This window comes from Aphidius gifuensis, linkage group LG6 (assembly GCF_014905175.1).
Source record: "Aphidius gifuensis isolate YNYX2018 linkage group LG6, ASM1490517v1, whole genome shotgun sequence".
Lineage (NCBI taxonomy): Eukaryota > Metazoa > Arthropoda > Insecta > Hymenoptera > Braconidae > Aphidius > Aphidius gifuensis.
In genome coordinates this window covers 9329778-9466361 of record NC_057793.1, presented here as the reverse complement: position 1 = coordinate 9466361, position 136584 = coordinate 9329778, and the positions used below count along the sequence as shown (strand labels likewise).

At 24.6% G+C, this 136584-nt stretch overlaps 9 protein-coding genes across 16 annotated transcripts; 4 read left to right on the top strand and 5 right to left on the bottom strand.

The window, feature by feature from the left end:
- Nucleotides 1-22511: 22511 nt before the first annotated feature.
- On the bottom strand, nucleotides 22512-30615 carry LOC122859791 (gustatory receptor for sugar taste 64f-like; the record flags this gene model as incomplete). Its single annotated transcript, XM_044163476.1, has 5 exons — nucleotides 30490-30615; nucleotides 28839-29062; nucleotides 28612-28777; nucleotides 28413-28502; nucleotides 22512-22562 (listed from the first exon to the last, which is right to left on the bottom strand). Coding segments are annotated over exons 1-5 (657 nt in total), but the record flags the coding sequence as incomplete, so codon positions are not given.
- A 6235-nt stretch (nucleotides 30616-36850) lies between these two features.
- On the top strand, nucleotides 36851-38339 carry LOC122859790 (protein artichoke-like). The gene is made up of 2 exons (XM_044163475.1): nucleotides 36851-38023; nucleotides 38319-38339. The coding sequence occupies exons 1-2, from the start codon at nucleotides 36851-36853 to the stop codon at nucleotides 38337-38339; spliced, it is 1194 nt and encodes a 397-aa protein (XP_044019410.1).
- Nucleotides 38340-40109: 1770 nt separating this feature from the next.
- On the bottom strand, nucleotides 40110-42478 carry LOC122859789 (gustatory receptor for sugar taste 64e-like). Its single transcript, XM_044163474.1, has 7 exons — nucleotides 42473-42478; nucleotides 42097-42331; nucleotides 42027-42031; nucleotides 40814-41031; nucleotides 40544-40709; nucleotides 40388-40477; nucleotides 40110-40175 (listed from the first exon to the last, which is right to left on the bottom strand). Exons 1-7 carry the CDS (start codon nucleotides 42476-42478, stop codon nucleotides 40110-40112), a joined length of 786 nt encoding a protein of 261 aa, XP_044019409.1.
- Nucleotides 42479-53663: 11185 nt separating this feature from the next.
- LOC122859788 (gustatory receptor for sugar taste 64f-like) lies at nucleotides 53664-55663 on the bottom strand. The gene is made up of 7 exons (XM_044163473.1): nucleotides 55658-55663; nucleotides 55288-55522; nucleotides 55218-55222; nucleotides 54354-54574; nucleotides 54092-54257; nucleotides 53934-54023; nucleotides 53664-53729 (listed from the first exon to the last, which is right to left on the bottom strand). The coding sequence occupies exons 1-7, from the start codon at nucleotides 55661-55663 to the stop codon at nucleotides 53664-53666; spliced, it is 789 nt and encodes a 262-aa protein (XP_044019408.1).
- A 7082-nt stretch (nucleotides 55664-62745) lies between these two features.
- Nucleotides 62746-65201, bottom strand: LOC122859787 (gustatory receptor for sugar taste 64f-like). The gene is made up of 8 exons (XM_044163471.1): nucleotides 65196-65201; nucleotides 65031-65127; nucleotides 64710-64833; nucleotides 64639-64645; nucleotides 63977-64197; nucleotides 63131-63296; nucleotides 62875-62964; nucleotides 62746-62811 (listed from the first exon to the last, which is right to left on the bottom strand). Exons 1-8 carry the CDS (start codon nucleotides 65199-65201, stop codon nucleotides 62746-62748), a joined length of 777 nt encoding a protein of 258 aa, XP_044019406.1.
- A 1204-nt stretch (nucleotides 65202-66405) lies between these two features.
- LOC122859389 (RING finger protein nhl-1) lies at nucleotides 66406-84927 on the bottom strand. 4 transcript variants are annotated; one of them, XM_044162946.1, is made up of 15 exons: nucleotides 84836-84927; nucleotides 81964-82068; nucleotides 78069-78253; nucleotides 77562-77795; nucleotides 76193-76542; nucleotides 75842-76117; nucleotides 74985-75303; nucleotides 73350-73564; nucleotides 72840-73132; nucleotides 72434-72746; nucleotides 72184-72273; nucleotides 68121-68570; nucleotides 67888-68049; nucleotides 67381-67807; nucleotides 66406-67308 (listed from the first exon to the last, which is right to left on the bottom strand). In XM_044162946.1, exons 3-15 carry the CDS (start codon nucleotides 78246-78248, stop codon nucleotides 66877-66879), a joined length of 3741 nt encoding a protein of 1246 aa, XP_044018881.1. In that variant the 5' UTR covers nucleotides 78249-78253; nucleotides 81964-82068; nucleotides 84836-84927; the 3' UTR covers nucleotides 66406-66876. The 4 variants fall into 4 exon arrangements, with proteins under 4 accessions (XP_044018881.1, XP_044018883.1, XP_044018884.1 ...); XM_044162948.1 differs by having other exon boundaries at nucleotides 72840-73099; XM_044162949.1 differs by having other exon boundaries at nucleotides 72840-73012.
- LOC122859390 lies at nucleotides 76627-90785 on the top strand. Of its 2 annotated transcripts, XM_044162952.1 has the most exons (10): nucleotides 76627-76755; nucleotides 76815-76908; nucleotides 77010-77161; nucleotides 77221-77449; nucleotides 86248-86336; nucleotides 87921-88161; nucleotides 88319-88424; nucleotides 89350-89543; nucleotides 89853-89972; nucleotides 90033-90785. In XM_044162952.1, the coding sequence occupies exons 1-10, from the start codon at nucleotides 76742-76744 to the stop codon at nucleotides 90228-90230; spliced, it is 1437 nt and encodes a 478-aa protein (XP_044018887.1). In that variant the 5' UTR covers nucleotides 76627-76741; the 3' UTR covers nucleotides 90231-90785. The 2 variants fall into 2 exon arrangements, with proteins under 2 accessions (XP_044018887.1, XP_044018886.1); XM_044162951.1 differs by having other exon boundaries at nucleotides 76744-76908.
- Nucleotides 90786-92424: 1639 nt separating this feature from the next.
- LOC122859387 (5-hydroxytryptamine receptor-like) lies at nucleotides 92425-136235 on the top strand. Of its 3 annotated transcripts, XM_044162941.1 has the most exons (9): nucleotides 92425-92479; nucleotides 95298-95766; nucleotides 111840-112672; nucleotides 115695-115828; nucleotides 131068-131211; nucleotides 131746-131814; nucleotides 132132-132218; nucleotides 133120-133280; nucleotides 134318-136235. In XM_044162941.1, the coding sequence occupies exons 3-9, from the start codon at nucleotides 112555-112557 to the stop codon at nucleotides 134778-134780; spliced, it is 1176 nt and encodes a 391-aa protein (XP_044018876.1). In that variant the 5' UTR covers nucleotides 92425-92479; nucleotides 95298-95766; nucleotides 111840-112554; the 3' UTR covers nucleotides 134781-136235. The 3 variants fall into 3 exon arrangements, with proteins under 3 accessions (XP_044018876.1, XP_044018877.1, XP_044018878.1); XM_044162942.1 differs by lacking the exon at nucleotides 95298-95766 and having other exon boundaries at nucleotides 92427-92479; nucleotides 134318-136213; XM_044162943.1 differs by lacking the exons at nucleotides 92425-92479; nucleotides 95298-95766 and adding an exon at nucleotides 111345-111428 and having other exon boundaries at nucleotides 134318-136213.
- Nucleotides 125761-126460, top strand: LOC122859388. Of its 2 annotated transcripts, none has more exons than XM_044162944.1 (2): nucleotides 125761-125806; nucleotides 125880-126460. In XM_044162944.1, exon 2 carries the CDS (start codon nucleotides 125903-125905, stop codon nucleotides 126245-126247), a length of 345 nt encoding a protein of 114 aa, XP_044018879.1. In that variant the 5' UTR covers nucleotides 125761-125806; nucleotides 125880-125902; the 3' UTR covers nucleotides 126248-126460. The 2 variants fall into 2 exon arrangements, with proteins under 2 accessions (XP_044018879.1, XP_044018880.1); XM_044162945.1 differs by having other exon boundaries at nucleotides 125761-125810; nucleotides 125882-126383.
- Nucleotides 136236-136584: the final 349 nt, after the last annotated feature.

The window sequence follows — 136584 nt, the reverse complement described above, 5'->3', positions numbered from 1 at the left end:
CCAATTAATGGCCAGACGTTGGCCAAGACAAGACTGCCAATCTTGGCAACACAATAATGGACCGATCGTTTGCCAAGTATATCCCATTAATGGCCCTTGCTTGGCTACCAATCATGGGCTGCCGTTTATCGGCCAGTGTATGGCCGTGTTTCCATGCTTGGCGATTCCTACACGGGATGTTGATTATTAAAAATTTTAAAATAATGTTATTCAATAAAAAGCTTTGAAGTTTTATTCAGATAGATCAAGCATTGACTATTTAAACGTTCTAATTACTATATTATTGAGTAATAATCAACTTACCATCATTTTGATAAATTATAAAATTTTTTATTCAAATATGAACGATAAAAATTCTACAATATTGTAGAATTGCAACTGAGATTTGCACTGACTTTCTACTAAGTGTGTTTTTTTGAAAACTCATAGGTTGTTACAGTGTTACCGTGGAAACGTGAGTATTTATGTAGCCAGAGAATGTTACATGAAATCATGTTTTCAATATTACTTTTTGTTGTTAAATATTTTAAAAAACATAAAAATCAATGAAATTGTTCTAATGCCAACACTCATCAACTACAGAATAGATAATAATTTGAATAAATTACAAATGACCTTGTGAATGTGAAAAAATTATGATCAGTATCAAAGCACGCTATAGATACGTGAACCAGTCAATAATACTCTCCATTTTGAATTTTATGTTGTTTATTATTTTTACATTAACCTTATGACCATCGGTGGTAAAATTGATGGTAATATTGGTAAAAGTTCAAAGTTTTAAATTAATACATTCTCTATTTTATTTATAAATAAAAACAATTTCCGTTTTTTTCTTTATTGTTAAACAGTTAACTATTAATAAAAGTTTATCATGGTATCTAATAAATTACAAGACCAACTATTTCTTGTATACTTAAATTGTAATTCAATAAAAATAATAATAATTACATCGTTTTTAATTTTTATTAGGATTGTCATGTTTGCAGTTCGATAGTTGCAATTATCTTGAAAATAATAATAATAGTAATACTTAAAAAAAAATCCAAAGAGATTCGAATGATAAAATATAAAAAAACTTAAAAAATTACAAAATATTAATTCAATTGAATAAACAACGATTATGAAATGTCATGTCCGTTTACAATTATTTTTTAGAACGCAACATGACAATTAGTAAAGAAAAAATGAATACATAAAATATTTCTCTTTCAAATCAATATTTAAATTACTCTACGACGAGCTTCGTTTTTAGTGTTCCGTAGGACACTTATGTTTTCACTTTTCGTGTGACTTTTTGTTATTTCGCGATAAAAATAAAAGTTATGAATCGAATTGGCTTCTATGAAGCCCATTAAGTTCCATTTTTTTTCCCAAAAGCAATCATCAAATAATATTTTCAATTTTCGGCCCTTATCAGTTGTGATAGTGCCATTTTCTACAGGCCCATTTCAAATATTGACGGATCGGATCCGGCAATGATTCAATCGACGACGCTTCATCTGTAGACTCTACGATATTTTTTTGAAGTTTTTCGGTCGTTTATTTTTTTTTTTATTAAACAAAATGAAGTGTCAGAATTTGTTTTTGCAAGATATTTTTTGAACCGCCGAACCGAATTAGTTGATGTTAAATGAAATTTATGTTTTTTTTTCTTCCCAAAAGCAATTATCATATTTATTTTCAATTTTTGGGCCTTATTAGATTTAATATTTCCATTTTTGATGTGGCCCAATTTCAAATATTGACGGATCGGATCCGGCAATGATTCAATCGACGACGCTTTATCTGTAGACTCTCCGATATTTTTTTGAAATTTTTTGGTCGTTTATTTTTTTTTTTCATTAAACAACAGAAATAAACAACATTAGAAAATAAAACAAAACAAAAAAAAAAGTCATTTATTTTACAACAAAATGAAAAAACAAATCAAACAACAAAAAAAAAAAATAAAAAATCCTACGGAACACTTAGGGTGCACCTTGGGGGACTTGACTATATTTTTTATCTATTGTTTTCAAGCTCGTCAATAAAAATTTAGATAATGTAAAAGATAAAAAAAAAAAAAAAAACAATATCTTCTGTTACTTATTATTATAATTATTGTTCATTTTCTCAATTTATATAATAATATGTATTATTTCTTTAGGGAAATAAAAGGTCCATTTATCAATTTTCTCAAAAGAAAAGAAAATAAAAACATACAAATAATATTAATTATTGATGATTAAAAAGACAATAATTTATGAATAGTTTAAAAAGTTTCGAGGATTATTTCGACATATTTCATGACTCAGCGTTGTTTTTTTTTTGTGCATTGAAATTTTTTGATAACCTTGGATTAATTCAAAATAAATTTGAATTCAAATGGACTTAAAAATATTATTAACAAAAAGATAATAATATTAACAATAAATTTGAAAAAATAAGTTTTACTGTTACGAAAGCATTATCGTAAATTTCGATGGAACATCAAAAAAAAAAAAAACGCATTTGCTACTTTAGAGTAATGACTAAGAAAAGAAGCCCCATCTCTTGTAATATTTTTGTTACATAAATATGCATATCTGGTAATACGTGGTTATCTGAGTTCAATAATTTTTCTTTCCATAAAATTCTTATAAAATCTAAAGTATTTTTTTTATTTATTTAGAATATTGGGAATAATTATTTAGCTAAATCTAAATCTAATATAATCCTAGGATAGAGGAATAGAAAAGGAAAAGATAGGATATAAAATTAAATTCTTCTAGGCAGTAATGTAATATGTATTTAGTTTATCTTTAATTTAAGTATGCAAAAGACGATTTAGTCGGAGCTATATGTACAAGTGAATGGTCAAAATTAGATTAATTTCTTAACAACTAATTTCTATGCATCTCCAAATACCGTTGATTTATCATCAGATATCTACTAAAAGTAAGAAATTCAATAGCATATTACAACAAAAGACATAAGTCTGTTCCTTACACCTCCTTTCACGGTCTGCAACATCATTTTTACACCGTTTCATTATTACCCACTTGCAATAAAAAAATTATTATTTTGCACGCAAGTAAAATATACATTTTCAAGAATATATTACAAAAATACTCTTAAAATATCTTGGAAATATCCCGTTATATAATATATGTTTTGAATTTGCCGTAGAATTGGGTAGTAAATTAATTTCATAATTTTTCTTTTCGTTGAAATCAAAATCCTAAAGGTGAAATTTTTACACACAAGAACATAGGAAAGTATAGCCGTCTACCTGTATAATATACACTCTCTAAATTCTAAAATCTAAATTATTAATAAATTATACTATGCAATTCTAATTTGAGTATACGTTATAAATAATATTTCTTGCCACGTTCTATAATTGTTTTATTGGCTCTTTTACTAATTTCACTTGTTGTCCTGGTCATGGAATTGCACCAGGATAAATTCGTATGTAGCAAGAGTACCAGCAGTCTAGAAATAAGAGACGACAGTGTAACAAGTATAAATATTACTCAAATATAAGCACTACGTCTGCTATAACGATGGTGCAAAACTCAATGAGCAAAGTAGTAGTGAATAATACTTCTTGATATTCATAATATTAACAGCAAAATTGAAAAAATTATAATTCATAAACTTACAACGAGCATAAAATTACGAGTGATTGAGAAAAAATTCATTCCTGTGAAGACAATGTCATCATGTGTTAATTGATGTTGAAGTCGTTTTGCCTGAAAATGTTAAATAGAAGTTTAATTACATGATATAATATAACATAATATAATATATGTACCTCAACATCGAATTTTGATGATTGACAAAAGTAAATATGTGGTAAAGCCTCTTTGCTAAGAATGTTAATTCTCGATGCTGAAAGTATAACAGCAGTCATTCTACCAATGATGTAACAATATGACACAAAAATATGAATTTTGTCAAATAGTCCGGTTGTATTGTATCTGGAACAAATAAACTTCATTATTAAAACCTAAATTGTACATCAATATTTCAGTTTATAGTTTTTTTCATTTGAATTTATGTTTACGCGATCTCCCTAAACATTCCAAGCCAGATGAAGTACAAATTCGTAGCACATGATAAAAATATTAAAGCAGACAAATCATTATTTGTTTGTTTGACAAGATCACTGAGAATTGCATAGTTGCTTCTTAGCTGATGCCAAGGAATGGCTTGGTATTTTCGTCTAGATAAATATTTAACCCTTTTGTTCAACCATACATATCTCTCAGCAAGTCCAGTTGTAATCTACAAAATCAAAAATAAAAATCATTGATTATCGATAATAATTGATCTTTATATCATTTAAAGTAATTTCGAGACAGACCAGTATAATAAATAGATCTGTAAAATTCCAGATGACCGTTGCAAAATTATTAATAATCCATAAAAAAATACTTATGATAAATGCCGAGTTAACTTGAAAAAAATAACATCAATATATCAATATACAAATCAATACTCGAGTAATAAAATTGATCTTTTTTTTTTGTTTGAATACATACAATTTGTAAAACTGAATTTTTCTGCATCAATATTATAAGTTGATATAAATAAATTATATAATCCACTGATATAGCCCGAAAAACCATTATTGATTGAATCATTCATGACATACAAACAGTAATCTCGAATCCACCTTCTACACCAAAACTGTAATATATAATTTATAAACTCAATTATATTATTTTCAGCTGTAAAAATATTTTATAATAACCTGTCCAATTCATTTTCCATTTTTTCCCATTTTTGTAGATGATTTATCCATTTTGGAGATAATTGAAGAAAAAATATAAGACTCATTATAATACTTCCGAAATATACTACGCTCGATAATGGTCCTATAAAATTTATCATAAAGTTAAGATAATTCTTATTGAACATTTCAAGTGTATTAAGATTTTACCTATAATACTTGTTTTTTCAATAGTTAATGTTTTTATTATTGTTACAATAAATGTTATAAAAATAGAGACAAGAGCAATAATAATAAATACAGTCCAGTATGTACGAAATGATTTAATCTTAAATTCCATCATTCTTGGTGATTGTTTCAAGACTCCACTTATTGGAAGAATTCCAAAATATTGAGCAACTTTGATTGTTGGTCCTATAGCAGTATGAAAACTTTCCTGATTATTCTAAAAAATATCAAATATTGATTATGAAAAATTTTAAAATAATGGTATTCAATAACAAGATTCCAAGTTCTATTCAGATAGATAAAGTATCGATTGTTTAAAGTTTTTTATTAACTATTTTGTTAAGTAATAATTAACTTACCATTATTTTGATAAGGTAAAAAAAAATTATTAAAATATGAACTATAATGGTTCTACAATATTGTAGAATTGCAGCAGAGAGCTATGCACTGGCTTCCAACAAAGTATACTTATTTGAAAATTAATACGTTGTTACTGTGTTACCGTGGACATGTGAGAATTTACTTTGATGGAAAACATTATTTAAAATTATGCTTTTAATTCTATTTTGTGTTGTTAAATATTCAAAAAAACATAAAAATCAATGAAATTGTTCTAATGTCAACACTCATGAACTACAGAATAGATAATAATTTAAATAAATTACAAATAACCTTGTGGAAAATACAATGTAAAAAAATTATGATCAGTATCAAAACACGCGAGAGACGTGTACCACTTAATAAAACACTTCATTTTCAATTTTTAGTCGTTTATTATTTTCACATTAACCTTTTTTGTTACATAGTTTTATCATTTCATTTAATAAATTATGAGACTGACTGTTTTTTGTATACTTAAATTGTAATGTAAGAATAATATATATATTCTAAAATTACAATTTTTTTTTATAAATAATTAAAATATAATTTTTAAAAAGTAAGGTTTAAGTTGTTGAGTAATGATGATTGGCCAACGATGAAATTTTTTTTAATTTTTATTTTAGTTTTAAATACGTGAAAATTTATGGAGAAGGCCATGACACATACCATATTTTTCGAGTCTAGTAGTAACTTGCTCAATAACGAGCACCTATAGCTCATGATTGTCGAGTTGGAACAAGAAATCATTTCTTATATGATTATACAATAATTATATATTTTTTAAAAAAATTTATCCAAATATAATTAACTAACTCACCAAATTTTAAAAGAACACCTATTTTTTAATTATTTATTTATTTAAAATATTCAGAGAGTTAAGAATAGATCTGCACACAAGTGGAAAAAATATATTTAATTCATATTTAATTTATATTAAATGGAAATATAAATTATATTTAATGGATATACAGATTTGGGCATACTAAAATTAAATTTAGAAAAAATTTCGAACAAATATAAATTAAATTTAAAATATGTACAAGTTCGGACATACTAAAATTAAACTTTTTCTAAATTTTTTCTTAATTTTTTTTTTATTTTTTGTAAATTTTTTTTAAATTTAATTTTAGTATGTTCAAAACTGTATATATTTTAAATTTAATTTATATTTTTTCTAAATCTTTTATAAATTTTTTCTAAATTTAATTTTAGTATGCCCAAATCTGTGTGTATGTTAAATTAAATTTATATTTTTTCTAAATCTAAATTTTTTCTAAATATAAAGTAAATTTCCATTAAATATATTTTTTCCACTTGGGTAGGATAAAGGAATAGAGAAGGTGAATGATTCTATACGCAGTGATATGATATGATAAGTTTTACTTTATTTCCAATTTGAGTATGCAAAAGACTAAGCATAAAACGATTTGGTCAGAGCTATTTTTGAACTACAAGTGAATAGTCAAAACTAGACTAATTTCTTAACAACTAATTTTCATACATCTCGGAATAGCTTCGATTTGTTTTCAGACATCTGCTAAAAGTAAAAGCTCCAATTGCATATTACAACAAAAGAAATCAATATACATCTCTCTCTTATTTCACGACATGCAACATTCTTTTTATACATCGTTTCACTATTACCCATTTGCAATAAAATAATTATTTATTTTCTCGCATAGTACAATACACTGAGAGAAATTTTAACTAAAAATTACAAACGTATAAGAAAAAATTACAAAGCGAATAGTAAAAACTGCGTTCCTCCGATTATTTGTAAGGATTATTCGTATATTGATAAATAATTTTTACAATAAAGTTATGTAAAAAATTTGGCCATTGACTATATACAACACTGCTTCTCACATAAAATTACATGGGCTTTGTGGGCTTTTCTTTAAAAAATACTGGTTCCCAGGATTGAGAAGGAAATACATATTTTATTAAAATTATATGATAAATTTTATTATATATATAGAATATTTATTAAATTGTTCAGTATTTTTATTCGAACTTATAATATTTTTTTATCGTTTCACAAAACATGTATGTTTTTATATTTTAATTAACTCATAACTCATTATCTAAGACATTAATCAAAAAAAGTAATTCTTTATAAATTGTTTAGAATTAAATTCTCAATAATTAACTCCACTCAACCCCATGTCTATCTGCAATAGATAACGATGTACAGAGACTTGAAGTAACATAACCCAGATAACCAAGTGTTCGTACGATACTAGCACCATGTCCGTACAGCCCGTACGGTGTGCAGGCACGGTGACATCGTTGTGAGAACGTACTAAAGCATCACAGTGCTAGCACGCCGTGTAGTACGCTGTACGGACACTGTGCCCGTATCATACGCTTCAAATACGAATAAGGAAAAATTATGGCGTACGGTCACTGTGCTAGCACAGTGACAACATATTGTGAAGCACGATGTGACCGTATCATACCGTTACGGTGCTCGTAAATAAATAAATTCTGTGCGGTTATCGTGCTGGTACCGTACTGACATTTTATCTATTAAATTTCCCACCAAAATATTAATTTTCAAAAATATTTTTATTATTTATTTTATTTTGAACAATGTTTTTTAACATACGCAATAAAGAATATTGATAATATAATATAAACAATATAAAATGTTGATTATTATATTGGTACAGTTCTTTTTTTGGTCTAATATATATCATTATTATTGAAGATCCTTATTGAATACTTTTTGTGATTAAATATAAGGATTTCTTTTTTTTTTTACATATCACAATAATATAGATCTATTATCTATTTATTTATTGTAGCTCGAGCATTTTATGGCATGTTTTTTTCTCGTAATAAAATAATAAACAATATATAAATAATAATAGTTTTGCACCAACAATCATCAAACAGCTATACGAAATATCTAATATTAATAATTTTTTTTCATATGACAATACAATATTAATTATTATATTGGTACAGTTCTTTGTTTTTTTTTTTTTGTCTAATATATATTTAACATTATTATTGTAGATCCTTATTGAATACTTTTTTTTTTTAATGATTAAATATAAGGATTTCTTTTTTTCTTTTTTTTTTTACATATCACAATAATATAGATCTATTATCTATTTATTTAATGTAGCTCGAGCATTTTATGGCATGTTTTTTTTCTCGTAATAAAATAATAAACAATATATAAATAATAATAGTTTTGCACCAACAATCATCAAACAACTATATTAAATATCTAATATTAATTATTATATTGGTACAGTTCTTTGTTTTTTTTTTTTTTGTCTAATATATATTTAACATTATTATTGTAGATCCTTATTGAATACTTTTTTTTTTTAATGATTAAATATAAGGATTTCTTTTTTTCTTTTCTTTTTACATATCACAATAATATTAAGCACTTTAATGCATGTCTTTTTTTCGTAATAAAATAATAGTTTTTTAGTTGCACCAACAATCATCGAATAACTATATAATATATCTGATGATAATACAAAATTATATTAGTACAGTTCTTTTTTTTTTTTTTGTTTAGTATTATACGACATTATTGTAGATCCTTATTGAATACTTTTTTTTTTTTTTATGATACAATATAAGGATTTCTTTCTTTTTTTACATATCACAATAATACAAATTACCATGTTTATACTTGAAAATATTGTAATAATATAGTTATTTGAATAGCATAACAATTATCAAATAACTGTATCAATTATTTTATGAACTTACAAAATTAATAATCTAATCAACAATATTAAATACTAATTATTATATTGGTACAGTTTTGATTTTTTTTGTCTCACATTATTCATTGAAAAAAAAAAAAAAAAAATACCATTGATTATGAAATTTCATATTATTATTGTTGGTTTTCAAGATTAAGACGTGGTCTTGGAATTACTTCTTGGTCTTTATCAATGATTTCAACTTTACCTGAACTTTCTAATCTTTTACGACGATTTTTCATTACTTTTAACGATGCTTCAAAAATAGGTTTGAAATATCTTAAAAATATCTTGTTATATTATATAGATATTTCGAATTTGCCGTACATGTGGGTGATAAATTTATTTCATAATTTTCCTCTTCGTTGAAATCAAAATCCGAAGGGTAAAATTTTTAACACACAAGCATAAAGAAAGTATAGCCGTCTAACTATATGTATATAATACAATACAACTGTATACTCCCTAAATTTTAAAATCCAAAATATTAATGAATTACTATATAAATTTATCATTTGAACATACAAAATGAATCATTTTTCTTGCCACGTTTTATAATTGTTTCATTGGCTCTTTTACTAGATTCACTTGTTGTCCTGGTCATGGAATTGCACCAGGATAAGTTCGTATGTAGCAAGAGTACCAGCAGTCTAGAAATAAGAGATTACGTTGTATAAATATTACTTGGAAAAATTCAAATAATACTGCCGCACCGGACATAATCATGGTGCAGAAGTCAATGACCAATGCGGTGGTAAATCATAGTGCTTGATATTGAAGGTGTGAATTTGAAAACATGCAACATTAACAGTAAAAATGATTAAATCAAATGACGGCAACTCGATTAACTTACAACAAGCATAAAATTACGAGTTATTGAGAAAAAATTCATTCCTGTGAAAACAACGTCATCATATGTTAATTGTTGTTGAAGTCGATTTGCCTAAAAATTTTACATAGAAGTTTAATTACATGATACAATATATATAACATAATGTGATATATGTACCTCAACATCAAATTTTGACGATTGACACATGTAAATATGTGGTAAGGCCTCTTTACTTTTTATGTTAACTCTTGATGCTGAAAGTGTGACAGCAATCATTCGACCTACAAAGTAACAATATGACACAAAAAAATACATTTTTTCGAATTTTCCGGTTGTATTGTATCTGAAATAAATATACTTCATTATTAAAACCTAAATTGTACATCAGTATTTCATTTTATAGTTTTTTTTTATTTTAATTAATGTTTACGCAATCTCTCTAAACATTCCAAGCCAGATGCAGTACAAATTGCTAGTACATGATAGAAATATTAAGCAAGATAAATTATTATTTGTTTGTTTGAAGAGATCACTGAGAATCGCATAGTGTTTTCTTAGCTGATGCCAAGGAATGGCTTGGTATTTTCGTCTAGATAAATATTTAACCCTCTTGTTTAACCATACATATCTCTCCGTGAGTCCAGTTGTAATCTACAAATTCAAAAATAAAAGTAATTGATTATCGATAATAATTGATCTTTATATAATTCAAAGTGATTTCAAGACAGACCAGTATAATAAATAGATCTGTAAAATTCCAGATGACCGTTGCAAAATTATTAATAGTCCATAAAAAAATACTAATGAAAAATGTAGAATTAACTTGAAAAAAATAAAATAACTATATTAATAAACAAATCAATACTAGAGTGATAAAATTGATCTTTGTTTTTTTTTTAATTACATACACTTAGTGAAACTAAATTTTTCTGCATCAATATTATAAGTTGATATGAAGAATTTGTATAATCCACTGATATAGTCCGAAAAACCAGCATTTATTGTGTAATTGATGGCATTCAAACAATGCTCAAGGACGGCAATTATTGTAAAAATAATTGCAATGATTTTAATTTTTGATTTGATTTTTAGACCATTTACATCAAAACTGTAATTTATAATTTATAAACTCAATTATGTTTTTTTCAGTTGTAGAAATATTTTATAATAACCTGTCCAATTCATTTTCCATTTTTTCCCATTTTTGTAGAAGATTAATCCATTTTGGGGATAATCGAAGATAAAGTATGAGACTCATTAGAGCATGTCCAAAAAATACTATGCCTGTTACCAACCCTATTATTTATCATAAATTTAAAATAATTTTTATTGAATATTTTAAGGATATCAAAATCTTACCTATAATACTTGACTTTCCAATCATTAAAGTTTTTATTAGTGCAACAGTAAATGTTATAACAATATTGACGAGAGCGATAATAATAAATACAGTCCAGTATGTACGGAATGATTTAATCTTAAATTTCATCATACCTGGTGATCGTTTCAAAACTCCACTTATTGGAAGAATTCCAAAGTATTGAGCAACTTTGATTATTGGTCCTATAGCAGTATAAAAACTTTCCTGATTACTCTAAAAAAAGATCAAATGTTGATTATTAAAAATTTTAAAATAATGTTATTCAATAACAAGATTGCAAGTTCTATTCAGATAGATAAAGTTAAAATTGTTTAAAGTTTTTTATTAACTATTTTGTTGAGTAATAATTAACTTACCATCATTTTGATAAGGTAAAAGAAAAAATTATTGAAATATGAACTATAATGGTTTTACAATATTGTAGAATTGCAGCAGAGAGCTATCCACTGGCTTCCAACTAAGTATACTTATTTGAAAATTAAAACGTTGTTACTGTGTTACCGTGGAAACGTGAGAATTTACTTTGTTGGAAAACATTATTCCAAATTATGCTTTCAATTCTATTTTGTGTTGTTAAATATTAAAAAAAACATAAAAATCAATGAAATTATTCTTATGTCAACACTCATGAACTACAGAATAGATAATAATTTGAATAAATTACAAATAACCTTGTGAAAAGTACTATGTAAAAAAATTATGATCAGTATCAAAACACGCTAGAGACGTGTACCACTCAATAAAACTCATCATTTTTAATTTTTAGTCGTTCATTATTTTCACATTAACCTTATGACAATCAGTTTTATTTATTTACTTAATTTTTATCAGATGGTCAAAGTTGAACGTAGTAAATTAATACATTTTTTCTTTTTTTTTCTTTAACACCTTCGTCGTACTAACTGTTTATTTAAACAACTTCTTCTTTCGCTTATCAGTAATATATTGTGTATAATTATCTGGATTTTTCAAAATATTAATGAACTCATTGAATGTATTCACCTAACGAACTTCTTTTTTGTATTTGCTGTTTAATGCATAGACTTATTGAAACAAAACTACTTGTTAATGTTAAAAATAATATTCAATTTCTTTGATTTAATCACAGTTTCAAAAATCATATTTGAATAAAAAACAAAATATAATATTCGTGCTCAATTAGTCATTCAATAGTTTAAAAACAACGGCATGAAATGTCTTTGTTTTTCCCTTATTGATTATGAATATTTTTCGCTCTCCGTACTTTATCCGGACATAAATTGTACGTAGAGAAAATAACTGCTAGAATGTACTGGTAGACTAAAATAAATTAAAATACTTTTGGCAAATGGCTTAGGAATTAATATAGATTACAACACAACTTTTTTATCTTATCAATTCCTTAGACATTTGCCAAAATAAATTGAAATATTTTCGGCAAACAGCTAAGTAATCAATTACTTTAAAGTAATAAATTATAGTATTATTAATTACTATAATTACTATAATAGTATTACTGATAATTAACTTGAATTTTTTATAATGAATAATCATGTTTCAAAAAAATTGAAAACCTCTTTTTTTTTATTGTGGTGGACACGCCATCTAGCAGCAAGTCAATTTGACACAATTTGACATGAGTCGAAAAAGTGACAGCTTATTCTACCTCGGTGATAACTTTAGCTAAATAAAAATGTAAACATTTTATAATTGCAATTAAACACCGTTATTTTTTACTTGTCATAAACAAATAACAAATTGTTTTTTTTTTTTCTTTTTTCTTGAATTAATTGCTTTATTAAATTAAGTGTTTCATGAGGTTTTAGCATTCTGGATAGTTAGAAAGAACGTCAAGTATCCAACATCGTTAACAATTGTCAACTAGTTTTGCAGATGTTACATTTTACTAACCTAGAAAATTGTGTGTTTACTGGTAACGAAAAAAAATCATCAATTTATGGGACCAATACAAATATTTTTCAATTTACAACAACATCATCATCTGAATAAATAAAGCTACGTGTTACATAAAAATAATAAAATAAACAAAGTCAGCTGTTGTCTTTTTGGATGTCGTTTGTGAAGAGCGACTAAAATATATAATTGTCAAATTTATCTTGATAAAATATTATCGATTTTTTATTCATCATTAATGGTATTGATCTGAAAAATTTAATTGAATTTATTTAAATCAACAACTTATCATAAAATCAGGTAAATATTTTTTTATAAATCCACAATAAATTGCTTTTTTTACTTTTTACGAATATTAAAATATATAATCACAAAATAATCGTGAAATAATAATGATAAATAAATTAAAAAATATAACCTTTGAATTTTATATGAAATTATATAACAATAATTAAAATTTATTTATTTTCAGATTATTTATAATTTCAAATAACAATTAATCATGGAAGAAATAATCACAGGTATTCAAAAATTATAATTGTTAATATTTCTTTTATAATATTTCACTTTAGGAATTCATGTAAATTATTAGGATAATTAAAAAATGAAATTATAAATTAGTCATGCAATTTATCGATGAAATATTTCTTACAGAAAATCAGAAAACAGAAGCTGGATCAAATGAAGATTCAATTGTCAAGGACAATAGTAAGTTGAATTAAAATTTTTATTTTTTTATACTGAAGTACATTCTTATTGAGCCATATCGTTTTAGAAGTTTCAAAAATTCAAGATAACAGTATGTAAAAAAAAATTTTTATGTTGAAATAGATCAATCTACAAAACCCAGAATGATAGATGAAAAAAAAAATACAAGTGGTTACTGTAGAAAATTTATGAGAAGTGGACAAATATTTTCTTGGAAAGGACCAGAGATCAACGCTCAAAGTTTCTCAGAACCATTTCCGAACTATGAACATTTTTTGGCTTATTCAGTCAACAGAAAAAATAATTCGATAATGAGTGCTGATTTAATCACAGAATTTTGTCGTTTTGTGATTAAAAATAATTTGATGCCACACAGCTTAAAAACATTTAGTAATTTTAAAAAGAAAATGAACCGATTTAAAATTCCATCCAAAATAGGAACTTTTAAGCGCAGAATCGAACTACAAGTGTATGAACCTATTTTGAATGGATCTGTACCTGAATCATTCCTGTCAGAAGAAGAAATTGAAAATTTGAAAAAACGATTACAACTTAGTAAAAAAAAAACAAATTAAAAAAAAAAAATAAACTGTAAAATATTTTATTATGATGTTTTGATTTTTTAAAACAATGATTATTAAAAGTGTAATTTATAAAAATACCAGAAATGGTGAAAAAAAAAATAAAATTATTTAAAAACAATTGGATTGGATAGCAATTGTACAGTCAATATTTCTTATATTTATTGTATGCTTTAATACGTAGAAACTTATCAGCAAAGAAATTTTTTTTTTCGACTCAGTTAATTATTATTAATTAACTCACCAACTAATTTTTTATTATTTAATATAAATCAACTATAGGACATAAACCAAGGCATAATTTTTTTAATCCAGGACATTTTGATCTAAAAAAAAATGACGTATTTTATGTAAATTTAAAAAAAAATTACATATTTTTTAGTGTTTTCATATCAAGTTCGAAAAATAAAAAATTTTTACAAAATTATCATTTATCTTTATTCGAATTTGTTTATGTTTAACTAAAAACAGATTAGTCTTATCAAAAATTAATTTTTATTTTTGAGAATAGCAAGTAGGTATTTGTAGCAACGTCATTTGGATTTGACGCAAAAATTTTTTTTCCTTAAATAACGCTTTATCTAAGTTTTAGAAAAAAATATGTCAAAAATAATTTTTTTTTTACAGTGTGCATAAGCTTGATAGATTTCATTGAACCACACTATAAATTCATAGTGAAATTATTAAAGTGTCTTATAAAGAAAATATTTGTTTAATTATTTATAACAATTACAATTTAATCTGTATATTATTATTATGTTTTTCTTGCAAACTGTACAATTATAAGTTCATAAGTGATGACTGAACTGACGAGCTGAAATAATAATATTCAGTTTTTATGATAAAATACAATATATATATATATAAATAATAATTCAATTTTCGATGATTAATCAATAACTTACAGTCAGCATGAAATTTCGAGTAATTGAAAAAAATTTCATTCCTGTTAATGTGACTTCATCAGCTGTCAATTGGCACTGCAGACGCTGGGTCTTGAAAAAAATTAAAATTAAATAAAAATTATAGATTAACAGCTGTAAGTGAATTTTAAAAATCTGTTGAATATTAAAACAATAATTTTATTAACCTCGACGCTGAATGATGATGAAGGACAACAATAAATTTTTGGTAAAATAATTGTACTTTGATTGTGAATTCTAGCTGCTGAAAGTGTAACAGCGCATAATCTTACAACAAAAAGCCCGAATGACATAAAATAAAAAACATAGGACAAGTTGTCATCTGCAGTTGCACTGAAACAATAAACAGTTTCTTCATAAAAAAATCCTCTGATGAAAATTATTATTACTTACAAAACTCCATTAAACAGTTGCATGCATATAAAATACAAATTCGTAAAATAAGACAAGAGTATCATTGGAGAAAATAAATTATCTGTTTCTTTCACCAAATTACTCAATAATGTATATTTTTTTCTACACTGATGCCAATCAATTGCATTACGTCTATCGAGTGATTTTATCACTGAGTCATTTAAATGTTTATAGCTTTCAGCCAAGCCAGTTGCAACCTGGATAGAAATTCAATTTATTTGTTAAATAATTTGTTTTTTTACTCAACAATCAAGTTAATTAAATAGTTCATTTACTTACGAGGACTATGAAAAGGTCTGAAAAATTCCAAATGATTGTACAAAAATGATTGACAACAAACAAGTGTACAATTACCACTAATCTAGAGAGAGCTGTTAACAAAAAGTAATAAAATTAATGAAAAAAATCAATTGATTTATTTTAATTGTAATATATTCAAGTGTACATGTCAGTAGACTGTCAAATTTTTCCAATATTTTTTTTTTTTTATGGGACCCATTCTTATCTGTCACAAAAGCCTATTATGGAAAAAAAAAAACAAAAAAATGGATTCATAATGGTTTCTTTTGTCTTTTAAATTTTTATAATTTGATCGATCTGTCTATAAAATTGACCAAGTTATGAATCTCTGAACCGTGAAAAAAGTATAATTTTATTATTTTCACTAAATTTTATAGTGAGTTACAAATTGAGGAAAGGTCCCGTGAATAAAAAAAAAAACATTTTTAAAATTTGACACGTCATGTATTTGTGTTGAAAAATAAATTGTTTTCAATATAATTTTTTTTTTCAAATTAAACTTACGAGTCTCAGAAAGATGTTGGAAAGTTTTTAAATTATACGATTCCGCTAATTGATTGTACTCTCCACATAAAAGATTGAATGCAGTAATAGTTTCGCTTGTGATAATTGCTCTATAGCATAAACTGTGTTCAATAAATCCAATTACGAATAATATCAATGACATTGTCTTAAATTTGTGTCGAAGTTGTAGACTTCCATAAGCAAAACTATACAAAAATTATGCACAAATTAACATTTAATTAAAAAATATTATGGATTCTCAGTTAAAATATAATGTACAGTTAAACATTTTTCAAATCCTAAAATTAGTATATATATTTTGGTAGATGATAATTTAAATTTAAATGTCTACAAATTAAAAATGTCAAATTGAGAATGATCTGAAATTTTGTACACAAGTAGATCTTTTCATTCTGAATACAACGGTATAATTATTTTTTTATGTTGATCGGTTAAATTTTTTGTAATTAATTATTGAAAATAATATTTAACATTGGCTCTTATGGAGATTTCAACCATTTTTTTCGGATAGAAAAAATGATGAAAAAGTCTTGAAAAAAATCAAACATATACTAGAAACCGAGTTTTATTAATTGCGCGAAAAATTTTCATATGTTGATCGGTCAATTAATGAGAAATTAATTATAAACTTTACAAAAATTAGATGTGGTAACGTATGGCATGTTCAAACACACACACACATACCCGCAATCCCATATATTGTATACGGGGCGCAGGTGATTTTCACTTTATTTTTTTACAGTGTAGCCAGATTTCAGTTTTGTCTGTGACGTCAGAAGCGCCCCGCAACACTCGCAGTGAATTTGTGCATAACCTCCTTAAGGGGTTTCGTCGTTTTTTTAAAACGAAGAGTGAGACAACATTTTTTCTCTGTTTTTTGTCTTTTTTGTACTCATAGAAATATTGTGTTTCTAAAAGTCATCCGCAAGAGGTCTCTAGTGATTTTTCAATAATTCTTCATAAAAATCAATTTTTTCATACTTTAATTATTAATTGAAAAAAAACTAAGCTTCAAACCTCTTTTATTTTTTTCCAGGCGTTTTGTTTTGTTCAATTTTATAACTCAGAGCCCATGTTAAAAGTTGTCAACTTTCAAAATTAATAAAAAAATAACGAGCCTACAAACAATTATCAAAAAATTAGATAAAATGTATTAGTGTTTCAATAATCTACTGTATGAATTTCAAAGCCTACTCATATTCGGAAAAAAATCGACGAAATCCCTTAAATGTGAACATTGAATTCTATCAAGAAACGCGGTAGGGTCTTGACTCATTTTTTACCAGCGCGAGAAAAAAAGTTACCAGGTTATTATATAAATATTATATTAATATTTTTTAAATTTGTAATTATATTTAAAGTTATTTATAAAAATAATATAATTATAAAACTTAAGTTAAATTTATATTAACCTCTTTAATTTATTTTCTGTCATTGTCCATTTTTGCTGAAACTTTATCCATTTTGGGCAAAAAAAGAAATAAAATAAAATTCCTATCAATGAGTTTCCGTAATAGATTATTCTTGACACTGTGGCTATAAAAAAAAACAAAATACATTGATTATCTATTTACAAATTTGATTTGATGAATTATAATTAATTAAAATCGTACTTAAAATTTCAGATGGTTTTTCTACAAAGTTACGAACAAGTGCAATGATTGCAGTCAAATTGAACGATACGATTGTCATAATAACGAAAATACTATAATATATTCTAAAAGATTTCAATTTAAAATTCAGCTTATTGGTGGCAACATCATCAGTTACTAAACGATATTGAAGTGATTTTGTCTAGAAATCTAAAATACTTTTTATATATCGATTCAAAACCGCTACAAAAGTTTCATTATTTTTTAACTAAATATCTCTGATATTAGACGGTCAATAGCTCGTCAATATCTGACGAAGATAAAGTTCTAAGGATTTGTGAGAAAATCAATTGACGATTAATACTGTTTTGAATATACATATAATTATGAACTTCAGCTAAAAATCATGTAATTGTATTCAATTTTAGTCTTAATACTTTCCTGTTACATCAGTCGATAATATCTTCTACTGAAAAAAAAAATTAATGTAATTGTTCTTTGATTGTTTGATTTGTCAACACTCATGAACAACAAAATAGATAATAATTTAAATAAATTACAATTGACTTTTTAAAAAATACAAAGTATAAAGAATAAAGACCATTGTCAAAACACGCTATGTACGTACCATTCAATAATACGTTTTCACATTAATCTTATGGCCATCGGTTTCATTTATTCATTTAATTTATATCAGATGGTAAAAGTTAAAAGTTGTATAGATTAATATATGGGGAAGGCTTTTTCATTTCACCAAGTTAAGAACCTCCTATCTTCAGAAAATAATTATAGGTTACTTTTTATAGAGAAATGTGTTGTTTTATTTTTTAGATTTTCAGTTGCTCGCCTTTGAGTTTTTGTAGTATTTATGCCTTTTTATTAATGAATTTCATGAATATTTTTCATAAAATTAGAGTGGGCATTATGGGCCCAGTATTTTTTTTTTTTTTTTTAAATATTTTGCATAAACTTAAATTTCATGAATTTTCAAAATTTAAATATATTTTCTAGACTAAAAAAAAAAAATGAAAATAAAATTTATTTTCTAAAAAAATCAATTTTTTAAACTTTTATAAACTGAAAAAAACTTTTTTCCAATAAATTAAGATAAAATAATACTAATAAAGATATTAGTAAGATATATTAGAAAATTCATGAAATTTAAGTTTATGCAAAATATTTAAAAAAAAAAAAAAAAATACTGGGCCCATAATGCCCACTCTAATTTTATGAAAAATGTTCATGAAATTCATTATAGAATCTGCATAAAATATTTCATTAAAATAAAAAAGAGCAAAATAGCACTTACTTCCTGAGAGAAACTACAAAAATCGAAGATGAGGGGCAGGTGGCGCTGCGAAAAATCTAAAAAAATTAAAACGAGCTTTTGGGACCTCATATATAAAGAAATTATTACCTATGAAATTTTCTGAAGATAGGAGGTTCTTAACTTGGTGAAATGAAAAAGCCTTCCCCATATATATATTTTTTTTTTTATCTAACAGCTCAGTACTTACTACCAGTAATAGACTACATCAACACTGAAACAAAAAATTAATGACAAAACAAGAAAATAAATTTCATTTAATCCTCAGTTTCTTTGAATTCTAAAGTTCTTTAATTTCAGTATTAAAGCTTTTTTGCATCATCCGTTATTCAACATATGAATTGAATCGATCAAATAAATTTTTAAGTAGTCGTTTCATTATTAATAAGATCACACACAAATCAACAGAAATTACAGTTTTGTTACATTTTCTTATTCGAATGTGATTTCCAACTATATACACAAAACTATTGGTGAAGTAAAATTATGAGATTTAAGCCTTTCATTTAACATCAGAATCTAAAGTTTAAAATTAAAAACAAACGCAATAAATATTGTAATATAATTGATAATATACATTCAACAAATTTTTTATAAACATAAATTTACCATCTGGTATTAATAATTCTAAACTAAGATTCAAACTGAGAATCAAGTTTGTGTTTTCTATTTCTCTTTCTTGTTAATCCCGAAATTTCGACCCTGCAATTACCGAACAGAAATAAAAAAAAAAAAGAAAAATTATTTGCGAAAAAATTCAAAAATATGTTATTATAGTGAAAATTTGTATTTTAAAATTTGTAAAACATTTAAATTGATGTCATTAAGTTCAGTCAAGTCACTTGTTGTTGATTTATGGCAACCCATAACTCTCCATATCAACGACAATGAAATAAAATCAATTGATGATAATGCATTTGACAATTTACAAATAACAACTTTAATGATTTCGTCTACGAAAAATGTGCTAATTCTCAATCAGAATTCATTTGCAGGAATGCCAAATCTAAAAACTCTAAAAGTTAAAAGTAATTCAGTTTTGTTTACAACACCTGTTTTTCATCATCTGAAATTTTTGAATTCACTCGAACTATCATTCACGGGATTTTGGATATTTATAATATGGGATCCTGTCAATTATTGTCAAATCTTTTGAAATTAAAAAGCCTTTTAATAACTCATCATAATACAATTGATATTTGTAATGAGACATGTAATAATAATAATAATTTGAATATTGTTTATCTTCGTTATACAATTGGTACAGTTAAAAATTTACGATCATCAGTTTTTTCCTTATCAGTGATACAATAGTCTGAATTTTTCAACAATTAATGATCTCATTGGAGATTTTTTTTGTATAAATTTATCTTGATTTCTCAAACATAAATAACACATTTTATATGTAAGCAGTCCAGGTAGAACTGGGAAATCTGACACTAAATATTTTCAACAAGTCAATACATTCAAGATTTTTGTGACGGAGTAAAGATGCTTTTCGGTATATCCATTTCACAGTCAAAAACATGATAAATCGATGCAAAATTAGTTTTAATTTAAGTAAAAAAATTTGAGAATAAAGAAATTTTGTTTTTTATTGAAAAGAGTAACTGTATATTTTAGGTATATAAAATGAATATAAATTTAATTATACACAGAAAAATAAAGAAAATTATACGTAAAATGTAAAACAAAACAATTCCGAAAAATCTGAGGATTTTTTTTCTATAACTAAAGTTATAACGTGGTTTTTTAATAAAATGGTAGAAATTAAAAAACACTATCTATCTCATATTTATGAGTGTTCCGGGTCGAACCACATGTCGGTCGGTCCCAAACTGACCAGACTTTAATTCTTTTTATTTTTTAAACAAAATACAATAAGTTGATAAGTTTTAAACATTACTCTGTTTTTTATGGCTACTTCGTGAAACGACAAACTCTAGAATAACATATGACTAACAATTTGATTTTATATTTTTTCTAAAATATTTTAAACAACGATTTAATTTATGTACTTTTTAATAGCTTTTTACAAACTCGAATATTCCCACACATGGTCAACTCATGCATAGATTTTTTGAGTAAAAATCACGTAACAAATAAAACCATAAACTCAAGTTTCTCTTTGGTACTATTATAACATATTTTTTAAAACATTATTTGTCAAGAATTAGAGAAAATCTCACATCTGTCAAACAACTGCACTAACGTATTTTCGATACACAGAATGATCGTAAAATCGACAATAAAAAAGTAAATTTATAACTTTTTAAATAAACTAAATTCATGAAAACGTCTTGGACTTTCCGGTCGTAAAATCTATATTTTTTGTTTACACATGGTATTTTTTATGTCACCCTTTGGACCACACAAGGCCCAATTTTATGTCTAAAAATCCCACCACCTACACCTAGTTTTTTACCCTCTCTTGAACTAATTTTTGACCAATTAAAACTAATTTTTTAACTAAGTACACACCCATTTTTTGGACTTAACAATTTTCAACAAACTGAGAAATCAGTTGCTCTTCAACACTCGTTTACGTAACATCTCTAATTAATATTGATTCGCGTACAACGGGATTTCTTTATACTTACAATATAAAATAGTAGTGTCTGTCCATGACAACACTTTTTAGAGTCAACTCAATATACAATATACAATACAATTAATTATAATTTTAGTGAAATAATAAAGTGAATATATTAATAGAATTTAAGCCACAGTGTTTGGATTTATTTAAAGTGTTATTCCTATTATTTCAATTTACAACCTATCCTCCACATCCTTTGATAGCCCTGTATCAAACTCAAGGCCTTACAACCCTTGTGAAATTATCGTGGTATATTTGGATACGTGGTGCGATACAATGAGTTACACTGTTTTGATTAAACCACAACACAATTGCTTAGTTATGTTGTAAAAAAGTGTCATTTGAACAGAAACATTTGTCGTATATTAAATTAATCTGTATATTATTATTCTGTTTTTTCTCCAAATTGTAATATTATAAGTTCATAAGTAACGATTGCACTAACAAGCTGAAATAATAATATTTACTATGCCCAGGTAGAATTTAGTGTCGATTTTCGACACGCAGTGTCCATTCGACGTCGAAATTCGAGCTCGAAACGACATCGAAAGGTGACGTTTTTCGACGTCGAACCGATGTCGATCCGACTGTGGCGCGTCATACGGTGATAATATTAACATATTTATGATAGGGCTCAGTAGATGGCAGAGTGAGTGATATTCATCAGATTTATTTACGTATCATTAATTTGAGCAGGGATAGGCATACTGTGAGTTTTTGAGTTGTTTACAATTATCCAGAAATGAAACGTTTAAAACAGGATAAATTACATGTATTTCATTTGTTAAATAAATAAATGACTAAGGACAAGCAGTAGCTAAGGAAAAGATGTAGCTAAGGAAAAGATGTAGCTAAGGAATTAATGTGACTAATGAATTATTTCCTTGAAATATAATTCTTTGGCAACATTAATTCCTTAGTCACATTAATTCCTTAGCTACATCTTTTCCTTAGCTACTGCTTTTCCTTGGACATTTGTATTTTTTAAAAATCAATTAACATGTATTTTATTTATAAAATAAATAAAAAATGTCCAAGGAAAAGCAGTAGCTAAGGAAAAGATGTAGCTAAGGAATTAATGTGACTAATGAATTATTTCCTTGATTTATAATTCTTTGGCAACATTAATTCCTTAGTCACATCAATTCCTTAGCTACATCTTTTCCTTAGCTACTGCTTTTCCTTGGACATTTGTATTTTTAAAAAAAAAATTTACATGTATTTTATTTATAAAATAAATTGAAAATGTCCAAGGAAAAGCAGTAGCTAAGGAAAAGATGTAGCTAAGGAAAAGATGTAGCTAAGGAATTAATGTGACTAATGAATTATTTCCTTGAAATATAATTCTTTGGCAACATTAATTCCTTAGTAACATTAATTCCTTAGCTACATCTTTTCCTTAGCTACTGCTTTTCCTTGGACATTTGTATTTTTAAAAAATAAATTTACATGTATTTTATTTATCAAATAAATAAAAAATGTCCAAGGAAAAGCAGTAGCTAAGGAATTAATGTGACTAATGAATTATTTCCTTGAAATATAATTCTTTGGCAACATTAATTCCTCAGTCACATCATTCTTTATTATTATACTTTTATTACTTTGGACATTTGTATTTTTAAAAAAAAAATTTACATGTATTTTATTTATAAAATAAATTGAAAATGTCCAAGGAAAAGCAGTAGCTAACAAAGATGTAGCAAGGAAAAGATGTAGCTAAGGAATTAATGTGACTAATGAATTATTTCCGAAATATAATTTTTGGCAACATTAATTCCTTAGTAACATTAATTCCTTAGCTACATCTTTTCCTTAGCTACTGCTTTTCCGACATTTGTATTTTTAAAAATAAATTTACATGTATTTTATTTATAAAATAATAAAAATGTCCAAGGAAAAGCAGTAAAGTGAAAGATGTAGCTAAGGAAAACATAGCTAAGGAATTAATGTGACTAATGAATTATTTCCTTGAAATATAATTCTTTGGCAACATCAATTCCTTAGCTACATCTTAGCTACTGTTTCCTTGGATTGTATTTTAAAAAAATTTACATGTATTTTATTTATAAAATAAATTGAAAATGTCCAAGGAGAAGTAGCTAAGGAAAAGATGTAGCTAGGAAAACATGTAGCTAAGGAATTAATGTGACTAATGAATTATTTCCTTGAAATATAATTCTTAAGGCAACATTAATTCCTTGTCATTATTAATTCTTAGCTACATCTTTCCTTAGCTACTGCTTTTCCCTCGACATTTGTATTTTAAAAAAAAAATTTACATGTATCTTATTTATGAAATAAATAAAAAATGTCCAAGGAAAAGCAGTAGCCAAGGAAAAGATGTAGCTAAGGAATTAATGTGACTAAGGAATTCTTTCCTTGAAACATAATTTTTTGGCAACATTAATGCCTTAGCCACATTAATTCCTTAGCTACATCTTTTCCTTAGCTACTGCTTTTCCTTGGACATTTGTATTTTTGAAAAATCAATTTACATGTAATTTATTTATAAAATAAATAAAAAATGTCCAAGGAAAAGCAGTAGCTAAGGAAAAGATGTAGCTAAGGAAAAGATGTAGCTAAGGAATTAATGTGACTAATGAATTATTTCCTTGAAATATAATTCTTTGGCAACATTAATTCCTTAGTCACATTAATTCCTTAGCTACATCTTTTCCTTAGCTACTGCTTTTCCTTGGACATTTGTATTTAAAAAAAAAAAATTTACATGTATTTTATTTATAAAATAAATAAAAAATGTCCAAGGAAAAGCAGTAGCTAAGGAAAAGATGTAGCTAAGGAATTAATGTGACTAATGAATTATTTCCTTGAATTATAATTCTTTGGCAACATTAATTCCTTAGTCACATCAATTCCTTAGCTACATCTTTTCCTTAGCTACTGCTTTTCCTTGGACATTTGTATTTTTAAAAAAAAAATTTACATGTATTTTATTTATCAAATAAATAAAAAATGTCCAAGGAAAAGCAGTAGCTAAGGAAAAGATGTAGCTAAGGAATTAATGTGACTAATGAATTATTTCCTTGAATTATAATTCTTTGGCAACATTAATTCCTTAGTCACATTAATTCCTTAGCTATCTTTTCTTTTAGCTACTGCTTTTCCTTGGACATTTGTATTTTTAAAAATCAATTAACATGTATTTTATTTATAAAATAAATAAAATGTCAAGCAAAAGCAGTAGCTAAGGAAAAGATGTAGCTAAGGAAATAATGTGACTAATGAATTATTTCCTTGAAATATAATTCTTTGGCAACATTAATTCCTTAGCTACATCTTTTCCTTAGCTACTGCTTTTCCTTGGACATTTGTATTTTTAAAAAAAAAATTTACATGTATTTTATTTATAAAATAAATTGAAAATGTCCAAGGAAAAGCAGTAGCTAAGGAAAAGATGTAGCTAAGGAAAAGATGTAGCTAAGGAAAAGATGTAGCTAAGGAATTAATGTGACTAATGAATTATTTCCTTGAAATATAATTCTTTGGCAACATTCATTCCTTAGCTACATCATATATCTTATTACTGCTTTCCCGTGGACATTTGTATTTTATAAAAAAAATAACAGACATAATTTATTTATAAAATAAATAAAAAATGTCCAAGAAAAAGCAGTAGCTAAGGAAAAGATGTAGCTAAGGAAAAGATGTAGCTAAGGAATTAATGTGACTAACGAATTCTTTCCTTGAAACATAATTCTTTGGCAGCCTCAATTCCTTAGCTACATCTTTTCCTTAGCTACTGCTTTTCTTTAGACATTTGTATTTTAAAAAAAAAAATTTACATGTATTTTATTTATAAAATAAATAAAAAATGTCCAAGGAAAAGCAGTAGCTAAGGAAAAGATGTAGCTAAGGAAAAGATGTAGCTAAGGAATTAATGTGACTAATGAATTATTTCCTTGAAATATAATTCTTTGGCAACATTAATTCCTTAGCTACATCTTTTCCTTAGCTACTGCTTTTCTTTAGACATTTGTATTTTAAAAAAAAAAATTTACATGTATTTTATTTATAAAATAAATAAAAAATGGCTAAGGAAAAGCAGTAGCTAAAGAAAAGATGTAGCTAAGGAATTCATGTGACTAAGGAATTCTTTCCTTGAAAAATATTTTTTTGGCAACATTAATTCTTTAGCCACATTAATTCCTTAGCTACTGCTTTTCCTTGGACATTTGTATTTTAAAAAAAAAAACTTACATGTATTTTATTTATAAAATGAATAAAAAATGGCTAAGGAAACGCAGTAGCTAAAGAAAAGATGTAGCTAAGGAAAAGATGTAGCTAAGGAATTAATGTGACTAATGAATTATTTCCTTGAAATATAATTCTTTGGCAACATTAATTCCTTAGCTACATCTTTTCCTTAGCTACTGCTTTTCCTTGGACATTTGTATTTTTGAAAAAAAAATTTACATGTATTTTATTTATAAAAAAAAATTAAAAAGGTCCAAGGAAAAGCAGTAGCTAAGGAAAAGATGTAGCTAAGGAATTCAGGTGACTAATGAATTATTTCCTTGAAATATAATTCTTTGGCAACATATTTAGTTATCTTTTTTTCTTATTACTGCTTTTCCTTGACATTTGTATTTTTAAAAAGTAAATTTACATGTATTTTATTTATAAAATAAATAAAAAATGTCCAAGGAAAAGCAGTAGCTAAGGAAAAGATGTAGCTAAGGAAAAGATGTAGCTAAGGAATTAATGTGACTAATGAATTATTTCCTTGAAATATAATTCTTTGGCAACATTAATTCCTTAGCTACATCTTTTCTATACTTCCTTGGACATTTTATTTATTTGATAAATAAAATACATGTGTTCTTATTTTTTTACAAATGTTCAGGAGTAGGCTAAGGAAAAGATGTAGCTAAGGAATTAATGTGACTAATGAATTATTTCCTTGAATTATAATTCTTTGGCAACATTAATTCCTTAGTCACATTAATTCCTTAGCTACATCTTTTCCTTAGCTACTGCTTTTCCTTGGACATTTGTATTTTTAAAAAATCAATTAACATGTATTTTATTTATAAAATAAATAAAAAATGTCCAAGGAAAAGCAGTAGCTAAGGAAAAGATGTAGCTAAGGAATTAATGTGACTAATGAATTATTTCCTTGAAATATAATTCTTTGGCAACATTAATTCCTCAGTCACATTAATTCCTTAGCTACATCTTTTCCTTGGACATTTTTATTCTTAAAAAATAAAATACATGTATTTTTTCAGAAATGATAACGTTCAAGAAAAAGCAGTAGCTAAGGAATCAATGTAGCTAAATATATTATGTGGTAAGCAACATTAATACCTTCCCTGGTAGAAATATTTCTCCGCCGTTACTCCGGCTTTCTCCGGCATTACTCCGTTTTTGGCCCATTTCCGGAGCAACTACTCCGGCATGAGGTTGGTGGCGGAAAAATTACTCCGGCATGAAATTGATTGCGGAGAAATTACTCCGGCATGAAATTGATGGCGGAGAAATTACTCCGGCATGAAATTGATGGCGGAGAAATTACTCCGGCATGAGATTGGTGCCGGAATATTTTCTCCGCCATCAATTTCATGCCGGAGTAATTTTTCCGCCATCAACCTCACGTCGGAGTAATTTCTCCGGAAATGGGCCAAAAACGGAGAAATGCCGGAGTAATGCCGGAGTAATATTTCCACCAGGGTTAGCTACATGTTTTCTTAGCTACATTTTTTCTTTGGAAATTTTTTTTTTTTAGAAATAAATGACATGTATTTCATTTGTTAAATAAATAAATGACTAAGGACAAGCAGTAGCTAAGGGAAAGATGTAGCAAAAAAAAAATTTTATGGTAAAAATTTGAGCTACTGAGAGATCACGTGGGTTTTATCCGTTTTATCCTGTTTCAAACGTTTCATTCATGGATAATTGTAAGCAACTCAAAAACTCACAGATGCTCATCCCTGCGTATGAGGTTATGGCATTTTTTTTTTAATTTATTGCTTTTAATGATATTGCTAATAAAAAAAATTGCCTTCTTTACCTATATATAGAACTTGACTCTACTGCCATCTATCAAAATTCAATGCAAGCGATTATTTTATGAACAAGTCCGAAACGACGTCGATCCGACATCGAATAGCGTCACCCTTCGACATCGTTTCGAGCTCGAAATTCGACGTCGAACGGAGCGTGGGCCTCGGAAATCGAGCGCTATTCGACGTCGAATAGACATTAGATTTCTACCTGGGTGGTAAAATACAATATATAGAAATGATGATATAATTTTTTATGTTTAATTTTAACTTACAGCAAGCATGAAAGTTCGGGTAATTGAAAAAAATTTCATCCCTGTCAATGTGACATCATCATTTGTAAGTTGGTATTGGAGACGTTCAGTCTTTAAAAATTGATATGAGATTAAAAACAGAAATGAACAGCAGTGATTGAATTATGAAAATCTCAACCATCAAAATATGTTCAAAATTAAAAGAGCAATTTTTACTAACCTCCCTGCTAAATGATGATGAGGGACAACAATAAATTTTTGGTAAAATACTAGTACTTTGATTGTGAATTCTAGCTGCTGAAAGTGTAATAGCGAAAATTCTTCCAAGAATAAGTATGAATGACATAAAAAAATAAACATACGACAATTTTCCATTTGCACTGACACTGAAATATTAAACAATTTGTCTTTATGAAAAAACCATTTATAGAGAACATTAGTACTTACAAAATTCCATTAAACAGCTGAATGCAAATAAAATATAAATTTGTAGAATACGACAAAAGTATCAATGGAGAAATAAAATTATCTGTTTCTTTCACCAAGTTACTCAATAATGCATATTTTTTCCTGCACTGATGCCAATTAATTGCATCACATCCTTGTTTACTGAGTGAATTTATCACTGATTCATTTAAATGTTTATATTTTTCAGACAAGCCAGTTGCTACCTAGATAGAAAGTCAATTTATTATTCAAAAAATTTAATATCCAGATAACAATTATATCCAAATACGTACAAGAACGATAAAAATGTCTACGAAATTCCAAATAATCGTACATAACTTATTTGCAGCATACAAATATAAAATGACCACAAATCTAAAAAAAGCTGTTAACAAAAAATGACCAAATACATAAATATATATTTCTCATTTAAAGATTAATTTAACACAAATCACATTCAAAAATAGGAAAAAAAAATCAATTACAAAAAAAAAGCTTCAAGTATTCGAAGTCATCACAATTGTGTTCATACTAATTTTTCCGCGGTTTTATTTTTCATAACAAAAAGATATTATACTAAAAAGTCGAGAAAATATCTCTCTGACGCGTATAATCAACTTTCAATTGTTCACAAAATTTTATACTTGGCCTCACCTGGTTCTTCCTAAAACAATTTCAAGTTTTCACACGTATCAACGAGAAAGTTGATTGCATTTTCTATTATTTTAATATTATAAATATATAAATTTATAGCAGACAGGTCAAGTATAAAACTTTGTCAACAGAATTGAATATATGCGTCAAAGATATATATTTACAAGATATTATATATCAAAGATATGTATGTTCTTCTTGACTTTCTGACATCATATATAGCTTTTTTTATTTAAAAAAATAAAACAGCTACAAAGTTAGTATATAAACACAATTGGTGACGACTTCAAGTACTTGACTCGTTTTTTTTTTTTTTTTTTTTTTGTAAAAAACTTTGATTTTTTCTTTTGAACTATCTGAATCATCATTTTTACATTTATTCATCAATCACATAATAATTAACAATGACATCATAAATGACATATAAATTTGAGAATAATAAAGCTAAAGAAATTATAGTAAGAAAGAACGTATGAGAGAGAAAAGAAATGCAGGGTTGTTATATCAACTTAACACATAAGAAGTTTCGACTATTAAGACATCTCAGTAAAATCGCGAAACCGTAAAATCATGTTATAGTTGAAATAGAAAAATTATACTATAAAAAAGTCTAATTTACAAAAAAAAAAAAAAAGCTTGACATCCATTTATAAGTCATTACGAAGTGAAGTTTTTCACTCTGTACTCAATCGACTTTATAATTAACGCTTAAAAATTGGTGAGACAAGGAGTCAAAATATCGGTGTAGAATAAGGCACGGTATTATTTCACTGCAAGCATGCATATACATCTGACACACATATACATTTCTTTTCTCATATCTGACTCAAGTCACTACGATAGCAATATAATAAAAAAATATTTTTTCAATGTAAATTTTCTTCAAATATCACTTACAAATCTCAGAAAATTCATGTACAATTTCTAAATTATACATTGGCGCACAATGATTGTACGTTTCGGATATATGTTTAAATGCGCTGAAAGTTGCGTTTGCTGTAATTGTGGCATAACGTAAACCGTGTTCAATGACCGCAGCTCCTATCATTATCAATGATATTGTCATAAACTTGTATCGAAGTTGTAAATTTTTATCACCAAAACTATATGCAATAATAAACATTGAAACGAAAAAGATTATTAATTGAGTCATCCACAATAAATAATATAAAATTTTTTAAGGACATGAAAAAGAGTTGATATTTTAGTAAATGTAAATTTGAATTAAAATCTTGAAAAAAAAAAAAAAAAACAAAATCAAATTTTGGAAGAAAATGGATTTAACATTTCAAAAAACGTTTACTCAGCACACACAGAGAAGGATATGTTAACAGTTAACATATCCTGTTTAATGTTAACATATGCCATGTTAAAATGGGTGGTGGCTGATAAGTTTACATCAAAGATATATATATTAACATTAAACATACGTATCTTAATAGTTAATATGCGTATGTTAACTATTAAGATATCTGTAATTGACACAATTTGAAGGTTAGGCTGATAGTTGAAGACATTTACGTATGTAAATATGAAAATTGAATGTAAAATTAAGCATGAATTTACAAAAAAACTAAATTTAAATAAATTTATGACAACACGAGTACATATTATATTATATAACAATTAGAATAGTATCACAATTTAATGTCAAAAAAAAAAGATGACAAGAAGTAGACTGGCGCATCAAAATATTTGGCCGCGTAAAGATACGTATGTTAACTATAAACACACGTATGTTAACAGTTAAGATATCTAGGTTTATTGTTAATATATATATCTTAACATTAAACTTTTGTATGTTTAATGTAAACATATTGGTATGTTAACTGTTAACTTATCCTTCTCTGAGTGCACTTAAGTTTTTTTACATGTTCAATTAACACTTTTATAGTCAAAATATCAAAATAACATTTTGAGTAAACTTTAGTTCATTATGAATATATTCACAAACGTTTGAAAAGTGATCTTTTTTTTTTCAGGTCAGGTAAATTTATAAGAATAATACATAAATTTGTAATAATTGTATAATTTGTATAATTGTAAAAATTCATAAACCTTTTTAACCCGGGTAAAAATCATTATGTCTCTCGGAGATATTTGAGAGATCTCTGAAATGTCTCTTAGTCAAGTCTCGTTTGTGGCACGATCCGAGACTTGGCTGAGAGACTATGTTAAAGTCTCTATAAAATCTTTGTCTCTAATAAATCTTTCTTTGAAAAATAATTATGTCTCTCGGAGATATTAGAGAGACTGTGTTAAAGTCTCTACAAAATCTAAAAAAAATAAGGAAACTATATAAAAAATAAAAAAGCGATATCATATAAATTAAGCCGTATTGATTATAAATTTACAATAATTTTAATAAATTCTAAATTCTAAAATCTTCGTCTCTAATAAATCTTTCTTTGAAAAATAATTATGTCTCTCGGAGATATTAGCGAGATCTCTGAAATGTCTCTCAGTCAAGTCTTGTTTTCAGCATGATCCGAGACTTGGCTGAGAGACTATGTTAAAGTCTCTATAAAATCTTTGTCTCTAATAAATCTTTCTTTGAAAAATAATTATGTCTCTCGGAGATATTAGAGAGACTGTGTTAAAGTCCCTACAAAATCTAAAAAAAATAAAGAAACTATATAAAAAATAAATAAAAAAGCCGTATTGATTATAAATTTACAATAAAATAAACTCAAAAATCTAAAACATAAACTTTTTTATTGTAAAAAAATTAACCAATCAATAATAAATGAATTAAAAAAAAAATATTACATTTTTTTTTTTTTATCAATCTACAAACAAGTATTTTTTATTTTTAAAGTACACTTTTAGATTTATTATGTTATAAAATTCATGGGTTTAATTACCTACATTTTATTTCTACCAGATTTTTCTTAGGAGAGACAAAGATATTATAGAGACTTTAACATAGTCTCTCAGCCAAGTCTCGGATCGTGCCACAAACGAGACTTGACTAAGAGACATTTCAGAGATCTCTCAAATATCTCCGAGAGACATAATGATTTTTACCCGGGAATCTGCTTTCTGTCCCTGTCCATTTTTGTTGAAGTTTTATCCACATAGGACACATGAAAACAAAATGTAAGTTTCCCATCAATGCGTTGCAGTAATAAATTAAACCTGAAAAAATGCCTACAAGAACAAAAGAAAATATATAAACTAATTGTACACACAGTTCTCATTTGATAAATTACAATTAATTATAACTGTACCTAAAGCTCTAGAAGAATTTTCTTGTAAGCACTGGATAAATTTAATGGTCACAGTCAAAGATAAAAATGAGATTGTTATAATAATAAAAATACTATAAACCATTCTAAAAGATTTCAATTTAAAATTCAGCTTTCTTGAAGAATTATTCGAAATTCCGTTGATCGGAAAAAGCCCAAATAATTGACCGAACATAATTACAGGTTTAATTGCATGGTAAAAACTGCCAGACTCCTGTGAAAATAATTTTTAAATGAAATTTATACATAAATATATTTAGTAAAAAATTGAAAATTTCAACTTTATCCTCACGGTTAATTTTGAAATGTGTGGAACTTGGTTGTTAATGGTGAAGTGATCCAAAACTAGAATTGTACTAATCTTTTGTTTTCTCCTTTTATGATGATAACTTGTTGATTCAAAATTTCTAACACGTTCAAACATCATGGTGTGTTTTTAATTAAAAGACGAAAAATATAATTTTTATCTGATAATATCCGGACTATTCAATAGTTTATAAACGACTGTCATTGTATTTTTCCAAGTGATTATTATTGCGCATACGTAGTGACTCAATCAAACCTCTAAAATATTTAAAATCACCAATGTTTTGATAAACATAATAGAAGAAAAAATGATAAAAAACGAATAATTATGCATTTCTAGAATAATGGATGTCGGATATAGCAAACGCAGTTATACATTGTAATCATCACGCAATCGGATGATTATAGATTCACAAAAAAATATTTTACAACACGATTATACATGTATACTTAGTACTATAGTTGAAATAATTATAAATTATTCATATCAAATTGAATACAATCATATAAATGTACAAAAAAAACGATATAGTTTTGAAAATATATTTAGTCTATTTTTCAAAAATAAAATTCAATTCACAATATCATTTTATAAATATATATATTCACATTAACATAATTTTTCCTTATATAAAAAGGACAAACATCATCGGTCCTCCGGACATTTGATTGGTCATGGTTTTTTTCTCACTTACTCTCATATGAATTTCTTATTGTTTGCCTTTTTCTATTATTTTTCTATTTATTTTGTTAGCAACAAAAAAACAAAAAAAACAGTGAGTGAGTGAGACATATTGGTTTTTTTGTTGCTATCAAAATAAATAAAATAAACAAAGAGTGATCTCCGAAGGATTGAATGTTAATAAAAATAAATCGAATTTTATAATATAAAAATTTTATAAAAATCGATTAAAAAAATAATTGATTTTTTTTTCAATGAAAACAAAATAGATTAGCTGCAGCTAGAAGAAAATCAATAAGATTACATCTCAATTTACACTTTTTTTTTTTTAGTTCAATTTTTTATAAGCTGATGATAAGCTGATTTTTATAAAAAATTATCATCATATGCTTTTTTGTTTTATATATGGCTAGATCCACGTGAATTTTAAGTCCAAAAATCGAATTCACTTGAAATATTTTTTTTATTGTTCTAGAGCGAAAAATATTGAATACGTATTTTTTTCCGTGTAATTGATTGTATTTTTTAGTTTTGATTTTTGATATTTTTTTGAGAAATGTCTTTTGCATACTTTTTACTGTACTGATTTGCTGAAAATATAGACAAAAAAGTTCAACTTTTATTTATAGTTTACAAAAAAAAACTTTGAAAAATTGTTTAAACAATTTTTTCACCATTATTTGTTAAATAAACAATTGAAATCGATTTTTCTTAAACTTTGACCCAATTTTTTTTTTTTGGCTCAAGAAAAATCGATTTCAATTGTTTATTTAATAAATAATGGTGAAAAAATTGTTTAAACAATTTTTCAAAGTTTTTTTTTGTAAACTATAAATAAAAGTTGAACTTTTTTGTCTCTATAATTTTTTCAATGAGGTCAATAGTTTTTGAGTAAAAAGTATGCAAAAGTTGGTACATTTCTTAAAAAATCCTTAAAAACCAAAACTAAAAAAAATCACAAGTCAAAATTTGTTGGAAAAAAAAAAAAAAAAAAAATACGTTTTTAATTTTTTTCGCTCTAGAACAATAAAAAAAATATTTCAACTAAAATCAATTTTTGGACTTAAAATTCACGTGGATCTAGCCATATATATATAGTCAAGTTGTATGTCACCACTTCTCACAGCCCCTGTGAGGAACAGTAAATAATAAAAAAAAAAATTTTTATTCATTAAAAAAGTTAATTCTATATAAATAATTTTATTTAAACAATGACATACGTCATAGATGAAGATTAGTTTTTTTTTTTGAAATTAATTTCGACACAATTATTTGAGTTAAAACTATAGGCGTTTGTATATATTTGATTAATAAGATAAGCACCGAATAGATGTTTAAAATGAAGCAAACGTTTTAATATTTTATTTCATTAAAAAAACAGAGTATCATTTCATTAACTTTTTTTTATCATATACAAAACGAGACAAAGATTATGAAAAATTATAAAAATACATTAAATTTTTATTTTTAAATGCGATAAGTTATCTGTGTAAAGAGAGGTTGACAATTGAAAAAAATATTTTAACTCCACAGTCACTTTAAACTCATGATATCATTTCAAATAAGTGCTTCGAAAATATATTTGTATCCACGATGAATAATAATATTAATATTCTGGGTATATTATTGATTAATTTAATATTAATAATACATATATCATTTGTTTTTTCAAAGACAAATTACTGTTACGCAACTTCTATGAGGTCCTCCTCAATTTGTGAGACAGGTGATTGGACAGTATTTCAAGAAAAAGATTCAATTATTAATACGTATTCAAATAAACTTGAAATAACGAATAAAAAAGTTAACGTCTTTCAATATAATGCATTTGAAAATATATCATCATCTGCAACAATTAAAACTTTACAGCTCAATTTTGCTGCTGGTGTTGAATTGCATATTGAACACTTTGTTTTTATCAATTTTACAGAATTAGAAAATTTGGAAATAAATTCAGCCTCAGTTTTAATAGACCCAGATACTTTTTATGGTCTAGATAATTTAAAATATTTAAAAATACAAATAGCCAATAAAACAAGACAACATTTCAATGATATTTTAAAAAACCATTTGAATTTACAAAAACTAGAATTTTTAAATCATGAAGATATTGATATTTGTAATTTAATAAATGAAAATAATCCTGTCAAAATATTACAACTTCAATATACTGGTAGTTCAATGGAAATACTAACTCGTCAATCATTTATGTGTTTAAAAAATCTTCAACATCTTACAATTGCTGAGAGTAAGTTAACTTTTATTGTACCTGGTGCATTTGGTGTTTTAAAAAAATTAAAAACAGTATCATTAATATCGAATGTTAAACTGACTTACATTCCTTCAAATGTATTTAATATAAAAAGTTTGGATATTATTGATTTGAGTAATAATTCAATAAATAAAATTGATGATGGAGCATTGACAATTGAAAATAAAAAATTATCATTGCTCAATTTGAGTTATAATTCATTTGAATATATTAAAGATAAAACATTTCAAAAAATTCAATGTCGTGTTATTGATTTTACACAAAGTAAAATCAAATTTGTAGCAGATGGAGCATTTGATGGTTCACATATTGATACACTTTATTTCTTTAACAATAAGCTGTTGTCTCATAATTATTTCTTATGGTGTCTTGAGTGTAAGTCTACTATGGTATATTTATTTTACACATCAATTGATACTGCAATAAATCCAAATAATAATAATAATATTACACAAAATGAGTCAATCAGTGTAAAAAAAAATTCAAAAATATGTTATTATAGTGAAAATTTGTATTTTAAAATTTGTAAAACATTTAAATTGATGTCATTAAGTTCAGTCAAGTCACTTGTTGTTGATTTATGGCAAATCTCCAAATAACATCATCATTTGTCAATGAAATAAAATCAATTGATGATAATGCATTTGACAATTTACAAATAACAACTTTAATGATTTCGTCTACGAAAAATGTGCTAATTCTCAATCAGAATTCATTTGCAGGAATGCCAAATCTAAAAACTCTAAAAGTTAAAAGTAATTCAATTCTGTTTACAACACCTGTTTTTCATCATCTGAAATTTTTAAATTCACTCGAACTATCATTCACGGGATTTTGGATATCTTATGATATGGGATCCTGTCAATTATTGTCAAATCTTTTGAAATTAAAAAGCCTTCTAATAACTCATCATAATACAATTGATATTTGTCATGGGACATGTAATAATAATAATAATTTGAATATTGTTTATCTTCGTTATACAATTGGTACAGTTAAAAATTTACGATCATCAGTTTTTTCTTGTTTGAAAAAACTTGAAAATCTTGATATAAGTAATGGCAGCCTCGAAATCATTGAAAATGGAGCATTTATTGGACTTGAGAAACTCAAAAGTTTAACATTGTCATCGAATAAATTGACACATATTGGTCGAAATATTTTTGAAAAATTAATAAACTTAAATTCTCTTATACTGAGAAATAATAAAATTAACAATATTGATGATAAAACATTTGATAAACAAACATTATCAACTTTAGATTTGAGTTACAATGAGTTAAAATTTATAAGTAAATATACATTTTATGGTGTCAAATGTAAATGGTTGGATTTATCAAATAATAAATTAACATCTATTGAACCTGGTTCATTTAAAAATATAAATCTTGACAGTCTGTATGTAGGAAATAACGATAAACTCATTGAAAATTATGATGCTTGGAATGTTGATGAATCTAAAATACAAACTGATTGTATTATTCAAGGTATATTAATGATTTGTACAAAATTAAATTCTTTATCATCAGTTCACGTTATAATACATGATTTTTCACCGGATTTTTCATTGCCAAGTAGCAAACTCGAATTATCTGGAATATCATCAATTGGTAGAAATGCATTCAAAAATTCAAACGTCAATGTCTATTTTAGAATATTAGAAATACATTATACTGGAAATCATGAATTTATTATTTATCCTGAATCATTTGAGAGTTTAATGAACTTGGAAGATTTGATTCTGAATGTTGGAGCAACAACATTGACAAGCAATTTATTTGATAAGCTAAAATCACTCAAGTATTTAAAAATTCAAGTCATAGAAACTATTCAATATCTCAGTCAAGTATTGATAAATCTTAAAAGTCTAAGAACCTTGGAAATTATTGGTAATAAAACTGTTGGTATTTGTCAAAATGTATATTCCAAAAATATATCAAATTCAATAGTAGATATTCGTTATGTAAGTGGTGAAATTAATGAATTACCAGAAAATTCATTTATTTGTATGCCTCAAATTGAAGTATTAACAATAACCGAAACAAATTTGTTGATAATTCAAGCTGGTGTATTTAATTTACTAAGTAATCTTAAATATTTAAATTTGTCATTCAACAAATTAACTACTCTTCCAATGAATTTGTTTAATAATCTCAAAAATCTTGCAGTAATTTTATTAAATAACAATAAAATCAAAGATATTCAAGATAAAACATTTATGTTACCTCGAATTGAAAATATGAAGCTGTTAAATTTAAGTCACAATGAAATTAATATTAAAACTGATACTTTTGACGGTGTTAAATGTGATCAATTAGATTTATCATACAACAAAATAAGCTTTATTGAAAATAACGCATTTAAAGACACCAACATCAAACAACTATATTTGCATAATAATCTTAATCTTATCGTGGTTAATCCAGCTTGGAGAATTTCTAAATTTACTATTGCTCATATGTACGAAGATTATGTTATTGAATTTTATCCATCACATGGATAAATAAAATAATAATCATCATCTCATATTTTATTAAAAAATGTTTTTTTTTTCTTTCCATTTTATTATTTGTTTAACAAATATTATATATGTATAAAATTAGAAATTATAATATGGTCATAACTTTACAAAAGAAAAAACTGTTCAATCTGAATTAAATGGATGTTTTCAATTAATCGATTTATTTATCAAATAATAACATTCAATTTATCAAATAAAGCAATATCATGTGAAGTATGTCCAATAATTTGTATTCTAAAAAATTTATTAATAAAACATTAATTCCATATAATCATAATACATATAGTAATAACACAATACATGAAACATTATAAAAAGTATTTTAAAAAATAGAAATATTGTTACTGTTTTATTAATCTACTATAGTTTTATTAAAATTGAGAATTTTAGAAAAAATATTCATTCTTATGGGGCAACATCATCAGTTACTAATCGATATTAGAAACATGAAATACTTAAGTATTTTTATATATCGATTCAAAAATGCTACAAAAGTTTCATTATTTTTGAACTAAATATCTCTGATATTAGACGGTTAATAACTCTACAATAGATCTGATAAAGTTCTAAGAAATTGGTGAGAAAATCAATTGACGATTAATACTGTTTTGAATAGATGATTATGAACTTCATCTGAAAATCATGTAAATGTATTGAATTTCAGTCTTAAAATTTTTCTGCAACATCGGTAGATAATATCTCCTACTGAAAAAAAATCAATGTAATTGTTCTTTTGTCAACACTCATGAACTACGGAATGGATAATAATTTGAATAAATTACAAATAACCTTGTGGAAAACACAATGTAAAAAAATTATGATCAGCATCAAAACACGCTAGAGACAATAAAACTCTTTATTTTCAATTTTTAGTCGTTTATTATTTTTACATTAACCTTATGACAATCAGTTTCATTTATTTACTTAATTTTTATCAGATTGTAAAAGTTGAACCTAGTAAATTAATATACATTAATACATTTTTTATTTCATTTTTTTTTTTTTCGTTTACAGCTCAGTACTTACTTTTTTATTTATCTCTAGATAATCACAAACTTTAAAAACACGCAGTAAACTTTAGAATTTTGATTTTTTTTTTTTTTTTTATGATCTTTTAACGTTTATGAGGTACAATTATTATTCATCTATCCCTGTCATGTCTGGCATGTCTCTACCCCTTTTTCGTTTATTTTAAATCGTTAGAAACGTATTTGAATAATTTTATTTGTTATGTTTTAACATTTTTCGAAGAAAAGAAGACTTAATAAGTAAATCCCTTACAAAAAAAAATAAATTACTCTGTTTTTAATTTTTAGCTACAGTCGTTGTATCTTGTTATATGATAGATTTTTGAATTTGCCGTACATGTGGGTAGTAAATTTATATCATAATTTTCCTCTTCGTTAAAACCAAGGTAAATTTTTTAACACACAAGCATAAAAAAAGTTTAGCCGTCTAACTAAATAATATAAACTGCCTAAATTCTAAAATCTAGATTATTAATGAATAAATTTCTAATTTGAATATACAAAATAAATCATTCTTCTTGCCACATTTTATAATTGTTTCATTGGTTTTTTTGCTATTTTCACTTGTTGGCTTGGTCATGGAATTGCACCATGATAAGTTCGTATGTAACAATAGTACCAGCAGTCTAGAAATAAGAGACTTACTATTGTAAGAAGTATAAATATTATTATCAAATATAAGCGCCACATCTGCCATAACGATGGTGCAGAAATCAATGATCAATGTATCAGTGGTTAATGAAAGTTCTTGATATAATGATGATAAAAAGTGAAAAGAATATGAAAACTCATAATAATAACAGCGAAATTATAAGTAAATTATAATTTATGAACTTACAACGAGCATGAAATTTCGAGTTATTGAGAAAAAATTCATTCCTGTGAAACCAATGTCATCATATGTTAATTGATTTTGAAGTCGATTTGCCTGAAAATGTTAAATGGGAGTTTAATTGGATGATACAATATATGTATAACATAACAATATGTGTACCTCATCAGTGAATTTTGACGATTGACACAAGTAAATATGTGGTAAAGCCTCTTTACTTTCAATGTTGATTCTCGATGCTGAAAGTGTAACAGCAATTGTTCTACCAATGACGTAACAATATGACACAAAAATATAAAGATTAGCAAATTGTCCAGTCGTATTAATTCTAAAATGAATTAAATAAATTTAATTATTAAAAGTCAAATTGTACATCAATATTTTAGTATATTTGAATTAATATATTGATATATTTAAATTGATGGTTATCCAATCTCATTGAACAGTCTTACACAGATAAAGTAAAAATTGTTTGTATACGATAAAAATATTAAGGGAGATAAATCATTATTTGTTTGTTTCACGAGATCACTGAGAATCGCATAGTTTTTTCTTAGCTGATTCCAAGGAATGGCTTGGTATTTTCGTCTAGATAAATATTTAACCCTCTTGTTTAACCATACATATCTCTCAGTGAGTCCAGTTGTTATCTACAAACCCGAAATATAAAAATTATCGATTATCGACAATAGTTGATCTTTATATAATTCAAAGTGATTTCAAGACAGACCAGTATAATAAATAGATCTGTAAAACTCCAGATGAATTTAGCAAAGTGCCAGATAATCAAAAAGACAATACTCATGATAAATGTAGAATTAACTTAAAAAAAATAATATAAATATATTAATAAACAAATTAATACTCCAGCCCGAATGGAAAAAATATATTTATTGGAAATATGAAATAAATTTTTTTTATATTTAGAAAAAATTTAGAAAAAATATGAATTAAATTTGAAATATATACAGTTTTGGACATACTAAAATTAAATTTAGAAAAAATTTACAAAAAATAAAAAAAAAATTAAGAAAAAATTTAGAAAAAGTTTAATTTTAGTATGTCCAAACTTGAACATATTCTAAATTTAATTTATATTTGTTCTAAATCTTTTCTAAATTTTTTCTAAATTTACTTTTAGTATGTCCAAAACTGTATATCCATTAAATTTAATTTATAATTCCATTATATATAAATTAAATATATTTTTTTCACTTGGGAGTAACAAAATTGATATTTTTTTTTTTTGTTTGAATACATACAGTTGGTAAAACTAAATTTTTCTGCATCAGTATTATAAGTTGATATAAATAATTTATATAATCTACTGAAATACCCTGGAAAACCATTATTGATTGAGTAATTGATGACATACAAACAATGCTCAGAGACCGCAAATAGAGTATAAATAATCGAAATTTTTTTAATTTTCGATCGAATTTCCGGACCTTCTACATCAAAACTGTAATATATAATTTATAAACTTAGTTATGTTATTTTCAGCTTCAAAAATATTTTATAATAACCTGGTCAATTTATTTTCCATTTTTTCCCATTTTTGTAGAAGTTTTATCCATTTTGGAGATAATCGAAGAAAAAGTATGAGACTCATTAGAGCATGTCCAAAAAACACTAGGGCTGATACTACTTCTATAAAATTTATTATAAATTTAAAATAATTTTTATTAAACATTTCAAGTGTATTAATGTCTTACCTCTAATATTTGAGTTTCCAATTGTTAAAGTTTTTATTATTTTAACAATAACTGTTATAAAAATAATGGCAAGAGCAACAATAATAGATACAGTCCAGTATGTACGAAATGATTTGATCTTAAATTCCATAATACTTGGGGATTGTTTCATTACTCCACTTATTGGAAGAATTCCAAAGTATTGAGCAACTTTGATTATTGGTCCTATAGCAGTATGAAAACTTTCCTGATTACTCTAAAAAAGATCAAATGTTGATTATTAAAAATCTAAAAGTGTTGTTATTTAATAAAAAGATTCCAAGTTTTATTCAGATAGATAAAGTATTGACTATTCAAACTACTGAATTACTATTTTATTGAGTAATTATCAACTTACCATCATTTTGATAAATTATCAAAAAAATTTATCTATACATCATGAACGATAATGGTTTTACAATATTGTAGAATTGCAACTGAGTTATGTACTGGCTTCCCACTTAGTGTGTTATTTTGAAAATTCTTAGGTTGTTACTGTGTCACCGCGGAAACGTGAGAATGCACTGAGTAGAAGAACATTATATGAAATTATGCTTTCAATTTTATATTTTGTTGTTGAATATGTAAAACAAAAAAAAAAAAATTAGCGTGTTGCGAGTACGCGCGGGGGAAGTGAAACTTCTTTCAGAGTAGTTTCATGTCACGCTGAATATTAATAATAATAATAATAATAATAATATTAATCCTGACAATAATATTCGAATATAAATATTATTAGTTAATAATAATTATTAGTATTTATATTTCGAATATTATTATCATAAATTTTATTATTTATATCGACACATTAATGGAAGAAGGGCGTAAGTGCCATTTTTAGGAATTTTTTTTTTCTAAAAGGAAAAGGGTGTGAGTTCGGGCTTTGCATCTAATTTTAAGGCTTAAAGAAAAAAAAAAGTGTATGTTCGGGACTTACGCCTTTTTCCATTATCAAGATCATTTTTAATAAAAGATAAAGATTTGTAATTATTTTCATGTTTTTTTGATTAATAATAAATTATTCATAATTATCAGTAAACAGTTAATAATTTAAGAAAAACTGCCATTAAATAAATTTCAAATAATATTGGAAATACGATTTTCATCTTTTATCAAAAATTATTTTGATAACGGAAAAAAGGCGTGAATCCTTGGACATACGCCCTTTATTCTTTATCAAAGGTTGTTACGCCCATTTTCCCTTTTTTTTAAGTATTAAAATTAGATGAAAAACCCGAAAATTTATAAATTTGCACTTACGCCCTTTTTCCTTTAAAATTGACGTTTTTGGCACTTCATTCTTTAATGCGGCAATATAATTGATACCATCGATATTATTACTAATATTATATTGATATTATTATTAATCATAATATTATTGGAGTTATTATTATTTATAATAATATTATTCATATATAACCATAGTATAAATAAAATAATAATTTCAAAAATATCATCGATGATAATAATATCAATATAATATTAGTAATAATAACAATAATATTATCGATTTATAATAATATCAGTGATATTAATAATATAAATAATAACATTGACAATAACATTTATATATAAATATTGATAATTATTAGTATTTATATTCAAAATATTATTATTATAGATATTATTATTAATATCAATACTATTGTGAATAATTGGTAATATTATCATCATTTATATATATTTATAATAATTTTATTGTTATTATAATAATGATAGCAGATAACTAACTATTGCTATACGTTTAAATGAATTTTTTTAAAATCAATTATTTAAGTATTAAACTCAGTTGAACTGTTTAATATATTATTTAAATAAAAAAGTCGCTCACGTATACACACATAAAGTAAAGCTGACGTTCCGTGTTTATCCGCTTGTGCCGAAAGGTATACCAGAGAGTATACCAGAGAGAGTATACCAGAAAGAGTATACGTGACAGAGAGTATAGGAGAGCGTGTGACAGAGAGTAAACGCGAGCGCGTGACAGAGAGTAAACGCGAGCGCGTGACAGAGAGTCGACGCGAGCGCGTAACGCTAGAAGGGCCTCGAATTTTTTTGCTACCCTCCGTAAAGAAGTTTCACTTCAAAAAAAATCAATGTAATTTCTCTTTCAGTTCTTATGTCAACACTCATGAACTACAGAATAGATAATAATTTTAATAAATTACAATTGACTTTTAAAAAATACAAAGTATGAAAAATAACGATCACTATATCAAGGCACGCTAGAAACGTACCACTATCAACAATACGTTTTCACATTAATCTTATGGCCATCGCTGTCATTTATTTATTTGATTTATATCAGATGGTAAAAGTCGAAAGTTGTAAATTAATAAATTTTTCATTTGAGTTTTTTTCAATCAACAGCTTAGTACTTACTTTGTATTTAAAAAACTTTTGTATTTCGCCTATTAGTGATAGATTTATCTGAAATTTTCAATACATTAATAAACTCATATGATAATATTATAGGTATTTTTATTTTTTTTTTTGTATGAATTTATTTTGATTACTCGAACATAAATAACACATTTTATATGTATTTTAGGTAGATTGAATGTAACGCTAAACGTCATTACGTATACTTTTGATGAAAAAAACTTCGAATAAATAGCAGCAATATTAAACTCGAAAATCAATAAATTTACATATTAAAAAGTACAAGGGTTCCCAACCTAAACTAAAATCAAGATGGTATATTTATGTTCCATGTAGATCAACTTTTTATAAATATTAATTTTTTCTTCTCTTTATTTGGAATTATTACTGAAGTTCAGTAAAAATGCGATTATTGATTATAAGCATTTTGATGCCAACCATATAAAATATTCAACACCACCAATGTTTAGATAAATATAATTCAAACAAAACAAAACGATAGGAAAAAAGAACAAACACTTACTAATTAGAATCTTTTAGAATAATAAAGTAATGAAAATGATGTATGATTCAACAAACATAGCTATCACGTATTTCGTGATTTCCATCTTATCATAAAATATGAATATTATACAGTATATGAGTCTAAAACAAATACACACTTGATATGAGTTCGAATGATTGAAAATTGATTATTCTCATCAAATTAAAATGAATGGTATTCATGGGCTTAAATACAAAAAATTTAAAAATAGTTTGAAAAATATTTTTATAAATATATACAATGCAAGTGAATTTCCAAAGCAAGAGGGTAGTGCGCTTTTAGAAATTCATACATTATTACCACTGTCCCAGTAACATAAATATGAGTTCAGTTATGCCCAATCAGAGAGCTCGTCACACCATAGAAACACCGCCAAGGCTCGTGCTTGCCCCTCCAAATTCGTTGAGAGCACACTCTCTGAGTGGGCACTTGTAACGAAATATACTATTAGTTTATTTTTTTAAAATAAAATTTAATTGACAATACATTTTTATTTAAATTTTCAAAAAATTTTTCTTATTGATTGTTTACATTTATACTTATTGGTTGTGACGATTGATTGAACTTCGTATATAACAATAATACCAGCAGTCTGAAAATAACAGACTACATTAACACTGAAACAAAAAATTAATGAAAAAACAATTAAATAAATTTCATTCAATCGTCTGTTTCTTTGAGTTCTAAAGTTATTTAATTTCAGTATTAAAGCTTTTTTGCAACATCCGCAATTCAACATATGAATCGGATCGCGATCGAAAAAGTTTTTATAGGTAGTTGTTTCACCATTAATAAGATCACACACAAATTATCAGAAATTGCAGTTTTGTCTCATTTTCTTATTAATGGTTCAATACCTTTTATTTAACAGCTGGATCTAAAGGTCGAAATTAAAAACAAGTATTCATGAGTTCAATAGTTTTGTTACTGTATGTTATTATTATTTCTGTCCAAATTGAAGTATTATAAGTTCATAAGTCACGATTGCACCAATCAGCTGAAATAATAATAGACAGAATATTTTTTATGATAGAATACAACATATGGAAATAATAATATAATTTTTGATAATTAATTTTATAACTTACAGCAAGCATGAAATTTCGGGTAATTGAAAAAAATTTCATCCCTGTCAATGTTACTTCATCATCTGAAAGTTGGTATTGGAGACGTTCAGTCTTAAAAAGTTGATATTAGATTGATAACATGAATAAACAGCAGTTAATGAATTATAAAAATCCAATCTATTAAAATATGTTCAAAATTAAAATAGCAATTTTTACTAACCTCCCTGTTAAATGATGATGAGGGACAACAATAAATTTTTGGTAAAATAATTTTACTTTGATTGTGAATTCTAGCTGCTGAAAGTGTAATAGCAAAAATTCTTCCAAGAATAAGTATGAATGACATAAAATAATAAACATAATCCAAGTTTCTATCTGCAGTGACACTGAAATAATAAACAATTTGTCTATATGAAAAAATTTTATACAGATCATTATTACTTACAAAATTCCATTAAACAGTTGAATGCAAATGAAATATAAATTTGTAGAAAATGATAGTAGTATCAATGGGGAAAGAAAGTTATCTGTTTCTTTCACCAAGTGACTCAATAATGCATATTTTTTTCTACACTGATGCCAATTAATTGCATCAAATCGGATACTGAGTGAATTTGTCACTGATTCATTTAATTGTTTATATCTTTCAGCCAAGCCAGTTGCTACCTAGATAGAAAGTTGATTTATTATTCAAAAATTTTGATATTTAGCTAACAATTATATACATATACTTACGAGGACAATGAAAATGTCTACAAAATTCCAAATAATCGTACAGCATTTATTTGCTGCGTAGAAATATAAAATTACCGCATATCTAAAAAAAGCTGTAAACAAAAAATGATCAAATAAAGAAATATATGTTTTTTATTTACAGAATAGACTAACACAAATTATATTAATTAATTTAAATTGTATAATTGAAAAAACATTTCACAATCAAAAACACATAAAGAAAAAAAAGAGTATTGGAAGCCGTTGAAATTGTGTTTGTACTAATTTTTCAGCCGTTCTTTTTTTTAAATACAAAAGATATTATACCTGAAAGTCAAGGAAAAAATACATCTTTAACGCATATAATCAAGTCTTAACTGTAGAAAAAATTCATTGATGTAATATATATACATAAGACTGATTTTTTTTTCTCTTTCCACCCCATACAATTGTTGTTTTAGGCAAAATCAAGAATTTCTTCATAAGTTTTTTTTTCTCTATTTTTTACAAGCGTGTTAACTTGTAAGCTAAATAAACAATTATTTTCATATAAATAACATGCGTCCAAAAAAATATTGAAACTGTAATAACTGTTAATTGGAAAACAAAAATTATGTTCATTTATTTAAATATCCCTGGTTTCTACGCAATTGAGACTTCCAGAGATATTTATTAGGAGTTTTTTTCTGGTTTTCTCCGGATTTTTGTGGAAAAAAAATTCCCTAATAATGTTTCCTTTTATTTCTCGTTTTTTTGAGCAAGAAATCCAAAGATATTACGAAAATAATTTGAAGATTACTCCGTAAATATTTCCGGAAGTCTCAATAACGTAAAAATCCAGAGAAAACCTGAGCAATTCGGAGAAATTCTAGAGAGATATTTTTCAACAGGGATAATGAATAAATATGTTTAAGATGTAAGTTTTTTTCAAATACTACTTACAAATCTCAGAAAATTCATGTACAGTTTTCAAATTATACATTGGTGCACAATAACTGTACGTTTCGGATATATGGCTAAATGTGCTAAAAGTTGGTCTTGCTGCATATGTTGCATAGCGGGCACCGTGTTCAATGACTGCAACTCCTATCATTATCAATGATATTGTAATAAACTTGTATCGAAGTTGTAAGTTTTTATCACCAAAACTATATGCAAAAATGAACATTAATGTTAATTTTATTTAAATTTAAATAATAAAGATTATTAATTAAGTCATTCACAATAAATAATATAAAATTTTTCAAGAAGTCAATAAGAGTTTATATTTTAGTATGAGAAAGATTGATTTAACATTTCGAAAAACGTCAACTCAGCATTTAAGTTTTTTTACATGTTCAATTAGTATTTTTATAGTCAAAATATTAGTTTAAGATTTTGGGTAAGCTTTAGTTTATTATTCACCGACATTTGTTAAGAAAACTTTTTTATCAGGTCAGATAAATTCATAAGAATAATATAATTGTAAAAATTCATAAACCTTTTCAATCTATTTTCTGTCCATGTGCATTTTTGTTGAAGTTTTATCCACACAGGACACATGAAAACTAAATATAAAGTTCCCATCAATGCGTTGCAGAAATAAATTAAAGCAGACATCAAGTCTACAAGAACAAAAAAAATACATCAATTAATTGTATACAGTTCTCATGTGATGAATCATAAATAATTATATAATTGTACCTAAAGTTTTAGAACTATTTTTTTGCAAGCCTTGAATAAAGTTATTAATTGCAGTCAAAGATAAAAATGAGATTGTCATAATAATAAAAATACTATAAAACATTTTGAATGATTTCCATTTAAAAGTCAGCTTTTTTGAAGAATTATTTAAAATTCCTTCGATAGGAAAAAGGCCAAATAATTGACCAAATATAATTAAAGGCTTGATAGCATTGAAAAAACTGTCAGAATCCTGTGAAAATAATTTTCAAATAAAATCACAATTAAATATTTAGTAAACAATGAAAAATCGAACACTATCCTTACCGTTGGTTCTGAAATATGTGGAATGACGTTGTAAATGGTGAAGTGCTCCCAGTCATGAATGTTGCGAATCTTTTGTTTTCTCCTTTTATGATTGTCACTTATTGATTTAAAATTTCTAACACGTTCAAACATCATATTGTGTTTTCAATTAAAAAATGAAAAATATAATTGAGTATCTGGGCTATTTGATAGTTTATAAACAACTGTCATTGTTTTTTTTTCTACTAGTGCTTATGAGTGTTTATTGATGCGCATAGTTACTCAATTGAATATATAAAATATTTAACACCGCCAATGTGTTTATAATCTATAGATAAGAAAAAATGATAAAAAACTGAAAATTATGCTCTTCTACAATAATGAATTGATAAGAATAATGTATGATTTAACAAATACAGATATATTCAGTAATCATCACGCTATCCGATGATTATCATTTTACAGTTAAGGCATGTCCAACGCCGGTTTTAGAGTGTTGTGGAGGGGAGAATGTCCTATCTATTTTACATTACAAAAAATGCACTGCCAACTCCAAAAAAATAATTTTTTTTTTTTAAATCGATCATAACACGTTATTTTTACCATATTTGACCTTATTTCATAATAAAAAAATGTTTATTGTCTTATTTTATTTAAATTTATTTATCCAAAATATCATTTACTATAAATTAAAAATTATGTTGAAATTTAATGTTGGCCAACTTGAATATAGTGAGACTGGCAAAAGAAATCACGACAATTACGTGTCTGTGTGACCGCACATGCAAACTTCTTCTGTCAGTTTTACTCTATGTTTAAACTATGCCGACAATAATATGTCAAAATTCCTCATTTTCGCGTCTATTTTTATTTATTAAAAAAAACCCACAGACAAAACTTTTTTCATATACGGCTCAAAATTTTCGTCTTTTTTCATTTTATAATATATCAGTTTTTCGAAATAGTCTCGGTATTTTTTCATATAGTTTCTAACCAGGTTTGTGTGAAGTGTACTCGGCTGGCCATAAAAGCGTATGTATAACCTCCTTGAAAGGTGTTAACTTTATTATTTAATTTAAAAAAAACCACCGTCAAAAAAATTATAAAAAAATTAGAGATTGTGTATTATTACATAAATAATCTACTGTCAAAATTTCAAAAACTTCTCTGTATTTTCGTTTCGCGTTGGACATGCCTTAAATATTATACAATATGATTCTGAAACGAATGCATATTCAATACCAGCTCAAATAATTATAAGTCATTCCCATCATATTAAAATCAATGACATAAATGGCTTATGTAAAAGAAAACAGCATAATTTCAAACATTTCCAGTCAATTTAAAAAAAATAAAGTTCAATTCACAATATGATATTATATTCACATTAAATTGACTTTCTTGAAAATTGAGAATTATAGATAAAAATTGATTTCTCTATGGGGGTAACATACTGTTTTAAATATCGATTTAAAATTACTATACAAAAGTTTCATTGTTTATATAAATTTCTGGTATTGGACGGTCAATAATTTTTTAATAAATCGGACGAAATAAAGTTCTTAGAAATTCGTGAGAAAATTTATTGATAGTTAATACTATTTTAAATAAATGATTATGGACCCTATCTAAAAATCATGGAAATGTATTGAATTTTAGTATGGAAATTTTTCTGCAACATCAGTTGATATCTCCTACTGAAAAAAAAAAATCAATGTAATTGTTATTTTGTCAACACTCATGAGCAACAGAATAGATAATAATTTGAATAAATTACAATTGACTTTTTGAAAAATACAAAGTATAAAAAATAACGATCATTATCAAAACACGCTACATACGTACTACTCAATAATACGCCTTGACATTAACCTTATGGCCATCGCTTTCATTTATTCATTCAATTTATATCAGAATTAATAAATTCTAGAATGGTAAAATAATGAAAATAATGTTCGATTTAACAAACATAGTTATCACGTAACCCATGATTCCTATCTCACTTGATATTAGTTCAAATGATTGAAAATAAATATTATTTCTATCAAATTTAAATAAATATCGATAAATTTAATCGAACAAAAGAAATTATAAGTAAAATGTAAAAATTAAACAATTCTAAAAAATCTCAGGATTTAGTCCTATAACTAAAATAAACGTGATTTTGAATTAGGTTGAGTTAAATAAATTCGATGTGACCACAACAAAAACGCTTAGTAAAATTTAAAAAAAGTGTCATTCACACAAAAATATTTGTCATGTATTATATTGATGTGTATATTATTGTTATTTCTTTCCAAATTGAAGTGTTCTAAGTTCATAAGTATACTTATAACGATTACACCGATTACACCGTTATAACGATTACACCGACCAACTGAAATAATAATATTCATTATGATAGAATACAACATATGGAAATAATAATATAATTTTTGATGATTAATTTTATAACTTACAGCAAACATAAAATTTCGGGTAATTGAAAAAAATTTCATCCCTGTCAATGTGACTTCATCATCTGTAAGTTGGTATTGGAGACGTTCAGTCTTGAAAAATTGATATTAGATTAAAAAACATGAATGAACCGCAGTGAATGAATTATGAAAATCAAATCTATCAAAATATGTTCAAAATTAAAACAACAATTTTATTAACCTCGATGCTGAATGATGATGAAGGACAACAATAAATTTTTGGTAAAATACTAGTACTTTGATTGTGAATTTTAGCTGCTGAAATTGTAATTGCCAACATTCTTCCAACAACAGTCATAAATGACATAAAATAATAAACATAGTCCAACACTTCATCTGTGTTTATGCTGAATTAATAAAAACTTTGTTTATAAAAAAAAATATTTGATTAAAATTATAACTACTTACGAAATTCCCTTTAAGGCTTTAACAGTTGAACGCAAATGAAATAAAAATTTGTAAAATACGACAAAAGTATCAATAGAGAAAGTAAATTATCTGTTTCTTTCACCAAGTTACTCAATAATGCATATTTTTTTCTGGACTGATGCCAATTAATTGCATCATGTCTTCGTTTACTGAGTGAATTTATCACTGATTCATTTAAATGTTTATATTTTTCAGCCAAGCCAGTTGCTACCTTGATAGAAAGTCAATTTATTATTCAAATAATTTGTTTTTTTACTTAACAATTAAATTATTTAAATAGTTTATATACTTACGAGGACTATAAAAAGGTCTGAAAAATTCCAAATAATCGTACAGAATTTATTTGCAACACACAAATATAAAATTACCGCATATCTAAAAAAAGCTGTTATAACAAAAATGATGAAATAAATAAATTGATGTTTTTAGATTAATTTAACAGAAATTTTATTAAATGATAAAAAAAAATAAAAATATATTACAAAAAAAAAAGAGCTAAGTATTTAAAGTCGTCATAATTGTGTTTATACTAATTTTGCAACTGTTAATACGAAAAGATATTATACCGGAAAGTCAAGGAAGAAATATATCTTTGATGGGTAATATAATCGGCTCTCAACAGTTGACAAAATGTTATGACTGGTTCTGCCCAAAAAAAAAAAACTTCAAGCCTACACAGATATTGACGATAAAGTTGATTACATCAGGCGGGTCAAATATAAAATTTTGTCAACAGTTGAGACTTAATTATATTCAACTCTGTATCATACATTCATTTCTTCTCTCATATCTGACTTGAGGCATGCACAAACTCCCGATTTGATTTTGAAAAGGTTTATTTATTTATTTCAATATAAAAAAAAATACTTTTTTAATGTAAATTTTTTTTGAATACTACTTACAAATCTCAGAAATCTCATGTATATAGTTTCTAAATTATACATTCGGGCAACATAATTGTACGTTTCAGATATCAGATTAAATGTGTCAAAAGTAACACTTGCTGAAATTCTTGTAAATTAAATAATAAAGACTCAAAATTACATTTTCCCAGAGAAATAAAACGATAAAACTGATGTATGATTCAACAAACACCGCGTTATAGTGATCATCACGCTAGATGGTGATTATCATCTTACAATAAAATATTATACAATACGATTTTGAAATAAACGCATATATTACGATATGATTTTAAATTGACATTAACATATGTTGTTATATAACTTTCATTAGAATTAAGAATTATAGAGGAAAAATTCATTTTATAAGGGCATCATCAGTTACTAATTAATATTGAAGTCATTTTGTCGATAGACATGAAATACTTTTTATATATCAATTCATAACAGCTTCAAAAGTTTCATTGTTTATAACTGAATATCTCTGATATTAGACGATCAATAGATTTACAATAGATCTGACGATGATAAAGTTTTAAGAAATTTGTGAGAAAATCAATTGACGATAAATTCTGTTTTGAATAGTTGATTATATGTACCTCATCTAAGAATTATGTAAATGTATTGAATTCCAGTCAGTGACAACACAATAGATAATAATTTGAAAAAATTACAAATAACCTTGTCGAAAAAAACAATGTAAAAAAATTATGATCAGTATCAAAACACGCTAGAGACAATAAAACTCTTTATTTTTAATTTTTTATCGTTTATTATTTTCACATTAACCTTATGACAATCAGTTTCATTTATTTACTTAATTTTTATCAGATGGTAAAAGTTGAACGTAGTAAATTAATACATTTTTTATTTCATTTTTTTTTCGTTTACAGCTCGGTACATACTTTTTTATTTATCTATATAGATATTCACAAACTTTTAAAACACAGTAAACTTTAGAATTTCGATTTTTTTTTTTTATGATCTTCTAACGTTTATGAATATTCAAAATAAATCATTCTTCTCACCACATTTTATAATTGTTCTATTGGTTTTTTTGCTATTTTTACTTGTTGGCTTGGTCATGGAATTGCACCATGATAAGTTCGTATGTAACAATAGTACCAGCAGTCTAGAAATAAGAGACTTACTTGTAAGAAGTATAAATATTACTCAAATATAAGCGCCACATCTGCCATAACGATGGTGCAGAAATCAATGATCAATGTACTGGTTAATGAAAGTTCTTGATATAATGATGATAAAAATTAGAAAGAATTTAAAAACTTATAATAATAACAGCGAAATTGAGTGAATAATAATCAATAGAACTTACAACAAGCATAAAATTTCGAGTTATTGAGAAAAAATTCATTCCTGTGAAGCCAATGTCATCATATGCTAATTGATTTTGAAGTCGATTTGCCTGAAAATGTTAAATGGGAGTTTAATTACATGATACAATATATATATAACATAACATAATATGTGTACCTCATCAGTGAATTTTGACGATTGACACAAGTAAATATGTGGTAAAGCCTCTTTACTTGCAATGTTGATTCTCGATGCTGAAAGTGTAACAGCGATTGTTCTACCAATGACGTAACAATATGACACAAAAATATAAATATTAGCAAATTGTCCAGTCGTATTAATTCTGAAATGAATGAATTTAATTATTAAAAGTCAAATTGTAGATCAATATTTTAGTATATTTGAATTAATATATTGATATATTTAAATTGATGGTTACCCAATCTCATTGAACAGTCTTACACAGATAAAGTAAAAATTCGTCGTATACGATAAAAATATTAAGGCAGATAAATCATTATTTGTTTGTTTGACGAGATCACTGAGAATCGCATAGTTTTTTCTTAGCTGATTCCAAGGAATGGCTTGGTATTTTCGTCTAGATAAATATTTGACCCTTTTGTTTAACCATACATATCTCTCAGTGAGTCCAGTTGTTATCTACAAATCCGAAATATAAAAATGATCGATTATCGATAATAATTGATCTTTATATAATTCAAAGTGATTTCAAGACAGACCAGTATAATAAATAGATCTGTAAAACTCCAGATGAATGAAGCAAAGTGCTCGATAATCAAAAATACAATACTCATGATAAATGTAGAATTAACTTAAAAAACATAAAATATATATATTAATAAACAAATTGATACTCGAGTAACAAAATTGATATTTTTTTTTTTTGTTTGAATACATACAGTTGGTAAAACTAAATTTTTCTGCATCAGTATTATAAGTTGATATAAAGAATTCATATAATCTACTGAAATACCCTGGAAAACCATTATTGATTGAGTAATTGATGACATACAAACAATGCTCAAACAACGCAAATAATGTAAAAATAATCGAAATTTTTTTAATTTTCGATCGAATTTCCGGACCTTCTACATCAAAACTGTAATATATAATTTATAAACTTAGTTATGTTATATTCAGCTGTAAAAATATTTTATAATAACCTGGTCAATTTATTTTCCATTTTTTCCCATTTTTGTAGAAGTTTTATCCATTTTGGAGATAATCGAAGAAAAAGTATGAGACTCATTAGAGCATGTCCAAAAAACACTAGGGCTGATACTACTTCTATAAAATTTATTATAAATTTAAAATAATTTTTATTGAACATTTCAAGTGTATTAATGTCTTACCTCTAATATTTGAGTTTCCAATTGTTAAAGTTTTTATTATTTTAACAATAACTGTTATAAAAATGATGGCAAGAGCAACAATAATAGATACAGTCCAGTATGTACGAAATGATTTAATCTTAAATTCCATCATACTTGGTGATTGTTTTATTACTCCACTTATTGGAAGAATTCCAAAGTATTGAGCAACTTTGATTATTGGCCCTATGGCAGTGTAAAAACTTTCCCGATCATTCTAAAAAAGATCAAATTATTAAAAATCTAAAAGTATTGTTATTTCATAAGAAGACTCTAAGTTTTATTCAGATAGATAAAGTATCGACTATTCAAACTACTGAATTACTATGTCATTGAGTAATTATCAACTTACCATCATTTTGATAAATTATCAAAAAAATTTATCTATACATGAACGATAATGGTTTTACAATATTGTAGAATCGCAACTGAGTTATGTACTGGCTTCCCACTTAGTGTGTTTTTTTGAAAATTCTTAGGTTGTTACTGTGTCGCCGTAGAAACGTGATAATGCACTGAGTGGAAGAACATTATATGAAATTATGCTTTCAATTTTATATTTTGTTGTTGAATATGTAAAAAAAAAAAAAAAAAATCAATGTAATTGTTCTTATGTCAACACTCATGAACTACAGAATAGATAATAATTTTAATAAATTACAATTGACTTTTTAAAAAATACAAAGTATAAAAAATAACGATCACTATCAAAGCACGCTAGATACGTACCACTATCAACAATACGTTTTCACATTAATCTCATGGCCATCGGTGTCATTTATTTATTTAATTTATATCAGATGGTAAAAGTCGAAAGTTGTAAATTAATAAATTTTTTATTTTAGTTTTTTTCAATCAACAGCTTAGTACTTACTTTGTATTTAAAAAACTTTTGTATTTCGCCTATTAGTGATAGATTTATCTGAAATTTTCAATACATTAATAAACTCATTATAGGTATTTTTTTTTTTTTTTTTTGTATGAATTTATTTTGATTACTCAAACTTGAGTAATCAAAATAATAATTTTATATGTATTTCAAGTAGATTGAATGTAACGCTAAACGTCATTACATACTTTTGATGAAAAAAACTTCGAATAAATAGATAGCAGCAATATTAAACTCGAAAATCAATAAATTTATATATTAAAAAGTACAAGGGCTCCCAGCCTAAACCAAAATCATGTTGGTATATTTATGTTCAATGTAGATCAACTTTTTATAAATATTAATTTTTTCTTCTCTTTATTTGGAATTATTACTGAAGTTCAGTAAAAATGCGATTATTGATTATAAGCATTTTGATGCCAACCATATAAAATATTCAACACCACCAATGTTTAGATAAATATAATTCAAACAAAACAAAACGATAGGAAAAAAGAACAAACAATTACTAATTAGAATCTTCTAGAATAATAAAGGAATAAAAATGATGTATGATTCAACAAACATAGCTATCACGTATTTCGTGATTTCCATCTTATAAAATATAAATATACAGTATGAGTCTAAAACAAATACACACTTGATATGAGTTCGAATGATTGAAAATTGATTATTCTCATCAAATTAAAATGAATGATATTCATGGGCTTAAATACAAAAAATTTAAAAATAGTTTGAAAAATATTTTTAGTTTATTTTTCTAAAATAAAATTTAATTGACAATACATTTTTATTTACATTTCGAAAAATTTTTCTTATTTATTGTTTACATTTATACTTATTGGTTGTGACGATTTATTGAATTTCCCTAAGTGGAAAAAATATATTTATTGGAAATATGAAATATATTTATTTTATATTTAGAAAAAATATAAACTAAATTTAAAATATATACAGTTTTGAACATACGAAAATTAAATTAAAAAAAAATTTACAAAAAATTTAGAAAAAGTTTAAATTTAGTATGTCCAAACTTGAACATATTCTAAATTTAATTTATATTTGTTCTAAATCTTTTCTAAATTTTTTCTAAATTTACTTTTAGTATGTCCAAAACTGTATATCCATTAAATTTAATTTATATTTCCATTAAATATAAATTAAATATATTTTTTCCACTTGGGTCGTATATAACAATAATACCAGCAGTCTAAAAATAATAGACTACATTAACACTGAAACAAAAAATTAATGAAAAAACAATTGAATAAATTTCATTCAATCGTCTGTTTCTTTGAGTTCTAAAGTTATTTAATTTCAGTATTAGAGCTTTTTTGCAACATCCGCAATTCAACATATGAATCGGATCGCGATCGAAAAAGTTTTTATAGGTAGTCGTTTCACCATTAATAAGATCACACACAAATCTTCAGAAATTGCAGTTTTATCTCATTTTCTTATTAATGGTTCAATAATTTTATTTAACAGCTGGATCTAAAGGTCGAAATTAAAAACAAGTATTCATGAGTTCAATAGTTTTGTTACTGTATGTTATTATTATTTCTGTCCAAATTGAAGTATTATAAGTTCATAAGTCACGATTGCACCAACCAGCTGAAATAATGATAGACAGAATATTTTTTATGATAGAATACAACATATGGAAATAATAATATAATTTTTGATAATTAATTTTATAACTTACAGCAAGCATGAAATTTCGGGTAATTGAAAAAAATTTCATCCCTGTCAATGTTACTTCATCATCTGAAAGTTGGTATTGGAGACGTTCAGTCTTAAAAAGTTGATATTAGATTGATAACATGAATAAACGGCAGTTAATGAATTATAAAAATCCAATCTATTAAAATATGTTCAAAATTAAAATAGCAATTTTTACTAACCTCCCTGTTAAATGATGATGAGGGACAACAATAAATTTTTGGTAAAATAATTTTACTTTGATTGTGAATTCTAGCTGCTGAAAGTGAAATAGCAAAAATTCTTCCAAGAATAAGTATGAATGACATAAAATAATAAACATAATCCAAGTTTCTATCTGCAGTGACACTGAAATAATAAACAATTTGTTTATATGAAAAAATTTTATACCGATCATTATTACTTACAAAATTCCATTAAACAGTTGAATGCAAATGAAATATAAATTTGTAGAAAATGATAGTAGTATCAATGGAGAAAGAAAGTTATCTGTTTCTTTCACCAAGTGACTCAATAATGCATATTTTTTTCTACACTGATGCCAATTAGTTGCATCAAATCGGTTACAGCGTGAATTCATCACTGATTCGTTTAAATGTTTATATCTTTCAGCCAAGCCAGTTGCTACCTAGATAGAAAGTTGATTTATTATTCAAAAATTTTGATATTCAGCTAACAATGGCATTATTAAATATGATTTCGTTATTTCTGAAAATTCTTGTAATGAAAGTATTTTTTGCAATTTTCAATTATTGTCATATGTTTTTTTTTTGCTATATCGAGTATTACAGACCGGTTTAAATTCCCGAAATTTTTCGATAAATAGTCACCATGGTTAAACTAATTTTATAACTGATAAAAAATTTTTTACCAATTTTAAAATAATCAATTTTAGTATTGTTGGTTTATAGTTTCTTGTAGAGAAAAAAAAAATAAAAATAAATGATATCTGGGCAAATTTTGGTTCTTTCCATATTTCGAGGATAAAAGCTTCAAAAATTGAATTTTAAGCATCGCAGTTTTCCTATCTTTCCATCCTCAAATATAGGAAAATACAAAATTCATCAAGATATCATTTATTTTTATTTTTGATTTCTCTACAAGAAACCATTATTAAATTTTTAAAATTCGTAAAAAAATTTTTTTTTAATCAGTTATAAAAAAATTAGTAATTATTCTCGGCCCATTCTCAAATTTTTATGGGTGACTTGTTTTTACCTCGAGATGATATGGGAAAAATTTTAGAATTTTAAACCTGGTCTAATTTGAGAAATACTCGATAGTAGGAAAAAAAAAATTATTTTATGGTGTAAAAATGGTAGAAAAAAATTGAAAAAAAAATAAGGTCGTTTTTCGGTCCAAAATACACCTAGAAAAAAATTTCCAAGTGAATCGGTAGGGGTCAGGCCGATGACTCGGTGATTTGACTTGGAATGCCCCATATACATATACTTACGAGGACGATAAAAATGTCTACAAAATTCCAAATAATAGTACAGAATTTATTTGCTGCGTAGAAATATAAAATTACCGCATATCTAAAAAAAGCTGTAAACAAAAAATGATCAAACAAAGAAATATATGTTTTTTATTTACAGAATAGACTAACACAAATTATATTAAATTATATAATTGAAAAAACATTTCACAATCAAAAACACATAAAAAAAAAAAAGAGTATTCGAAGCCGTTGAAATTGTGTTTGTACTAAGTTTGTATCAAGTCTTAACTGTAGAAAAAATTCATTGATGTAATATATATATACATAAGACCGATTTTTTTTTCTCTTTCCACCTCATACAATTGTTGTTTTAGGCAAAATCAAGAATTTCTTCATAAGTTTTTTTTTCTCTATTTTTTACAAGCGTGTTAGCTTATAAGCTAAATAAACAATTATTTTCATATAAATAACATGCGTCCAAAAAAATATTGAAACTGTAATAACTGTTAATTGGAAAACAAAAATTATGTTCATTTATTTGAATATCCCTGGTTTCTACGCAATTGAGACTTCCAGAGATATTTATTCGGAGTTTTTTTGGGATTTTTTTGGAAAAAAAATTCCCTAATAATGTTTCCTTTCATTTCTCGTTTTTTTGAGCAAAAAATCCAAAGATATTACGAAAATAATTTGAAGATTACTCCGAAAATATTTTCGGAAGTCTCAATAACGTAACAATCCAGAGAAAACCTGAGCAATTCGGAGAAATTCTAGAGAGATATTTTTTAACAGGGATAATAAATAAATATGTTTTAGATGTGAATTTTTTTCAAATACTACTCACAAATCTCAGAAAATTCATGTACAGTTTTCAAATTATACATTGGTGCACAATAACTGTACGTTTCGGATATATGGCTAAATGTGCTAAAAGTTGGTGTTGCTGTATATGTTGCATAGCGGACACCGTGTTCAATGACTGCAACTCCTATCATTATCAATGATATTGTCATAAACTTGTATCGAAGTTGTAAGTTTTTATCACCAAAACTATATGCAAACAATAAAGATTATTAATTAAGTCATTCACAATAAATAATATAAAATTTTTCAAGAAGTCAATAAGAGTTTATATTTTAGTATGAGAAAGATTGATTTAACATTCCGAAAAACGTCAACTCAGCATTTAAGTTTTTATAGTCAAAATATTAGTTTAAGATTTTGGGTAAGCTTTAGTTTATTATTCACAGACGTTTCTTAAAAAAACTTTTTTATCAGGTCAGGGAAATTCATAAGAATAATATAATTGTAAAAATTCATAAACCTTTTCAATCTATCTTCTGTCCATGTCCATTTTTGTTGAAGTTTTATCCACACAGGACACATGAAAACTAAATATAAAGTTCCCATCAATGCGTTGCAGAAATAAATTAAAGCAGACATCAAGTCTACAAGAACAAAAAAAATACATCAATTAATTGTATACAGTTCTCATGTGATGAATCATAAATAATTATAATTGTACCTAAAGTTTTAGAACTATTTTCTTGCAAGCCTTGAATAAAGTTATTAATTGCAGTCAAAGATAAAAATGAGATTGTCATAATAATAAAAATACTATAAAACATTTTGAATGATTTCCATTTAAAAGTCAGCTTTCTTGAAGAATTATTTAAAATTCCTTCGATAGGAAAAAGGCCAAATAATTGACCAAATATAATTAAAGGCTTGATAGCATTGAAAAAACTGTCAGAATCCTGTGAAAATAATTTTCAAATAAAATCACAATTAAATATTTAGTAAGCAATCAAAAATCGAACACTATTCTTACCGTTGGTTTCGAAATATGTGGAACGACGTTGTTGGTGAAGTGCTCCCAGGCATGAATGTTGCGAAATTTTTGTTTTCTCCTTATATGATTATCACTTATTGATTCAAAATTTCTAACCCGTTCAAACATTATAGTGTGTATTTAATTAGAAAATGAAAAATATAATTTAATATCTGGTCTCTTCGAAAGTTTTCAAACAATTGTCATTGTTTCTTTCCTACTAGTGATTATGAGTGTTTATTGATGCGCATATAGTTACTCAATTGAACATATAAAATATTTAACACCGCCAATGTGTTTAGATAAGGAAAATGATAAAAAAACTCAAAATTATACTCACCTATACAATAATGAAATGATAAGAATAATGTATGATTTAACAAAAACACTGTTATATGTAGTAATCATCACGCTATCCGATGATTATCATTGTTTTTCACAAAAAAATGCAGTATCCATTTTAAAAAACTATGTTTGAACCGGAAACTCCGCCATTTTGGATTTTTCGAATTTTTTTTTTTTTTTTTTCTTCGTCCCCCTCCAAACCCTACAACTTTTACTTGAAACATTTTACAATTTAAGCTTTATTTTTCGAAAAAAATCCATTGATAAATTAAAATGGGACACTCTGTATATGAATCTCTGAGACGATCAATAATTCTATAATAAATCTGACAAAGATAAAGTTTTGAGGAATAATAATAATGTTAATACTATTTTGGATATATAATTATGTACTTCATCTATAATAATCATGTAAATGTATTCAATTTCAGTCTTAAAACTTTCCTGTAACATCGGTAGATAATATCTCCTACTGAAAAAAAAAAAAAATCAATGTAATTGTTTTTTTGTCAACACTCATGAACAACAGAATACATAATAATTTTAATAAATTACAATTGACTTTTTGAAAAATACAAAGTATAAAAAATAACGATCATTATCAAAGCACGCTAGATACGTACCACTCAATAATACGTTTTCAAACTAATCTTATGGTCATCGGTTTCATTTATTTATTTAATTTATATCAGATAGTAAAAGTCAAAGGTTGTATAGATTAATAAATTTTTTAACAGCTCAGTACTTATTTGGTATTTAAAAGACTTTTGTTTTTCGCTTATCAGTGATACATTTATTTGAATTTTTCAAGACATTAATGAACTCATTGTAGATTTTTTTTTTTGTATTAATTCATCTTGATCACTCAAAAATAAATAACAAATTTTATAAGTCTTTGATAAAAAATTATTGATCTAAAATATACCGACTGCCAATTGTAAATTTCACCTTATTGATATATGAGTATTTTGATGGAAATCAGAAATTCGTATTGGACACTGGATGTCCGAACGACATCGAAATTCAAGTTCCGTGACACGTCGAATTAGATACAAAAAATCAAAATAGTTTTAAAGATATATTTAGTTTTTTTTTTTTAATAAAATATTATTACAATATGATATCATGTTCACGTATCATGTTCATCACTTTGTTTTGATGGAATATTTTATTTACATTTTCAAACAACACTCTTATTGATTGTTTACATTTTTACTTATTGGTTGTGACAATTAATTGCAGCAGGACAACTTCGTATGTAACAATAACACCAGCAGTCTGAAAATAATAGACTACATTAATACTGAAATATGAAGCTAAATTACATAAATTATAACTTACAACTAGCATAAAATTACGAGTTATAGAAAAAAAATTCATTCCTGTGAGGACAACATCATCAGTTGATATTTGATGTTGAAGTCGTTTTGTCTGAAAATATAAGATAAATTTTTAAATATCAATATAAAACGACATTTGGTATCAAAAGTATCATTGTTCATAATTGATTTTATGATAAAAAGTTTTAACAAATATTTAATAATCCACAAGATAATTAATTGATAGCTTATAAAACATTAAATCGATAAACATGAACCTCATTAGTAAATGCTGATGATGGACAAGAATAAATATTCGGTAGAACCACTTTACTCTCAACGTTAATTCTTGATGCTGAAATTGTAACTGCAATTGTTCTACTGATGAGATAGCAAAACGATACAAAAAAATAAATTTTATTCAATCCTCCGTTCCTTTGAATTCTAAAATCATTTAATTTTAATATTAAAGATATTTTGCAACATTCGTAATTTAGCATATAAATTAAATCGATCAAAAAAAAATAAACAATCTTTTTGTCTTTTTTTTCTTTACGTTGAAATATTAAATTCAGTAGACAATAAAGAAATTGGCAAAATTTAAACATGGTCAGATTTATATTTACAGAATGCTCAAAGCCATTTCGTGTTTTCCATATTCAATTAACATTATTGCTAATAAAAATAGAATCTTTTCATTTGTTTGACTATATCTTTCTTAATTTTAAACTGACAATGTTTTAAGCTGTGGGTTTCATGAAAAAGTATTGAAGAAAGCTTCAAAGAAAATGTCTAATGATAATATTTAATTGAAAAATGATCTATTGACTGTTTCACAAAAAAAAAAATTAATTAATTACAAACTCTCTATCTGAATTAATATGGAAACACTTGTCACCAGTTTCTATAGTATTTTCATTTTAATATACTACAGAGGAATTCTTTGCGTTTGCTTCACTTACTGAGTACTTTAATTAATCTGTAAATATTATCAAATCACATTTATATTTTTCTGTTTTTTTTTATTTTATATACTGAATCAAAAATTTTTTGAATTTAAATATATGGAAAAAAAAAATTTCGATCGGTATAAGTAGATTTTTTTAAATAAAATAAATGCTTACGTTATTCCTTGAAATAGTTGAAGACAAATAAAGTACAAATTTGTGTAATATGACAAAAATATTAAAGCTGATAAATCATCATTTGTTTGTTTAACAAGATCACTGAGTATTGCGTAATTTTTTCTGATCTGATACCAGTAAAGAACTTGAAATTTTCGTCTTGATGAATTTTTTATACTCTTGTTTAACCATGCATATCTATCAGCAAGTCCAGTTGATATCTTCAATTTAAAAAATAATAATTACTTATCAATAATAATCTATATAATTTGATAAATTTCCAATACAAACCAGTATGATAAATAGATCTGTAAAATTCCAAATGACCGTTGCAAAATTATCAATAATCCATAAAAAAATACTTATGATAAATGTCGAATTAACTAGAAAAAAATAACATAAATATATCAATAAACAAATCAATATTCGACTAATAAAATTGATCTTTGTTTTTTGTTTGAATACATACAGTTGGTAAAGCTAAATTTTTCTGCATCAATATTATAAGTTGATATAAAGAAATTATATAATCCACTGATGTAACCTGGAAAACCGGTATTTACTGTATGATTGATGCCATACAAACAATGCTCAAGAACAGCGATTATCGTAAAAATAATTGAAATGTTGTTTATTTTTGATCGAATGTCCTGATTATTTACATCGAAACTGTAAAATATAATTTACAATATAATCGATACTTTTTTTTATTTTGTAATAAACATATAATAACCTGTTTAAAATATTTTCCATTTCTTCCCATTTTTTTAGAAGTTTTATCCATTTTGGTGAAAATCGAAGAAAAAGTATGAGACTCATGATTGCATTTCCAAAAAATACATTGGCTGATATCAACCCTTAAAATATTTATAATAAATTTAAAATAATTCTCATTGAACAAAGTGTATTAAAATCTTACCTATAATATTTGTGTTTCCCATTATTACAGTTTTTATTATTGTAACAATAAATGTTATTAAAATAATCACAAGAGAAATAATAACAAAAACAGTCCAGAATGTACGAAATGATTTAATCTTAAACTCCATCATACTTGGTGATTGTTTCAAGACTCCAGTAATTGGAAGAATTCCAAAATATTGAGCAACTTTGATTGTTGGTCCCATGGCAGTATAAAAATTTTCTTGGTTCTAAAAATTTAAAATATTACGAAAAATTGATGATTTAAAATTACACTATATGGCAATCATTAACTTACTATCATTTTTTAAAAAATGTAATTGATCCACTTAAGATTCGGAACATGTCTTCAGCTTGTATATAGATTAATTGGTCACACTTAAAAAAAAAAAAACACTGACAGAATTTTATTTGAATGAATTGTTTTTTTAACTCAAATTTTTTATTCAAACATATGAACGATATAAAGGCTATTCAATAGATCGCGAGTAACTGACTTGCATGTTATTTTTTTCTATCAATCTTGTTTTTAGTTTTGCATTGAAAAAAACAAAAACAAATCAATGTAATTGTTTATTTGTCAACACTGTCGATTATGAATTATAAATTTTTTTGCACGCATCATTGGATGAGTTGTTTTCAAAATAATGAACACGTTTAATTCAAACTAACATTAAATATATGAAGTGGTGGAATAATATTATCAAAACTATGTGTATAATTATAAAATATTATGTCAACTTAAAATCAATACACAGTGTAGTCTTCACCCTTCTAGTTCAAGGTACAAAAAAAAAAATCAGTTTGAAAAATGTGTATTATAGTAGTTGTATATATCCATCAAGACCTTTTTGAATTTTTTTCCAAGAATTCATGTTCTAAATTCAAGAACAACTGTTCATAAAATGAAGAAAAAAAAAGATTTTTTTAAAGAAATACTTTCCATTTCCAGTAAGAATTTTTTTTCCTTCTTTCAAATCTAAAAATTTCCAAGAATAAAAATTCTATTATCATGATTGATTCATGAAGCTTTTTTATCAAACATAGAGCTTTTTTTTTTGCAGTGTTCTATGATCGGTATACAGTTGAGAGGTTTTCCATCGATAGTTAATAGAGGTTTCAGCTATTTTCTAAAAAACTTCTATATCTTTTCTAGAGGTGATTCCTGTATGAAAAATTGTATGATCCAAGAGGTGACACCAGTGAAAAGTTTCGTGTGCAAGAAGCGACAGATGATATTATAGTCGTTCTTGCCAATATTAATTTCAAAGAGAGATGAAAAGATATTTGATATGGGAAGATATACTACTTTACGACCCTTCATGTCCCCTCAAAATTAATATTGACAAACCCAACTGTACTTCATATTGTATCGGTGCTAGAACTGCCAGTAATTAACTCCCACAATTTTCGCGAAATAAAATCCCATATGCTGGCAGTTTGGACTCTGTGCTAAGTTGCATCTTCTCAGCTACTTGCGGGGTAATTTAATTTAAAAAAAACAATTAGCATACTTCTACAATGATTTATTTTAAAGCATATACAAACAGTTTTTTCTTCTCTCATCTTCAGCTCACTTTGATTATAATAAATCAAATAATTTTAAATAACTATTGTAGAGATGAATTTTTATCAAGTTTAACAATCATTTAGGCAAAATGCAATTTTATTATATTAACATTATTTTTTTTTTTTTTTTTTATCAATAAATATAGTAAATATACTTTAAATATCAATCAGTTTAAATAATGAGTTTTATTAATAAAAAAAAAAAAGAAAAAAAAAACGAAATTAAAAATAGATTAGTCTTAGTACATAAACAAATCCAGAAATCAACACAATCATAAGAATTAAAAAAAAAAAAAAAATTATATAATACTAATTTTATATAAAACAAAAAAAAAAAAAAAAAGAAGAAAAATAATTTTTTTTTAATTGAAAAATTTGTATGATTTAAAATTGTTTGTTTTTTGATAAATTTAAAAAATTTGCACTCTATGATTTTCACGATCGCATACAACAATATTGCCAGAAGATGTAACAGCAACACCTTCAAGTCCTTTAAATTCACCATCACCATTACCCCAATTACCAAATGCCCGAATAAATCCTCCTTCAGATGTAAATATTTGTATACGATTATTACCAGAATCAGCAACAATAATATAACCTTGATCATCAACAGCAACACCACGTGGAAATTTAAATTGTCCATCTTCAGAACCTTCAGAACCAAATGCTGTTAATACACGTCCTCCAACATCAAATATTTGTACTCGATGATTATTACTATCACTAACAATAACACGATTTGTATTGCTAACAGCAATATAATGAGGATGTTCAAGTTGTCCTCTTCCACTACCACAAGATCCAAATTTACCAACAAATGTACCATCTGATTGAAAAACCTAAAACGTTAATATATACGTTAAAATTAATTATACTTGATATTTTATTATAAAAATGAAAATAAAAATTACTTGGACTCGATGATTTTCTTTGTCACAAACATAAATAAAACCCAAGGCATCAGTTGTAATGCCCCAGGGATAATTAAAACGTCCATCAGTTGTTCCTTGTGATCCAAATGTACGTAAAAATCTACCAGATGGATCCAATACTTGTATACGATGATTATAACGATCAGCAATTATAAATTGACCAATTCTATTAACTGCTACACCAGCAAGACAATCAAATTCATTTTCACCACTTCCATATGTACCAAATTCTTTTATAAAATTTCCATTATGATCAAATACTTGAACACGATGATTTGAGCTATCAGCAACGACAATTGAATTATCTGGACCAACAGCAAGACCTCGTGGCCATGTAAAACATCCGGCACTGCTCCCCCGCATCCCAAATTTCAACAGCTGACGCCGCTTTTGCAAGTATTGACTCCTGTAAATTATAATTAATATTAATTTATTTATTTAAAAATTAACATTTTATAATTTGGGTGATTAAAAAGCTTTTAATACCTAGTGGAGGAACCTGCTACCGCGGGTATACCGTGAGCTGCTGTAGGGGACGTGGGGGAGCCTGGCGGGTTTTTTTGATCGTCATCAGAGGATTCAAAAGATGTTTGACCAGGATGTCTTAATGGTAAGCCCAGAGACAGTCTTCTTGATGCTGCACTTGAACTAAAATATTAAAATATTGAACTGAATTAATATAAATACATTTAATAATATATTATATTTTTTTTTCATACCTTGATGATGGTGCTGATGAAGTTAATGATGGTGGTTCTTTATCTTTAGTATTACGATTACCATATTTATTTTTTAAATATCTTGCCCATGAACTTAATGCTGCACCATCTTTTTCTGTACCACCACGATCACGATCAGGACTTGGTTCACGTGATTTTAAAGCATGTGTACTTCTACTACGTGCTAATTCAGAACCAGCACCATATTTTGCAGCAAGATATGCTGTTGGTGATTGTGTTGTTGGTGATGGTGGATCTTCATCAATATCATTATCATCATTACCAAAATTATGTGAACTTTTTGAACGAGCAACACGTTGTCTTCTTTCTTTTAATGCAGCATAACGTGATCTTGGTGATAATGGTTCAACTTCTGGTTCCGGTTCTTTTTCACGTTCACGTTCTCGCGACACTCCGACTGCCGCTTGGCTCCTGCTTTTGTTCAGGAATCTGTAAATATATTTCATTATATTTATTTGAAAATAATCAAGTAAATTAGAAAAAAATTAGTCGTGTTGTTTTTTTTTTTTTTTTTTAATTTTAAAATACACAATTTTAGAAAGAAATAAAAATCTAAATTTTAACATTTTCAAGTTCAATGTAAGTCTACACTTTTTGATGGATTTTATATTTCAAATGTTGAAATTATTTAGTTAAATAATCAATATTAAAAAACAGGCAAATTAATATATTTTTTTTTTCAATTCATATTTTTATTTTAACATTTATTATTTGTTAAAACAAAAAAATGAAAAAAAAAAATCAGCAAACATTTTAAGCAAATGCTAATTTAACATTCAAAAATGTTTAAAAATTTAACACTTTAATTTTTTTTCTAATTGTGTAGTTAAATTATAATTAGCATTGATAATTAAAAAACAATTAATTTTTTTTTTTTTTGAATTTCATCAATTAATTAATGATTAAAATATTAACAACTTTTTCAAGGTTATTATGATTATAATTATCTTTTACTTGTTACTGTAATTTTTATTATTATTAATTTATTGATTGGATGATTGGATATATGAATATAGAAAAGCTTATGTTTAACATAAGGTATAAAGTAGCATAGTTAATCAAGTTAGTGGTTGCCTATGAAATTTGTTGGTGACCAACACGATTAAATAGTGATTAGATTGATGTCTATCGCAAAATGGATATTATTACCAGCTCGTGGATGGGTTTTAGTATCATCTTTGATGGGCTATGCTGATGAAACAATCAAATTCCTTTTAAACAGCATGATTGTAAGTCTTTTCGATGGAAATTTTATCTATTAATAAATTCTTAAATCAATGATGATCACAAGGCCATGACATTACCAATCATATGTTGTTTTTAATAATAATAATTTTTCTCAAGTTTCTAATTATATTCTCATCAATGACGTTTATATTTTTTCTAAATTTATTTATTCATCTTTTTATCTAGTCCCGATCTAATAATACTTAAATAAACATCAATAAATTTTTTTTTTTTTAATAGAATAACGTAATTAAATTAATGTGAAAAAAAAAAAAAAACACTTTTATTTAACAGATTAAATTTGTCTGGCATTTGAATTTAATTTGTTTTATTTTTTTAACTTTGGATTTCGTAAAATTTCAACTTTGCGACATGAGTGACATCAATGATGTAAAAAAAAAAAACAAAATTGAATTTAAAATTGAATACAAAATGAAAAAAAAGAAAAATAAAAAAAAAAAAACTCAAAATTGTCTAAGGGGTATTTGTGAATTTTTTTTTTTTTTAAACAGCTGTTTATACTAGTCTATTTTTTTTTTTTAAGTAATATTATTTTTAGAAAGGGAAATAAATGAAACGAGTTATCACAAGACTACAGTTTATTCACATCAACAAACTGGTGAAAAGATAAAAATCATGTATAATAGTAAAAAAAAAAAAATTATGTTTAAGTACAAAAATTATATAATCATACAAACATAAACAAAAACAAATTGTATAATTTTTTTTCTTCTTTTTTTTTTTTTTTTCTTTAAATCGAAGCTACTTTTTGGTGACTATAAATCTGGATATTGAAGGATACAGGAATTTTGGAAGTGCGTTTTACCCGAAATGATTAAAAAAATTTAAAAATTATCAATCATAATATTGCAGTTATAAAATGTAAAAAATATTGACAATATTTAAAAAAAAAAAACAACACGATGCTTAGGGAAGACTGACAAATTACGTTTATCACAATGTAAAAAAATTAATAATAACCAAACGATTGTAAAAAGAAAAATGCAGTGCGACATTCTGATTCGACAAATTACTCGTTAAAATGGAATATAGAAAACAGAAAAAATTCATTTACAATGAAAGTCTACGAATTAAAAAAAAACGGAGAAAAAAATACACGGTCGAGGCGAAGACCAATGTGAAAAAAATTTCTTCATTTGATGAATTAAAATTCCAAGTATTCAGCCTCAACTTATTCGACCTTCTTCGTCATTAATATTTTATTTATTCCGATTCTTGTCCCTCTTCATTTTCTTTTTACAGTGAGCAGAAAAAAAATTAAAAAAAAAAAAAATACGTAACAAAAATAGTAAGTGCAATTAATTGTTAATTATTTTTTTTTTTTTGCTTCAAACTGTTCAGTTAGAAAATCAGATTTGTTAAAACTCCATAACATAGTACGGAAATACAGAAAACGGTGGTTACCATTTTCATCGGTATGGTCATCTGGCTGTCATCATTATTATCTTCATCATTTGTTAAATTTAATTCATCATTTTCTCTAGTTGAATTGTTATCTTCATTGTTGATATCATCTCCCGAAGATGCTGTATCATTAAGCAAGCTCCATTCTTCACTCAGAGTCGCTTCATAATTTTTATCACTCGATGTATCTTCATTTTTTTTTATTTTCTGATTTGAGGTTAGTTTATTCGTTGCATCATCATCAGAAATTTCTTGATTTGAATCATTTTTGGAAGCTAAATTATGTGATGTCGGAAATTCAAGTTCATCATCAGTTATAATCCAACCTTGGTCATCAAAAAGACGATCAGAACTACTAGAACGTCTTAAATTTCCATTCGTTATTCTTGAATTATCAGTTTCAATGGAATTCATAGTTTTAATTGTATTATTATTTTCTAAATTATCATATTTTGGAAATTCATGTTCCATTTTTCGTGCATTATCAACGACAATTGATAATATTTCTCCCAAATCATTAGTATCTGTTATTTCTGACTCTTCTTCATCATCTTCTGTTAAGTTATTATTAATATTATTCACAGAATTTTCTTCAACATCATTTTTCCAACCAATTTCATCAAAATTTGAATTTTCGAAATCATTATCAGCATCTTTAAAAACATTGCCAACTTTTTCATCAAAAGTTTCATGAAAATTTGCTTCATGAGTACCAGCAGCACCATCAACACATTCCATTTTCTTTTCATTCAAAATTGACAAAGACTCAGAATCTTCATCATGATTATTCGATTCCCAGAAATTTCCTGAGCTGCTATTTTCATTCCCATTGATATTTAAATTTTCTTCTCCAGCACAAGCAACATGTGTATCATTATTAATTTCAACATTATTTGTATCTTGATAATTAACAAAATTATCTACAATGGTCAACGCCTCGTTATTATTTAACGAATTTTTATCACGATAACTTTCACGTTGTTGATCATTTAAATTAATATTTGTTGTAGGTGACGTCACCTCGAAACCCACCCTTGAACTATTATAATTGCCCGTTAAAAAATCATCAATATTATCATCATCATTATCACTATCAATAATATTTTTATCAATTGAATTCAATCTAATAATCACATTATTATTAATATTATTAATATTATTATTTGCATTATCAATTATCATGTTATTATTATTAATATTTGAATTATTTAATATTGATTGATATTTATTATTGTCATTATTTATTAATGTGTTTATATTCACATTTGAATTTTCCAAACAAGGAATAATAACGTTATCATTAACAATTTTTTTATCACGCACATTATCCAAGGAATTATTGGAGTTGGATTGACATTGTTCATTTGATTCGTCTGCATGGGGTACGAACCTGCTCGTATATCCACTTGGTGATGATGGTGATGATAAACCTGTTGGTGATGATGATGAATTTGCTGGACTTCCACGTGGTGATGCGTATCTAAATATTTTAATATAAACAATGTTTAAATCAATATTAATAATCTTTAAAAAATCTTTTTTTTTTTTCTCAATGCTGAGAAGAAATATATAATTTAATAATTAATTCTGAAAATTTAAAAAATGATTTGAATTTTATTTAATAATTTTTATTATATTACCTTGTTGTGGGTGAATCTTCTTTACTTCCTCTTCTTGCTTCAGCTGATCTAGCTAATAATGGACCAATATCAGTTTTAGCCATTGCAGCTTCACCACGTTGTTGACGTTCTTGTACTGGTGTTGTTGAAGCTGCTGATTTTCTTGTTTCAGTATCAGATTCTTCATCACTATCTGTTTCAGTTTCTTCAGATGAACTTGTTGTTTCATCATCATCATCGTCATCATCGTCATCATCATCATCCTCGTCATCATCTTTTTTTTTTGGTTCATCTCGAGCTAGTACAACTGGTGGAGGAGGTGCTGCTCGATTACCTTCAATCAAATTAACATAAACAATAATTAATTTAACGAAAAAAAAAAATACATATAATTTAAATTTATTAAATTAGATTCATGTTGACTAACCTGCGCCTAAAAAACGACTTTGAAATGGTGGACGTGGACTGCTTGTTGGTGTTACTGGTGAATCACGATTTGCTGTACCAACTGGTGAACTTGGTGTTGATGTTGTTGATAATGTTGGTGTTGTTGTTGATGCTGTTGTTGTTGTTGTTGATGATGGTACTGCTGTTGGTGCCCTGGAAAGGTACTTCTGCTTCATTTCCTCTGCAGTGAAAGAAGCACCGGTGCTACGTATACCCGAACCCGAACTCTCGGAACCGGTACTTGAATCAGAAGATGCGATTCTTGTACATCGGCTGAATAATTTCGATTTGAATAAATTTATCTATTGCAAGGTATTTTTTTAGCTAAGCTGATTTTCATTTGACTGCTTTTTTTATTTACTTTATCAATATTTATTACTGGACTATCGGATTTTTATTCGTAAACGTATTTTTTTCGGTTCTTTGTTTATCTATTGATTTTATTTATTTTAAATAGTTTCTAGATTTTATTTTAGTGTTTATTAGTTACCTGACAATTGAGGTTCTTCGTGGTGTTTCTTCAGTATCACGTTCTGATTCTCGAACAGGTGATACATGAGTTGGTGTTGATATAATTGATTGACGTTCATCAACTATATCTGATTGTGCTTGAGTACCACTTTTATTAGCTTTTTTTATTTTTGATATTTCATCGTCTTCACTTGGCTGTTTTGATACTGATAATGGTGCTTTTCTAACTTGTACCTGTTTTTGAAGATAAAAAAAAAACATAAAAGAAAATATATATAAATTTATTTTAATTAATCATTATTCTGAGGAATAAAAAAAAATTCTTTAAAGCTGGTTTAATAGCTCTGGTATATACAAATTTTTCAATGTTTAATATTCAAAAATTCATTTCTTTTTCAAACTATTTATTTTTTTTTTTTTTGTTCATCTTTGTTCATTTTTTATATATATTTTATTTCATTCAAGAATTCTAAATATACCTCAGCTTGTTGTGTTAAAAATTGGATTAAAATAAAAGAAAAAAAAAAAACGACCAATGCAGCAAATAAAAAATCGCGTTATTGACACAAATTATTTTGACAATTACGTAATCAACTTTGTATTAACTTTAGGCTATTCTACAAATTGTTAATTTATTTCTAGTGGGGCAACACTCGACGCATGCTAGGCTATTTTATTTATTTATTTATTTGTTTAAAATCATTATTGCAAATTTAAATTACAAAAAAAAAAAATTTGCATATTAATTTTTACTCTAAATAACGACAAAAATTTTACAAACCCAGCGTCGAGTTAAGCCTCACAAAAAAAAAATTCAATCTCATGTATTAGCCAAATGAAAAAAAAATTTATAATTTATATTTTATATTTTTGTTTCTTTAGTAAAATTTTTTATTTTTTTAAATATTAAATTTTTTCATTTGTTGATTTATTTTTCTTTCATATCGAACTTATATGGACTGCTGCATATGGAGGCCGGAAATAGGGGTCGGCAAGGTCGATCCAATTGGTCGATTATTGCAGGATAATCACTGTTTAAAAAATAATTCAATTCAAAAATTTTTATTCTCCAAAATTGAACAATAAAGTTTGGGAGAATATATATATACACAGTTTAGGCAAAAAAAAATGTAAAATTTTATTTTTAAAATGTCAAAATAAGTTTACATTTTTTGTTAGATGTCAATTCAACATTTAAAAAAAATAGAAAAATAAAATCATCATGAAAAGATGTCAAATTGAATTTAAACAAAAACTATAATTTAACATTTTTTTCACATGTTTAATTAACAAATTTTAATTTTAATTTTCCATTAAAGTTTAAGCAACATTTTTTTTTCTTTTCTGTAATAATTTTATTAGAAAATTTTTAATTTAACATTTATTTTTGATTAAAAAACAAAATAAATATAAAAATATCAGTTTGAAATTTTAGAAAAATGTTAATTAGCATTCACTGGTATAAAAAAATTAAACATTTATATTGTTTAATCCATTTTACATTTTTTTTTCTAACTCTGTATATATTTTCTATTTTTTTTTTCTAAATTTGTTATAGCTAATTTTAAATTCTTATTATGTATTTAATTATTTTTTTTTTTTAATTAACAAACTCATAAAGTATTATTATTATTATTTAAATTTATTTTATTACCTGAGGTTTTGGTGTTTGTGGTTGTGGTACAATTGGTTCTTCTTTTTTTCTTTTTCCAGCTCTTTCATGTTCTTGAAGTTTTTTCATAACTCTTGGTGAATCAGTAAGTCTAAATATTCCTGATAATGGACCACGAGCAGCATCTTCAGTATCCAACACTTTTTCACGTGGATTTGGTTCAGTTGTTGATGGTGTTGTTGATGTAAATCTGACTGATGAACGTGTATCACCATCAGATTCTTCACCATCTCTGTGACGCATAAAACGACTACGATAACGTGATTTATTTCTTGGTGCTTCATACTCTGGTGTATCGTATCTAATAAAAAAAAAAAAATTAATTATTAATATTATTAAAATTTTACATCCTACACTAATACTAATACATTCAATAAATTTATAATTACAAAAAAAAGCTTTCATGACAAATCAACGTGTTTTTAAATTTTTAAAGACAAAAAAAATAAATTTTTTTAAGTATTTATAAAATAAACTGAAATAGATATTTAGGCCATCCGAATGGACAAAAAAAATACTTTGGATTGGATGTAAAGCAATAGGATTCAAATGATCAAAAAAAAAAAAAAGTAAACAAAAAAAAAATATGAATGTTATTGAGAGAGCTTTAACGAGCACGATGCTGGCTCTCAGCCAGAGTAATCTACGACGATAAAATACTTTTTTTTACAGTCCACTAAATGAACCTACACAATTGTGTCATTTCCCAATTTTTTTTTATAATATTTTACTAATCTATTTGATTGATTTAAAACATTAATTCCTCGAAAAATAAATTAATTGCTATGTTATTTTTTGTATAATAAAACAAAAAAAAATAAAAATAGTAAATTCATTACTCGTAATCAGGAGCATATCGATTTCTTGCAAGTCGTTCTTCTTCTTGTTGACGATATTGTGATGCCAAACGATGATCACTTTTACTTCTCATTAAACCAGGTGATCCACTTGCTGGTGCAAGTCCACCTGTTGTTCCTATATGACCAGTAGTACCTGTTTCTGGTTTAATATTTAATTCACCATAACCAGCAACATGTAAAACAAGTTGATTTGGATCATGAGACATTACAAATCTAACACGACGACCATAATCACCAGCTTCATATTCAAAGTTTCTAAATGATAATTAAATAATATTTTATAAATATATCAATATGTAATTATTGTTATTTAATTTGAAAAAAATTTACCGAATAAATTCTACAGTACGTAAAAACATTTCTTTTGTATCTAATAATTCAGCATCATCCCATGGTACATTTTCATTAATATGAGCATCAGCAAGATCACAATTACTTTGTATATTTGATATTTCAAGTTCAAGATTTTCTTTGAGTTGTATTAATCCACGTAGTTCAGTACCCGAATAACGTTCAACCTCATTTCTCAAATGTTCAGTACGATCCTTGAGGGCTTTACTTAGTCTTCGATAAATTTCATCAACCTCCTCAGCAACTGAAGCACAATTTGTCTGTAGCCCAAGGGTATTTTTTTCAACAAGAGCAAGGGCATCTTGAAGACGATGTAGTCCTCTTCTTATCTAAAATTATTTTTTATATATAGATTATTATGAAAATAAATAAAAGAAAAAACAAAACATAACTTGATGTAAATTTTCATTCAACTATCTGTCATTTTTCATTTTTACACGTCATTTTTCTTTCATAAATTTTTTTTCGTTTTTCTTTTTGGTATATCCTTCAAAATTAAATTTAAATTTTTTGTATATTTATCTTTGTATGATGTCTGCCAAGTAAGATATTTGTATATCATGTTATTTTTTTATGTTTTCATGTTTATTTTTTATTCCAGCAAACCAACAAAAAAATTTATACAGGATGTTTTAATATTACACAATAAATATCGGTCAGTTCATTCATCACCTGATCTTAAAATTAATGACAAAGTAAAATGAAAAATATATAAATATATTTTTATGTTGTTTTTATGAAAATAACCTTCCAACTTTTGAATTTTGTTGATAATAAAAATTTTGATTATATTTAGTTGAATGAATTGGCACAAGATTGGGCTGAAAATTTGGCAAAGAAAGAGGTTATGGAGCACCGACCAGATAATGATTACGGTGAAAATATTTATCTTGCAAGTAACAGTGATCCAAAATGGGAATTAAAACCAGAAAATGTTGTTGATGCTTGGTAAATTAATTTTAAAAAAATTCTTTTTTCTTTTAATTTAAAAAAAATAAATAAAATAGGTATGCGGAAATAGAGATGTACAAATTTGGCGAAGAATCGCCGACAAATTTACCGGATGTGGGTCATTTTACCCAGCTTGTTTGGCATTCAACTGAAACAATGGGTCTTGGAATGGCAACTAGTGAAACAGGAAAAGTCATTGTTGTTTGTAACTATGAACCAGCTGGTAATGTTCTTCGTAAATTTACTGACAATGTTTATCCAGTTAAAAAAGTCAACAAAACAGAGGTTAGTTAATATAATTTCAATTTTTATAAATATATATTTGCCTATATCTTTTATTTTTGTTTACACAACACACACTTTGATATATATTTAAAATTAATTTTTAATTACTAACCTGTGAATTAATTCGTGTTATTTCACGTCTAAGAATATCCATATGTGCATCTTTACATTCTGGACAACATTTTTTATCACAATGAACACATAATGAACAATAACTTTTTTCCGAACAAACACCACAACGTTCCATTGTTTGGCCACTCGTTGGATCAGGCAATTCTCCGGTTATTTCAATATGTAATTCTAAAAATCTTTGAAGAGTTACATTTGTTGGAAATGCCTGAACACCCTGCAATAATTAATAGTTTATTATTATTATTTTCAAAATCATGTTGGTGTTTGTTTAAACAATATTTGTTTGATGAATCAATTGGTACACAGTTAGAAAGAAATGATCAAATGTTAAAATTCTAAATTCGTATTTGTTATTTTAACATTTATTCTTTTTCTTTTTTAAAATAAAATAAATGTACAAAGTTAATTTAACATTTAAAAAAGTTTTTAAAACTTTTTACACTTTCTTTCTTGACTGTGTTGATAGTAAAAATATATATTATTTAACCTGATAAGGAATACGATGTTCTGCACGACATTCTGGACACTTGACTTGACGACGTACATAGTCCACAAGTCCATCCATACATGGTTCCATACAAAAACTATGCTGACATGGTAGTAATTTTGGATTTCTGTAACGATCTAGACAGATCGCACATGTCAGCAATTGCTCAAATTGCTCCATACTTCCTGAAATAATAAAAAATAAAATAGTCATAAATATTATTTTCATTGTGAAAAAATTTACACTTCATTTATACAAATAAAATTTCAATCCTCTCTAAGTTTACTATGAAAAATTTAAATTAATCGAAAAATTTATCATTGCTTTCGTGTGTATCTAGTCATTTTTATTCATTGAAAAAATAATAATAACATTTATCACGGTCAAATGATAAAGTATAAATAGTGTTGAATAGTCAAAATTAAGTTCTTATTGACGTCACGCAAAAGTTTTTTATTTATGACGTTGGTGTTTCAGAATATTTGTATATATTTTTTTTTTATTTCTCATTTATTTTCTGACTCCAAAGATTTATTCCATATAAACATTGTATCTGTGATTGTGAATTTAATTTTTTTTTCTTTTGATATTCTATTTATGTCTGTGAAAAACTTTGGAGAATTAGATTTTCATTGTTATTATGTGAAAAAAAAAAAAACCACTTGTTGATACTTCAACTTCCAAGGTTGATTAAACCTCAATCTAACTGAGAAAAAAAAAATTCCATCTAACACGACAAAGAAAAGTTTCTTTGTGAGCTTTAGTAAAGAATTAAAATAGAAAACAAGAGGATTTCTTGGTTTATAAAAAGAGAAAAAAAAATAAATAAAAATTTTAAGTTTACAGAAAAATACAATTAAAAGTTACATTTGGTAGTTCATGAAATAAACTTTATTTTTTTGTTTAATCCTTTTACCATTTTTAACTTTTTACAAAGGATAACCTTGAGATAAAATTTTATATAAAGTTATATTTAAAATCTTGTTTAAATTTATTCAGATTGAGTCTTAAAATTGTCCCTCAATTCAAGAGTAAAATAAAAATTACTAGAAAATAATTAAAAATAAATCAACTGTGTATTAATTGAATTTACTATTGTTTAATTATAATTTTAAAAATAAAAAATATAACAAATCAAATCACACAAAAGTACAAAGAAAATGATTCATCGTTTTGCTTTGTCACAAAGTTTTATGACAAAGAAAACTAAAAAAAAAAAAAACAAAAAGTATATAAAATTTTGGACATCATTTTAGATATCAAAATAATCTGATCTACATACGTAAAAAACTTGTCTCTACGACCTGTCGATCGTTGAAATATATATTCCTTCAATTTCAATTTTTTTTTTATTTTTTACAAACTTTTATTTTGTAAAAAAAAAAAAAAAGCTCTCCAGCCAATCAACAACTGACAGCTGTCGGTGTAAATAAATGCGCTATTTAACAGACGTAAAACTGGAATGAAAATTTTTTTTTTTTTTAACAAACGACTCGAAAAATAAAGTAAAAAAAAATTATATGTAATTACGGAAGATAGATATATTGTCGACCGGCGTGTTCACGATACCGGATGAACTGATGAATCTTTTTGACTCTCGAAGATTCAGTAGCCACATTGGTGCGGGACTTTTTCTAAACTTAGAACACAGCCACCTTCTCAATATTCCAGTGAGCTTTTTTTTTTTTTTTTTTCATTCTCTTTTATACTTTACACACAACATTGCAGCAACTCAGAATAGCGATCTTCTTCGCCCCATAGTTTCCCGTTAGTTGAATTTCTTCAGCTTTAATTTATATATATTTTGAAAATATATAAAAATTCTTTAACAAATATTTTATTTTTCACACACATTTAGCAATAAAGAATATGAAATTTAACATTTTTTAGGCTTTTATTTTTTTTTTTTAGATGTTAATTCAACATTTAGTTCGAATATTAAATTTCCACGTTTAACAAAATGTCAAATTAACATTCAAAAAAAAAAATGTTAACTTGCCATTAAAAATTTTTCACATGTTTAATGAGCAAATCTCAATTGTGACTTGTGAGCTTTCAATTAAAATTACGTTTTTTTTTGTTAGGGTTAATTTTAACATAGAATGAATAAAGAAAAATTGTTAAATTAAAATTTTTGTTTTAACATTTTCTCATTATTTTGCGACAGTGCTATTAAACATTCAAAGACGTTTAAAATCTCAACACTAACATGTTTTTTTGTCTCAGAATTTTTTCCAAAAATACAAAAATTATTGTTGTTTTGAAAAATAAAATAATTATATATATAAAACAGCCTCAAGCTGACAGTATGATTTATCAAAAATTCAAAATATCCCTTCTGAATATTAAAAATAAATAATGTTTACCAAAATATTATTTAAAATTCAAGTAGAGTAAAATATCATATATCTTTTTTTTTTGTTTTTTCAAATGTATTTTGAAATGTCAGTCGGTAAAGTCAATTTGCTCCCTTGCCAATATACGACATTAAAATCAACTCTCATCAGACGAAAAAAAAAAAAATAATAATATATATTTAGATAATAAAATCACCCTTCTATTTCCTGCATATTATTTTTTTCAAGTTTAAAATAAAATATCACACAGTGTATCTATTCTCTAGCGTCGTAATTTTTCAACGACATATGGGGTGTGTGGGTGAGATAGATAGATAGAGAAAAGCAGATAGTTTTGTGTTATTTATAAAAAAATTTTTTGCCTTGAATCAAATGGAAAAACCCTCGATTAAGTATACATGTATATGATATTATATAAAGTTGAGACAATGGATAAAGCGTTTTCTTTTGTGTCCGAGAAATGCCGTACATTTTTTTTTTTTTTTCTTTTTTTTTCTATTTCCCCATTAACTCGGAGACATCGTCAGCGTCATAAAGAAACAACGGTAAATGTACCGTATAACGATGTCTAAAATCTACTATGAAAATATAATGGATATAGTTTTTATAAAACAAGGTCACAGTTTGACTAACAAAAAAGAAAAAAAGTGCTTTCCACCTGGTACTGCCAAAGTAAAACAATAACACATAGGATAAAAAGTTTGAATAAGGAAAATTGAAAATAAAAAATTTATATAAATGACTAGAAGGTTAAAAAAATCAAGGCAGTTGTCGTCAAAGTGTATATTTGATGGGAAAATAAATAAATAAGTGTATTCATGGATATTGCAGCAATTTTTTTTTGTTTTTTTACAAGTTTTATGTTTTTTAGAGTCATATAACATTTAAAAAAGTGTTAAAAGAAAAAATACATGGTTTTATATTGGAACCAATAGATTAAGTTAATGCTGAAGGTGAAAATTAGAAATGAATTTTTTCATGAGTCACTGCAAATTGGATTTCAAAGTTAATCGAAATTTTGTATTTATTACATATTGGATATTAGTAAATTTAGAAGAATAAGGTTTACTCTGATTTTTATACAGTTTTTATTGTTGCTGTATTTTCTTTAATTTACACGGTGAAAAAAAAAATGAAAAAAATTAAATAGTATTTAGTTATTTAATTGATGGAAACAGTTAATTAATTATTAAAATTAATTAAACATCTTGGAGTGTTAAATTAATATTTGTTTCAAATTTCAAACTAATTTTTTCTTTTTAAAAAAAATAAATAAAAATTAAAATTACTATGATTAAAATTTAACATTCAAATAGTAAATCAACATTTTTTTTTAAATACTAATTTGACATATTTTTTAAACATTTTTTGAAGTTTTAAATTTAATTATTTTAGACAAATGTTGAATTAATATTTGACAATAAATATAGATCTTTTTTGATATTTAAAAAATATTAATTTTTACATTTTTTTTAAATAATTGTTTTCACAGAAATTACGAAATTTAAAAAACACAAATATTTTTAAAAAATACTCACTTGTTTGTTCCGCCTATTGGCGGTCGTGCCTTGTGTGGGGCCCTCTCGATAGGGCCCCAAAAATTTTATCCTCTATACGACGATGAAACACCAGCGCTTTTCCAGCTGTAATAAAATATAACTAATTTAAAAACTTTGATTCAATTAAATCTGTCAATAATAACAAATGTCAATATGTTGCTTGGTATATAAAAAAATTATTCTTCATTTTATTCAACAATTTAATTGAATATTAATTGGCATGTACCACACGTGTACATGATTTTATTCAATGTCTCCAGTAATTTTGAAAATTGTCGTATTGATTCAAGTCACGCATCAATACAGACCTATACAATCGACATGTGTATACACCCTAATTAATCAATCATCCGTGAATCATATACTCGTTTAAATAAATAAAAATAATTTGAAAAACCAAATAATCAAATAAATAAAAATAATTACTCTTCATAATTCAATTAAAACTTTTTTCTGTCTCATTATTATTCTTGAATTCGAAAAAATGTTTCAATTATTTTAAAAAAATTTACGTCAAATTTATTGTAAAAGTCAATCATCCAGACAGATTCTAAAATCGAATTTGAAGTATATATGCTAAAAAATAAAAAATCAAAGCAATCCATGTCATGTCGAAGCGAAAAAAATAGACTAAAAAAAAAAAAAACTAAATAAACTACAATCCCACTTCACACTTCACACAGCTGATAGTCAATCCCAGGGGCGGTCAAAGTACCATCCCTCACCTATCTGAAAAATGTTCATTCAAGTATTTTAAAAAAACTGATTGACCGTGATCAATCCTTTTTTCTAATAAAAAATAAATTTTATCGATTTAATGAAAAAACAAATAAATTTTGATGAAAAAATTAATTTAAATATTACAAAATATATATTAAAAAATTTACGAGTTAATTTGTTTTACCAAAATATATTTAGAGACCTTTTGCGTGATTTGAAATTTGAAACATAATATTATGAGTGGAACGAGATAAAAAAACAAACGAGAAAATCTTGTTTCTCACTCAACTTGAGTATTTAGACAAAAGACAAAATTTATTTTTATTTTATTATAAAAATAAAAAAGGTTCCAAAGCCCTATTAATTTTTATATCAAAATATATTTACTTATTATTTTCGATCTATCTGTATATATTTTGAAAACTATCTGCGTTTTCCAAAAATGGCTAAATAACCAGGTTTCTAAAAACTAAACCAGACTCTCCATAAGAACCTATGTATAATCATCAAAAGTAAAATTACTTTAATAATTTCAATTAATTACTAAGTAATTAGCTACAAGAAAATTATCAAAAAATTTGAGCGTATGTATTATTATTTCATTAATCTGCTCAAAAAATTTCAAGGCTCTATCTGCGTTTTTGATTGGTGGTGGTAATCCCTTAATTTGTTTATTTTGTAAAAATATATTTATCAAATTTAAAAGTGATTGTTTGTATTTGACATTTTTATATTATTAGGTGGATAATTTAACCAACAAACGATTACATATTGTTGAATGAGAAAACTACCGGGTTGAATTCTGCACACGACATCAACGACAAATTTCATCTTGATATTTTCAATTTTATTATCAAATATTATATACCAACAAGTATGAGAAATTTATAAAAATAATGTAGATTTAATCAAATATATATAATACATATTAATGGAGTATTCGATGGCTAGTAAATGATATATATTTACGATAAACTAAAAAAACGTACAACCAAAAAAGTATACGTTTTGGTAATTTGATATCTTTGGTCTATATTAAAACGGAGACTCACAGTAACTGATTTAGACATAAACCAAGAAAAAAGTTGATTTTTAAATAATATTTTTCATCAACAATAATTAAGGCTATTTAAAAAAAATTTCAAGTTAATAATAACAATTATTTTTCATTTAAAAAAATAAATTACAAAAAAAAAAATATAAAATATTTTAATTGGCTGAGCTTTTTTTTTTTTTAATTAAAAATAAACTGATGTATCATATTTTTTAGAAGGATATAAATAATTCTTTTTAATGTTTATTATTGAATGTTGATAAGAGGATTCATATTTAGTTGAATTATTTATTTTTAAATTATTTTTATTTATTTAAAATGAATGTGATTATAGAAAAAAAAAAAATTCAATAACGAATCCTCGAAATTTAAACATTTTGGAGATTATTATTTTATTGAATTTTATTATTTTTATTTTTTCCCGGAATAAAATTTGGTAGGGGTAATCGTTATAGTCAAGCGAGTGCAACGGATTATCTAACACTTAAAATTAGACAAGTTTATCCGATCATCACGAGGACAAATATTTAATTCAAAAAAATAAATTTAAAAATTTATAGTCCATTTTTTTATTATTTTTTTTTTTTTAGGCTTTTATGTTTTTTTTTTAGGGGAAAAAATTGTATTATTATCAGTAACACATCACGACGAGTTATTTAAAAATCACGTTAGAATTTTTTTTTTTTTTTATCGCACTTGCACTAAATTCCAAATAGTCACAAACTGGTGTTTCACATAAATTCACTTTTAAAACTGAATTTAATTACTAAATAATATTTTTATTTTATTTATTTTATTTATGATATAATTTGTATTTAAAAAAATAAAAAATTCTTCTTTTTTTTTGACGCACAAATAAAGCTTTATAAATAATAATTCATGATGAAATATTTATTCATGGATTTTAATTTTTTTGTTTGTCAATTACTTAATTTAAAATTTAATAAATTAAATTTTATTTCTCACTCGATATTTATGCATGAAAAAGATTGAATTATTTTATTTTTTTAATTTTGATATATTGTTAATATGGGTACGTTAAAATATAAATTAATTTTAGATAAATTAAAAACGCACCGCGTGTTGTCCGGGCCGGATGGCCGCCCGTCTGTAAGTGAGAGTAAATTTCTTATTAGTTATTTCTGGCCAACGCACCTTCTGCATCCTCCAATCGCATTTTCTTAGCTAAAACTATATCACAGTTTTTCTACCTCCAACAAAGATTTACTTTTTCAAATTTATTTTAAAAATCTTTTCTTCTATTTATAATTTTTTAATTTTCAAAAAACTAAATTTAATTATTTTTTAAATTATTTAAACATTTAGAAAATTTATTAAACAAAATTATAATTAAATTAAAATTAATTTTAATTATGATTTAAATTGTATATTTAATAGTGCAATAATAATTGAATACTTTGAAAAATAATTTAATTTTTTAATTGACTATTTAGTCAAAAAATAAAATAATGAAAAATTATTAAAAGCTTTTTACAATATAATATTTAATTATAATAATTTTCATCTACATTACAGATTTTTTTTTTTTTTTTGTAATAAATACACACTTTTGTTTAATCATCATGTGAGTGCATTACCAGAACCGGGTATAAGCGCTTCACAAATACAGCCCTGACAGTGCTATTTTTATAAAGTTACATTGTGTATTAATAGCCAAAATGGAAACCCTAGTATTCAAACTTATATTATTTTATCTTTGTTAAAATGAAATTTTAAATATAATTATATATTTAAAACAATGAAATTAAAATATTTAATATTGAAAAACAATTTATTAAAAAAAAAAAAAGATTACAAAAAAACTGTTAAAAATTAATTTTAGTTTGCCAATTGGCTTGACTATTTGTTTATTATTTTGCAATAAATAAATATTTTATTACTTCATAGAAGATCATAAATAAGATTTTTATTTTTATCAAAGCTTTTTTTTTTTATCTTTATCTCTTGCTTCACTGGAACTAATGTAATTTGCTGGAGGACTAGTATAAAACCCAGCTTTTAAATTCACAAATACATACATAATTCATGAGTTATATCTATAGATGAACAAACCAAGTGTACTTATTGCAGGTAGAATTAATTGGTGCATCAATTTGCATATACACGGGTGAACCGATGACCATTGAAAAGGCCTGTCGGTCTGAAGCACACGATACTTAGCTTCCACATCCGTGGAAATTCGTTGGGAGAGATTTTTTTTTTTTTTTTCATTTCATTTTACTTTTTATACATTCGCATCAAAACACTTAATCCTTTTACTTTTTTTACAAAAATAAATTCATAACAATAAAGCACACAGTTGATAATTTATATTTCATTTTTTTTTTTTTTAAATATTTGCTTTTTTTTTTTTCCAATAATAATTAATTGATTAATAAATTTTGAGATTAATTGATTGAGTAATTTTTTAAATTAAATAATATTTCATTCATTAATAGTTGACGGAATTTTTTTTTTTATTGTTTCAGGACAATACTGAAAATTCAATTGGTGATGAAGTTAAGCCTGGTGAAATTGTGGATCAAATTTTAGGAATACCAATTGAAATACCAAATAAGTAAGCAACAGATTAACATAGATTTTAAAGATGCATTATATGCAAATAAGATGTAAATTTTAGAATTTAATGGGCTTTTCATCGCCAGACATATTTTGCAGACTGTTACACATCAACACAGTATTGTATATATTGACTGATAACATATGCCCTATCAATATTAAAATAGGTCTATGATAGTTTTTAATTTATTATTTAATTTAAATTCTCAAATTTAACAGTTGAAAAATCGGTAAATATCAACAATATTGAAAATGTCTAAAAATTTAACATTTTATTATTAAAATTTACATTTTTTTTTTGCAACTGTGTGTGTCATTTTTATCAAGCTAAGTTATTTTTTTATGTACAATTTTTTTATGTAAAACATCTCGCTAAAATAATAAAAAAACTACAAATTTATGTATTAACTTGTTGACATTTTTACAATATCCAGAGATCGCGTGACATAAAATTTACAAAGCCCATCCACTATGTATGAAAGGTTTTAGAATTGAAAAATAAAACAACAATTTTGCGTGCATTTAACAACTTTTTAAAAACCGTAATTGCATTTAACATATAAAAAACTTTTGTAGAATACAGAAATATAAATTTTTGTTTTTTAAATTTGAACATGAACAACTGATTGATTTACCAATATAAACCAATCAAAAAGCAAAAATAAAGTTTCAATAAAAAATATATAATAATAAAACTTCATAAACTTGGACTGTGTAACTCTATGAAATAAATCACACACCAATTTTTAAACTATATTTTTGAAACTTTATACCAAAGTTTTGGACGTCATCCAGAAATCAAATATAACACGTATTTGCAATAGAATATAGAAAAAATTTTATTTTTTTCGAAAGATTTACATTTGTAAATTTGATATATCTACAGAATATAGCTGAAAAAAACTTCATAAATGTCTACAAACTAACCAAAGAAATAAAATTTTTATAAAAATAAATACATATATTTTTTTTTTTTGTCATTCATGCATATGAATCTCACGTTTCCGGTGACAATGCAATTTTTTTTTCCCATTTTTCCTTATTTATTTCTTACTTTTATCAATTTCAATATAAAAAAACAAAAAACAATGCAAAATAAAAATTCAATTCTTATTTTAAAAACTGCATGACTTTGCCACGAAAAAAAGTTTTCAAGTACACTATTTTAAAGTCACGTTTCAATAACTAAATTGCCCGTACAATCTACAATAATTTATCGGACACACGTGTGACAATTTCATAAAGAAAAAAAATAAAATAAATAATACTATTATCTAATGTTTGGTCATATGTTTAAATCGCCATATAGGGAATAAAAATACCAATGAATTATTTCGATAAAATATATATATATAAATAAATTAAAATAACAGGGAAAATAAAATTCGTTTGTGGTTAAATCAACAGCATCAAATCCGGAAATATGATTTTTTGCAAGCTCACAGATTTATCAAACTCTGAAGCTTATACATCTCAACATGTTATCATTATCATATATATATTTTTTTCCTAAGTAAGATGAAATTTTTCGTGCTTTCAGGATGATATTAGTTTTTTTTTTTTTTCTTCTATGTATTAATAGGGAAACACTAGAATCGATGGCACGTCTTTACGCAGTCCCTTCTGAAAAACTACGTGTGTTGACATCTTGGTTGATAAAAGTTACAGAAGAAGCAAACGCGTGGCAATCTTGGCTTCACTCCCACATTGACTTGATCCTACGAATGAGTGAATATTTCATCCCAGGTCAACAACAACAACAATCTTTATCATCAAAAAATACTATTGACGAAAAAACAGCTTCTAATTCTACTTTTATTCTGGTAAAGTTAAAAAATATTTAAACATTACATGAATGAAAAAAAAAAAGTTTTATTAATAAAAAATAAATGTATATATTTATGGATATAAAATTATGATATATTGTGTAGCCGATGTGAAATATGAGATTGACAAAAACTAATAATATTTTTTTCACAGAATTCATCGGATATATCAAGTATGAAAAAACTTGAAGATGAAACTGTGTCAGCTGGTGAGCCAAAAGATATACCACAATCATTTTCAAAATTTGATAAAACTCATGGTAATTAACTTTTGAACTTCTTTGTTTTCTGGGTAACTTTTTTTTTTTTTTTTTTTTTTTTTTTATACTCAAGGTGACACTTGTCGAGAGATGTTATATCAACCCTTTTAGAGTACTTGAACAACTTTCGAAGAGAGATTTTATAAAGCTTCGAAAATTGTTCTTGACTAAAACAACTATGAAAATTTGTTGGATTTATATTTTTTATCTAGTTTTTTGATGTGTTTTCATTAGCTACTATTATTTCTAAATATAATATAAATATTTTCTTTTAAATTACTTTATTGTTTTATCTAATTTCTTTAAATTTTATTGCATGTAATTCTAAATTATAATTTTAAATATGAATAAAATATTTAATTTAAAATTATTAGATAATTATTTAAGCTTTTTAAATTGAATTTTTTCATTTTGTTATTTGAACATATAGAAAAGAAAAACGATAAAGACATTGTAGCAAAAAAAAAAATTTAAAGATACGTTTTTTTTTTTACATTTAGACAGACTTTTTTGGCCATTATGCTCGTTTACCTTTCTTGATGCGATAATATAGATTACCAGACAGAAAAAAAAAATAGTGTAGAATAATTTTTTTTCATTGTAATATAGATGGTTGTTTGCGTGGGTTTTTTCAAGAGTCTATATATGAACTGGATATACAACTTGGATCGTAAATTTAGATATGTTTGTCTGAGATTTTAATGAATGTTTCAACACTTGATGCTTTTAGAAAATTAGATTAACGTTAGTGTCTAAATAATCAAATTAAAAAATTATTTTTCAAATTTATTTATGTCATTAATCAATGTCATTTGTAAATTAAAAATGTAGACATTTAAATAACAATAAAATTTTGAAAAATTTACATTTTTATTTTTCAAAAAATTTTAAATAACGAGGAAAATTTTATTTGAATTTTTGGCAGAAAAAAAAGAAGATAAAAAGTTGGAAGAAATATCAAAACATTCAGTTGAAAATCACTCAATGGATGGTGGAACATCAAGTGAATTATCAAATGAAAAAATTGTAAAAAATACTTGGCCCATTGGAATACCCTGGTCACCACGATTGCCAGATAAAAAAAATAAAAAAACAAAAAAATTTGAAGATAAAATTGAAGTAAATATTAAAGTTCTTCTAAAGTTTTTATCTTTTTTTTATACTAAAATTTTTCATTATTATTATTTATTTTTTTTTTTCATTTTTTATGATTACTTTATGGTTTGGCAATGTTATAAAGCACTTTTGCGTACTATTGCTAAATCAAAGATAAAAAGTGCTTGCCCATGTTCACAGTTTTTATAAAAAAAAAATAATAATAATAAAAAAGTAAAAGTATAAAAAAAAAAAGTTTCAGTAAAATTTCTAAATTTTTAAAATATTGTTTTACGAACTTGAGCTTTATTATTATTTTTTTTTTGCCTTCAGTTTGAACCCATACCGATGCCAAGAGATGAAATTGAAATGGCTATTCTTATAAAACAAGTTAAACATCAAGCAAAAATTTATCGATCTCTTTATAAACACTGGAAAGAGACAGCTGATAGAGTAAGTTATAATTATTATTAAAAAAAAATGATAATGTAATTAAATGTAATTTAACAATAGGCCTATCAAGAAATAATTGATCGTGATATCATGCCAACAAATCAAGTGTTTAATGATGAAGAAGTACCATATTCATATTATGTTTACACTGACATTAATGACGATGATGAAATAAATTCAACGAAAAATACAACTGAACAATTGACTCATAATAATCAACATTTATATTTTAATATATCTGATAAATATGATTTATAATTTAGAATTATAAAAGATCATAAAAAGGTCAGGAGATAAATTTTTTTTAAAATTTATCAATTCATTAATTAAAATGTCAGCTAATATATAAAAAAATAATAACTTTGCAAGTTTTATATTGAACCTTTAGAATTTAATTGATCATAAATTTTAAATAATATGTTTCACAGTTAGATGCAAAATTTAAAATGTGAAAAACACTGTAAAATTTTGAATAATAAATGTTAAAATTTTAAATATCATCAAATGTTAACTTTAATTTTTTATATTTATTTTTTATTTCAACAATTTACAATCTTTTTTTTATTTTCTGGGCTTTTTTACATTTTAAAAGAAAATCAACATTTAAATAAACTTAGAATTTAATTTTTTTTTAGATGCTAATCAACGCTTTTTTCAACTGAAAATTTCAAGTATTTTGAGCTGAATTTTAAATCGAAATATTCAAAATAATGTATACCTATATTTCGACATTTAAAAAATGCTCAATTTTACAATTTTTTTGTGCCTTTAAATTTACCATTGATTTAAAATGATAATAAAAAAAATAAAAAACCGAAAATTATTAATTTATATATAATATTTTAAATGAAAAAGAATTTTTTATTTTTCATTCAAATTTATCTGTTGGAATATTTTTTTTTGCTTTTCGTTGGCTCAACAAATGCTCTAATTATTTATTGGAGGATTTTTCAACACACATCTATTCACTATATTTGAACAATTAGATAAGCTGACAATTGTTTTATTTTTTTTTTCTATGTGTGCACCTGACAAATCTCTCAAGACCGATAAAATATATGGAAAAATTTTTTAAAACAATAAAAAAATTCTTTCATTGTTTATTCAATTAATTTGTCAAAGAAAAAAAAAATAAATTTTTATTTTCTTTTCTAAATTTATTTTTTCTGTTGTTTATTTTATTTTTCTATTTGTATATTTTTTATTTCTTTGTAATCGATACTGTATGTACTCAACAAACTGTTTTTTTTTTTTTTACTTTAGATCAATTTCCAAACAATTTTGTGGCATTGAAAGTTTTTTCTGTTGTACACCTGGCTACTTTATGGTCGAGCTTTTTTTTTTTTTAGTTTTGAATACAGTCACTCGTTGGTTTCTTGTGAATATACACACGGACAATACACATGTACATATCAACTGCACCATGATACAAGTAAATAAGCCAAAAAAGTATAAAAACTTTTATTTATTTTTTCATACTATATTTCGTGAACAACACAACTTTCCAATCTCCTACACATTTTTCGTAGATTTTCAATTTTTTTTTTTTAAACAAAACATTGTTCGAAAGATTTCCAAGTGAGTTTTCTTTAACTTATATTTTTATTTTTGCTTATTTTTCTTTTTCTATGATCTTGAAAAAAAAAATATCATATGCATCTGATATGTTTTTCAATTGTCCAATATGTTTTGAAAAAAAAATATATTTATTACTTTTATATAGAATAAAATCAATAAAATGATGACATAAATTTTTATATTTTTTTTCTCATCTCTTACAGAGCCAAAGAAGATAGAAGTGTTATACTTGAAAGCTTCCTATTGTTCTTAAAAAATATTTAAAGGGTGTAAAAGAAAAAGAAGCAGAAAGTATTTTTTACTCGGTAGTAAGTTGATAGATATACTAAGTGTACAAAGAGATATATAGGAATAAAATAAAAATATAAAAAAAGAAAAAATAAAATATATAACGCCGGGAAACATAAAAAAGCCAACACCCCCGTAAAACAGCGCTTGCGTCAAATTATAAAACTACCACAAATACATTTCTTGTAATTTCATAAATCATCCCTTCCTCAAAATTTATCATAGTTAACACAATCGTACTCTGTCATATACATATTATATATTAGTGTCTATGGTTTCCTTGTTTTTTCCTGCGTACAAAATTCAACATATTAAGAAAGACTACTGACTCGAGCTGCCATCATTGCGCAAAATCCTGGTACTATACAAAGTCAAAAATTTTACTTTCAGTGTTCGCGGTTCACTCGTCTCCGTCAGTTGTCCTCTCTCGTTCGTATAAGTCATACTTTTTTTTCGAAAAAAAAATCTCTCCTCAATTTTTTGAACCTAAAACAAACTAAAACTTTCATGTGACAAAAAAAAAAAAAAAAAAATGTATATATCTGAATTTGGGTGATTAAAAATTCAAGTGAATTAATTAAAATCACTCTTCTCGCACTTGAATTTTAATTATAACAAAAAAAAAGACTGAAATATTTTAGGTAAATTTATAAAAGCTTTTTATTTTGCTCTCAATTTTATTGAGAGATTATTATTGAAAAAATTTTTTAAATATTATATTTAAGGATTAAAAATATTTCAATTTAAAATAAAGTTTTGTTTATTAAATTAAGATTAATTTTTAATACATGAATATAAAATGTGTTCTTGAAAATTTTATGTGGTTTATGTGAATATCATAATAAATTTAGTGATAATATTATTTTGTGAAAATTTAAGTTTCATAGTTTGCTATAATCAAAAATTTAAAGATAATAATTTGTTCCACGTGTTTCTAAAAAAAAAAAGAAAAAGTTAATCGTTTGTTTGTATATGATTTAAAAATTTAAATTTACATGTGAACAAGTGAATTGTAACAATGCCATGATTATTATCATATCGTTAAATTTTAGTACTGGTCATTTTATATATCTTGTTCAATTTACCAAGCTGTTGCTTCACCAACACAGCTCAAGTTTCACAACTCTATTTATTTTTTCGACCTATATATATTTTTTTTATGAAAAAAAAAATAATTACTTTTTACAAACAATTTATTTATTTATTTATTTTTTATCTTTTAAACGACCTATTTGACCTATATAATAGAAAATAAATAAAAATTAATTAATGAAAAATTTTCAATTGAAAAAAAATTTGATTTCCAATAACTAACTGGTGATAAAGACTTTTTGCTCATTCTGAAAAGCGAATTTTCATGGTCTACTTTGAGTCTCGAAAGCTTGCTTTTATCCTTTGAAAATCCTTGGTTGAATCGCAATGAAGATTAATGACGAAATAAATGTAAAAGCTTCTTCGTAACGTTTTTTTTTTTTTCCTCATCTAAGAACTTGGTTAAAATAATTGCTTCTCGAATAACATTAGCTCATGAGTGTCTTAACTTAAATGCAAAAAAAAACTAAATAGTTTATTTATTTTTTTTCACGTATTTGTGGTTAAAAAAAAATAATAAAAATACTAAATTTTATTATTATTATTTCCTTTGAAAATTATTGAGCTTTTTATCCGGGCAAAATACCGGAATACTCACGCGATCTTCCCGCGTAATGAAACATGCTTTTCTTCAATTATTTCTCACCATGATTTTTACCCTCTGACTATCATTTTATTTACTTTTTTTTTTTTTTTTTATTATTATCACTACAATTTTTTTTTCTGTAGTTTTTTATGTTATTTATTATTATGTTGAATTTTTTCTGCTCACTGAAATAGAAAATAATAAAGAAGGGAAAATTTATTTTGCATCAAAGGTTAAGGAGTAATTTACGCTGTAATAAATAAAGTTAAAAAAAGAAAATTTTATAATCTAGTTATAATAGTTGTATTGAGATAATAAAGAGTAAATATTTGAATAAACAGTTTTGATAAAGTTTGAGGTATGATTTTTTTAATTGTTTTTTATCGATGAGTAATTGGAGTGAAATATAATTATTCTGAATCATTATGTTTTCTTTCAAGGGGCTAGATTTAGTGTAACCACTACTACACTTTGTAATAGTTGAAGTACCTACTACGGTATATTAGCTGCTACAATTTCTACACCTTGACTTGACTTGTCTTCAAGCCAATTACGACAACTCATTAATATCTATTATTAGGACGAAATAAAATAATTATTTAAACTAGATTTATAGTTTTTAAATGTTTCATCAATGTTACGAAATATTATGAGTTTATATAATTATTTTAATCCTTTGAATAATGCTTAAAACTATAATAAATTATTTGTATATAGTCAAGTAGGACAAAACTATAGGACAGTTGTTGATGATCGATCATGAAGATAATGATAAATTTAGCATAAAACGCCATTTTATTTTAAATAGTCGAATGCATATAATGACTAGATTATAGTACTACACTTCTACTACACTTTTACTACACAAAACTACACCCTACTACACTCGACTACACCACTACTACACTTCTACCAAACCGCAGGCTGACACCACTACTACCCATATATGAATAGCTCCTCGTGTTTTTCAATTTAATTAAAATAACGTATTGTAATTTAATTGAAAATTTTAATAATAACATTTCTATGTTGATATATTATTCTTGAATAATAATTCATACAAAATGTAAAGTTTTTGTTATGTTTAAAGAAGAAAATACACGAGAAAAATTATAGTACTCTTAATATAAATAGTTAAGATAAACGAAAAATTTAAATAAAGATAAAATAAATTAACTTGTTTCAAGTACAGTTTGACTATTACAAAAAAAAAAAATTTACTGAAGAAAATGTAAAAGTGCAAATGACAAATAATTTCTACATCAGAGATATCAAATTTTTTTTTTCTTTTAAGGAAATAAATTTCAATACTAAAATAAAGTTTTATTATTTTATTTTATTTTTTTATACTTTATTTTATTAACGACACAATGGGATTTGTTGATTTACATATTAAAAACTTTTAATATTTAAAAAAAAAAAAATTAAAATTTTCTTTAATTTAATATTAATGAAAAAATATTTACGGTAATTTAATCCAGTGATTTTAATCAACTTGAAAAATATAAATAGGCAAAGTTAAGGTTGAGAACATTTTTTTAAAATTATTATATAATTAATTTTTGTGTGGATGTTATTATTTTTATTTTATTTTTTCTACTTTAAATTGGATTTTACGGGAGCATTATTAAAGCTTTGAAGCAGTAAATATTATCATGTATTTTAAAAACTTTAAATGAAAAAAAATATATATATAAATAATATAAAACGGTATTTAATTTTTCTATTTTATGAAGTATCTGTATTATTTGTTTAATTTTTTTTTTTTTAAATTGTTTTAGATGCTACGTGAAAATTTAACCACAAGTTGATTTGTTCAATGACATTCAACTTATCGATTTCTTGGCTTTTACCTGACTAATAAAAGTAAAATTCATTATGAATAAAATTGATCAATAATTGAATTGCTAGTTCGACAAGATGAACACCAGAAGCCTGAAAATCGTGACCAATAATTATTGCCACTTTTCCAACTATCGAGATAATTCAATTAATCCATTAAAATTAAACGCAATCTTGCTTTGAATAGTGATAAAAAAAATGATACATTATAAAAATAAATTATAAGTTATTATTATTAAAGTTTATTTTTTTGTTAACATATAAGTTAAAAATATAAATTAAAAATAAAAAACGTTATTTAAACTTTCACGCTAACAATGAAACTTGAAGTTTTGTGCAACTTGAAGTGTGAATTAACCGCGAGTTTAAAGTGATGTGACAACTGGATAATTGAGAAAAAACTTTAAGGTATGTTTTTTTTTATGAAAAAAAATAACAAAAAAATGAAAAAAGAATTTTTTTTAATCTAAATTTTGAAATGTTACATTAGTTATCATTAGAATAACCTAATAAATGTCATAAAAAACTAAATTAACATTTATTTCAATGAGAAATGCTTCATTAAAAAATAACAAAAGATTTTATTTTTTTATTTTGAAATAAAATGTTAATTATTGGCTCAGATAATAAATAATTTAATTACATTTTTGGAAAATTCAATTTATAAGAGAAGAATAATGGAAAAAAAAAAAATTTAAACATTTGTCTTGGGTTTGCGATTTAGGTTAGAAGGCTTCTCATGAATTAAACAAGAACAGTAGAACGTGTCAGTATCAGGTCAGCCGTGCACAGTAGATTTGGTTCATTGAAGAAATACAGGAGAAACGCTCGTTTAACAATGACACGGTGATGGTCACTATTCTGTAAATCCATCTGCTATTGATTGCCCAAGATAAATAATTAATTTGACTATTAAAACATCAATGTGAAATTAATTGTCAAAAAAATTTCATACATGTTTAATATAAAAAATTTTCTTTATTTTTCATTTGCATTGAATGATCCAATTATGAGATTTTTTAAATGTTCAAATATACTGAATGCTGGATTTTCTAATTAAAAATCCGACAATAAATAATTAAAGCATTTATTAAGCCAGAAAAAAAAAATATATTCTGACAGACAAAATGAAAAATGAAAAATTCTTTTTGATTTGAAATATTATATAAATTAATCATTTGCAATTTTTTTTTTTTTGAATTATTATGTTTGTGATTAATTGTGGATTCAAAGGTACAGAAAAAATGTAATGTGAATGAGTTTTTAAATGTCAAAATGAAGGTACACATTTATTTTTAATTTGTATTTTTATTATAAAATTTTTTTTTTTGTTTAAACAAAGTAAAATGTAAAAATATAATTCAACTTTTTGGCAATATTTTTCTATCTTTTCTATAATGTTGAAAATAAATCTGACAGTCTTTATTATTATTTTTACAAATTAATTACAATTTGAAAAATTTGTTATATAAAATTGTTGAGAATCTATATTTAATTTAAATATTATAAAAACTTTTTTTCATTAAATTTTTTTGTTTAATCAAGACATTGGGAAGTAAAGTTCTTTCATGATAAGAAACCAAAAAAAAAAAAAAAGGGAAACAACTTTTAAAGGACTGAAGTTATACTGAAAAGTCGAAGACACATAGTTAAAATTGACTTTTCTAATGATCTCATGGCTTCAATTTCGAGAAAACAAATCCCTAGTTGACTATCTTTTGTCATTGAAGTAAAAAAGTTTGACAAGAGATTTAAACTGACAGAAAGTGTAATCTTAAAATTTTTATTTACTTATTTATTTAGCTTTTTTGTCGGTTTGTATTATTTCGTTGAGTAAAATAAACTCTCCAAATTATTATCAATATTCAAAAGTTACATAAATCTCAAAATATATTATCGCTTTGGAAAAATAAATAAATAAATATATATTCATTCTACTCATGCAACTTTCTAGTCAACTTTTTTGACCAAAACTATATACAGTTTTAGTTTGTACATTATTTTCTCAACTTTGGTTTATTTTTTTATCTAATTATAATTATTTAGGTCAAGTTAAACTCGACATCTCCAGTAATGAGAAATCCAATTGAAATTTTTCTAAAAGGATTTAAAAAAAAAACAAGCATAAATTGTTTACATCTATTATCTGAACATTTGTAAAACTGTTGGACACATTTCCAGCCTTGAATGTGCTGCGTTGTTTTATTAATAAAATAAAATAAAAAATATAAATTTTTTTTTAAAAAGAGTAAATAAATTGTTTCTGATTGAGAAAAACTGACCTTCAAATATTATAATTAGAAAAAAAAAAACATAATAAAAAGTCAAGGTAAATTATCAAAAATTTAATTTTTCTGTTTTATTTGAATTTAATTGTCGGGAGATGACAAGTTTTTGTCAATAATTATTTATTCATTTGTCTCTTAAAGTTCATGGCTAGGTTAGTATATAAAATGATAACTAAATTATTAAACTGATAAATGAAATAATACTGGATTTAAATGCAAAATCTTTATGACAATCACTTAAATGGTTAGAAAAAAATATTAAATGTTTTAACAATCATCGAATCTGCCCAAATGTTAATCTGTTTTTAACATTTATGTTGGTTTAACAAAAAAAAAAAAATAGAAAAGTTAAATTACGGATTAAAAAACAAAATAAATTTAGAATTTTTTTCTGTTTTTTATTCAAATTTTGAATAAAAAAATATTATTCAACTTTCAATAGAAAATTAACATTCAGAATGTTTTTTAATTGAACATGTAAAATTCCGGGTCACTATTTTTTTAAATTTGAAATTTGAAAACTTTTAATTTTTCTATTTTCATTGTTTAACTGTCGTCATATTTTTGGATAATAAAAAAATGGTTTTTTTAAATTTACCTAAAATTTTCTTGGTTTAGTAATTATGTATTTAAAAATTAGAAAATTTTGCACAGTGAAAAAAATTCAATTCTACAGTACAGCTTTTGACTCTCTCGTCGACGTAATAAAATAGTATTGAAAATCAGTGATGAAAAATAAAAAAAAAATGATAATAATAAAGTATAAATACAGTCCCAGATGTCATTTTCCCTTGGTCACTGAGTCTCGATGGAAAAAAAGACTAAAAAGGATATTGCCTAGTGTACGAACAGTGCATTTAAATATAACTCTGACATGCTATCGAACCCTTAAGCTTTCAACCCCTCTTTTTCCCTCTTTCTTTTGTCAATTCAACCAACAAAAAGAAAACCTCTCAAGGGAATTTTATTTTTACCTTTCTATTATCAGATATTATACTCGTAGCATTTATATATACTCGCGGTCAGCAATAGACTTTTATTAAGAATTCCATTCATTCTATCTGTCCACAAGCATACTTAATATACAAAAAATATTATAATATTTTTCAATGATATTTAAAAATAATAAAAATAATAATCGTTTTAAAAATACCAGAGAATAAAAATTTGATTCAATTTTTTTAAAAAGGAATATTAATACATTTTTATTTTAAAATTTTTTTATTGATGTCAAATATTTTTATAAAATCAATTTAAACGTCATTTATATTTAAAAAAATATCAGTTAATAATTGAATTAAAAAATTTATATATAATTTATTTTTATTTTAAATTTTATTGCAATTAAAAAATAAAAAAAATAATGAATCTCAAAACATATAAGTAAATATATCAAATTTTTTTTCTGTATTTGAATTTAAAATGAAATTATTATGAAAAAATGAATATTAAAAAATTTTTAGAGTTGGAAAAATAAAAATATTCTGCATTTTTTTTTTTTTGCATTATTTAATTTGAAGATGAATTTTTAATTTAAAAAAAATTATAATAGTACATACTATGGTATATAATTTCAGAAACAAATAAATAAAATAATAAAAAAAATTAAAAAAACGCTTCTATTTTCTTTGTGAATTTTTTCAGTTAATTTTTTTTATTTGCAACAATATACATAAAATTGAAGAGCATGTATATATGCTACACGAAATTCTCCATCGTCACTGTCATATTTGCATACTCAGGATACCTAAATAAATATCTTTATCAGATATCAAACTTTGTATTTATTTAGTAAAATATTTCAACACTAAACACAATGTATTAAAGTTACCCACAACTTTACACCTGCTTGAGTTAATTACTCCATCTGCAAATATCACGTGAATTAATCAGGTCATGTTTAAATTATTCGATTAAGTTTTAAGTGAGTTTGAAAAGCTGTTGAAGGACCACATTCTCTAATACATCTAATACATTCATTTGTTTTTTTTGTCACATTCGTTTTTTAACTTTTAAAGTACAACAAAGTCGAGATGTTAGCTTTTATAAGTTTCTTTTTTTTAAATACCAGCATTCAATTAAAATGTAAATCAAAAAAAAAAAAGAAGAAAATTAAATGTAATAAAACTTTGTCCAATAGATTCATTTAGTCATATTTATGCTTTATTTTATTCATTGAATTCAACAAAAATCAATTTTTATCGTAGTTATCAAGATGTATTTATGAATAATGAATATTAAAATGAAAAAAAAAAATAAAAAATGAACAACACAAGTAAGAAAGATAAGAAAAGAAAATGGAAAAAAAAAAAAAAATGAAAATAAATACACAAGTGGAATTATAAACAGTGTAGTCTTGTATTTTTTTTTTCTTTTTTTTTTCCTTTTTTCGATGAATATTTCAAAGTGTTTTAAAAATCCCTCCTGATGAATTCTCGCTGTAAAAATGCTGACATGATAATATTACTTTAAAAACTGTTGAATTTTTTTTATGTTTTTTTTTTTAATGAGGTCAAGATTTTGATGATTCTCTTTTGGCTTGTATTTCCCTTTTTTTTTTACGATTATTATTTTTTTTTTTCTGTTTTTCCTATGTAACTTATTCTAGTCTTATTGCCAATTGTGAATCCAACTCTTGAGTTTTATAATCTTTTGTACAGTGATGTCTAGCTCGAGACAAAATATAAAATAAATCAACTCAGATGATCTTCTGATAGCAATTGAAGTCATAAAAATTCTTGATACACTCAATCTTGTTATAAGCACAAATAAAATAAAATAAAACCTCTAAGCATTGAAAAAAAATAAAATAATAATTTATAGATTAAAAAAAAAGGATCAATTTAATATTTAAATATATCATTTTTGTTTGTTTTCAAATGCAGGGTTATAAATTTATGATTTATACGAAATTTATTGTCTCAAAAAGAAAAAAAAAAATTAACAATTAATTTTAAAATCAGTGTACAGAATAAAATAATTTGTATTGTGCTAATATTTATTCATTCAATTTATTGTTTTAAATTCAACGCACACAAGGGTTATAAAAATTCACTGAATACATAAAAACAACAGCTGATTAATTATTTAAAAAAAAAAAAGAAATTTATATGCAAAATATAATTTATTAGTCTATTTCATTAATTATTTATATATGATATCATTCAAAATTTATTTATTTATTCAGTTAATAAGTCAACTGTTGACTAATAATAAGCTACAAAATTTTCTCGATAATATTCACTGCAGTGTGGATAAAATTAATAATTATTACAATTTTTTAAAACTCAATTTGTCTATATAAATAAAGAACAATTATATTGATGATTTAAATAAATTTATATTTAATTTTAAAATAAATTTAATATATAAATATTATTGAGGATAAAAAAAAAGTAATAATAACTTTTATATGTTTTTAGATGTACAATAAAATAACACGAAAAATATGAATAAAACGTTATATAAATATGAAAAATTGATGATGTCTTTCAAAAAAATTGTTGTGAGACATTTTACATTTTCTACATAAATATTTTTTATTTATCTTTTAGAATAGCAAAGGGCAAAAAGGGAAAACCCAGGGAAGATAAAAAATAAATAAAAAAAAAAAAAACTGAAAAGGATCACTCACATGATGGATATACTCTGTTTGAAAGTTACTCAAAATTTCATGTATGAATAATAGTAGGAGATTATTATAGACATAAAAATCCTAAATAATAATGTATATTCTCTTTTTTCTTGCTTTTCCTATAATAATTTTAATTTCCTGTTATTAAAAGAACACTTGTCATTAAAAAGTGTAAGGAGTGTGAAAGACGATATTATTTTTGTTTTTTTAATGGTAACGAGTTAATAAATGAATAATAATCGGATAAAAAGTTTAAAATTTTGATCTTAGTTTTAATCAAAACTATTGATTTAGAAACATATACCTATGTATAGTACATATACAATAATTGATCAAGAGATATTTATCAATCAATATACCATTATTGATTGATATGATCAATTTAATAATTTTTACATTGTGATCGGTGATGTGAAAAAAGAAAAAAAAAAAAAAACGAATCTGTGATCTGTGTTTCAATTTGTGATCTGTTTGAAAATACGTTTTTTAATATGTGTATCTGAAGATTGAGGCAGATATTTTCTGGCATAGAACAAGTGCGTAGTTCACCTGCTCTATGCTAGATTATATTTGCCTTAACTACACCCATGATATTTCGACAAGGAATCCAATCCTTTTTTATTTCTAGATTTATGAATTTAATCTAGTTCCGAACTCGAGACCTCAAGCACTGTAGGCAGGGCTCTTCCTGACTCAACCATCAGCTCACTCCATGAACTACGAAAAATAATTATACTTTATTATCAATTTGAACAAAAATTCAATTTAAATTTAAATTATTCATTATGTCATTGCATTTCCTCCTGTTATTTCAAATTATTAACTAAATAATAATCTCGAAAAAAAAAACAAAATAAATAATGTTAATTTTATTCAAAAAAAAGATCGATAAATTTTTCTTTTTGTTCAAGAAAAAAAAGAGAGAAATCATTTTTTCTTCTTAAAAAAAAATATTAATATTGATTAATAATAATAAAATAATATACTTATCAATCAGAACACAATTTTTTTATTAATATAATCAATTAAATAATTTTTAAATTGTGATCCGTGATGTATAAAAAGAAAAAAAAAAAACTGATCTGTGATCTGTGTTTCAGTTTGCGATCTGTTCAAAGATATTTTTCTTTTATAGGTATCTGGTGTTTAAGGCAGATATTTTCTGGCGTAGACCAAGTGCGTAGTTCACATGCTCTATGTTAGATTATATTTGCCCAACACGCCAGAATGTTATGATTTACATAACAGTGTTCCATCGCTAAACTTTTAAAAGATGATTGTGAGAAAAAGTTCCCAATTATTTAATCTGGTTTTGAACTCCAGACCGAGAGCACTGTAGGCAGAGCTCTCGCCGACTTAACCATCAGCTCACTCGACAAATTGTGAAAAATAATTATACTTTATTATTGATTTGAACAAAAATTCAACTTAAATTTAAATTATTCATCATGTCATTGCATTTACAATCATAATTATAAATTATTAACTAAATAAAAACCAAAAAAAAAAAAAAACAAAACAAAATAATGTTAATTTTATTCAAAAAAAAAAAAAAAAAATTGATAAATTTTTCTTTTTGATAAAGAAAAAGAAAAAAATCATTTTTTTCTTTTCAAAAGCTTTTAAGCTCTGAGTTATTCACAAAATAAAAAAAATAAAAAATTTTGCTCAAATTAATTTTATTTATTTGAAAAAAAAAAAAATGTTTTTTTTTTGTCCTAATTCTCACTTACTTATAATATGATATATTTAGTACGAGTGTTTTTAAAAGGTCCAGGTGTTGCCAAAGCATAGTAAATCGGATGGAACAGCTTTACGGCTTGTTACGTTGAGCATGAGTGTTACGATAATCTCATACAGCAGACGAAAATTTCACAAGCGTATATTCCAAAATTATATGGACTCTAGAAGAGTATATATGTATGTGTGTTGTACGTTTATCCTCATCATGAAATAAAGAAGCTTGAGGATACAGAATTTATGACGATAGTCATTTGAGATAAATCGTTGGATAAAATATCATATATATATAAACTGGATACATTTATGTTTGTATTTGTAATTAAAATTTTATACGCAGTTGAAAAAAAAAATATATAAAGTTAGACATTTTTCAAATGTGAAAATTTATGGGTTTCATTTTTTTGTAGATTGAACAGTTAATGTTGCAATTTAGAATTAAAAAAAAATATCAAATAATTAACACTCGGTAAGGGCAAATTAGCATTTGAAAAATATGTCGATTGAACATTTTAGAAGAATACTACGACCCTGTAAAGAGTGAGATATTGAAAAATATTAAATCATATTTTTAAGTTTATTTTAGACAGCCTAGAAAATGCAAATATCGCCACTCCTCACAGCCCCTGTAAGGAGACACATACTATAAAAGAAACCATTTCATAACAAAAGAATTGAAATCTATTTTTCACATCTTTTATCGACAGTTTTTTTAAATTAGTATACCTATATTCGTGGCGGAATCAATTGATAGAAAAAATAAATGAAAAGTAAGAATAGCAATCATACTCAAAACCATATAATTAGAACTATTAATTAATTTATTTAAATTACAGTATAACATGGACAGCTCGCAGAGATACGTCTATTTAAAAAAATTGAGATTTAAAATTAATTAAAGATTTAAAAAATTTCAGACAGATTTAATTTTATTATTATAATTTAAATCTTGAAAGTTTAATATGGATTTCAATTAAATATCGACTCAAAAAAAATACATCAATCTGAGTCTCGATACTAACAATATAATTCAACGTCTCGAAATTGGTTAATTTAATTTAGACGAGTAAAAGGAAATCCTTGTCTTTTAGTTAACTTAATTTATTTTGTTTTTACTTTTTAAAATAAACGAAAAAAAAAAGCATAATTTGGTTAGAAAAGAAATCATATGAAGCTATAATAAAGACCAAGTGAAATACATATTTAATAAAAAAAAAATAAATAAATATAAGAAAAAAAAGTCAATTTAAGTTTTAGATCATTTCTTTGTGAAAAAAAATTTTTTTTTTCTTTCAAACTTTGTGGTTATAATAAAAAAAAATAAAAAGCTCTTTTTCAATTCTCTTGGGATATCTGTTGTTGGAATTAACTGACGGGTAACAATTTTAAATTTTATTTATTTTTAATTTTTATTTTACTTTTATTATTATTTGTTTTATTTTTTTTTTTTTATCTGTTATTAATTTTTTTTTTTTTTAAATTAAATATCAAACAATCTTGAGCCAAAAGTTTCCATAGTATTGATTTTTTTTTAAATAATTCGTGATTAAATATATTTATTTATTTTTTATTTTCAATTATTATTTTTATCGATATTTTTTATTTTTTTGACTCTTGGGAAATCAGCAATTTAAATCACCTGACAATTTGATTGAACTCGGAAATTTTTTTTAGCTCCATTTTTAGTGTCGTAAAATTGTTGAGCATTTATCAAAGAATTCAAGTTGATTCATAACACTTGAAACTAAAGTGAACTTTAAATAAAAAAAAATTTACTTTAATATTAAAATTAGTTATTTTAATTTTCTTATACGTTTGTCAAGTTTTTGTCATATCAAACTCAATAAATTACGTATTTTTATTTCCACTGGTTTTTTTTTTTTTGTAAAATCAAATTGATTTCTAGAGTTAAAAAAGTTTTCCCTCAGCAAAATTTCTTTTATTTTTCACTTAGTTTTTAAAATTTTTTATATTTGCTTTTTCTTCGTTAAACAAAGCTTATATATATTTATATTCTCATGTATGCCGGTTTGTTCTTGATTGTGAAATACGGTCCATAAAATAAATTAAATAAAAAAAAAAATTGAAATTGCTTAGGCCATCTGAGGTTTTTTCAATCCACGTTATTTAACTCCTCTTTTATATACATTTACAAAAAAAAAAAAAAAAAAACAACCCTTAGAGATTTATCTTGTACTTTTTAATTCAGTGAAAACGAAAGAAAATAAAAACAATCCTAAATCAGCGTAAAAAAAATCAAATTGTTCAAATAAATATCGCTAAATTTTTAAATTGATAAAATAATTATTAAAAAAACAATAAGTTCAGTACTTTTATTATTAAAAAAAAAAAAGCTTGTACATTTTATTGAAAAATAATTACTTTGGCTAATAAAATTAGACAAAAATGTTCTTTAAATACATGTTCTTCATATTTTACTTGAACAATAGATATAAAATTTTAATTTAATTCAAAGTAAATTTTTAAAAACAAAGAATATAATTATTAACTAAATAAACTTTTATTTTTTTTTTATATTTCTTTCCATTCTCGATAGATTGACAAATTTGATTACAACATTTCCGATATCACAAGATATCGATTTTACTAATAGAAGAAATAAAAAGGAAAACTTTATCTTCTTTAGAATTTTATATCGATTATTGGTTGAAAGAGTTTTTCGATACCGTCGCACACAAGTGTAGTCTTGGAATTTTCATGTCTCTTGGGTAAAGCTTATATGGATGGGTATGGTTACGGGCTTTGTCGACGTCAACATTATTTTTTTATTTTATTTTTTTCCTTTACAAACTTACCACATTTTTTTTTCTTTTTTTGACACTCAAAGAATCGAACGATAAGCAGTGCAAAGCTTGTCTGCACGAATTGCAACGTTTGAAGGACACAGAATAGTCGTATATATGTATAAGTTTGAAACCCGCATGGTTGGCAAATTGCCAGATAGCCAACAAGTGTTCACGTCATTTCTTTACATTATATATCTCACAAAATTTTCAACAGATTTTCTAAACTCATCATAATGCTATTCACTGTTATGAGCAAGATTGCAGTTTATTTTTTCTTCTCTATATAAAGTGAATAAAATAAACGAATAAGTACAGTTTATTTCTAGGCTACAGTTATAAACATTAAATTTTTAAACATCTTGAAAGGTCAAACCAACGTTTGCCCAAAAAATTAAACCAATAAAACATGCCAAAAATTTTTAAATACTGAATTCATATTTTTTTAATAACTCAATATTTTTTTCAAATGTTAATTTGACATTTTCACACCAATGTTGGTCGTATAAAATGCTATCAAGAGTTAAATTAACATCTAAAAAAAAAAAATAAAAACCTTTTTCAACCCTTGAAATATAAATAATAATCAAAATATAAATTTTATATATAAAATCACCAAATCTTGGCTCCAATAAAATAAAAAAAAACAATCTTTATAGCTCTGCAGATGGAATGAAAAATTAAAAAATCATCATCCACAAAATCCATTGGAAAAAAATAATAAAATTCAAGGACATTAGTTTATTAAAATTCATATCGACATAGAGTTGAATAAATCGTTTATAAAATTTACCCAAATAATCAAGATCTAGTGGTTTGGCTGATATTCAAAAAGTTGTAAAATTTATCAACTTGATTTTGCATTATTTTTTTTTTATTTATTTACTTATTTTTTTTTGTTTTTATTATTATTATTTCTATCAAGTATATAGCGATAGGGTCAGGATCATGTCAAGATGAATCATAATTTTATAACCTGAGGGGTAACGTGAGTGTACAAGATGCTGTTGATAAAGACAGAGTGTCAAGAAGTTTCATATCTTTTGCGCAAATGACGACGTTCATAACGTTAAACTACTATCATTTTAACTATGTACATATACATTTAATATAAAAGTATAATGATCATGGTGAAAATTGTATATCATCCTGTGCTAGAATTATAATTGATGCACTTGGTTTTAGTTGTCTGACATTGATTGAACGAGGACCTTTTTTCTCCTCGTTTTTTTTTTTTTTCTAGTGCTTTTTCTCTTTGCCAATAAATGAATCGAAATACATATATATATATTTTTTCTTTCTACTTAATTTAATTTATATTCCATATTTTTCACTTTACTTATTTTATTTTTTTATTTTTTCCTTATTTCACTTGTGAATTTTCAGTTGAAATTCTTTTATCTTGTATTATTTTTTTTTTTTGCATTTTTATGATGGTTTTAAAATAGAGAACAAAATAGAAAATATAAATTGTTAAATTGGATTCCGGCTATTGTAATCATGTGGATGTAATAGTAAAAAATTTTCGATTTATGTATGTACAAGAAGATATTCGAAAAAAATATAAATATTAATTTATTTTTTATTGTAAAAGAAATTTTTATCTTGGTAAAGTTATAGTACTTTTTGTATTTTATAGACAACAATGGGATAACTTAAAATAATAAAAATATATTTATACTTTTTAATAGAAAAAATAAAACATAAAAATAGATAAAAATAAATAAAAATTCAAAGAAAATCATACTTTAATAATCATGAAAAAATATTTTATAACACTAACCATTTTTAGATGTATTTTTTAAACTTTGTTTTATCAAACTCATTGAATAAATATGTATACTGCATTGAAATGATGATAGTCATTTTTATAAATATACTTTTGATAAAACCTGTAAGCAGAAAAAAAAAATTATTTATGAAATTATTAATGAATGACTTAACTAAGAGTTTATTTACTGACAGGAACACTAACTATCAAAATATAAAATTTTTCTAAAAATTTATGAATGCCTCATGAAGGTGTGATATAATTGATTATTGATTTAAACTAATTAACAAATCAAAATTTCTAGAGAATAATAATTAACAAATCAGTGACCTGGTATGACCAACTTGAATTGATCTTTAACCGTGCTCATGATAAATTCATGATAACTGAGTATTAATTAACAATAAAAAATAAAAGTTCCAACCAGTAAATTATGATAATTGTTCGAAAAAAAATAACAACAATGATAATAACAACATTTAAATTATTGTTTCTTTTTAATAAAATAATTTTTTGATATTTCTAAAAATACTCTAGACATAATAATTAAGATACAATTTTATATTTTAATATTGCAGTAAAAACTTTTATGTAATAAGATAATAAATTGATAAAAAAATGAAAAAAAAAAAAATTATTTTTGTCTGTTGATGTAATTGCATTGTTTAAAATTTCATTTCAATAAATTATGATTATGTCGACATTGTTTTTATGAACATCTTATCAAATTCTTGTGCGATAAGGTATAAAAAGTTCAAATAAATCATCACATTCATAGGGAAAAAAAGTAAAGATAATTATTAAAAAATAAATTTTATTTTTATATATTACTTTATCAAAAGATCTCACAGCGATTCGCTTCTTTTTCCCCTTCGCAAGTTCTAAAGAAACATTGTAATTTTGTTTATAAAAAAATCATCAAAAATGGAGAAAATTTAAGAGCACTTAGTTTAATCGTGTCAGTAACTAGAACATTTACATGACCTTAGACATGATATAAAAATTTTAAGGGCAGATTTGGATTTAGGAGATAAAAATCGAGTGCTACTTTCAGCTTTAAAGCCTACCAAATTTTTCGTAATCTGTTATCATTTTATTATCTATAAAAAAATTTATTAGATGATCAATTAGTAATATAAATTTTCACGTATATAAATATGTTTTTTATTTCTAATGTGACAATCATCATAATTATTCTAAAGTTTTTGTGTAATTAGGCTTTTTATTTAACTAAATTTTTTCTATTCTCGAGTAATTCGGTAGTTTTTCGATTTATCTTTTTGAAAATTCTCAAAATAAATTTTTAAAAATATTACTTACGTCGATTTATTAATTATAACAACAATATAAATATTCACATATTTTTTCTTTTTATTTTTCAACTTTGTTATTAGATTTTCGAAATTTTAACACCAGTAATTTAAACAAAGAATAAGAACCTTTTTTTTCCTTTAACATCATTTATCAGGCACAGTGTAAAAATAATATTATCAATTCAAAAATAAAAGAAATTAAAATAAGAAAATTGCACAGAAAAAATAAATAGTTATTGCTTAATAGTTTTTACAATAATAATTTTAACTTTTGATTAACAAAACATAAACACTCACAATTTTTTTCTTCAATGAATATTTATTATTCATGAATAAACCATTACCAATGAACTAAAAAATTGTTTACAATAATTATATAAATTGTAAATTTAAAATTTTTAGAATCTTTTTTCAATTCCAACATGATAATTTTGTTGAGATTTTCCATTGTAGCCTCTATCAACACCGGCTTGTCCATAAACGTTAAGATTTTTACCAATTTCATGAGTATATCCTAAACTTCCACCAACTGCATTATGACGACCACCATCATAAGATTGACCATGAGCTTCTGCTTTTACACCATTGTCAAATTGATGATTAACTTGTCCATGTATAGATGGTGCATGACCCATTGATCCGGAACCGCCTATATTGTAACCACCATGTCCAGGTCGAGCATGAGCCAAACCAATTGCCACAAGTAAAACACAAGTTTTAACCAAAAATTGCATTTTTTTAAATTTGTTTTTGCTGAAATTAAATATCCAGTATTAAATATAAATTCAAATAATTTTTATATATATTTTTTTTTAATTAATAAACAAGCTTATAATATTTTTTTTTTAATTTTATATCTTACTCAAAATATTTTCGTAAAAGACTCTTCAAGTTCCAAAGAAAGAATGATTAAAGAAATAATTTTTCCTTCTTTTATATCTGCCGTTTTTCTTTTTATTATTATCATTATGTCTTGATGACTCAAGTGGGAATCATTCAAGTCAAACTTTTGATAATATTTACTTTTATAATCATCACAAATTATATATGCATCATTGTTAATTATTATAAAATAATCCGTTATGATTGTTAACTTTTTACTTAAAAATAATCTTTATTTAGAATTCATAATATCTAAAAAATTATATATTTTCTGAGAATTAATTTTCATATTAAGTTATTGTGTAATATTTGATTAAAAAACAAGAATTATTGTTAATTATTTTTTTTCTTTATTTTTTCCGCATAAATGTGGTAATTTATTTGAACTTTTATACTTTATCACACAACATGTTTACAACATATTCGTTGAAACAATATTGAAATAGTCATAATTTATTGAAGTCATTAAAACATCGTCTTTTTCCTTATTTTTCTTTATTATTATCATAAACTCTTGATGACACATGTGTGTTATCAATTCAAGTCGACAGTTTAAATGATGCTCGTTTTATTTGAATTTTTTTGGACATCTCAAGTGCAAAAAATATATTTATTGGAAATATGAAATAAATTTATTTTATATTTAGAAAAAATTTTAAAAAAAATATGAATTAGATTCAAAATATACACAGTTTTGGACATACTAAAATTAAATTTAGAATAAATTTAGAAAAAATAAAAAAAAATAAAGAAAAAATTTACAAAAAGTTTAGTTTTAGTATGTCCAAACTTGTAATATTCTAAATTTAATTTATATTTGTTCTAAATTTTTTCTAAATTTTTTCTAAATTTACTTTTAGTATGCCCAAAACTGTATATCCATTGTATATCCAAAACTGTATATTATTTCCACTTGGGTTGTTCTTATGACAATTACAGCCTGATAAAAAATTAATATAATTTAAAAAGAATTTTATTAACATCAAAAAGATAAAAATATTTATTTTAATATTATACAAACTTACATATTATTAAATTTTTATTCAATCGTTAAAATGAATAGAATTAAAGAAAAAAAATTGCCAATGAATTTATGTAATAATAATGTGTAAATAAACATGGTCGTTGATAAACATATATGCACATGATAAGTTGATAAGTTGATTTGATAAATATGCTAATAAAAAAAAAAAAAGTTTGTCAATTCTATTAATATTTACTGAGAAACAATAAATCTTTTTAGATAAAAATTATGTTGATATATTATTGATAAGATATTTACATCAATGAAAAAAAAAAAAGAAGAAAATTTATGAGTGTTAATGTTTTATCAATAAAAAGAATAAATTATAATTAATTAAATTTTAAATATAATTTATATTAATTTATTTAAATTCTGTTATTTCTAAAATAACAATATTATTTTCACACTGTGTCTGATAAATGATACCAAAAAAAGGTCCTCTTTCTTTATTTCAATTACTTTTCAGAGTTGAAAACGATTCCAAGTGAACGGCTGAATGAGTTTGTGAAATAGAAAGAGGTTTTAAACTACCGCACATCTGTGGCTCTTTCAACAAACCAAAAGACAAAATAAATTACCTCAATACTCTTTCAAACATTGAAACGTGTGAAAAGGTTAATAGTTACGATTCAAACAGGGTTTAAAAAAAACACGCTATACAATGCTTTTTTACTATCTATCACTTTTAAAATAAAATTTAAAAAAAAATAAAAATATATTTACTATATATAAAATAAAGAGTTAAAAAAAAAAAAATAAACACTATCAAATAAATAATAAAAAGGTCAACAAGTAGCATGCTACTATTCCAGGAATTTTTCATGAATTTTTTATATTTGAAAATTTTAAATATTCTCTTTAATACTGTTGAAAAAAAAAAAAAGAAAAAACTAAAATATAAAACAAAAAAAGAGCTTCTAATTTTTTTTTATTTGTAAATTGAAAAAAAAATAATAAAAAATTACATGAAGAAATAAAGCTGAATGTTAGTTTTGTTATTTATTTAATTTTTTTTTTTTTTACAGGAAAATTGCCATTGGGAGAGTTAAATGGTGCTATCGAAAGGTTCGTCGACACGGTGAAGAAGGTTAAAACCACCATCAGCCCTTTTCCGTGTCTACCCAGGAGCAAAAACACCATATATATTTTTTTACTTTTATTCACCATCACACTATCGTTTCTTATTGCCCGCAGTGCCAACTCAAACATCTTGTTCTTGTATTATTCGTTCTCTATTTTTTTTTTCAACTTTTGTTTGTCTTATTTTTCCGTTTTTTTTGTTGCTCTCACATGCCATCGCTATAAAGCAAAGATAAATTACCTCAACGAACACATGCAAAAAAAAAAAAAAAAAGTGTACAAGTTCAACAGAACAACTGAAAAACTGAGTTGAAAAAAAGTTAGAAATATAATAATAAAGTGAAACAAAGTATATTGCAAAAAAATAATAATATAGTGATGAAAGAAATAGTGTTAGATAGAAAACATTAATATAATACAATGTGATATTGAAGAAAAAAAAAGAGAAAATTGAAATAATTTATTATTTTATGTGATCAAGATACGAATGAAATTCATTTTATCAATGTGAAAAAATTAGTGACGAAATTGCTCATTTGACAATGAAACATGATCATAGATGATGATAAATACATCCAATGATGACAACAATAAACATATATGTCATTTTAAAATCATTGTCATACTAAATGGTATGAATTATTGCTAACATAAGGAACAATGGATTTCAACATTACTCGTAATTTCACTAGTGAGGATAACTCATTGTCATTTGATAATGTTGCGGCAATTATTACAGCTGTTTTTCTTGGTCTGCTGATACTTGCAACAGTCATTGGTAAGCTCAATTTTTATCAATATGTTATGCATAAATTTATAAATGTATGTATGCGTGGATATGTAGAGGTGAAAGAGGAGAGTCATTAAAAAATATATTTTTTTTTCATCTGTTTTTTTTACTGGTAGACAGAAAAAAAAATATAAAATTTAAGTTAAAAATAAATGCTAAATTAACAATTTGAGAAAATGATTTACATTAATTTTTTTTAATATATAATGAATTTAAAGGTTTTAATATTTTTGACAAATGTTAATTAATATTTGGAGGTGTTAAATATTTAGCATTTAGTTTTACGTAGGTGGGACGCTTCACGAAGCGTCCCACCTACGTATTGAGCATTTTTTTTCAATGTGTTTCTAATGACGAGAGAATATACTAACTATTAATGAACAACAATAATTTGTTTTTAATGTATATATGTTTTTTTTACATCTATTTTTTTATCTAGCTTTTTATTTTCAATATTTTATAATGTAGATTGATACCTAGAAATTCAACCTGACCTTTTTTTTTTTTTTTTTATTCATATCATATTTTTTTTGTTAAATTTGTTCTATGCATTTCCAATAATGAAATTTTTTTTTATTATATAAAAAAGATCTTCAAAAAAAAAAAAAAAAAAAGGAAATAGTAATAATAATTTTATTCTTTTTTTTGCTATTTAAACATCAACAGTTTGTATCATTAAATTTTCATAATATAATTTAAACAAATAAAAACAAAAAAAAAAATAAAATAAATAAAACATTTAACATAAATTTTTAGTATTTCATTTGAATTATTAAAATAGTAAAAAAATTTATTTAATTTTAAATTTATAAATATTTAAATTCATCTCACAAAATATAATTAATTTTTAAAAAATGTAAATGAACATTTTTTTACTTAAAATTTTTCGAGATATTAATTTTGTCTGTTTTTTTATTTTGCTCTAATTTTTTTTTCTATTATTACTCTGACATATAAGTTGAACTGTGGAGCTATAAATACGACTATTTTTTTTTTTTTTCTATTGAGGAAAAATAGAGAAAATACATGATACCCGTGTGAGCGTAACAATTATATTTATATATTCATAAATTGAGTCGTTATTTAGATTGTCACAAGAATGCCTGTGTAGTGTGTATACATATGTACTATGTATATATCTTTATAAAGATAAATATAATTATGTATAGATGAGACAAGGGGTTGCACGCAGATTTACACCCTGTTTTAACGCTTCAAAGAAACAGTAGCAATCGTGATTAATTAAGAAGACACGCAATTACGCTCGAAATGAAACATATTACTTTGAGAAGTTAATTATTTATTATTATTTTTTTTTTTCTCTCACACTGTTAGATAATGAAAATATAAAATATATATATATATTCTTGTCACGCTCTTTTTCATTGTAATTAATTCTTCAATTTTAAACGTTTTTATTTTGCTTATTTATATTTTATTATGAAAATAAATAGAACAAGTAAATGGACAATATTTATTTTTACAAAAAAAAATTAAAACAACATATATTTTTAGTTTATTTAATAATGATAATTTATTATTATTAAATTCGATGAATTATTAATTATTTAAAATGATAAATACATTCAGAATTTTATTATTAATTTAATTATAAATAACTATAGTTATTAATAATTATTAATATTTATTTTCTTAATTTTCTTTTTATCATTAAATTTCTCCAATTATTATTGTTATTAGTATTATTATTTTTCATTATAATAGTTGTAAAAAGAGAAAAGAAATTATTATTTTAAACAAAAAAAAAAAAATGTATATTTATGAATATTTAAAATTTTAGAAAGCAAATAAATACAATAATCAAATATATAAAACAAAAAACTAGTAAAATAATTTTAACCACTATTATTTCAATGCTCATCCATTATCATTATTAGTAATTTTGTTTTTCCATTGAAATTTTTTCATATAAAAAAACCATTAATAAATGCACGTTGTATTAAAAAAAATACAAAAATCCAGAGTTCTGTTATTGACAGAAAATATATGCCACAATAAACGAGATATGTATTTTTTTTTTTTTCATTCTTTCTCTCTTATTGTTAACGACAAAACATTTTTCCAACGGTACCGGAATACAACAATTTTACGTATTGCATACGAAAAAAAAAAAAATGGACGTATATGTGTTGCGTGTACTGGATGACATCGAAAGTAATGCAGTGGTTTCGATGGAACTCCAAATAACACAATGACATCCCAAATAAAATCTAATACTTTTTATTTTTTATCTGTTATCTATAAATCTAAATTTGACATAAAAAAAAAATATTCAAAACGATAGTAATAATAATAATGGATGTAAAATTAGAGTTGAAACTACATAACGACACTGAGAAAAATCTTGTCTTCGTTAAAATTGTAAATTTATGTATTTCTGTATATATTAAAATATATTTTACAATATAATATTGATGTTTTAAATATATCAAGTTGAAAATAAAAAATAGAAACTGAAATATAAATTTGGAGAAAATAAGTTCTATGTTTTAGAAAAACGAAGATTTTATCAAGTTGTAATAATGACTTGAGTCGTTATTTCAATATTTTTTGCTATTAAAATTGTCTTTGGATGCGTAAAACGGGATTTTATCGAACGCCGTGTAAGCACAAGCAAGAGGCGACTCGAGGCGGCGTCGAGGTGAAGCTAAAATAATACAGAAATTAACGGTTTCAAGCGCGACACGGTTTTTCTCAGTGTAAAATAAAAATTGTCATCAATCTAAATGGATTTTTATTTACTTAAAAAACAAAATTTTGATAATTTATTAAATAATAATAATAACAATGAAATTTAAAAAAATGTCAGTTAAATTAATCTAGATAGAATTTAATTTTTTTTTATAATTTCTTTAAAAACAAATTTATGATTTCATAAATAAATTAATGATTGAAGAAAAAATAATTGATTAATAATAGTATATTTTATAATATAAAATTAATTTAAATTAAAATAAAACTAATTTAATTTTATTATTTAAAATTTCAGGCAATCTTTTCGTTATAGCAGCAATAATATGGGAAAGAAATTTACAATCAGTGGCAAATTACTTGATTGTTAGTCTAGCTGTTGCTGATTTAATGGTTGCATGTCTTGTAATGCCCCTGAGTGCTGTTTATGAGGTAATATAAAATATTATTATTTTTTAATGTTTATTAAAGTATAGTAATTTAAATATCTAATAATATAAATATATATGTCAACATGTTTATAATGAAAGGAAAAAAAAAAAACGAATTTTTTATGGTTGGCATAAAGCTGAATTGGCTTATTAAGGACAGTGTCCCGTGGGCACACCTTTCTCAACTAAACCAGGACAGGTACTATATATGTATATTAGTAGAAAACAAGATAGCTCTAGGTTTTAGGTAACATCGTGAATGGATATGAGATAAAATAACGAGAATCGTGAATTTCAAGTAAAATATTTTTTCCTTATATATATTCGTAAAAAAAATGAATTTCGTGCAGGATAATCACATTGAATATAGAATTTTTTTTTTCAAGATGACAGGTTTGATGGAAAAATAGTATATTCAAGTTGTAACATCAATATAAATTCAATAAATAAAAAAATAAAATATATTTTTTAGACTTAAATTTAAAGATGTAAAATTAAAAGATAAAAAGTCATATATAACGAAAATTAATATTTTCAATACTCCGGTGGGTTATGTGCAATTATTAGTTAGTGTAATTTTTTTTTTTTTCAAATAAAATGTCATATTGTTTAGTCACAACACTACGAAATTTTATCATAAACATATGTTCATCTGTGTGAGTGAGACGAACTAAGCAGGGCTGCCAACACTGCGCGTCGAATCTCCACAAAACATGATTTTGTTGGATTCCAATGTAAATCGGGAAAAAAACAGCCACATCAAATTTTTCTATTAGAATTCTAATAACTCCGTGAGTTTTAAAGATATCGTTTTCAAAATAGCGGCGATTTAAAGATCAAAATAAAAGAAAACTTTTAATTAGTCAGTGCAAATCAATCACGCTTACAGATAAAAAGTTATTTAATATTTAGAAAAAAAAAGAAAAATAATTTTCGGTAGACAAATCCAATACGTAAGTGACGCGAAGCGTCCCACCTATGTAAAAGGTTTTTAACATTCCTGGCTCTGGCAACTTTAATAATTATTTGAGAAAAAATCGAAAATATACAAATTAAAGAGATTGAAAATACGCTTTTTTTGGTTCTAACACGAAGTGTCTCGAAGAGCATTTTTAATTTTCGGTAGACAAATCCAATACGTAGGTGACGCGAAGCGTCCCACCTACGTAAAAAAAGTTATTTTAAATTGTATATCAACGTGATCAGTTGGTTCATATGGAGTATCACATAATCATCTAAAAGCTTTTGGCTTGTATTATTTTAATTTTTCTTTAGTATCAGGACAGGCTAGGATAATTATAATTATATATAGACCAAAGGGCATAAACTTGAATAAATAAATAAATAAATAAATGAAAGAAATTAATAAAATTTTGTTGTACATATAAAAAATGATGTTTCTTATTCTGATATAGATATTATAAATCAAATAAAAAAAAAAATCATAACAGCAATAAATTTATAATCTTACCTTGAAAGAAAAAAGTTGAGATAAGCAAAAAATTTTTTACATCTATTTTTCATCTACACTCATAGATTTTATTCCAATATCATTTTGTCTTTACAAACTCGCTGACACACCTTCTTTTCATGGTTTACAATTCACTATTTTATACCTTATTATTTATTTATTTTCCTTTCGTTGAAAATTTGCCTTGTATTTTTTTATTTTTTTTTATTTTTTTTTTTTGTGTCGTATATATGTTGATACACCAGCGTTTTATGGAGCTTGAGATCAAAATGTCAGGTGCTTTTAAATTATTCAATTTTAAAATTGCTGAAAATAACATGATAACAACACCAGAAAAAAATACCGTACATGATTTTTTTTTTTATTTATTTACGTCTTTATTGGTACAAAAAAATTGCTTGTTATAAATATATAAACTTTTTTTTTTTTTTTCATTTTACATTTTTCATATTTATAAAGAAAAAAAAATTGTAAATATTATTATATTTTAATTAAATTTAATAATATTTAATAATGATGGAGGAAAAAATTTTGTTGTTAGTTTAAAAAAGTTTAGTTAATAATTTCATTGAAAAATTATTAAATACAAGTTAGTTTACTTTTACTTGAAATTTAAAAGATTTAATCTCATCAAATTAAGCTCAATGAAGTGTTTAAATTGATACTAAAAAATAATTTCAAACGCTTCTCACTGAAAACTTATTTATCAATTTAGCAAAAGTAAGCCAAACGTTAAAGTAAATAATTAAATTTTTATATAGAAAATTTTTATATTCATTTTTATTGATGAAAAATGAAAAATAAAAATAAATATCTATTTTAAAATTTTTTATATGCAATAATAATATAAGCGTGGTTTAATAACGAGTATGAAAAATAATTGATTTTCCATCAGCAATGAACGAAATTTATTGCCTCAGTAATACCAGTATATCAAAAAAAATACGGATCATAAAAATAAAAAATAATACGATATTTTATATAAGTTCCAATGATATTTTTCAATCAACAAGCAATCTGATGATTCAAATTTTTTTCATCCATATCTAACTTTTTTAAAAAAATTTATCCGATGAAATGTATTTTTTATTTTTTATTAAATAATTCTAGGTTTATTTTACATAAAAAAAATTATAAAAACATTTCCGATTATTTTATTATTATTTAGATAATATTTTCAATTTATTTTTTATCGATAAATATGGTGATACATAATATCAACGACTCCATAAATTATTAAACTTGATGGTGCATTTTTTTACTGTAATATTTTTACAACTCATCATTCATTTTACCTTGTAACTTTTATTCATAAATTATTATCTTTCAAAAAATGGAATAATAATTCATTTATTATATATTTTATACATAAAGCTATAAGCTATAATTTACATCAGTAAAATAATATTTGTTATACATCGTTGTGAAAAAATGAAAAAAAAAGTTATAAACTGTAAAATTATTTTACACGCTGAAACTTTTACATTTGAAAATATTAACTTAGCATTTATTTGTAACATTAAATTTCACATAAAAAAAAAATTATACAATCATAATTTTGATTTGTAAAATACATATTTAGTGGCGTGGTAAGTTATTCAAAATGATAAAGTGTTGGATTTTGAAATGAAATATTTGTGGAGTATTGTTAAAAAAATAATTATATAAATTTAAAACTTTTGTTGAAATGTAAAATGTTAAATTGTTTTATACCACGTAACCAGCTTTACGGAAATATGTTCACAAGCATTTGAAAACCTTGAGTTTGATACAGGGCTATCAAAGAATATGTAGTGTAAAATAACTTGTCAATAATAATGGAACTTGTCAATAATACAAATAACACTCAAATAAATTTGAAACACTGTAGTTTGAAAATTATAATTATATGTATTTACTCCTATCAAATTTCATTTCAAATATTATTTATTTATTTAGTGTTATTGTTACAATAATGAGCCGTCAAAGACAGACATGACTGAGCCTAAAAAAATTTATTTAGAAAGTATTAAAGAGCAGCTAAAATGGTAGTTTAGATATTTGATAAGGTTTATAATAATTAATTTATTGTGACTTTTTTACACGAGATAAAATATTTACATATGTCATTTACATTCTGTTAACATTCTCTTCCATGTACATATTTTTTATTTTACAATTTTCCCTCTCACCACATTTGACATTACTCTCGTTTTTTTTTTTTTTTTTAGCTGATGTATCTTTAAATCTCTCATTTATTTTTTCATTTCCATGTTTTTCAACATTTCTCTCATTTTTTTTACACAGTCTGCAGTTTCATTTCTGCTTTTTCTCTCCCTTTTTTACATATCCATTTAAAAAAAAAAAACTGTTGTTATGTTTTTTTTAAAAAATATGAAAATCGGTCAATCTCTATCAAGAGAAAATAATAATAATTAAATCAACTGAATACGTGGATGTAAAATTCAATTTCAATTTACTTTGTCAGATGATAAATTTTAATGAGTATATCCATTAATAAATCCCATCGATATTACATTGTATCCTCGATTCAATCAAATATTAAAATACACACAAAAAAAATATACGAGAACAATTAAATTAAAATATTACAACAGCAAACACTTTATAACATCAAAAATGAAAAAAAAATAAAAAAAAAAAAAAAGTCAGAACATTTTAAAATAAAAAAAAGTTTAAAAAAAATAATAAAAAAATGAAAAGGATTTTTCCGAGTTGCACATGTATTATTTATCCCAAAAAAACCATAAATAAAAAACAAAAAAAAAAAAAAATCATATTGAAGAGAATAACAATAGGGAGAAGGGTCGGAAAGGAGGAGGGCGGGGGGATAAAAAACAGGCTAATATTTTGAAAAATAGCTTTTTGTTTTTGAATACCTTTTTTTTGATGTATTGAATTTTCCCGCTTTTATTTTTTTCATTTTTTTTTTGCATGTCACAACCATTAACCATGTTGACCTTTCAATTTTTTTTTTCTTTGTTAACAATTACTTTAGTTAAATTGTGATTTTTTATGTTAGTTGTTTAAATGCTGTTGTAATTACAAAATAATATCATTGCATTTAAAAAACGTGAGTACAGATTTTGGAATATTTTTTTTATTTTTTAAAGATAAAAAAATATGTGCTTTAAACTGACTTTAAAGTGGCGAATGGGTTAAAAGTAAATAAGCGTTTATCTAAAATAAATAAACATCAAAACAAATAAACAACAAAAATAACAAAAAAATATAGATAGTTTAATTTTGATTTAATAAATGATAAAAATATTTTCCAATAAATGTCACCGGCATCCAATGACGCATGATTTCAAAAAATATAATTACCAATTATAATGATTCAAATTGAAATTAGAACATGTACTTTTTTGGCTACTTTATTTTTTTACCATAAATAAATCAATCGATAAATTTTGACAGGTCGCAAAATTATATTTGACATTAGCAATCAATTAACTTGACATTCATTGATAATTTATTGGCAAAATATTGATCTTCAATAGACAAAATAATTAAGTAGCTTGTTCAAAAGATCTAATATATCTTGTATATTAATTATAATAATCAATCAAGCTTATTTACTCACAATTCTATATAATAAAACGATAAATTTATGGGGTATATGATATTGCCATTGATACAAATTATGTATTAAAATGGATTTAATATTTCAGTAGTGTAAGTCAATGCTAAATAAACATAAAGGGGATAGACTCATGAAATATTCAATGAGAAAAAATAGTAGTACAGTGTAATCTAACAAATAAAAAATAATTCCAAACAATCGACTATTAAATCATAAAAAAAAAAAAGTAAATAAATTTTGTTTTCAAACTTTTTAATTAATAGTAACTTGATTTTGTTATTGATTAAAACTTTAAACAAGTTTATCTTGACATATATCAAATTATTTTTATGTTTTTTAAATTATGAATTTGTTATCAGTAAATTTTACAAAATTACAAATTTTTTTTTCCTTTTTAAAACTTCGCTTTGTTTTTAATTTGATTTTTTTTTTTTTTTTATTTATATAAATTTCCATCAGAGCAACAAATTTACTTTTAAATGAAAACCATGAATTAAATTGTTGCGTTATATTTGTTTTTAATGAATCATAAAACTATATTTTAGCAAAAAAAAAAATTCATTTGAACTGCAATTTTTTTTTTTTTTTATCGCTGTTACAATAAGGACTTTTTTTATTTGTAAATAGATCTTTAAAAAAAATTATTTTTAACAAAAAATATGATGATTCATAATAACACTTTACATAATACAATGTACATTGTCATATTTCAATGAAATCAGCTTTTCGAATTTGTTCATCCGTTAAATAATTATCAATTGAATACATTCAATAGCAATAACGCACAAATTTACTAACAATTTTCATTAAATATCTATTGGAAAATCAAAAATTTCATGGAGTTTATATTCAATTCACTGGCGAATTGATTAACTTACGCCTTTCACTTTATTGCCTTCTTTTTGTTATTTTTTTTTGTCATTTAAAAAAGTATTTATACACGAAAATAAAAGTAAAAATCAAAGGTAAAAATCACAGGTACACATTTTTTTATGAATGGAAAAATATAAACCAACAAATTAAATCATTATTTGTCTTCTTTTCATTCAAATTAAATAACTTTTAGAACGTTCCAACTTTTAAATTCTTATCAAGAGACTCAGCCCTGCCTCCCTTAATTTTTTTAGTAACTATAAACCTAAACACGCGTTAGAGCTTTCATGGTTATATGTGTTTTAAGTCAGGGGTCTACGACGCCATCATTTTTCATTTATTTTATACCATTTATTATGTTACTCATTGAAAAAAAAAAACTAAAGTCAGTTTCATTTCATATAAATTGATGTTTTTGTTTCCAATATAGTTTAAACTTTTTTTTCCATCAAATAATGAGAAAAATATAAAGCTCCAAAAAAGCTTGATACAACTTTTAACTAAAATAAAAATTTTTAAACTTAAATTTTCACAACTTGTGTTCGATATTCCTCGTCACGTCATCTGCTACATCCAATTTTTCTTTCATTCAGTTCGTGCTTGTACACTTGTATTATTTTTGTTTTCAGTTTTCATATATGTATTTTCATTCAATTATAGTATCACGATCATCACGATTTTATAAAGTATAAAAATTAATAATAATCTGACATGAGTTTGTTTTTTCTGAAGCTGTCATCACATCAGTTTTACTCTGCTATATTGAAAGTGAAATAAAAAACAAAACAAACATTTTTAATTTCGATTTTTAATAAAATATTAATAATTTTATTAACTATCTAAATTGTGCCTGTGAAAAGAAACACTTTAAATCATTTTTAACAGTATCGGTATAGATAAAGATATATAGCAAATCAAGCAGCTCTTTACTCAAAATTTATGACACCCTTTATCAAGTATATTTCATGTCTTTCGTTTATCAAAATTTGAAGATTTAAATATATTCAAAGAAAAAATAAAATGATGACTTTTTCGGTACATAAATCAAAGATTTTCGTTTGGGTTTTTATATAATATTTTTATGTATACTTAAAAAAAAAATAGAAATAATAAATTTTGCTGTACTGACAGGCGCAAACACTATTTTATAAAAGCAACAGGGTGCGACAATTACTCGCGGGCAAATAGCCGCGGTCATGACCGTGTTCACACATTTATCAAAAGATGGCGTTAAAAAAAGATTTAAAAAAAAAACGAAACACTGTAATTGATTTTTCACATTCAAAAAAAAAATTCAATAATTAATTAAGAACAAAAAAAAAAAAAATTATAGAATAAACAAAGCAACAATTGAGTTAAAAAAAATAAAATTGATCATTATTTTTTAATTTTAAAAAGAATATATTTACATATGAAAAAAGATGAGTAATATAAAAAAATTTATAACTAAAAACTTGACAACAAATTGTGCAATATTGTTAAAATAAAAGTTTTTTTTTTAAAGCTGTATAATATATCGATATACTAAGCATCTGGGTCAACTCAATTTCGTATATCTGATTCACTTGTGAAGCGTGAAATAATGGATAGGAGGAATATCTCAATAATGGATTGAAAATAAATAGATGTGCTCTTATCGTTAAAAATTTTGCCACTTGGCAAAGAACCACGATCACTATGCTGATCCCAAAAACAAATTGCATCTTTATCCTTTTGTATTATGTTAAATTATATAATGCCTATTGCAAGCTCAACGCTGACGAGCTTTTCTATATAACATATTTTTTTTTTATCTTTTTTTTTATTATGGTAAATGATGGCGTCAAAAATTCACAAACATAGCCCCAAGAGATGAAAAAAAATTTAATGATCATCCGTCAAAAATTTTACAAAGAAATTTATTTTTTTTTTTATATTCATTTTGTTTTTTTACTTTTTTAAAATATCGAAAAAATAGCCTGAGGATTATCGTTGAAATTGAAACAGTAGCTCAAATTGAATATGTGCTCTATATATATTTTTATCAAAACATGACTATATCATTTTCATGAATATTTTTCAGTGACTCAATAGAATTTTTAAAAATACAAAAATACAAAATTTGTTATTTTATAATAGCAATTGAATGAATTTTTGAAGAAAAAAAAATCACATTCAAAATACAGACATATATATTTTCAAGGATATATTTCATTGTGAAATTGAACAATTGTATTTGAATATAATATAAAAATATATATATGAAAAGTATTCGCCCATGAGAAGTCAAAATATCAAAGCAAGTTGTCGAGAAAAATAAATATGAAAATGGAAATATCATGTGTGTGTTTTGAAGCATGATTTTATTTTTAAAAAAACATGAAATGACATGTGCAGTAAATTTTTACTTTATATTCAACATTATAATATATTTTTACTATTATTTTTTTAAATATATTATTAAAATATTCAATAATTAAAAGCTGAAATGAAAAAGATATTAAATCACATTGGTACTTGTCAATCATTGGCATCGTTAATTATGATAATTTCATTTACCAAATATCAGACAGTATTGTTATTTTGTAATTGATAAATTATGGTAATTATTAATTTAATTAGTTAATTAAAATTTATTGATTATTAATTTAATATGCACAGTATTTCGATAAATTGACAATCATTTATTATCTCAAATTTCTGTTTATAATTAAATTAAATTTGATATCTTTTTGACATTTTTAATTATCTATTTTTAAATTATAATCTATAATCATTAAAATTACAATAGTATCATTTTTTTTTTCATAATAATTTCCTTTGATTTGAATAATTAAATAATTATTGATTTTATAAATAAAGAATGAATAAATTCATAAAAAAAATTGATTATCAGTTTATTTTTTCTCCACATTTTTGTGCGGTGTAAAATATATACTCAAGGACAATGTAAATTTTTAAGTAAATTTCTATTTAGATAATAGCTTCTAGTATATATTTATTTGTAAATGAAAGTACAGTCCAATACTATGAATGGACTTTCAAGTAGGCATGCATCAGTTATCACCATCATCAACACCACAACCTTCAAGCTCGAAACATTATCTTTTTTTATTTTCATTCCCCTATGTACCACAGAAAAAAATAAAATAAATGTATTCGCAGTTAACATCACCACTATATATCATTTGAGAAAAAAAAAAATAAAAAAAACAACGAACGATACTTATTCATTCTTACAATTTTATATTACCTTTTTATGTTTTATTTTTATACTTAGATTTAAATTAAAATAAAGATTAAAAAAGTAATATAATAGTATTAATATTATGATTAAGAGTTAATTAATAATATATCGAATAATTATCATTAAACAAATTAAAGCAGAATAAAAGAAAAAGTAATTGTTGATATTTGTTATTGTTACATGATTCACACACAATTGCTTTATTTAAAAAATTATATCAACAATGAAACTGTCTCAATTTTATTTGATAAATATCTAAAATAAATAAATTTTATCTTATCAATGTAATAATATGATAAGGTATATAAAGTTTACATAAATCATCACACTTATGAGGAAAAAAAAATGATAAATATTTTTTATTTATAAATGGTATTTGACAATGACTTTGTTTAAATATTTATTTTAACAAATTATTGCATTTTGTAATTATGATAAATTATGAATGAATTTTTTTCTTCAAGTAATGATTATTAATAAATTTTTAATGATAATTATAGTATTAAAAAAAAATTGATAAAAGCTGTTGATTGAATATTTGATTATTCGATAATTTTATAATGGTATTTCGAAAATAAAGAAGAAAATTTAAATGACAATGAATCATTACTGGTGATTCAAATTTTATTTAAAAAATATAAAACAAATTAATAATGTGCGTGAATAATTGTGATAATTAAAATAAATATTATTGAAACTGTGACTTGAATGAATCACATTTTTGTCATCGAGATAAAATAAAGAAAATCGTTGATATAAAAGAAGGAAAAAATTATTATTTTAATCACTTCTTCTTTGGAACTTAAACCGTAGAACACTTTAGGTAAGAATAAAATAATTTCAAAGCTTTTAAAAAATATTTCAAATTTAAATTAAACTGTGAAATTTAATTGCAGTGAAGAAAAATAAAAAAAACAAAATGCAATTTTTTGTTAAAACTTGTGTTTTACTTGTGGCAATTGGTTTGTCTCATGGACGACCAAGACATGGTGGACATGGTGGTTACAATATAGACATATCAGGTCAAAGAGGCCATGCACCTTTTATAAGTGGACAAACATATCATCAATTTGACAATGGTGTTAGAACAGAAGCTCATGGTCAATCTTATGATGGTGGTCGTCATAATGCAATTGGTGGAAGTGTAGGATATACTCATGAAATTACAAAAGATGTCAATGTTTATGGAAATGCTGGAATTGATAGAGGCTACAATGGAAAAACTCAACAAAACTATGAAGCTGGCATAGAAATAAAAATATAAAATTCAACAGCAATTTACTTATAAATCCACATGTATATTTTGCACATATTCAGTTTTTATTTTCGTGGTTTTTCTGAATATTTTTTAACAACATTAAGTGCATATATAATTTCGAAATTTCCACGATTAAAAATTTTAATTATTCAATATAAATAATAAATATATTCAAGTTTTCTTTTGTGTTTATAATAAAGTATACTTGCAAAAAATAAATCATGCAATTTTGTTAGAAATTTGTTTTTTTAATTAATGGATTAAACAATAATGATAATATCAATTTGATAAATGATATTATCTATTTTTGATTGAGGTAAATTATTTGATATTACGTAGGTGGGACGCTTCGCGTCACCTACGTATTGGATTTGTCTACCGAAAATTAAAAAACGCTCTCATTTCTTAAGTAATTGTCAGAGACACTTCGTATTAGAACCAAAAGAAGCGTATTTTCAATCTCTTTAATTTGTATATTTTCGATTTTTTCTCAAATAATTATTAAAGTTGCCAGAGCCAAAAATGTTAAAAACCTTTTTTTCTTTTTTTTTTTAAATATTAAATAACTTTTTATCTGTAAGCGTGATCGATTTAAACTAACAAAAAGTTTCCTTTTATTTTGATCTTTAAATCGCCGCTATTTTGAAAACGATATCTTTAAAACTCACGGAGTTATTAGAATTCTAATAGACAAATTTGATCTGGCTGTTTTTTTTGCCGATTTACATTGGAACCCAACATGTTTTGTGGAGATTCGACGCGCAGTGTTGGCAGCCCTGCTCACTCACACAGATGAATATATGTTTATAATAAAAATAATAATTTATAATAATAATAATAAAACTTATAATTTCGTAGTGTTGTGACTAAACAATATGATATTTTATTTGAAAAAAAAAAAAATTACACTAACTAATAATTGCACATAACCCACCGGAGTATTGAAAATTTTAATTTTCGTTATATATGATTTTTTTGACATGTTTTTATTGCAGTGTTATTATTTAGATATACATATAAAATTCAAAATATATCTATATTGATTGAATGATGTGTTATGATAACTTGAAAAATGCAGAGTTAATCGTTGTTTATTAATTTTTTTTTTGTTATTTTTTTCATGTTTTTTCTTTGTAAATAACAAGGTAAATAATGTGAAAATGTTCGAGGCCAAGTTGAAAACAAATGATGTATAGAGTATATACATATCCAAGTGAACTATATTTTAGTCTGGATAGAACGTTGTGCAATAAACCGAGTACTCAACTCAGCCACAAAATGACGAAAAGAGAAAATATATAACAAAGTGAATTTTAGTGAAAGCAAAAGAGAGAGATGAAATTTGTTGGGCCTACTTGTATTTCTCTAGCACTCTACAGGTATTCGGGATCGATCGATACACAGTTTTGCGCTTCCATTTTCGCTCTAATTTAATTCAAGCTGGGATTATTACAACGTTGTAATTTTGATTGAATGCATGTATGAAAAAAAATTGAAACTTTATTAATTCGGAATTATGATAATAGTAATATTTGAATAAAAAATTTAAAATTTGTTTCAAAATAGGATGGTAAATTGAATAAAATTAAACTGTGTTTATATTTAATTTTTAAAAGTTTTTTGCTTGTTTTAGAAATAACAAAAGTTTCTAGATGAAAAAAAAATTTAATTCTCAAATAAATGTAAGAAAATTTTTAATTTTACATAATTAGATTATTTTTATTTTTAAAATTTTTCATTTTTTAAATACAAAAACACTTTAAAATTCATTTTTAAATGTCGGAAAGTCAAAAAAAAAAAAATACTTGTTTGTTATTATGATGCCACAACATATGATAAAATATATAAATTATTTCCCTATCAGTTTGGCCAACAATAAAGTGCTTATACTATTTAAATTTTAATAAATTTCCATGTATTTATTATGTATATTTAAAAAAAAAAAAATTAAATTATTATTTTGAAGTTGAATTTATGGGTTTAAATATTTTTACATGATTTTTAATTTCACACAGTGCATGGTTTTATCATTAATAATGTAATTTAAAAAGGGTAGACTTTGAGGATGAAATAAAAATAATGATAATTAAATAATTATAATTAAAGAGGTGCAGATGTAATATTTGAACATGTTTTAAAAATAAAAAATAATAAAAAGCACTCACGTGACGAAAATTAATATTTTCAAAACTCCGGGGGTCCATGTGCATTGCTAATTAGTGTAATTGCTTTTTTATTACTTTTTTTTATTAATTTTTTTTAATTTTAAATTTTGTGATGTCCACGTTATGTTATCCAATATTATCTATACTTTTTTTTCGACTATCAATTTTGACAGATTCCAATGTTCATTAAAAAAAAATAAGTAGATGTGAAAAAATTAACTCTAAAATATCAATATTTCAGTCAATTTTCACGATAGAGAGCTCAAAATATCAGAGATTTGTATAGAAAAAGTTAAAACGAAACTTACAATTACTCCATGAATTTTGATTCCATTAGTGGTTTAAGAGATATTGAAGATTTACAAAAAAAAAACAAAATGAAATTTTTTACATTTATAGCATGATAATAATTATTTTTTAAAAAATCAAAAATATACAAACAAATACGATTTTTTTTGGTCATAAATTATAGACGGGAACATAAATAGAGCCGGGAAGTTCGTCTGTTATTTCAGTTTGCCGTAAGCACTATGGCAACATGGTGAAATATATAGTTAAAAAAAAGACGATCTGAACCTCGTACATGGAAAAAATGGCCTTATTTTTTTAGACCTCTTAAAAATGGCCTTATATTTTTGGCCTTTTTAAATGGCCTTATGTTTTGGCCTTCTAATGGTTTTAATGGTTTTATTTTTTGGCTTTAAAATGGCCTCATCTTTTTGGTCCAAAAAATTAGTTATTTAAATACATTCATTTTAGTTTAAAAAACTAACCATTTTTAAGAGGCCAAAAACATAAGACCATTTAAAAAAGCCAAAAATATAAAGCCATTTTTAAGAGGCCAAAAAAAATAAGGCCATTTTTTCCATGTACGAGGTTCAGATCGTCTTCATTTTTAACTATATTTTTTTTTGCCTACGGCAAACTGAAATAACAGACGAACTTTCCGGCTCTGGTCATTATTTAAAATGAACCGTGGGGACAACATCCGTAAAAACATGATATATATTTCAAAAGTTTAAGATATATATAATAATTTGTTATTAATAAATACAAAATATAATTATTAACTATTAAAATTATTTCAGATAATTTTAATTCATATTTATTATTATGTAATAAAAGTTATCAAGTCATCTATTTTCAAATAATACTTTGGCAAAGATTAATTATTTTACAATTCTGTATATGAATTTGACTTGAACATTTCCAATGTGTCTCTTTGGTCCCTAGTTGACAATACAACATTTGCGATTATGCCGTGTCGAGTAGTTTTATCGCCTGGGGAACACTACAAACTCCAAACTAGTGTAATTTCTCAAACTCACTTTAGTATTTGACTATAAACTGAAAGAAAAAAAATAATAAAAACTAAAATAGAAATAACGAATAGTAAGATTTTTCCAGTTTTAAGATAAAATAAATAAAGAAACAAGAATTGTTTTAAACACTTTTAAAATACCTTTCGTTAAAAAATTAAAAAAACTAAAGAAAAAAATTATTGTCTACATTTTTTTTTCTTATTATTCAATACTGCAGCCTCTGAGTTATTTATATATCAATGTGCGCAATATAAAAATCTGTTGAATTAAAATTTAATTGAACGAAGTGAATCGTTAAATTATTTCAAGACGAATAAACAAAGCAAATATAGAATTTAAAAAATAATAAGGCAGAAAAAAAAAAAGAACACAAAACTAATAAAATCGGATAAACTTCGAGGATTATATCAAATATGTTTTATTTATATTATTTTTATATTTATTTAAGTCAGCATGTGGTTGTTATTTGTTAAATTCAACTGAGAGAAATAAACGTCAAGATACTCTCAGCCCCTAAAATTGTTTGAGTAAATCGATAACATTAATTGCCTTTCTCTAACATTAATGATTTGCCCTATACTATTTTAACACTCTTGAGACCATGTTAATTTTCTCACCCTTTTTTCATTAATCTAATTTACCATTAGAAGGGAAAACTTTGTTACAATATATATTTCAATTTATATCATCGAATTGAAGAAATTCCGTTTTTTAATTTTCGAAATTTCGAAAAATTTTTGTTTGAAAATTCATGGAAGAATTATTTATCTAACACTCTAAAAATTTCTCAGCGATTTAAAATTTATTATTAATTAAAAGACGTATGTTAAATGTATTAAAAGTGAATAATAATTTTCAGCATGATCAATTGTAACGAGGTAAATTTCTAACGGACTTTTTCACCTTTAATTATCAAACAAATTAAAGGAAAAAAAGCTCAAGTCGATTGAGATACGTCTGTTTACGATTATCAATTGGTATTTACACTCTTTTGAATCCCTTCTTTTTTTTTTGTTGTTGAAACAACGTAGAAAAAAAGGATAAAAACACTGTGGATAAAATTTAAAGATATCTTTTCTTACAATTGAAATAAACTTTTATTTAGCAATTACATTTCTTTATCTTCAATACAACGATATATATAATAAATTATAAATGAATTAAATTTATCTTTGTTCCAAATAAAACTTTCTCTAAATTCTAAAAATTTAATTAATTAAATTAACTGTCTTATTTCTTTTTAGAACCAATAAATAATTGAATAAACAAATCGTATTTATTTATTATTATTTTTTTTATTTGTTGTAGCCAATTGAATTTTTTTGAATTTGTATTACAGATAAATTCGGGATGGTCACTAGGACCTGGACTCTGTGATATGTGGACAAGCAGTGACGTACTTTGTTGCACCGCATCAATACTGCATCTTGTGGCAATTGCGGTTGACAGATACTGGGCTGTAACTGATCTCAATTATATACAGGTAAATCCCTACTGGCATTATATCATTGTATATTTACCACAAACATGTTTACTTTATTCGTTTGTAAAGATTGTTTTTTAAATTTTAAAATGTATTTTCTACAAGATACTAAAAATTTCTTCTATTTTATTTATATAAAGAAAAAATAAAAAGATATTGATTATAAGAAAAATAAATTAAGTTTTTTCATGGTTATTTAATTAAAATTTAAAATAGTTAATGAAAAGATTCCGATTTAAAGTCCCAAGTGAAAGGAATTGTATTATCAAAGACGTTAAAGCAATAATAGAATGCACACCCTTCAATACTACTAAAATTAAAAAAGTGTTGGTCGTTCTCTGGGGGGATCATGTGGCAATCAATACTCATCAATGCTCACAAACTCCCTCATTTTCTCTTATCGACCATCCAATAATGAACAATATTAAAAAAAAAAGTAATGTCATTTGATGAAGAAAAAAATTAAAAATATAAATCTTTCGATATTAAAAACATGACGATATAGTAAATAATTTAAAAAATTTTTTTTTCAAGGCAAGAAATCCTAGAAGAATTGGTATTTTAATTACAGCAGTATGGGTTGTTGCATTGGGAGTTTCATTGGTGAGTAAATAAAACGACAAATAATTAAATTTATAAATTGTTTAGAAATTTTTTATAAAATTATTTATTAATTTATAAAAAAATAATTTTTAAAATTTCAAAAACATCGTGAATATTATATTTTTAAAATTCTTCGAATGTTAAATTAAAATTTACTGATATTTTTACAAAAAAATAAATAGAATTGATTATTTAATAGTATTTTAAAATTTCAATTAAAATTTATAGCTCTATTTTATCATTAAAAAAATGATAAATTTTCTATTTTTTTATTTGACAATAATGTATATATTTTTTTATAATTTGAATTTTTACAGGCACCACAACTTGGCTGGAAAGATCCAGGCTATATGAATCGTATTGCCGAGGGCAAATGTCTTGTTTCACAAGATCCAGGTTATCAGGTAAACTCCACATAAATAAAAATAATAAAAAACAAAAAAATGCAATGTCCATACAATCTCAATAATGGTGTATCATGCAATATCGTTGAGATCTATTGTGATGACAATGATTCTGGACAATCAGAAAATATTTTTTTTTCTTTGTTCCTATTAACAGCAATAGCTGGGGTATTTCATTCAGTAAATTCGGGTTGAAATATTAAACCATACTATCATAGATATTCGAGAGAATATTACGTCTCGATAAGAACACAAAAAAAAAAAAAGAAAAAACTAAAGGGGAACAATAAGCAATAAGGAGCAAAATGATGAGGCGCTATTTTCTTTTATTAAGATCGTGAAGACTTTTATTCTCAATATCCAAAAAATAAGTTGACAATCATTTTTGATTTGCCAGTATGATTTCATTACGATAAAATATACAATTTTTTTTATTTTTATTTTTATTCATTCATTTTTTATTTCTTTATAAAAAATTGAACAAATAAATTCATTTGTTAGGCTGAATATTATCTATTCATTTTGTGATATTTATTCGTTTATTTGACTGTATTTTGTATTTGATCATCGTATACATCTGGTATATCTTGTCTGACATTATTTGATTCTACCGCTTCATCAACACCCAGTAGATATGAAGTAAAATTGAATTTTTTGTTTGCCGTATACTGTAAAATTGAGTTAACTATTCCTTTCATGAAACTCTGAAGAACATTTAGAAGTGTTATGAAGATATATCTCAGCTAAACTTAATATACACCTTGGAAAATATATTATAGTTATCAATAATTATCATTTAAACTCTAAAAAAAAAATACATACAAAAAAACTCTTGCAAAATTTTAATAATTAAATTATTTACTGTTTAAAATTTGCTTTTTTTCATTATTATTATTTACAGATTTTTGCAACGTGTGCTACATTTTATTTGCCACTGTTGGTTATACTTTTGCTGTATTGGAAAATATTTCAAGCTGCAAGAAGACGAATTAGAAAACGTCCAGGTTCAGCAATTCAAGTACCACGTGAAAGAAGAGGAATTCTTAGGCTTGTTTCACGAGGGTTATTATTATTTTTTTATAAATAATATTTAAAAATAAAATAACTAAATTATTCAAAGATTAAATTATAACTTTTTATAAGGAAGGAAATAAGTAAAATGAAAAAAAAAAAACAATTTAAATTCACTTTAAATATTTAAATGATATTTTTACATTTATTTTGTTGAAGATAAATGTAAAAATAAAAATACGAACAATAATAAATGATTATTATTAGAAAATCTCTTTAAATCGGCATCGCGTCAGATAAGCACATCCGAATTTAACACATTCGAATTTTACACATTAATTAAACACATATTATTTACACGTTCAAGAATTACACATAAATAAATAAACACATCATAATTAAACACACGTTATTTTACACATAGATTATTTCATATTTTTGAGTTACACATTATAGAATTTGAGTTACACATGATAATTAATATTATAGCTTGCGAGTTACACATGAAATATAATACATATGATTGCGTTACACACCGTTAAAGAAGGTTCTACCTTGCCTTTCTACCTTGTCGATGAAATCTAGGGAATTCTTTAAAGGCATTTTACGTGTAAAAAATTGCCCAGGTTGTATCAACAAGATAAAACTGCAAGGTAAAACCTTCTTTACCGATGTGTAACTCGATTACATGTATTATATTTCATGTGTAACTCAAATTCTATAATGTGTAACTCAAAAATATGAAATAATCAATGTGTAAAATAACGTGTGTTTAATTATGATGTGTTTATTTTTTTATGTGTAATTCTTGAACGTGTAAATAAAATATGTGTTAATTTTTTATGTGTTTAATTAATGTGTAAAATTCGACTGTGTTAAATTCGGATGTGCTTATCTGACGCGATGCCTTTAAATCAACATCTGAAAAATGTGTTGTTTAAAATTTTTTTCAAATTTTAACATTTGAGCTTGCTATTATCATTTAAAAAAAAGTATAGAAATATTTTTGTATTAAAAAAATGCTAAAGTTTAATTTTCTTTTCTCATTGTTCAATTGTATTTTGTTTTTTTTTTTTCCTTGTATACAGACCGAGAGAGGAATCAACAGCATTTACAATAACGCGAACAACACCAGACAACTCATCAGCATCACCAGAAAAATCATCATCAAATGGTGCAAATTTAACACAATCAACAATAATAACAACACCAATATCAACGACAATAGTAACACAAGGTTCACAACCCCATATAACAACAGCTAAAAAAGCACGTGAAACAATGGAAGCTAAACGTGAAAGAAAAGCAGCTAAAACATTGGCAATAATAACTGGTGTTTTTATAGCTTGTTGGTTACCATTTTTTGTTGTTGCATTTGTACAAGCAATTTGTACACCTTGTACACCACCAGATTTAGTTGCTAGTGTTTTTCTATGGCTTGGTTATTTTAATTCTACATTAAATCCAATTATTTATACAATATTTAGTCCTGAATTTCGTCAAGCATTTAAAAAAATGCTCTGTGGTGGTTCAAGACATGGACCACGTTGACAAAGAGTCCAACAAAAAAATACTAGTTGAATAAATAAATTTAAAATTTAAGCCAACATTTAATAATAATCAGAAAAAAAAGGTGTGATATTTTTTTAGTAAAAAACATTCTTTTATAGATTTTTTTTTTTCTTCCAATTTATTATTTAATTTAATTTTTATCTCTTTAAAAATAATTATTTCTTAAAAAGATTTAAAATAAATAAATTGAAACTTTCATTCGAAGTTTTAAAGTTTTAATTTTATTTTGTAAATTTTTTTTTTTCAAATAAATTTAATAAGTTTTTAATCAACTTTTATATTTTTTTTCTTTATATATATATATTTTTTTTTTTAAAGAAATTAATACATAGCTAAACTTTTTCAAGATATATTTTATAAGCATAATTATTTTTCATGATAAAATAAAAAAAAAAATGATAAAAAAATAATATAAAAGTTGCTCAAGGACTGATGATAGTGATAATATCTTGAAAAAAAGCTGAATCGTCTTGTTAACCACAACTTTTGTAAAACTTTAACAAAACTCATTCCCATGTGTCTACCTTGTTCGTGTTTTTATATCACCGACTATTTTTCTATTCCATTGAGCATTTGTTTTATTTTTTATTTATTTCATTTATTTTGACACAATAAACTACGCTTGTGTTTTCTCATCGTTTTAACCGTAAACCCTTTTTATTTGGATTTTTTTTTCTGATCAACAAACTTACAAACAAGTTAGTTTTTGTCCTGCAAGCTCAACAAATTATCCCATTAGTATTGCGAATCGTGATGTCAATTAGATAAACAATACGACTGGGTGTGTCTTACCGACAATTAGTGGCTCAAGGAAATCCATAGAGGGACAAAAAAAAAAAAGCTCAATTTGCTGAATGAAATAGACAAACAAAATTTGCTGATATTAGTTTTGTAATTCTCAATGGGGATTAAATTTTTTAACTGACATTTTCTTACTGATTATTGTCTGGCTAAAAACTTAATTATACTTAATGAGTATTTTTTTTTTTTATCATTTTTCATTTGACATGACCATTATTTTATTTTATAAATTATTTTCTCTTGTAATTAATTATTTCATATCAAAAAAAATAATAGAGGGTTTGAGGATTTTTTAAATTATTGTTGACATAACTTCTGGAACATTTTTCAATATCAAGTTTTCAAATAAAAAGTATGTGTACAAAAAAAATATATGAGAATAGAAATGAAAATGTTGGAAAAAAAAATAAATAAGAAATCTATGCTGTCATCACTGAATTTATCTGCACTTTTTACGTCAAAAATACATGTACACTTTTTGTTGCTAAAAAATTTAACACTTGAGTTTTTTTTTCTACCTATCGTCAGACCAGTTTTTACGATCTTGGATGCACTATTTCCACGATTTACGGAGTAGCTAAATGTCATTTAAAAAACAACACACAAAAAAGAAGAAATAAAAAAAAATAAAAATACTGAACCTTGAAAAAACAAATAATAAATAAAATAAAAAAAAAAAAAAGTAGGTTATAAAAATTACATAAAATATTTCTAAGAAAAAAAAAAAAAATTTCGAAACTACATTGGGATAATATTTTATAAATTTTTTCTCTCTTTGCACTATTTCATGTTTATTCGCACATATTATTCGTAAAAAGCTTGAAAAAAAATAATTCAAAAAAAAAAAAAATTGTTAATAGCACTGTAAAGGAGATCATTTACCAGTTAGAGAGAAATTCCTGGTTGGAAACTTGTAAAGCTTACATGTTGCATTTCGAAATAAATATTTGAAAAAAAAATTCTGTTAAAAAAAAAAATTTGA

Coding starts and splice junctions, on each gene's coding strand:
- LOC122859389 (XM_044162946.1), bottom strand. CDS start 78,248: ATGGAGCAATTTGAGCAATTGCTGACATGTGCGATCTGTCTAGATCGT. Junction 73,133..73,349: donor CGAAGAACCTCAATTGTCAG/GTAACTAATAAA, acceptor GAAATTATTCAG/CCGATGTACAAGAATCGCAT. Junction 72,747..72,839: donor AAGTCGTTTTTTAGGCGCAG/GTTAGTCAACAT, acceptor ATTTGATTGAAG/GTAATCGAGCAGCACCTCCT.
- LOC122859388 (XM_044162944.1), top strand. CDS start 125,903: ATGCAATTTTTTGTTAAAACTTGTGTTTTACTTGTGGCAATTGGTTTG.
- LOC122859789 (XM_044163474.1), bottom strand. Junction 40,478..40,543: donor CGTCAAAATTCACTGATGAG/GTACACATATTG, acceptor TAACATTTTCAG/GCAAATCGACTTCAAAATCA. Junction 40,176..40,387: donor CTCGAAATTTCATGCTCGTT/GTAAGTTCATAA, acceptor TCTTATTTCTAG/ACTGCTGGTACTATTGTTAC.
- LOC122859790 (XM_044163475.1), top strand. CDS start 36,851: ATGGGATCCTGTCAATTATTGTCAAATCTTTTGAAATTAAAAAGCCTT. Junction 38,024..38,318: donor TTTGTATGCCTCAAATTGAA/GTATTAACAATA, acceptor GTGATCAATTAG/ATTTATCATACAACAAAATA.
- LOC122859390 (XM_044162951.1), top strand. CDS start 76,774: ATGTTATTTTTTTATGTTTTCATGTTTATTTTTTATTCCAGCAAACCA. Junction 77,162..77,220: donor GAAAATGTTGTTGATGCTTG/GTAAATTAATTT, acceptor TAAATAAAATAG/GTATGCGGAAATAGAGATGT. Junction 88,162..88,318: donor CTAATTCTACTTTTATTCTG/GTAAAGTTAAAA, acceptor TTTTTTTCACAG/AATTCATCGGATATATCAAG.
- LOC122859788 (XM_044163473.1), bottom strand. Junction 54,024..54,091: donor CGTCAAAATTCACTGATGAG/GTACACATATTA, acceptor TAACATTTTCAG/GCAAATCGACTTCAAAATCA. Junction 53,730..53,933: donor CTCGAAATTTTATGCTTGTT/GTAAGTTCTATT, acceptor TCTTATTTCTAG/ACTGCTGGTACTATTGTTAC.
- LOC122859787 (XM_044163471.1), bottom strand. Junction 63,297..63,976: donor CAACTATTTCAAGGAATAAC/GTAAGCATTTAT, acceptor AAATGATTTTAG/AATTCAAAGGAACGGAGGAT. Junction 62,965..63,130: donor CATCAGCATTTACTAATGAG/GTTCATGTTTAT, acceptor TTATATTTTCAG/ACAAAACGACTTCAACATCA.
- LOC122859387 (XM_044162941.1), top strand. CDS start 112,555: ATGGATTTCAACATTACTCGTAATTTCACTAGTGAGGATAACTCATTG. Junction 131,212..131,745: donor CTGATCTCAATTATATACAG/GTAAATCCCTAC, acceptor TTTTTTTTCAAG/GCAAGAAATCCTAGAAGAAT. Junction 132,219..133,119: donor CACAAGATCCAGGTTATCAG/GTAAACTCCACA, acceptor TATTATTTACAG/ATTTTTGCAACGTGTGCTAC.